This window comes from Callorhinchus milii, unplaced genomic scaffold, assembly GCF_018977255.1.
Source record: "Callorhinchus milii isolate IMCB2004 unplaced genomic scaffold, IMCB_Cmil_1.0 Scaffold5, whole genome shotgun sequence".
Taxonomy (NCBI): domain Eukaryota; kingdom Metazoa; phylum Chordata; class Chondrichthyes; order Chimaeriformes; family Callorhinchidae; genus Callorhinchus; species Callorhinchus milii.
This window is the reverse complement of record NW_024704746.1, coordinates 37,565,827-37,710,005: the sequence shown is the minus strand read 5'-3', so window position 1 is coordinate 37,710,005 and position 144,179 is coordinate 37,565,827. Positions and strand designations below refer to the sequence as shown.

Genomic DNA, 144,179 nt, shown 5'->3' with positions numbered 1-144,179 from the left:
CATTAAGCAGCGCCACATCCATACTGAGTTATTATTTCACCTGCAAAATACACAATCACTACACTTTACAGTAGAATCCTGTAAAACACTTTGAGATGATTATTATAAATACTATATTATATTGTTTTTGATTTAACCCTTTGTCATGTCATCGAGACATCTCAAAGCACTTCACACAGTTTAATTGTGAAGTGTAGTGACTGTATTTTGTAGGCGAATGTGGCAATCAATTTGCACACAGCAATGTCTCACTCACAGAGAACTGTGGAGTGAATGACCATTTTTTCTTGTGGGATTGTTGGCCAGGAATTCTATAATATAATTATATTATCATATAATAAAATTATTATTTTATGTTTAAATGTGATTTGCACGAATAGATTGTACGTATGTAACCCCCTTTCTTCTTTTAAACAATCTCGAAAGATATTTGAAAGATGTACCATTTAATAAAATGTTCAGATACAAAGGTCACAGTGTTTGCCTGAAGTCAACTACTTTTGGGCCAGTATTGTGCTCACCAGGGATTTCTGAAGAACCAGTAAATGCTGATTCAGCACGTAACACTAATAGCCCAGTGGCATAGTTACAGAGAAGAGACTACGTTCTGGTCTCAGTACTGAGCACATTCAATCAGCACCACACAATAAATGCTTGATGAGCAACGTTTCCATGCGAGTGCCCTTGTGAAAAAAAACTTCATCTCCATTCCACAACACAGCCAATTCTCAGCCAGAAGGTAAATGATCTTCCACAGCCAATGGTAAACAATGCCTAAAGGGCATGGGGGAGAAGCTGGTTGGTCAGGAATAGATACTATACAAACGTGTGTCTTATTTGGCTGGACTTCCAATGAATAACATAATCTTTATACAAATCTACAGGCTTGGGCTGTCTGGGTACTGTCTGTGTTTCATAAAGTTATACAATAGATGGGAGCACCTTTCTCACTGACACCACAGAGGCATGTTTTTTGCGGTTAATTCGAGCAGAAGGATGTTTGCTGATGGACATATTTTAAGCTCGGAGCTTTTGAAAACAATCTATAATTCCCACTTTGTTCAAAGTTCAGGACAAACCAAACTGAAGTAGGGCCTAGTGATAATCTACGTCTTTTCTCAGAGGACGTATGATGTTAAGCGTAACAGGTTAATTCACACTTTGTTGTAATGAAGGGTGATTGATTGAAGTTTTAAAAGTAATTTCTTAATATGAGTTTTAGATAGTACTGTTTAACACCCCACTCTATTTTTGAGCACTAGCATATTTTGAATGAAGTACCATCAGAGCAGTCAGTGTTGGAAAATACTGGATAGAAATTCCACCTGTCTCTGGATTTACTTAATTTTCATAACATTTCGGAACTTTCAGAATTTGTTTCTAAATACAGTCGTTACCATTGAAGCTGTTTTTCTTTAACTTTCTTTTAGAATTGCAGAAAACTGGCTTCAGAGTTAAAACTAAATTTAGCAATTTGCCAAATTCTGTACAAATTCTGACATGTTACGTTAACAGAGTAAACCATGACCCATGTGAAATGTTACTATTTGATGCAATGCCCAATTACATCGTTGGGCATCTCAAAGTACTTTCTGGAACTGTATCTTTCTACACAAATTCGGTAAGGAACCACATTTTTTCTAATTTGGGGGTTTGTTGGCTCAGACACCAGGTGAAACTCCCTTCTCTTTTCTCATAGTGAGACGTTTAACATCCACTTGAACAGGCAGACTGTTGATTTAATGTCTCATCCGAAGAATGGCACCTCTAACAATGCAGAATAGCAAACCCCAGCATTGCCCTGGAGTTTCAGCTTGGATTGTGAATTCAAAGTCAGAGTGTGGGGTTTGAACCAACCAACTTTCCAATTCAGAGGCAAGCAAGTGTGCTACCAACTAAGTTAGGCTGTCACCTACATGGTTGCTTGTGCAGTGAAAAAATCTTAACTATATGTTCAGTTTATTCTGATCTGAGTAGCACCACTACAAGCTTACCAACCCTGCACTTCAGAATCACAATACTGAAGCATCGTTTCTCAGACCAGCTCCAACAGAAACTTGGGAACACAGAGTTCTGGTCCATACAACATGGTGACATTATTAGACTTATTCAAGGTAATGATCTTTCCAATATGTGCAACAGTTCCCTCTGCTTAAAATAGCAAAATATCCAACTCCTGAGTTGGAGAGCATGAAGTAACTGCAACTCTTCCAATCTCTTGGGTGCAATTCCCTGCATTCTCCCACTCCACTCCATCTTCGAACCCAGAAATAACCAGTTGCTAAGAATAAGACTAGTAACACTATCTTTCTGAAGGAGATGTGTGTTGCAGTCTATTGGTGAGAATATTTAACTCAAAGCTGCTTTTGTGCTAATTCCAGGGTCTACTATGATAAATAAAACCAAGAATGAACCTATTGAAACTGAACCACTTATGGCACAAGCACTTTTAAAGTGGAGGATGTTGACAGCTGTTCAGATTTCTTCCAGCAGACAATTATTTAAGAGTGCAAACAATATAATTTCAAGTGCCATGCAATGCAGTCTGTCTTTGTTGCCAAAAAAAGGATGTGGACTGAGACTTATCAATAACAGATCACAGAAAACTACTAAAATATAATATATATTACATATTATATTACTCTCTAAAGGTTCATCGTGTAAGTATTTTTGCATTTTTTTGTAAAATCATAAAATTTGTTGTTATGAAGGAACCTTGTTAAAAATTAGACTCTACAAAAAGATATTTTTCAGTGCCATCACCCTTATTGCAATACCCTTGGCACCTGAAGTATCAGCCTTCACATACCAAGAATAATAGCATGAATTCAACACTGCTAGGACTATATGCCCTTTCCTTTAAATGTTCGAATAGCTGGAAATAAATAAATTACAGATGGACTCAGAAAGATTAGGAAAATGAGTAGCTTGCACTTCCCATCTTTCTAAAGCAGGGAGGGTAAAGTCATTCATCTTATAACATGATACATAAGAATAACTTTAGACAGCCTAAGCAAACCACAAGCAATCAACTAGAATTCTCTTACTTTAGCAATAAAAATAAATTTGAATATCAAAAAATATTTTACAAATGAATGAATCATTCAGGTGCTAACATCTTGACCCCACCCAAGTTAGAGCAAAGATTTTCTTTATTGCAGAAGGTGGTGGCCAAAGCTTGTGGGTTCAAGCCCAAACGTGGAATTGACAAGTCAATGCTGACACTCCAATGCTCGTTTGTTGGATGACACGTTAAGCCGAAGTCTCATCTGCCTGTTAAACTGGATGTAAAGGTCCCATTGTGCAACATGCAAAAGAGAAGGGAGTTTTTCCCAATGTTATGAGAAATAATCCCCCAAATTAAACATGCTTTTTAAGTGACAGGGAGATACAACAAATTATTTTGGATCTTTTCTTGAACAAAGAAAAGTTGTTCAGTACATATCGGGTTTGGTATTCTGGAGAAATGCATTTTCGTGCAAGGGAGTGTAGATTTTTAATAAGGCCAAGGATACCTATGACCTGTGATGAGAAAGAAAATGTCAGCTTGGTGAAACAAGCAATAAGATTAGGTGTAAATATTTAATAATTTTTTTCCATTATTTCCAGATAAATATAACCCAAATTTATGAAGCTGGCTGGAGAGAATTACAACTAGGTAAACACTTTAATTAGCAAGACCTGAAAGGGTAGACCAATCACTGGGGGCAGGGAATCATGCCCCTCAGCTCCTGTTAACCCTGAAATCCAAAGCCCAAAATGACTAGGTGGTCCCAGTTGAACAAGTAGCGGGAAAGCTTGTTCGACAGTGCAACCAAATACAGAAACATCTGGGGATGTGAAAAGCAGATTCTTTAAGCATTGTAAGCTTAACCCTTCAAAGAATACAATAGCATTTATTGCACTTCAGCCAAAATTATACTTTGCAGATCAGGAATGCCACAATTTTTTTTGTACTGTCAAAATAGGTCATTCTAATTTTACTGTGATTAAACCTTCTGAGATCATCCAGACAAAGACGTATGTTGAGCGGTCTGCTATTGTCCCATCTTTTGGTTTTGCTGTGCGTAAATTGGCTGCTGTGTTTGTCTACCAAAAATATAGGCAGTACACTTTGTGGTGAATCCTGTGAAACACTGCAAGACATTCTCCAGATGTGAAAGGGGCTATTTCAAATGCAAGGATTATTATTATTTAAGAAAATTATCAGTGCACATTTTAAAATTTCATTGGTGAAAGACCTCGATGAGGGGAGGGGAAGAAACATGCATCAAACAGGCAGTAATATCATAATTCTTTTTATTATTATTATAAATCCCTCATTGCCCAGCACCTTGGGACTCCTGATGTGAAAGGCACTAAATAAATGCAATTGTGGAGTCCTGTAGCTCAATGGTTAGAACACTCGCCTCGCAAGTGAGAGACCTGGGTTCAATTCCCTAAAGAGTGAAATGTTGGACAAGTTTCCTTACTCCACACGCCTGATAATAATCCTTCAAGAAAAAAATAATAAATTGGTCACTTCAATCCACGACTGTTTGTGGGACACTGCTGTGCACAGTTGGCTGCCGGGTTTTGCCCACAAATATACAGTCAATTTACTTTACAGTATATTCTGTGAAGTGCTTTGAGACGTCTAGAAGATGTGGAAAGCACTATATCAAATTATTATTTATATTATTATATTACATCAAGAACTTATTCAATAGGATTCAGGGCACTGTACAGAATCCAAGACAGATTCTTTAAATGGTACGACTGGACAGTGCCATATTCACAAAGAACCATCTGGAGAAGAGTGATACATCTTTAAAGATAATCATTTCTCTGCAGCTTCCTCAGAGGAAAAGTAAATAACAATACTATATTTAAAACTGGCTCCTGCTTGTCCCTCGCACCCTCCGACTCACCATTGGAAGTCACGCTTTCAGCCACTATGCCCCAAAACACTGGATCACTCTCCCTCCGTCCCTCCTCCTTGCACCCTCTCTCCCCTCTTTCAAGTCCCACCTAAAGATTTTCCTCTTCGACCATGCTTACGCCACATTCACCATTACCTCCGGCTCGGAGTCAGGCTCCGCCACTGTTAAGTGCTCTGAGACGCTACCCTGCATGGAGGGCGCTATATAAGTGCAAGTTGTTGTTGTCTTTGGGATTTTCAGAATGCTTGTAGCAAATATGGTTTGCGATGCAGAAAATTTTCTGAGCGCCGTTACACTGGATAGTGTTCACTGAACATCTGCAAATCTAACTCGATTGTTAAAATTGGATAATAATGAATGAGCTAAGATCATGATTAAAAAAATGCGAATTGGATGCTACACACACACACAGACACACACGCACAGTTTCCTGGATCTGGCAGATTTCTTGCTCGTAATAATCCAAGGTCTCAGCATTTCGAGTTTTTCTTGTTTACCATCATTGTGTGTTAGAGGTTGTTTGAAAAATAATAATAATCCTTGTATTTGATATAGCACATCACATCTTCTAGACGTCGCAAAGTGCTTCACAGAATACACTGCAAAGTGAATTGACTGAATATTTTGTGGGTGAAACGCGACAGTGAATTGCGCACAACAGTGTCCCACAAACAGTTGTGGATTGACGTAACCAATTTATTTATTTTTTTTGGAAGGAATTATTATCCCCAGAAAAGCGATCTGCCAATCGACTGACAACCGGGTTCCTACTTACTGCTAGGTAAACAGAAGCATATGGAGTAAGGAAACTTGCCCAACATTTCACCCTGCCAGCGAAGGCACTTTATGACAAAATCCTATTCAATTGTCTAGCATAACAACAAGAGAGAGCACACATGGATTAAAATGTAATTTTCAAGGATATTACACTCACTGAAGAAGGATATGGATAAATCAGGAGCGAAGGTGAGCTCAGAGTCTTAATATACGTCAGATTGAGAAATGGCTGTAACAGTGGGCAGTCAACATGACAAAAGATGAACAAAGAGATCCATTTTGAGCATTAAGCAAAGGTAGGATCAGCTACACAGCTCATGAGGGAAAAGATAGCTCAAAATGCCAGATGATTACAGCCCCTCCCCCTTCCAGCAAACAGCCATCTGCCCATAAAGAGCTTCGCAGCAGGCAAAGGGTGAATACTGGCAATGCTGCACTCAAACCCCCCTCTCTCTCACTCCCCGTTCCCCAATGCCAGAACTCATCTTTCGGATCCATCTGGTTCTAGAAAATTACCCTGGGATTTAGATCAATCTCTCCCGGGGCAAGTAGTCCTGAAGGAAAAGGCATTTTGCAAGAAACTAAGTCCTTGGCAATGCAACGCTGTACTTATGCTGTTTGCAGTCAAAAAGAAACAGGAGGCTTTTGTGATTCAATTGTCTGCAAAGCAACGTTTACTGAATGCCATCTGTGAACTGATGTGTGGATCAATGCCTCTGCTTGAAGCTCTAATGCTAGCACTGAGCCTTCCTTGGTCACTCAGGCATAGGGATGTCCGCTGTGGTTGGAAAGTAGCAGTGATTAGACCATCTATATCAGACGACCACTTCCAGCTTTCATAGGAGAGCCTGTAAACAATCAGAGTTGAATTGGAGCCGGGGTGGGTTGGGAGATGGGACATTGCATTCAGTAACTTTGTCTGTATAATATACTTTGATATAGGGCTCATCATGTTGTCATGACATCTCAAAGCACTTCACAAGTTTTACTGGAAAGTCTAGTGACTGTCTATTTGTAGGCAACCTTCAAACTTGGCAGCCAATTTGCGCACAGCAATGCCAAGACATCAGCCAGCTGCCATCTTTGACTAGACTGCCAGAATAGTAATATTTGAACACCGTTTTTTGATAAAAAAAAGAAGTTTTTTGAGATATCTAATAGGAAGGAGGAAGTTAATATATACAAACATGCACATGATAAGATTATTAGCCAGTCCTTTAGTGCAAATAGTCAATCTATTTAATAATGCACACACTGAGGAAACTGGATAATGCAGTGAGTTACAGTAATCCTTTTACTTCTGGAAGCTAAGCTTAAATCCAGGGTGGACTGAAGTGATTTAAATATCCTCCCTCTGAGAGATGCTGAACCGAGGTTCTATTTGCCAGTTCAGATGGACATTAATGATCCCATGGCTCAATTCAAAGAGAAGGCAGTTTCTCCCAGTGTCCTGACCAAGAATCCCCTAGATCAAAAAAGTTGGACATTTACTTCATGGCTGTTTGTTGAGCATTACTGCGTGCAAATTGGCTGCCACATTTGCCCACCAATACACCCAGTGCACTTTACAGACACTGTGAAAGTGCTTTGAGATGTTTCAATGTGGTAAGGTGCAATGTTAAATTCAAGGATTGTTATTCTTCTTAAAATGCAGTATAATACGATACAGTATAGTAGAACTGTTAAGTTATCCAAAACCTCTCTAGTTAAGGTATTTCAAACCCAAGTTGGGAGTAGATTAAAGCACATGGCTATTGCTGGTGCTTTCATCAACTTCTTGTCCTTTATTCCAGTCTGAAATTTATTCAGTTGTACATTGAAACCTCATTATGTTTCAATACAATTCATTATACCAAAAATGAAGAATTTCTCCAATTCTCGAAGAAGAAGCTAAAATGAAATAGTAATAATAATAATAATAATAATAATAATCCTTGCATTTGATATAGCTCCTTATCACATTGTTGAGTCTCAAAATGCTTCACAGGATATGCTGTAAAGTGAATTGACTGTACATATTTTGTGGGCGAAAGGTGGGAGCCAGTTCCACACAGCAATATCCCACAAACAGCCATTTTATTTGGGGAATTGTTGGCCAGGACACTGGGAGAAACTCTCTTCTCTTTTTTAATAGCCACCTGAACAAGCAGATGAGATCTTGGTTTAATATCTCGTCTGAAGACGGCACCTCCGACAATGCAACACTCCCCCAGCACTGCGTTGGAGTGTCAAGTTAGTCTATGCGATTTCAAGTTCCAATGTGAGGCTTGAACCCATAACATTCTGAGCCAGGCTAAGTTACTTCCAATTCACCCTATTTCTCTGCTACTACATGGAGTTGATGCCTTTTCTTGTTGCATACGTACATTGGTAGAGATGGAGGTAAAATAAAATAAGAATTTCTCACAATGAGGCAAGAGAGAGAAGGAGGAATGTTTGATAAATAACAGCATAGTTATTTCTCTTTCACCAACACAGTCGAATTCTCCTGTTCAAAGGAAAAACATTTGAAGTCAATTTAAAAAAAACGTAATCACATAAACATTGAATAAAAAGGGTATTTAATCAGGAAGGTAGGTGGTTACAGCACTTAGTAGGCTATTATTTTTAAGAAACATTTTAAAATATTTTCGCCGTGTGACTCAATATTATACAGCATGAAATCAATCAAATACCTGCCATTAAATGGTCAATCAGCTGAATCAATATCACTAAAGTAGAACAGTGCTTTCACCTTCACGGCCACCATAGCTGAAAAAATACTCATTGTGGGGTTCACACAATGAATATATAATGCTAATTTGCTCAGGCTATGTCCATTAGCAATCAGATCAACAGTGGTGAAACCCCCTGCATTCGTGTAATTGGGCATTAGTGCATTTTACCTACTGCTGAAGGTTTTAATATTTAAAACATGATATTCAAAGTGATAATTAACTATAAACAAGAACATTTAGATTTCTGGAAGTTAAATGACATTAAAATGGCTTCCTTGGCAATTACCATAATAATAATGACACACCCTTCTGACTGGAAATTCAAGTAATAAGAATGTTTTCTCATACAGAAAATACAGAACATACTACCCTGAAAATTATATTTTAAATTTGGGATATTACTCAAGAGGTATTTAGCTACCAAAGGAACTTTATTGCTGAGTCAACTCCTGGTCAATATCAGGACAGTCAATAAGCATTCAGCGACCATTAATCAATCACAATGCAATTCAGGCTTCTAATTCCACTCATTAATAACTCATGTCATCACTTTTTACACTTCAAGCACTCCAAGACACTACCTGCGCAAAGGTCACCATGTACATCAACATGCTGTTGTTTTATTCACAAGCCCAGACATAGAGCGCTTTCGAACCATTTGAGAGCTGAGAACAGCAGCCATCAGTAACTGTTGCATCAGCCAAGCTCACTCACTGTCCTCAGCCAACTTCCACCCACATGCATAATCCTGTGGTGGGCAAAGGATAGAGATCAGAAAGGAGTGGTAATTGTGGCTGATCACCCTTCCGTAGCTTGAGGGCACTGAGGCTAGTCACAGCATCCAAGCGCTTTTTTGCTGTTGTCATTTTAATAATTCTTGCGCTCTGGGACTTAACCCCGCGTGAAGGGCGCTATGCAAATGCAAGTTGTTGTTGTTGATACACATGTTTCACAGCGCTTCACAGGATATACACTGTAAAGTGTTGTGGCTGTGAATACAACAACAACAACAAAAAATTACATTTCTATAGCGACTTTCACATCGGGAGGACTTCCCAAGGCCCTGAAAAGACAGAGTTACAGACCCAAGCTGGAGGTCGGGGTGGAGAAGGGTTGAGGGCAGGCAGGGAAGCAGGGAGATCGAAAGCACAGTCGAAGAGGAGGGTCTTGAGATGGGTCTTGAAAGTGGCGAGGGAGGGGGTGAGACAGAGAGACTGCAGGATGGAGTTCCTGAGGGTGAGGCCCACTTGCCAATAGTGGGGCAAGCAAGGCAGGGGACGTGAAGCATGCCGGAGCCCTTTGAGTGGAGGGAGCGATCAGGATGGTAGGGGTTAGGAGATCGGAGAGGTAGGAGGGAGCAAGACCATGGAGGTCTTTGAAGGTGAGGACCAGGATTTTGAACTGTATCCTCTGTGTGATGGGAAGCCAGTGGAATTGGGCAAGGATGGGGGTGATAGGGTCGCAAAGTCTAGTGTGGGAGAGGACACGGGCTGCAGAGTTCTGGATGATCTGCAGCTTGTGGAGGGAGGAGTTGGGGAGGCCGACAAGCGATGAGTTTGCATAGTTGAGCCTTGATGTAATGAAGGCATGTATGAGGGTTTCGTTGGCCTGCCATGTGGGACAGTGTCAGAGCCTGGCGACATTGCAGATGGGGGGCAAGGCAGAGCGGGTCAAGGCGCAGATGTGGGTTAGAAAGGATAGTTGAGAGTTAAATAAGACCCCAAGGTTCCGAGCTGGCTTAGCAAGGTGGAGTGTGCAACCATGGATGGTGATGCTGTCAGCACCTGAGGTGAGGAGACGTTGACAAGAGCCAATCAGGAGAGCCTCGGTCTTGTTGACATTCAACTGAAGAAAGTTAGCTCTCATCCAGGACTTGATGTCCGTCAGGACAGCAGTAGTCCTGGAATCAAGGGTGGAGGCAGAGAGATAGAGTTGGGTGCCATCCGCATACACGTGGAACTTGATCCCATATCTGTAGACAAGTATATGCTCCATGTAAGAGATGTGAATCAAGTACCAATTTGAAAATATTTTGTAATAAAATCAAAAGAAAGGAAACAGCATAATATTAACAAAAAGTAGAGGTTGTTTGGTCAGTCATTTTACTGAAAATGAAGTAAAATTATTTTGCTTCCAAATTAGACATCTTATCTGATTTATCACAAGCCATCATCTTCACATGACATTTCAATCCAGCTTTGGAAGTTCAAGAATTCTTCTGCGACCATGAGCGCCCCCTCATGGTCGATACATATATGTGCAGCACTGTCTATTTCACTAAACTGGACAGCAATTGCTGTGGACAAGTACATGCTCCATGTAAGAGATGTGGATCAATTAGCAATCTGAAAATTAATGTCTTCACATTTTGCAACCACTTACTGAGCTCAGAGAGCGCACATTCGATAGCTTATTCTGAGAGAGAGAGACATTGAAGAGTTGATGTGTAGATATGAGTGAGATACAAATACTTCGGTGAATGTTCATCATTAAATCAATTTGATTTAAGTTAAGTAAGTAAAATCAATGTATATTTATAGATTCTCCTCAGTATAACGATAACCTGCAAAAATACAACTATATAATTGTAATGGCAGATTGTTGGACATAAGAATTTAATTGGTATTCTCATGAAAATAGTATTATCAAGGTCATCCAATATTTATATTTGTGTTTGTGTATGTGGGGATTGGGGGCAGGCGGATGGGGGTGGAGGGCGTGGAGGGTTAACAATCGATGTGGAATACAAACCTATTTCTTGAATTTTTCTTCAGCAATTTTGCCTATGTTATGTCAATTACCAACTTGCCATTTTCTGTGTTGTTTCAATACAGTCTCGGTCTCAGGACCACACAAATGGTAAAGGCATCCAGAAATGTGCAAGCTACCATTGCAATTCATCTACATGTTGCCATACACTCCACCACCTTTTATACTGCTCAATCACTTTCTTTGCCAAATAGTGGTTTAAGAAATTGTTGATTTGTGAAACATTATTAGGGTCCATTATTAGGGTTCATCAATATGCTTCAGGATCTTAAGTACATCAATACTTCTCTTTCCCCAATGTAGTTTCTCCTCACAACTCAAGTGCCTAATTGCTACAAACAATTTTGTAACTATTCACTGTACCCTCTTTAATAGCAAAATGTCCTGCCTATAACACGAAGACCAGAATTTTACCCAGTACTCCTGGTGGGACCTATCTTTACTCTGACCAAATGCAGCATCAAATCCTGTGATTTATGCTTTCCTGATATGAATGCCAATTTCACTCCTTCTGTTAGCCTGGCTGAGATGAGTTAAGTAAGCATAGGCAAGAGAGTGAACTTGGGATCTTCCTAGTGTGTGTGGCTCAGACTGTTCTGTAACTTTACCAACTGAGGTTTTGGGGGAAATCTCGGTTACGTCAGCATCTTTGAAGCACGATTCTACTGCCTGATCAGAGTAGGTTCCTCTCAACAATACATCAATACTATTAGAGTCTGATTAGTTTAAAAACACTTATCAAATAGTTTCATTTTAATAGTTTAACAGTTTATTGCACACTGACAAAACATCATAAATAAGCAACAACAAATTTACATTTAAAAAGCATGTTTACGTCAGGAGGACGTCCCAAGGTTCTGATCATTAATTTTGAAAGGAAATCCAGCACAGCAAACCTTCATTATTATGGAGTTCCTGAAACTTCTATAAAGGTGTGAGATGCAATGCGTTAACCTGGATATGAGATTGCAATTTCAATAGAATTTTAAAACCCTTTTCTAAATTCTGTATGAAACCTTTCCACTGGTCTCTGTTGTAAAAATAAATCCCAATCCATTTATTTAGCATGTTGCTACATTACACTGTGAAATTTGTTTGCTGGATTAAATGTGAGTCACTTCATTCAAGTACACCTGAAGCAAAGTACAGTTAGTTATCCATGGTATTGTACAGGCCTGCAAGAAACTGATCACTTTCCATGATGTTGCAACTTAATAGAGGCAGCCTTCCAATTTAGCTCACACAAAAGAAGATTTGGCCTTTAATTTGGGCTCTGGTTAGAAAGAACTGAACAGTTCCCTTTAAGGGATGAAAGAGCTTATCTCTGTCTGATGCGATCTGCAGTTTTTCAGTTAGATCACATGTTTCTTGATAGTCTTGATCAGCTGCACTGCTAGTATAAATTGAAACACCTAGAGAGAGGTAAGTACATTAGACGATAAACAGCTTTACCAAGAAACATATCCAGCAACAGATCTTCAAAACATCTTATTACAATATTGCAATCCTCTATGATTATTTTAATGGAACTATTATGTGAAATAAAAGTTCTCTTCATCTTCCCTCATTTTCCTTTCTTCCAGAAATCCATCTATATTATGTCTGTCTGAGATCTGCTGTGGAACTATTATTCACATGGACCCACCCACAGAACCTGCTATTCGGAATAAACCACCATATGTTGTGTGAATCTGATGTGTGTTGAATCTTAATCTTTTTTATTTACATTCCATCTCTCCGCAAGCAACACAAGCTGAGAGTAGAAAACCTATTATGTATCGATACTCACATTTGATATAGCACCTAATTCCGCTAATATATCTTAAAGCTCTTCATGTGATGAGTTATTTTTGAAGTGAATGAACATCAGCAAAATTCAGCTGCAGAAGCTGCAGAAGCATTATCCCAGAACAGTATTGAGATGAATGTCCAATCAATCTTTATGGTGAAATTTTAATGAGTGAAAAATATTGGCCACAAAGCTGAGAGAATTTCTTTGAAATAATGTCTACCTGAACAGGCAGATGGTCTCCTGAATTTAATGTTTCATCTGAAGGACAACAGCTCCAACAGTGTAGAAATCCCTCAGTAATGCTTGACTGTCAGTTTAATTTCTGAGCTCAAGCTTGAAACCATCATCTTTTGACCCCAAAGGCAAGAGTGCTATCAAGTGAGATAAACTGACAAGGGAACTATATACACATACAGAGCAATATACTCTGATGCAATATATAGTGATGCACTGACTATCTGAGCTTCTTCGTTCATGTAGTTCTTTTCAAGACAAACTTTTTTGTGGGAGTTACCTAGAGTTAAAATAATAATTCTTATCTTATGCCATCACAAAGTGCTTCACAGGATATTCTGTAAAGTGGAGTGACTGTATTTTATGGGCGAATATGGAATCAACAAAAGAGGTCATAAATGGCCATGTCATTGATTTGCTTCTGGTTGTGCACACCCATCGCAGCCCTATTTACTCTATATTAAAATGGATCAGGTTAAAACTCATTCAATTTCAATTATCCAAATAGGAAAACAACTGGCATTCACGTCAGTATAAGTGTACAGTATAATAATAGATCTCTAATGCTAGAGGTTAGCTAGAGAGTGCTGGTGACATTTTTCGCATTTTTTCAGTTTACCATATGATACATGAAAGCTACCTGTGAAATACTTTGTGCTAACCACTGAGTTAGAAGGTTGTGAATTCAAGTACCAAACCAGAATTTAAAACCCACAGTCTTGGCTGACACTACAATGCATTGCTGGAGGTGACATTCTTTGATAATAATTAACCGACATGCTCTTTATCTGTTAAAAGTTCCTTAGCAGTATTTTAAAAAATAAGAGAATTTTTACTGGTGTCCTGGCAAACAATCCTCCAAATAAAAAAAATGTTCATTCACTTCAGGGTTGTTTGTGGGACATTGCAGTGTGCAAATTTGCTGTCATGTTTGCTCACAAATAGTCACCACACTTCACAGCAACATTCTATGAAGTGCTTTGAGACATCTCAATGAGGTTATAAGGCACTGTATCAAATGCAAGCATTATTATCAATATTATTGTGCCCAGTGGTTATGACTGTACTGCCATAAAACAATAATGTTTAGCAGCTTTTTGGGAAGAAATTGATCATGCATTGAAACTTTTTTTAGTAGTTCAAGGCAGCTCTTTGTCTATCTGTTACAATTTCTTTTCTCTTTATTCATGTCAAGACGTGCCTCATAATGTACCTGTTTGATTGCTCTTTCAGCCATTTCCCCTTCCCACACCCCTCTTGATATGTCTACATAAATGCAAATTGTATTGTCACTGATGTCAAAACACCCAGTCTTTGAATGTCCATTTACATTTTATTTGTATGAATGTATAACTGGATTAACTAAAACACAGATTGAGAGTCACAGTATTAGAATTCAATGTTGTACCTGTGTGAGGAGGAGACCCACAGCCACTCCGAGAATAATGAAGATGCTGTTAAAAAGCCAATCTTGGATTGCTGTTTTACAGCCCTGTAAGACACGGCTAAATTATACAACATGGACAGACCATGTATAATTTCAAAACAATCAATTCAACCTATTACTCAAATTTGCCACCTGTCCTTTTCTGGAAATAATCAGGAACATAAGAACGTAGATCTTCCAGGCCTTTGAGCCTGCAGCACTATTTTATTAGATTATTGGCTATTCTGCAATCTAATTCTATTTTTCTGCCATTTCACCATATTCACTGATACCCAAATATTCATCAATCTCCATCTTAATATTTCTATTGAAATGAAGAACACTCCACTCTTTCCTCTAAGATGAACCCTCTCCATGTGATTGATTCCTGAATCCCATTCTGCTATCAGAGAAAATGAGTGAAAAGCCAGGCCCTTCCTTGGAGGGAGTAACAGTAACAGCCTGACACTGCCTTTCCTTGGGGATTTCCATATGATTGCAACTAAAAGTGAGATAGTAACTAACGAAATGTTCTGCACATTAACTGACAGACAGTCAGCCTGATATCCAAAGAGATATGGGAGGCACTAAAGAGCAATTCACTTGGTAAAAATGTAGACTTTAGAGTCAGCACTTTACAAATTAACACAATTAGCACAAAGATTTGTGCAAACACAGTTGTCAAAAATTGAGTAACATCAGTGCAAGGTTAAAAACTACTGAGAGCTCACAGATCAGGTTAATTTTGCTTTTCCTTGTATTGACTCTTTAAACACATCATCTAGGAAGTCTGAATATGAAATGTCTATTATAACTCAATATAACTGGTTCTGTTGCATTGCACTGCATTATGTTGGATGCTGTGAGACCAATTTGTTCAAAACAGTTACTGAGTACAGCACTCATGACTGATTCTTTTTAAATCCTATCAAAAATGGTTAATTTCTGACCTAACCTTAACTCAAAGATATCTAGAAGATGGTTTATTTATATTCCTGGGTTTAATGAAAATAATCTAACATTTTGCTGAATAACATGCAATGCTTCTATGGGATAGATCTTCAATGGGGTAATGAATTGCAATGGGTATTTATGTAAAAATTGGCTAAGCAGAATGTTCCTTACCTCTGGGTAGATGTAGGTGTCCTCAGTCACATTACAGAAGAGGCTAGAAGTAATTGTATTATTGGTACAAGAGGAAGGAATCAGGGTCAAATTGGGGAAGGATAAGATCACTTCATTCATCTTCCAATCTGTGTTGTTGTAGTGCCCACAACAGTTAATCTAAGATTCAAACACAAATCCAAACACATGAGTTAGCATTCAATTTTAAATCCATAGAAAAACCTCCCCATTGTGTTCACGTTATTCTGCAACTGGAGCATCTATTTCATGATGCCCCCTTCATCAAAACTCTCTTGCATCTTTGAACTAAAATAGGATGTGATAAAGGTTTCCCTTGCCATCAATATGCTGTAATATATCAAAGTTAAGATTATCGTTCCACCTAAGCAACTTCATTCAATCGTTACTTAATATTTTGGCATTGACTGCATGGACAACATATTATGTCTATGAGATTAATATAAAGTGTGATTCACACTCAAAGATTAAATAACTCTTGAGTAAAACCGTCAAAGGCTATTGTTTAAGATCTTGTATGTTTTACCTCCTAAATGTCAAGTATTCTGACTTTACCATGAGTGTGATTGTATTGCTATATTTTCTCCTATAGTCTTCCTGCATTACACACCATTCCAGGATAAGACAGTGGGTTTGAGAAGTACAACAACAACTTGCATTTGTATAGTGCCCCTCACACACGTTAGCGTCTCAGAGTACTTGACAGTGGCAGAGCCTGATGCCGAGCCGGGGAATAGGATGGGGGATAGGAGGTAAAACTTGGCTTGTAGCATTTTTGCCTCTGAGTCAGGCTAGTGTTCATGCCCCACATCTGGATTTTAAACTCACAGTCTAAGCTAACAATCCAATATAATGCTGGGGCAGTGCTGTATTGTCGGAGGTCCCGACTTCAAATGAGATGTTAAACCGAAGTCCTGTCTACCTATTTGGGTGGATATTAAAAATCACATAGTACTATTTGAAAAGAGAAGGGAAATATCCTGGCCAACATTCCCTGATAAAGTTGATTATTCACTTCATGGGTGTTTGTGAGACATTGCTGCACGCAAATTGGTTGCCTTATTTGATTTTAAATACACAGTCACTAGACCCAGCAATATAAAATCCTGTGAACTGTTTTGAGACTCTTTGATGAGGTGATCAAGTGCTGTATCAAATGGAAGGATTATTATTACAGTGGCTGCTCTTGAATCAGTTTAGATGGTGTAGGAGAATAGTTTGGAAGGAGCTGGATTTGCCCACAATTTTGCCTCCTGCGCTCTAGTCAGTGCTGGTCTCCATAGAACCATAGAATTATACAGCACAGAAGGAGGCCATTCAACCCAATGTATCTGTGCCAGCTCTTTGAAAAGAGCTATCCAAATCAATCTTACTCCCCCGCTCTCTCCCCATAGCCCTACAAACTTGTCCTCCCCAAATTATTATCTATCCACTTGTATCTTTCCTAAGGCACAACCATGGTGAGACCTCTGAAGAAGCATGTAAAGCAAGGTGAGTATGAATGCCAGTATGATGCCGTCATTTGTTTCCTCTTTAAATGTTTTGAGAAGATTGGCACCTTAAAGCCTTGACACTCTATTGCTATCACAATCTTTGCTGCTGAGGTAAGAATAACAGCTGACATGAGGATTCCAAAGGTCTACTATAAAACCCCAAGTCTACTCATGTGTTGCACAATAGAATTGTTAAGGCTTCAGAAAGAGCAATCATTTAATCGATCTTCAAGTAACTCTTAGTTTCGAATTAAAGAGGAAGGGATGTACAGATGTATCATTTATTGTATCTAAAACAGAGTGGCCACGTATTCTTGATCCCTAGTCTTTCCAGTTCCAAGTGCCTTCGGACATCCTCCCGACGTGAAAGGCGCTCTATAAATGTAATCTTGTTGTTGTTGTTGTATGGCATATTAAACAGGAGTGAGCAGGTGAGTGGGATCAAATTAAATGGCTCATGTGGAGTAAAAACAATTATTGCAAATGTGATGGACCAAACGATAGGTTTCTGTGCAATACTCCACAATACTACAACATTTCAGGTTAACCAATCTTTATTGCTTACGTGTTTGTTTATTTAGACGTACTTGTTTTTGTATGATATCCAAAAGTTTCCACGTGTGTTCTTCAGGAAAGTCGTTGTTGCCATAGTGCTTGATGACGTCAAGAGTTTTCTCATCCAATACTTTTTCAATCTGGTAAAATGAAAGACACTTTAATTGATTCTTGGCTATTTTGATAATCAACAATGTGATTCCTGCTGCTAAATGACAGGATTCAGAGTGAATCCTTTTTGTTGTCAGGAGAAACAGTTAGTAGAACAGCAAACATTACATGAATATTCAGTATAATTGATTGAATCATTAATGATGCACAATGAGTCAACCACCCTTTATCATATCCTTTTTTCAGCATAAGACATTGACTCAGAAGTGGGTTCCCGAAAGTCATTGCAAACTGTCAATTTTTTTGCCAGGTACATGGCACCAGTTATAATGGAAACAAAAATCAATATCTTTAATCCAGTTTAGTAGTGATGATGATTTACTGAAGGAAAAGCAATAATCACAGATACATCACATCACTATATGCTTCCTCATTGTTTGGGAGGAGCAGTATGTTTACTCAGAAAACTAACAAGCACCAAAAAATATGGTGTAAAGATAGGTCACATGTAAAAATTAAATAAAGGGAAAAGATTGCACACGATAGCATGGGCAAAAGGAAAAGGCAAGGAAATTAGGAGGTTTTTTTTTGGACAGAGGGTTTTTAGGATGTGGAATGTGTGGCAGTCTCAGTAGTCTGATTCCTGAGCTAGGCGGGTCTGCAGTATTCAAGGGCTCTCAGATCCTGTTAACCCTGAAATAGTCAGGGTGGTCGGCCAGAGAAGTAGTAAGAAGCTTGCAAAACAGTGCTCTCAATGGCAAGCTATGCAGTTTTACCTGGCTCAACTCCAGAAGTACCCTCAACTCACACTCTTGGGTCCCCCAAACCTTGGCTCATGCCGACCTGTCCCTCATATTCTCCGGGATTCATAATCTGGGAGCACCTCTCCAGGGAGCGAGTGCACATTCCATTCCAGACATAGGGGAATTTCCAAGTGTAGGTGGCATATATATGTGGAACTCACAGTCTGGTTTGGATACTCTTAAGCATATGATGGGTTGCCACATGTGTCAGTCACCTGGCTGACCCAAAAAACATAGTGTTTTGAAATTTCAACACACTGTACTGATTCTGAAGATCCCATGCTGTTATTGGAAGACAAGCAGTTCTTCCAGTATTCTGATCAATATGCTTCCCTCATCCAAAATGAAACAAAAGACAATGCCTATCAATGCTCTCATTGATCTATGTGGGGTATTTTTGGATGCAAACGAGGAGCCATATTTCCTGAGATACCCATACTCACTAATAACAATAGTCACTAATCCTCAAAGCAACAACAACAACTTGCATTCATATAGAGCCCCTCATGCAGGGTAGCGACCCACACCGCTTCCCTCAGCAATAAGAAATACACTGTGTGGAGTGGTTTGAGCTTTGTACAAATCCATCCTGATTTACAAAGGAAAACAAAACATACTCCACAATAATCCTTCACCCCTCACATCTCCACTGTTCAAACCCATCCTCCACAGAACAGACAACTCCTAATTCAGTCCCAGCACCATAAATAGCATCCAAACCCATGGAATGATGCCCAGTTGTGATAACACTGCAAGGGAATCTTATTTGTGATTCTATTCAAGTGTCTTATTGAACAACCTGACTGATTGGGCACAAAGAAATGTAACTCAAGATCAATTTACCCTAAATTTACCCTTCTCTTTATCCTAAATTCTCTTTAACAATTTATAACCCTACCAATCCACACAATAATATTTCACATACCTTATTTTGCTGGAAAAGTAGAGCTAATCCAATAGCAAGTTGAATGATGAAAATGAGAGCGAGGAATATCAAGTACTAAAAGAGAAATAAAACAAAATAAATTGCGGAAAGAATTCCTACCCAACTGATACCATATTTAACTATCCATTAAACAATACGATCTCTTAAAATACATTTCCTTGAACACAAATGAAATCCACCTGCAGCTGCCTCGACTGAGATCAATCAATATATTAAAACAATATACTAAAACCGCTTCTAGCCGGATCAATGGGGTTGGGGGTGGGTGGTGGGGGAGATATGATATGGCGAGCCGGACTTTCTGGCTGAGTATAATTACAGTATTGGTACTGGCATTTATGGTTTTGTGGAGTCCTGTAGCTTAGTGGTTGGAGCACTCGCCTCGCAAGCGAGAGGACCTAGATTCAATTCCCGGCAGGGCGAAATGTTGGGCAAGTTTCCTTACTCCACATGACTTTGTTTACCTAGCAGTAAATAACAATAATCTGGTCATCAATCCACGACTGTTCATGGGACATTGCTGAGCGCAATTGGCTGACGCATTTTGCCCACAAAATATAGTCAGTTAATTTTACAGTATATTCTGTGAAGCACTTTGAGAAGATCCTATATCAGATGCAAGAATTATTATTATTATTATTATTTCAACACAGTTTTTCACAGTGCCCCAAACATGCCAGTAAATGCTGGTACTGGGGTTACAATTGTTTGAATCCCACCAGCAGAAGACAGCTATCGTTTGTTTGCGGGATTCAAACTGAGTGAAAGTCGACATCCCTGGCTACTGAAGATCAGCAGGGCCCCTGAGGGCTTACCGTATTACAATTATCGAAAAGAGATGTAGACTTGATTTGCTATCATTGGGTCTTTATGGATCTTATCAAAATCACATTGGCATTTTCAAACTATACTTATATATAAAAATACATCCAGCATTTTATTACCTGCATACCAGATCTGGCAATATTATGTTGAAATAATAATAGTATTGGAAGGAGGGAATTTCCACATTACCAATTGCTTTGATATATTTTGATACCAAGCATATACCCACTTAATTGGCACATATACCCACTTAATTGTTCCACATTGCTATGACAAGCCAGTGCTCCTGATATATTTCACTATAGTTCAAATGAAATAACATTTAAGTTGGATTCAGATAGTTTAGACCGACAAAAACTAACTATGGGATTCATATTAAAACATATAATTAAGTAAACAATCCAGGGTTCTGAAGTAAGTGTATCAAGTGTTGGACAATGTAGCTGAAATTAAATCACAATACTTCTTTGACAATCATGTCCCATTTGATAGGCATCACATTTAATGCAATATTTACAGGAGCATGCTGCTATAAAATATGAAAAACTATCCAGAAGTTCAACTTTTTATGGGCTTTTAATGGCAGGAAGTTTTAAAGTGCACTGAACTTACCAGAATAAGTAAGCATTTTACTTCTTTTATGCTTCCTATACATCCCATCAAGCAGACTATGATAGCAGTGATACCAATCGCAAGGAAACAGTAGGCAGCGATCCTTAAGACATTATCATTTTCATCTGCAGGGACTTAGAAGTTTGGAAACCGATCAGCACATAAACTTATAAAACAGCCTTTCATGTTTTTTCCAACATCCCCCAAACTATGCAATCAAAACAACTTTTTATATATATTGTGTATTAAACTGTCAAGATAAAGCTTCGAGTCTAACCAGCCTCATTCGTCGTCATTAGTAAACTTCAAAGGGTCAACTCTTTCTCAATTCAGCTTCTTGGTTCACATTCACATTCGATATATTTTCATTTTGTAAAAATAGCAACATTAATAGGAAGCAGAAGATAAATTTTGTAAATTCACAAACATTTAAAAAGAATGTACAGCATGGAAACAGGCCATTCTGCCAACCAGTCCATGCTGGTGTTTATACTCCACTCTTCTCCCATTCTTTTTATAATTTTAAACACTCCTATTAGGTCAACAAACAACAACAGAATTACATTTGTATAGCACCTTTCAGGTCGGGAGGACGTCCTCCTTAAATGCCTCTACTCTAGTGCAAAAAGGCTTAACCTCTCCAGTCTATTCTGATAGCCTGGTATTATTCTTATAAATCTACTCTGTACTCTTTCCATCGCTGCTACATGCTTCTTATAATGTGGAGACCAGAATTGGACACAATACTCCAAGTGTGGTCTTATCGAGGTTTTTGTACAAATTCAACATCACCTCCTCACTTTTATATTCTATCTCTGTGGATTTCGCTCACAAAACAGTCCATTATATTCTGTGAATTGCTTTGAGACATCTTGAATATGTGATAAGACGCTATATTAATTGCAAGGATTATTATTATTATAAAGCCCAAATCCCATTGTCTTTTTTTTATAGCCTTATCTACCTATATAGCCACTTGTCGAGATTTGGGAATCTGAATTCCCAGATTTCTTCCTCCTCTACTCCTCTGAGTTTCCTACCATCCAGATTAGAGACAACTTCTTTATTTTTCCTGCCAAAGTGAATTACTTCACCTTTTGCTACATTAAACTTGATTTGCCATCTGTATCGAAACAAATCTGCTGAGTGATGCCCTCAGGAACTCCCAATTGGATTATGATCTGTGTGACTAAGAGAAAGGATATTTTGTGGTAGGAACAATTATATTAGAGCTTCATGGTTACTTTTCTTTGTTATATTTTATATTCGCTGACTGTTTAATGTGGCATAAATATTTTTGTTGCAGTAAAAATGCTCGATGGCATAATACATTATCATCAGTACTGTGCATGTTGGTGAATGAAGAGAGGATATTCTGCTATATTGGGTACAATCAGGAATACACATTTAAAATTGCATATAAGGTCTACAATGTGTTATTGCATTTATTTGAATTTTAGAGCTACAAAAATGCAGCTACTCCAAGAGTTCAGAGTATGTCTAACCTGCAATCAAATGGAGTTACAATAGAAGAGCCTCATGAGAAGTATATAAGGACAATTGAGGCAATTGTAATCAAAAGACGTAAGCACACAATTGAAGAGTTTCTCATAGTGTCCGGGTAAACAATACCCAGAGAAAATTGGACATTCATTTTGTGGTTTGTGGAATACTGGTATGCAAAAACAACACACAATCATCATCAGTAAATTGTGTGAAGTGCTTTCAAACCTTTCAACAACAATGATAAGGCATGATATCCAATGTAAGGATTATTATTAACAATTTGGTTACCTAAATGTGCTGATTGTTTTGCTAATGAAAGAATTTAAACCATTGTTCATTCATGTTTAAAATTAAATTAAACGTGTGAAATGAAAAGTCAGATCCTGATTCTGAATGAGTTATTTTAAACTCAGAAATAATGTCTCACCATCCTCCCATCAGCAATTCTACACAGGACATTTATTTTCAATCATATACATTAATGTTATTTTCTAAAAAGATAATATTAACATGTTTAACTTCTTATTTTGCATTACAATCTTGCTCTCCTATTTCTTTAGCTTTCAGTGAATGAAACTGTACTCACATAGCACAGTGATGAAACTGTTCTTATCCCACAACACCCAAATGCCGCTTCCCAAAATGATTGCTCCAACAATCTGAAAGTATGTAAAAGAACCATTTCAACCAAAATGCAGGCAGTCACAGTCTGTGATCTATTGGTCAATCATCCTCAGCTTAAATGATCATGGTTTTTTGTGAGACATTTCTGGTGAAAATAGTCATGGCTTTACAAACAAAACAGTCACTGCACTTGATCAGAATTATTTGTTAAACACTTTGAAACATTTCCACAAGGTGTTTTAAAAATATAAGATTTAGATCAGAGCATCTTTGTTTAGAGGTAAAATAGAAATTTGTCAGGAAATGTTTCAGTAGTTTAGAAACACAGAACACTAACTGCAATTTGCATCTAAAATTATGCAACGTAGGTCAAACATTTGGGTTTGAAACTAAAAGAACTATTAAGCAGTGACTATTTCACATTAGATTATTCTGAGACTCTATTCACACCTTATAAATATGCTGTTTGCTTAGCAAAAATCAAGTAATTCTGGAATCTCTCTCAACGGCATGTTGTATCACTATGTTTATAGTACAATGGAGAATGGAAACTCAATAGAGAGGCCAATGCTTCCTATTTCTGAGTTGCTTTCATCGATGAAGTATAAACAAGGCGATACAGTTATTCTACTATATCGTAATGGTTGGCACATTCTAAACACATAACTTTATAGCAACTCAGGCAAAGTAGACAAGTTGACATTGAACTGTTTTGAGTAACTGTGGGAAATTGCCACAAAGAGAAGACTTTTGATCCTTGGCAATTTCAGTTACTCGGTAATTTCATTTGGAGGGTGGGGGGTGGTGGGGGGGAGGGAAGAAACTGATTGATTGAAGCAGGCCCCTTTTGATTCAGGTAGCAAATCAGTGAACCAAGGCAGATGCCATGTTAAATTTAGGATTTATTAATGTATCGGAAACAGTCAGTAAAACTAGAGGTGAGGGATCATGTAGGCATAAATGTTCATAATGTTGCATTTGACATGTTGATGAGGATTAGCGACATGAGCGTTAGAATTAGTGCTGAACTTCAGAAGAGCATTTTTTTTTTGCGATTCGGAAAGAACCAGGAAAGATTACAGGATAAAAGTACAGAGAGATTGCTTGTTTTTAGAGAGGCCATATGAATCTAGATGAAACCCATGCCACTTGGAAGCAATAAGATAATATCTGGACACAACAAAATAACTAAATAGAGAGATAAAGAAAAAACATAAAATAAAGGGATATTGCATAATGAGGTTAACTGATAGCAGTATTGGAGGAAGCCAGGAGGCTGTTTGTGGAACATTGCTGTGTGCAAACTGATTCCTGCATTTGCCAGCAAATACATAGTTATTACACTTCACAGTAAAATCCTGTGAATCCTTTGAAATGCATCAACTGATGCGATAAGGCACTATATCAAATGCAAGGATTATTAATAATAATAAACAAATACCAGGCGGAAGCAACTGAGATCCAAAGGGATATATTTAAGCAATAATAGCAGTAAATTGTATATTAAAAATCAGATAGGAATATGTTAGGGCAAAAAACTAAAGATTAACAATTGTACATCTGGCTAGAAATCCATTGTCACTATACTTCACAGTAATTCTTGTGACATCCTTTGGGATGTCCTTCCAACACGAAAGCTGCTATATCAAATGCAAGTATTCTAGTTATTTATGTACTAAATTATTATACCAGTTTTCACAAGTGAAAATAGTGGTCAAATTTGAGAATCAGATCTTTATCTCGGAAATTTTTAACAAGTGAGTGTTATCATTTGACAAATGTTTTATGCTCATAAAACTAGAGAAATCACATTTAGAAAAGAAAGCAGCATACTCACAAGAAAAATGGAATTAAATATACTCAGAACATAAGTAAGGATGTGCACTTTGTCTTCATATTTCATTTTCTTGCTTATGATGGTTTCCAAAATTTCTGTGTAAAGAGACATTCCAAGACAACCAGATATTAAATGATCAGTATTTAATGGAACATGCCTGTTGGTGGCAGTACAACAGTTTGTAGAAGCAGGTGTTGATCCAATTTCACTTCAATGCAAGCGTCTGCCTACCTTAGAAATATATGCCAATAAATATTGATTGCCACTCACTCTCTCTTAGAAAAAGACACCTTCGAGATGTGAAACAGTATAATAATAAAGGGCCTTGAAGCAATGTAGATCGTTTTTAATTTTCAGAGTGTTTTACATTTCAGGTAGTCTTTATGCCATTTATATTGGGAACAGTGGATTACAACAACAACAACTTGGATTTATATAGCGCCCTCCACCCCGGATGGCATCTCAGAGCGCTTTACAGTAACGGACAGGGGGAGGGGGAGGAAGGTGACCAAAGGCGCGGTCGAAAAGAAAGGTATTCCCATTACCATGAATGGGATTTTAAAACTGTTGTTTCTAGCATAATTATTGAAGAATTGTTGATGATATTCTGGCAAAATACATATCTGATCAGTACCAATTGAAACCAAACAGGCCACTTATTTTGATTTGGCAAATATTAGGAACCAAAAAAATAACATTTGCTGAAGTCACCGTCCAGTGTGAAACTGAACCATTTGTCTATACTATTTTAATAGGTAAGAACTGTCTATTAGGCCAACAGATCATATTCAATATGACCTTAATACCTATATCGATAATTTTCCAGATGCAAGAGTCATGTTGTACATACTTATCACTTGACCTAAAAGAATTAAAAACAAGGATCTAACCATGTCTATTTTTGAATTTGTCTGAAAAGAGTATGAGAGAGAAATTCAGAGTCAGAAAGTGGGTCAACGAGAGAAGGAATGAGAGAGAGTTAGATAACATCATGGGGATTGCATTATAGAGAAAAAGAAAGTCAGAGAGAGAGAAAGATATAGCACAGTGTCGTAAAACTGAACTTACTTACCCCAGTACTTTTTAATTAATTTTGAGATGGTAATTTCATCAATGCAGTTTAGTCTCAGTATTTTACTCGTATTCTATTAACCTTGTTTTCTCTGATCACTTATACTTTCTGAACAGAGATGCAGTTTCCGGAACCAAATCTTGAGCCAAACACCTTATTTTAAAGATAAAGAATCCAAAGTACAAGGTACGGTTTCACCAAGTAATCAGGTAATCAGGTAAATTATTCATTAACCAGAACTGTGTAACAAAAAGCTTTGAAAGAATGAAAGACAGATCTTCTTACAGTAAGAATGAAGTTACACAGAGAAATCAGCTGTTAAGCTGACGCAGGCACCAAATGAAACACCCCATGACTTCTTCAAAATTTCAACTATAATTTTAAAAGTTCCTTAAAAATGTTCAGAGTTTCTGGGTTGTGAGACTAACAGACATTTGAGCTGTCGCAGTCGTGGTTAGATAGCAAGTACATTGGTACTTCTAAAGCATGACATTATTCCTTATCCAGCGCCTTGGGATGTCCTCTGATGTGAAAGGCGCTATACAAATGTAATTTGCTGTTTAAAGTCATCTTGAAACCAAAACCAAAAGTGCCCTGTAACAATTTTCCAAATAAACAACTAGGTTATAAAATGCTTTGAGAAAATCTGCACAAATATATTGTTAGACCAATGCAAACACAGCTTGTGCTTTTTTTCTATTGTAATTTAAGTTTTGTCCATTTAACCTCATCCTTTCAGAATGCTAACCCTACAATTGCCGCTTCACGGCATCAAGATGACTTCTCTGAATCTTCCTGATAACCAGTTTCAGCTGCCAATTACCCTCTGTGTCAAGAAATATTTCCTGGTATCTGTCCTAAATTTTCCCTTCCCTACAGAGAACTGGTGACCTCCTGTTCTGGGGATATCTGATAAATACTATTCTGGGTTAAATATTATTCCAATTGTTCCATTAAAAAAATTAAGACAATTGTGCAGAAAATTTCTCATAGTATGGAAATGAAATTCATCTGCCGATAAGTAGGTGAATTGTGTTGATGCGGGAACTTTAATAACATCGGATTAGCACGTGAAAGGCTAAAATGCTGAGTGGAACAAATGCATTAAACTAGCGAGTCAGAACATAATGTAAATCTGAGATTCCATTCTGAATCACATTACTTCCAGCAGTGTTAAAGGGCACTAATGTACGACAGCAAGTCTTTTCCATGGGTCACATTACCAGGACTCAATATTCTCTGCTCTTGTGTTCAAAGGTTAAATTGGCATTCTAGCAGAGTAGTGAAGGTGATAGATAGTGAACCCCCCAGTTCCTAACATTTGTATTGACGTCCCACATGGAGGTAATCATACAATTATTCGGCAGGGAATATGCGGAAACCTTGGGATGTTAGCAGAGGAAAGCTTTTATGGCTTAGATCTGACACTGTTTGTGCTGCATTATGCTGAAGAACAACATATCTGTGCACAGTGAGTGTTCAGCTGTGCATTATATAGCAAGGTAATGACAATGCTGTGGATTACCAATCAAAGGAAAAAGCACCCCTACTTGAAGCAAGCACCAGTCCAGAAATATTCACTGCAGGTACATTACCAGGTTTTATAATAATAATAATAAATCTTGCGTTTAATATGGTGCCTTATCACTTTATTGAGACAACTCAAAGGGCTTCACAAAATTCACAAAATTAACTGTAAAGTGCAGTGTGTTGTAGGCGAATGCAGGAATCAATTGGCACACAGCAACGTCCCACAAACAACTATGAAGTGAATGACCAATTTTATCCATGGTGATTGTTGGTTAGGAACACTAGGAAAAACTTCCTTCTCTTTTCAAATAATGTAAAAGGTAGGAGTATAAAAGGGTAGAAGTGTTATTATAAATTTAAGTTTAATCTGAAGTGAAATTTGATGGTATAGAATTGATATGAAACAGCTTAAATGTATAAGAATCAATACAGCAACAACTTTAATTAGCATATTCCCCTTTGTGAAGGATAATGTCTTGGAGCACTCCGAGCACTTCACAGAGGTGGGGTCAAATGCTAAGCAAAGTAGAAGGGAGATTGGGAGTTGACCATTGGCTTGGTCCAAATGGTAGGTTCTGAGGTGGGTTTTAAAGAGAGAAAAAATTAAAGAGACATGTGGTGAATGAAGCAGCTGGGAAATACAATGATATGAAACAGTAATGTGGGAAACTGCAATGTTTCTTTTCAACTCCAAACTGATACAATTACCAAAAGACATGGGACCCCCACACAGTCATTACAAGCAGATGATAAACCTGGGACTCTCTCGTGAAAATGTATAGACACCATTGTATTAATAGAACGTTTACAATTATATTCCCAACAGCAGAAAGATACAATAAATATATTCAGCATATTCTGGGACATTCACTAGTGTGAAGTGAGAGATAAAGAAATATTAATTTACAAAAATATTTCCCCAAACACTGACTCCATACTACTGGGGAGAAATTCCACCTGGGTCTAGATTTACTCTGTGAAGATAGCATTTTAGAGCACCAAGAGTTTACCAAATTGTTGAATTCAGTCTTAACTTTGAAATCGGTTTCTGTAGTTCTTTAAACTTAAGTCAACTCAAAATTAAGTTAAGAATTTGCCAAAATCTGGACATTCTGAAACATTTTATTTAAATACATATTTATTTTAATCTGTCAATCTGTTACCATGGTGGTAAAATTAGTTTGTCTCAATCCTTTTGATTTCAGAAGAGCACAGCACCACTGTGTGTCTAAACAATAGAATTACAATAACCTGGACATTATACATAATCCTGAATTCTGCTTGTTTTAATGAAGAGACACTTCTGTGTTCACTGTAAATACACACTATGCTCATAGGCTAGGTTAAGAGTGCAGTAGCAAATTCTTAAGTTAAATTTGTGTTAAGTTAACTTCCAGTGCAATACTGGGGAAATTCTCTTTTGAATGAAGCATTACATCAAGGCCCTGACTATCCACTCAGGTGGATTTAAAGTTTCCATGACACTATTCAGAGAGAGAATGTTTTTTTCCTGATGTCCTCGCCAACACTCCTCAGATTAACTTTAGGGCTATTTTCAAGACATTTATGTGTGGAAACTGGCTATCTCTTTTGCCATAATATACAGAGTCCCTACACTTTGCAGTAAAATCCAGTGAAGTGCTTTCAGACCTAGTCCTAGTGAAAGACCGGGAAAACTCCCTTCTCTTTTCAAATAGTGTCAAATGTTTGAGTATAAAGGGATAAAAGTGTTATTAGAATTTTAATCTGAAGTGAAATTTGATAGTATAGAGTTGATATGAAATGTAAATTTGGATATATCAAAAGCAAAAATTATTTTATTATTATTACTTTAATTATAATAATAATAATAATCCTTGCATTTGATATAGCGCTTTTCACGTCTTCTAGACGTCCCAAAGCGCTTCACAGAATATACTGTAAAGTGAATTGACTGTATATTTTGTGGGCGAACGCGGCAGCCAATTGCGCACAGCAATGTCCCACAAACAGTTGTGGATTGAAAATTACCAATTTATTATTGTTTTGTTTTTTGGAGGGATTATTATTAGGCGAGTGGAGTAAGGAAACTTGCCCAAGGTTTCGCCCTCTGCCTGGAATTGAACTCAGGTCTCTCACTTGCAAAGCGAGTGCTCTAACCACTGAGCTACAGGACTCCAATTAGTCATTCTTCTCATGGTTGTTTGAGAGACATGCTGATAATAATAATAATCCTTGCATTCGATATAACATCTTATCACATCGAGACATCTCAAGCACTTCACAGAATATACTGTAGTGAATTGACTGTGTATTTTGTGGGCGAAATAATGCACAGGACTGCCACTTTTCCTACAAAAACAGCTACTACAATTGATAGTAATTATGCCTGAAATGCTTATGTTGAAATGAGATATTTCAACTTGATGCTATAGCAAAATTCTCTCTTTTTCTGTTGCTTTCCCAATATCAGGTTTAATGTGCAGTTAATTGTTAACATGTGCTTGATGGTCAAACTGGTTTAGATTTCTTTTTACTAGATTCTCCACAACACCCTTTACTCAGTTTTTCTTCTTTTCATTGATGTTCATCTCTGTTTAGTATCCCAGAGCCTGAAAGGCAGGCAATGAGTTTGTCCTATTCTACCTGGGTCAAAGTATTTACTTAAGTAATAGAGCATTTTAGAACTCCCATAATTTGCCAAATTGTTGAATTCAGCCTTAATATTAAGTTGGTTTTATGTAGTTCTTAAAAGGTAAGTTATGTTAACGCAAAATTAAGTTAAGAATTTGCCAAATTCTGGACGTTCTAAAGTGACATGTTAATAGAATAAATTTAGACCTAAATGGAATTTCTCCCCTTATGAATGCTGCTTGATACTCTGCCAACAGAAGGAATGTCTACTTCAAATTAAGGCAATGCACACCACTTTTTCTGGTTCACCACTGGAGGACAACATTCTGCCAACATTTTCTCCCCTTTATAGGGTAACAGAAGAATATTCTAAAATTGAATATGACAGCTGCCACCCCCCTACAGCCTTTTAGACTATTGAAAGACAGTGTTACGTTTTATTGTAGATTTATTTTTATTATAGCCGCTGGAGAAACAACTTATTGCGTTTGTACAGGTTTATGGTCTTGAAATAGGCTCCAACAATTATTATATTTTGTTGAAAAATGATCTACTGGTATGGTTTTGATGTACTGTACCTATAGTGACAAGAGAAAATAATTTCCCTCATAAAAGATCAGAAGAAAGAGGCTGCAAAGCTGGCCAGTATCAGGATGTTTATTCCAGAGGTTATTTATGGTAGGTGAATGCGCAGAAAGCAAGGGTTGATTTTTCTCAGATCCTCTACGGTAATAATAATTGCAAGAGACTTTGCAGGCCTCATTCTATCCCAAAGCTAGAAATTGCACAAAGCAGGTAATGAGTACTGTTGTGATATTATGTAAACGTCAAGGGCCATGCTCGTTACACGTTCTGATGTTAAATTATATTTGACTAAAAGTCAAATGTACTCAATTTGCACAACTTTGTTTTAGGAAGCTAAGTTATGTATAAACGCTGCACATATTTTATATTTAAGACTTATGTGAAACGCTCTGGACAACTAGACAATTATAAACAAAATGCAAAATACTGCAGATGCTGAAAATCTGAAACAAAAACAGAAGTCGCTGGGGACGCTCAGCAGGTCAGGCAGCATCTATGGAGAAAGGAAATGAGTCATTGTTTCGGGTCTGTTTTTTTGTAAGCAGATTGTATTTATAAAATGTAAAAAAATGGTGTACACAATGCAAAAGGAATGTGTTGAGGCCAGAAACCTCTAAAACATGCTAATCTATAGTTCTCTGGGTCTGTATTGTCATATACAGAACATATATGAAAGGCCATAGAATTACCCACTTGGCTTTTCTTTCATTTGACACTTTGTGTTAAGTATTCTGGTTTTAACATGTTTTAAGCCAAGGGCCAATTCCCATGTTTATGCAACTTTGCTGTATTAAATATATTAAAGCTTATTAAATCATATGTCGTTAGAGAAACTTGTGTGCTGCAGTCAAAAAATAATAATCCTTGCATTTGATATCGCACTTTTTTATATCTTCAAGACGTCTCAAAGCGCTTCACAGAATAGACTGTAAAGTGAATTGACCGTATATATTTTGTGGGCGAAATGCGGCAGCCAATTGCGCACAGAAGTGTCCCACAAACAGTCGGGATTGAAGTGACCAATTTTATTTTTTTTTTTTAAGGATTATTATCAGGGGTTACTGTCAATGGAGAAAAGCAACACAAATCCAGACTTGGCAGTAAAATGTTATGCTTTGTTGAGAGAGAATAAGGAGATTCAAACATGGAAGGGAACATGTGGTTAAAAATCAATATTAAAGTGATGAAAAGAGGTAAGTGATCAATTGAGTATCCAAACAGACACACAACTACAAGGCTCGAATAAAGCAAATAAACTGAGCATTGAGGATCTAGCCCATGGAAGGTATAGTCTAGGCTGACACCCCAATGCGCTGTTGGGGTGTGCTACATTCTTGAAAGTGCCATGGTTCGGACGAGACATTAAATTGAGGTGCCATCTGCCTGTTCAGGTGTATCCTATGGCACTATTCGAAAAGAGAAGGGAATCCTAGCTATCAATCCCCCAAATAAAATTGATCAGTCACTTCAAGGTTATTTGTGGGATATTGTTGTATGAAAATTGGCTGTTCTGTAAAATAAATTGCACAATTTAGACAAATGTAATGTTGCTGTTCTTGTTGTTGATACTGATTTGGCTACGTGGTTCGCAGTAAAATACAAATATAAAAACACTGAGTTTTACATATAAAATGTATTTTTTGTTGCACAGAGAAACTGTGTTCAGGTCTGTCAATACTATGTCTAAGTTTAAAATGTTAAACACTGCTTCCTTATTACCTGGGATTGTGTGTAATTTATGGTTGAATTTGCAAAAACGTGATGACTATCAAATTATAGTTGCACACCAATAACATTTCCTGCTGACAAAATTTGTGAATAGGTTTCTTATATCAAATTATCCTTCAGTGGTGCCTTGAGATTTAAGGAAAAACGATGCACTGTAAAGTAGCATCAGCAAGCAATGGATTCATAATCAAAACTTAGTTGGGAGCACAGCTGCTGCTAGAATACATTGAGTACAGTGTAATATCAGCAGTCAGAATTCAGTGGCATCAAGCACATTTGATAATAGGTGAAGAATCAAATTTCCAAACAGTGGCTAATGAATCAGGTTTGAAATAAATCCTTGATTTTCTTCCCCAAGCTGCTTCTGTGGATTCATTCCATCTTCAGCTATTTACAAGAATGGTGATGAATTAATCTCCTCAAGGTTTTGTAAAATATTGTGACTGGTTATAAAATGAATAGTGATCTGCCAGCCCAAAGCCAGCAGTTTGTCAAAAGGACCACCCTGGATGCAAAGTGACCGGTCTGTTCAACCTGTTGTGCATTAACATTTAGTTGTGCTCCAAGACTTTGCTGGCAACACTGGAATTTTACTTCTGATGAGACACGCATATATTCCATGCTTACAGCGGTGGTTAAAGCATATTTCTTCCTCTTCAAAAAGTAAACAGAAATTGAAACAGAATGGGCAAGAGTGCAAAATAGATGGTTCAGGTGAAAATGCCTTATAAAATACACATCCACTACAATTTACAGTGAATCCTGTGAAGCATTTTGAGACGTCCCACGATGTGAAACGCTCTATATCAAAATGTAAGTTTTTATTATTATTGTGCCAATGAAGATTTATTTCAGCAAATTTATTTTAGGACTTCTCTGCTAATTATTTTTTGATTAAATCCATCTTCTCCAATAAACTGACTGGGAGTAAGCTATGGTCAGAAATGTTCAATTTGACCCTTCCCTAATGCAAAGTAGGTGTTCTCCTGTCATCTGCCATTCTCAGTTCAAGATGTTCTGCAGCAGTGAAGTTGACAAAACCTCCAACAGATCAGGACCAGAAGGAAATTCGGCAGAAATGCTTGGCCCTGGTGGACAGAGATTTGTTAAGTTGGTCTTATGGACCGTGCATAGATTTACAAAGAGATTATCAAAACCAAGCTGGTAAATTAAGGAATAGGAATGTTTGACCTTGAGAGCTACGGTTAATTTGTTTGCATGCAAAACATGTTTGATAGCCAGATGCCAACAAATAAATCAAGTGAATCAATACAAGGTATGCAAAAGCAGTTAGTAGAATTAAACATGATTTGTTGACGAGTACTATAATTGGGAGGCAACATCTCAGTTGTAATGCCTTTTGAAAGGCTGTTTGGACTTGAAATTGATTAAAATGTGACCTCTGAAATTCCCTATGTACTTATTTATTGCAGTGTAAACAAAAGATCTCAAGAGTTGCTTATTCTCAGTGTCAATTCCGACACACACCAGTGTAACCTCAGATTGAAATTGCAGATTTTCATCTGTACAGTGTGCTGCACACTTCTTGTTTCACTTAACATCTATTTGAAGATGACTCTTGATATAAATAATAAAAGTATTCTTTTGAAAAGTTAGTGGAACAAGAGTTCCAAAATAAAATTAGATGTGTTCAAAACAGAAATGAATGCCATGATAAGAGATAAAACACTAGAGGGGTGAGATTTAGTGGCCGAATGGCTGTTTTTCATTCATTATTTATGTCTTTATTTTCTCTGTGACCATACAAGCTATGACCATTCGTGGAGTCCTGTAGCTCAGTGGTTAGAGCACTCGCTTTGCAAGTGAGAGACCTGAGTTCAATTCCAGGCAGGGCGAAACCTTGGGCAAGTTTCCTTACTCCACACGCCTAATAATAATCCCTCCAAAAAACAAAACAATACTAAATTGGTAATTTTCAATCTACGACTGTTTGTGGGATATTGCTGTGTGCAATTGGCTGCCGCGTTCGCCCACAAATATACAGTCAATTTACTTTACAGTGTGTTCTGTGAAGTGCTTTGGGACGTCCTCCCGACGTGAAAAGCGCTATATCAAATGCAAGGATTATTATTATTATTATAAGCTGCCAGCTCTACTCTATGCAAAAATACTGAGTTGGATTTACCTAATGGAGATCAAAAGTGGAAAATGTTACAAAGGATCAAGAATTTAAAGAATGTAGGTCACTCTTATCAAACCCCAAACACACAAAAGTTCTGTACCAGCAGAAATGTATAAAACTATGTATTGTAAGACCTATTGTTTGTATACAATAAGCAGTTGCTCTTGGGCATGTTTCGGTCTAAAGCTGTCTGACCCTCAGACCCGAAAAAAACATTTATGGCTGAGTAAGCAGGATTGTTCAGCTGGTAATGATTTTTCTGTTTTCAATTGGCCTCAAGGCTAGTCCCAAACATTGGCTTCCACTGATATCAATGGAATTTTCTGGTTGCTGCTCAGGCACACTATACCCTGTAGCACACAAGCTGTTTTTGGGAGCAGAATAGAAGTAGTGGATCTAGATGAGCCACAATAATAAGAACAATTGTTTCAATATATTCGCCAAAGCCAAGATAATGTCTAATGTGTCATTTCTCTGCAAAATTTCATATCCGCACGTGTAGAATCCATCATTTTTACGAGAGCTCAGAAACCTTGGAATCAATTGGCCTTCACAATACTGCATTGCTGTCAGTGGATGTTTTTACTGCATTTAATTTTGAAAATCGAAACTATGCTATTCAAGTAAAAACCAGTTTACTTGTGATAATAATAATAATAATCCTTGCATTTGATATAGCGCTTTTCACGTCAGGAAGACGTCCCAAAGCGCTTCACAGAACACAATGTAAAGTGAATTGACTGCATATTTGTGGGCGAACGCGGCAGCCAATTGCGCACAGCAATGTCCCACAAATAGTTGTTGATTGAAAATGATCAATTTATTATTTTTGGTTTTAGAGGAATTATTATTAGGCTCTGTGTGGAGTAAGGAAACTTGCCCAAGGTTTCGCCCTCTGCCTGGAATTGAACTCAGGTATGTGTGTTCACTGTAAATACACACTATGCTCATAGGCTAGGTTAAGAGTGCAGTAGCAAATTCTTAAGTTAAATTTGTGTTAAGTTAACTTCCAGTGCAATACTGGGGAAATTCTCTTTTGAATGAAGCATTACATCAAGGCCCTGACTATCCACTCAGGTGGATTTAAAGTTTCCATGACACTATTCAGAGAGAGAATGTTTTTTTCCTGGTGTCCTCGCCAACACTCCTCAGATTAACTTTAGGGCTATTTTCAAGACATTTATGTGTGGAAACTGGCTATCTCTTTTGCCATAATATACAGAGTCCCTACACTTTGCAGTAAAATCCAGTGAAGTGCTTTCAGACCTAGTCCTAGTGAAAGACCGGGAAAACTCCCTTCTCTTTTCAAATAGTGTCAAATGTTTGAGTATAAAGGGATAAAAGTGTTATTAGAATTTTAATCTGAAGTGAAATTTGATAGTATAGAGTTGATATGAAATGTAAATTTGGATATATCAAAAGCAAAAATTATTTTATTATTATTACTTTAATTATAATAATAATAATAATCCTTGCATTTGATATAGCGCTTTTCACGTCTTCCAGACGTCCCAAAGCGCTTCACAGAACACACTGTAAAGTGAATTGACTGTATATTTGTGGGCGAACGCGGCAGCCAATTGCGCACAGCAATGTCCCACAAACAGTTGTGGATTGAAAATTACCAATTTATTATTGTTTTGTTTTTTGGAGGGATTATTATTAGGCGTGTGGAGTAAGGAAACTTGCCCAAGGTTTCGCCCTGCCTGGAATTGAACTCAGGTCTCTCACTTGCAAAGCGAGTGCTCTAACCACTGAGCTACAGGACTCCATGATTACCAATAGATCTGTCTCCTCTCTCTGTCTTTATTTATATCTCTCTGTCTACCTGTCTTGTCTATTTATCTTTTTCCAAGTCTTTCTCTCTTGTTATTTCTCTCCATTTGTCTTCTTCTTTATCTCTCTCTTTGTCTCTATAACTTTCCTTCTCTCATACAAGATTGGTATGAAGAAGGACCTTCAGCCCTCCAATGCCATCTCTCCTGAACACCAACCCTACACATCACAGCTTCAAGTTGCTTTATAAATAAGACTTCTGTCCGTCTGTGTTTCTATTTTCACCGTCTCTTTCTCTCTCTCTTTTTGACTCTCTTTCTCTATTCTTTGCCTCTTTCTCTCTCTCTGTAGGATATTCTATCTGTCTGTATATCCGTCTTTCTTCCTCTCTGTCTGTCTCGATCACTGTCTGTTTCTATCGATTTTCTATTTTCTATCTCTCTCTCTATCCTCTATCTCTCTACTTTCTCTGCGAATATCTTTCTCCATTCCCTCTATTCTCTCTCACTATTCTCTGTACCTCTCATCTCTATCTTTCTCTATTTATATTGTCTCTTTCTATTCTTCCCCTCTCTTCTCCATCTCTTTCCGTCGTCTCTTCTCTATGCTCCTCCGCCTTTCCTCTCTCGATCTCTCTCTGTGACTATCTCTCGCCATTCTCCCTACACACGTGTATTCTGTTGTTGTCTTTCTATTTTCCTTTGTATCTCTACCTTTCTCTGGCGCGCTCAATCGATCGAGCGAAAGAATAGAGATAAGAGAATGGAAAGACAACAAACGATCCAGCAAGCAAAAGACCTTCCTTCCTTCCCTCCCTCCCTCCTTTCTTCCTTCCCTCCTTCCCCTCCTCCTTCCTTCCCTCCCTCCTTCCTTCCTTCCCTCCTCCTTCCTTCCCTCCCTCCTTCCTTCCCTCCCCTCCTTTCTTCCTTCCCTCCTTCCCCTCCTCCTTCCTTCCCTCCCTCCTTCCTTCCCTCCCCTCCTTTCTTCCTTCCCTCCCCTCCTCCTTTCTTCTTTCCTTCCTTCCCTCCCTCCCTCCCTCCTTCCTTCCCCTCCTGTTCTCTTTTCTTTTCTCTATTCTCTCCTTCACCCCCTCTCTCTCTCTCTTATTCTCTGGAATTCAATCATAAGCGTCCTGTCGCCTGACGCATGCGCGGTGTCCGCTGAGGGTTCGCTACGTCAGACGCACACGCCCACGTACGGCTGGTCGGGGGTTCCGTCACACGGCGTGCGACGCCGCTGCCATGGTGACCCTGCGGCGTCCTAGCCTCCGGGAAGTGGCTGACGGCGGCTTCGCTCCTCAAACCCGCCCGCCACCACCTGGAGGTCGTCACCGTCACCGAGCTGCCTCCACCGGGAGGCCATAGCATCGCGTCCCCGGGCTACAACCCCGCAGCTCCTCACAGACCTGGTGCTGGTGATCTATCTGATCAATAACAACCCGCCTGATCAACAACAAACCCGCCTGATCAACAACAACCCGCCTGATCAACAACAACCCGCCTGATCAACAACAACCCGCCTGATCAACAACAACCCGCCTGATCAACAACAACCCGCCTGATCAACAACAACCCGCCTGATCAATAACAACCCGCCTGATCAACAACAACCCGCCTGATCAACAACAACCCGCCTGATCAACAACAACCCGCCTGATCAACAACAACCCGCCTGATCAACAACAACCCGCCTGATCAACAACAACCCGCCTGATCAACAACAACCCGCCTGATCAACAACAACCCGCCTGATCAACAACAACCCGCCTGATCAACAACAACCCGCCTGATCAACAACAACCCGCCTGATCAATAACAACCCGCCTGATCAACAACACTACTGTATTATTGTGATTAGTGACCGGGGGTGAAAAGTTATATTTCCAGCACTTTTATTTTAAAAAAATCACATTTAAATGAAGTAGATCGTGGCTGGTTGACCTCGTTCTTCTCATTATCCATTGATCACCGGAAGCGAAAAGGAAAGTATGGATGAAGACCCCGAAGTCAGGCTGATTGAAGAAGCAATTGAAGCTGAACTGAGGAAAATCAGCATCTCGCCCACAGAACTAGACCAGCCTGAAGAGGACTCTGTAGAAGACATTCTCGTTGAAACAGATCATGTAAGTCCTGTAGTTCAGTGGTTAGAGCACTCACTTTGCAAGCGAGAGACCTGAGTTCAATTCCAGGCAGAGGGCGAAACCTTGGGCAAGTTTCCTTACTCCACACAGAGCCTAATAATAATCTCTCTAAAAAACAAAACAATAATAAATTGGTCATTTTCAATCCACGACTGTTTGTGGGACACTGCTGTGTGCAATTGGCTGCCACATTCGCCCACAAATATACAGTCAATTCACTTTACAGTATATTCTGTGAAGTGCTTTGGGACGTCCTCCCGACGTGAAAAGCGCTATATCAAATGCAAGGATTATTATTATTGTAATCCCAAATCTGTTTAAAAATTACTTTTAAGTATGTTGAAACAGTTAAATATCAACACTTTATATCTATTTACCTTGTTAACTGAATTGTTTTTTTTGTTAGCAGCAAATGCAGCATATTGCATTTCTAATAGATAAAATGATATGGTCTTAGATACAGTTTAGGTAGAGATAGATGTTTTTAGATTGCTTTTAAATGAAGAGGTTGAACTTTTTGACTAACTTTTACAATCCATATATAAACAAGGATTTTTGAAAATTCATCAATATGCTTCTTTTTCACAGATATAAACAAAGGTGGAATTAAAACAGGACCTTTATGATCTGTTTGACTAGGTTCCACTGTATTTGTTGACTGAGAAAACAGGAGAAGCTTCAACTTTTGTTTAAATTGAGAATCTTAGATTAAGGTTGCATTGCAAATCACCACCAAGTTTGAAAAGTTGATCAATAAAAAAAGTTCAAGAAAGTAGAGGTGAGGTTGCCCTAATCTTTAGATTTTAAACTATGTGAATTGTAGGAGGAAGAAAAGACAAAGGTTGAAAGTAAGGAGTTCCATATTTTGAAGTCCGGGGAATTAATGAGTTGGAGTAGGTGCAATGAATCTTGGTTTCAACACAATTAGGAGACTGTTTAAATATTTTTGGGATTAGGTAGAGCTGAAATGCACAAATAATTTCTATGTTTGTTGTTTTCCTGATGGTTATATTTAATTCAGTACCAAAGTTAAGTAAAATTCATTGTATAAATGGTAGTATATGGTGCTTAGGGTTGATATTATGCTGGACAATTAATTGGACTGTTGTACTTTTAACTGCCCCTGGGGGCATGAATAATTTAAGATGATTTGGTAATTGTTGACATTCACATTTTAGGATTCGGATGATCTACCTGAGTCTGTTCTCTACTGTCTGGAACGAGTGAAGAGTAGAACTGAAGAGTTCGAAAAACTATTTCTTGAAGATTTGGAAGAAACAGACTGTAAGCATGTTTCAGTTTATCAGTTTACAGCTTGTGCTTTTCCATTATCCTGAAAGTGGCATTCGGTACTATAATTGTTTTCAAATGAGTTTTGTTTGACCCTTCACTGTCCTTTCTAACCCACATCCGTGCCATGACCCGCTCTGCCTTCCCCCACCTCCGTAACATCACTCAACTCCACTACTGCCTCTTTCCTCAAGCTGCTGAAACCTAGATGTAATAAATCCACACATTTATTACATCTAGGCTCGACTATGCCAACTTCCTGCTTGTCGGCATTCCCAACTCTTCTTTCCGCAACCTGCAGATCATCCAGAACTCTGATGTTTGTGTTCTCTCCCGCACCAGGCTCCATGATTCTATCACCTGCAACCTTGCTCGGCTCTACTGGCTCCCCATTCCCCAGAGGATAGAGTTCAACATCCTTCTCCTTGCCTTCAAAGCCCTCCACGGCCTTGTTCCTTCCTACCTCTGTAACTTGCTAATGCCACACCAACCTGTGCTCTGCCTCCGCTCAGCAGGCTCTAGTCTGCTCCACGTCCACGGCCCAGCCCGCCCCATCATCGGCAGTCGGGCCTTCAGCCTCTCTGCACCCACCTTTTGGAACGCCATCCTACAGTCCCTTCACCTTGCTTCCTCCCTTGTCTGCATCAAGGCATGTCTCAAGACGCTTCTTTCTGACCGCGCTTTCAGCCATGCTGCTACCCTCTCTGAACTCCACTCCTCCTGATCCCAACTCCCTGCTCTAGTCCAAATCCCTTAACATGTAGCACTTTGGGACGTCCTCTCGATGTGAAAGGCACTATACAAATGTAATTTGTTGTTTTTGTTGTTGCTGTCCTTTAGTTAGTCTTGGTGTCGATGAGTATTGCTAATATTGTGATTCTAAACAACAGTCTGCTCAATATTTATAAAAACATGTTTCTAATTTAAAATGGAGTTGTCAAATAAAATTGGTTATTTACCTCATGGCCTGGACATCGCTCTGTGCAAATTGGCTGCTGGCAGCATTTGCCTACGAAATACAGTCACTACACCTTACAATAAAATCCGTGAAGGCCTTGGAGACATTCACCTGACATAAAAGTAGCTATATCAAACGCAAGGGTTATTATTATCATTTGCTCTCAGAGGACTTTTTATTATATTTTTTTTCCAGATGCTGCTTATAAAGTTGTCCATTCTGATGAATTAGAGTACTTGACAGAATTGGCTGCAGAGATCAGTGAGGAAGATCCTTTGAACCTGAAGGAGAGGGTAATTCTATTTTTCTTTGCAATATTTAGCAAACCATTCAAGACATGATTAGATTCTTGTGCTGAGCCAACTGTTGTATTTGGCTTGAACTTTAAGGTAGTTATTTCAGTAACTGCCTGTACTCAAAGCTGCCAGTTCTCATCTGTTATGTGAACTCAGATCTACTGGGGTTTCAGCCAGAATTCAGTGCTCCTCAGGCTCAGTTGGTTCTGCTGCCAGTACTAGGTACTGGTGCTTGGTAGCTCTGTATTTTTTACTTGGGTTGCTTGGGTCACCCAGCTGGCAGGAATTGGGGGCAGTTTCTCATATAGTTCTGATTCGACCAATCTCCCGCCTAACTTGCATGAACAGCTTGTATGTATTTGAAAGTGGGTGAAGAATACTTTCCGCTCAGCAAAGAGATTTGAATTCATTGGAAACCTGGTGTCTCCAGGTTTCCAATGAATTCAACCGTGAATTCAGGAGATTTGTCAGACCTTATGTGTCTGAGTATTTCGTTTCAAAGAGGGTAATCAACAGCTGGCGTGACTTATAATGAAAAGTGCAGTAGGGTATAGGTCGCTGGCCTCATTTAAGAGGCAGCTTGATTCTGTAATGGAGGAATGTTGGTTGTGATTCTGGAAGAATGAGATTTAAAGCCGAAGGCTTTCCATATCTAAGCCTCTCTTTTGCATAGCAAAAAGAAAACTGAATTGTCCTGAAGTAGACCTCGGAGAGAGAGAGTGAAACTGAACCAGGATGTAAAGTGACTGGGTTGGGGTATATCTAAATATCAGAGGGATGTAGGAATAAATAAATTGAAATAAATTGTCAGAATTACACTGGCGAATAATGAAATTACCCATCCACTATCATTATTCCGAGGCTGTGGGTTCAGAACAGGTTGTGGTGCAAGAAAAGCAAATCAGTGAGGTGGAGATGAGAGTCTGGAAGTGGATCCAACTGAAAAATATTAGCTTTCTTGGAATGGGAGGCAGCAAAACTAGTGATGTAAACAAAATATAAAGGTATTATTTTCTTTAGGTACAAATAGACGATAAAGAACAGACACCACTGGCTCTCACAGAAGACCACAGGGATATAAGACTCAGTTTACAAGCAGGGACAGCTGACCAGAGGGACAAGGATGAGGCAATATCAGGTAATTAGTCTCTATGGTTTGCAAGAAAATACATATTAGAAATATTTAGATAGGAAATAACTGCTTCAAATAGGATTTTTGGCACTTGTGACAATTCTCAGAAATTGCATGACTTGTGCAAAGCATTTAATGAAAAAAACCCAATAATTTTGCAACAAGTTAGATTCTTGGATCTGATCTCAATTTTGAGCTTGAATTCAGTCTTCACTTTGAAGCATTTTTCTATAGTTCTTTAAATAACTTACAGAATACCGACTTCAAAATTTAGTCTGTTTCTAAGAACATTCCAATTTCTGGAGATTTTGAAATGCTAAGAAAATAAAGTAAGATCCAGATGAAATTTCTCGCGTTACATATTTTTTACCTTTAATACATTTTAATAGTTTACGTCTTGTCATATTTGGATTACTTGATGCAGATTTCAGTTAGGTACAGGCTTACGACCAATTTTTAATTCAATTGCTGTTGGATTGCCTCTTGATTGCATCTATGCCATATCTAAAAAAAATGTGGAAACCACTACTTCTAGGTTAGATATTAAATGAAATAATTTCAATGGGATTCAAACTGTCATCGGGAAGTTCAGTTTCTGCTCAGCTCTCAGTTGATTGTGGGCAGGAGAGGCATCTTGCCTGACTTATATCCACTGGTGTTGAACATTTTCAGCATAATTCGGGTGAATTAGCACAAACTCAGGAATCTGAGGCTTGTACACAGTATTAGAGCCATTATTTAGAGTACCAAAACATGACCATAGTGCCACAAACATCACATTTCTGGTTTGTAAAATCTAGCCTGCTTCATTCGAGTGGCAGGGTTTACAGAGAAGCTATGAGACCATTCATTTATTTATGAAGTTTAAAGTGTAAAGTGAGCTGAGCTGCAGATTAAGAAAGAGAGAAATTAGGTGGCATTACTGCAATAAGCAGTGGAAGGGCTCTTGGGGTCTAAAAGCTTCTAAACCTGTTGAATGATGGAATGTTTAAGTCAGAAAAAGAGCCCATTGGCCCATTGTGTCATTGCTGATGGTAGCTCACCCACTTCCCCATATCCTTCAATATAATTTTTCCTGAAGTCTTTATCCAATTATCTTTAAACAATGATATTCAATCCAGCCTCAATGAAGTATTACCTTCTGTTTAATGCCTATGGTATACTATGAAGCTGCAGTTTTAGTTCTAGTACTTTGGCTGTTTGAATTTGAATTCACCATATTTGTATAATTTCAAGGCATTCGTATTTTTAGTATAGAATTATATTCACGTTTGAACATACTATTTTATGACCAGGATTTAGTTAAATTTCTGTTGGCATTTCTACCTTGATTTTCTTTGAACAATGTTTCACAACTATGTGATAAGAGTTCCAGTACATTGGGGGAGGAAAAAATAACGCAAGATGGATGTTCAGAGATTCGTTACCAAAAATCAGATCATGTCATTCTGTGAGCTTCAACATGAGTAGAATTGAGTCGTCAATGCATTCTTGCAGTTTTGACATTCCCATTTCTGCATTCAGTGTGAACGAGAACAGAAAAGACAAACTATTGATGAATAAATATTCATTTATTTCCCCATAATGAAGATGATGATGAAGATGATCTTATGTCTGAGCACCTAGAGGTAGAAAAACAATGTTGGCTAGCCCTCCAGCACTGGGAGATTGAACAAATGGAGTTGCAGAAAGCACAACAGGCAAATCTGATAGAACAGAGAGAACGAGAGAAGAAACAAGAAGAGGAGATAGAAATGATCAAAATCAGACAGGAGCAATTTAAAGAGGAGCTGGAGAAATTCACCAAAGAAAGGCTGGTAAGATTTATGTGGTTTCACCTGTATGACACAAAATTATTGAGGAGCTGGTATGTTTAGCTCTGTTGACATTATTAGCTTGTTTTGTGCTATTGGATGAGTTTGTGTGTCTGGTTGGAAGTATACTGCCAGTACTTTGGGGGCTTCTAACACTAACTTCAGTGTTAGAATGTCTCAATTTGATGCTAGGAAATCATATTGAAAATTGGTCAGATCATAATCAAGATATTAAGTTATCAGTCTTCAGAATTCTAGGCAGTGGCGAAGCCAGGTTTTGTGACAGATGGGAAAGGTGGGTTATTAATGGTGCCACTTTCCTGTTGCTTTTCATGCTGCCTCATATGTTCCACTCCCTGTGCTGCCTCACACCTCCCGCTCCGGCTCTCTTCCCATCGTTCTCCAAGCTGCACTCTCTTCCCATCGCTCATGGTGCTGCCTCATACCTTCCATTCCTCTCTCGCTCTTCTCTCCATGCTGCCTCGTGGTCATAAAACCTTGTCAGAGGCAGCGCAGAGAACAACAGAAAGAGAGGCAGAGTAGGAGGTATGAGGTGCCAAACTTACACCTAAAGCACACCAGGGGAGGTGGGGTTGCCCCCCTATCACCTCTGCTACTGATTCTAGGGTTGGTTGACAAGAAACATATGCTTTGTAGTTGGTTCCCATGTATGGAAGAGAAAGGGTGCGTTGTATTAGATATAAGGAAAAAAAATTACAATTCTAAATAGGGGAAAGGGAGATGAGGATGAGTAGAAAGAAATAGTGTTTGTTTTCAACCTGACGTTTTTTAGTTTGTTTTAATTGTGTTTAGGATTAATATTACTATAATAGAGCAATTCCTGACATTTGGATAGTTTTATAATTAATATTGTTAAAACGAACGAGTTACAGAGCCTACAGTTTCCCAGGACCTAAGGGAAAGTATTATGTTACATTGTTTGACTTTGATGATAAGGAGCTTGAATGGCTCTTTCGGCTTCTGGAGCTGTGTTTTAACAAAGCCTAATAATAATCTTTGCATTTGATATGATTTGATGTAATTCGATGGGAAGCCTCTACCTTTTGTGATAAGGATTCTACTTGAAGTTAAGTTGTAGCTCACTTAAAAGTGGCCACATGGGAAGAAACCGACGGCATAATTGGACAATTATTGGCAAGGAAGACCATTTTGACAACTGGACTGTGGAACCTTTTTTAAATCTGCCTCAATTTGCGAGATGATTTTATTTTAAAGCACAGTACAAACCTGTCTTCCAGATTAAGATTGAAGTTTAATAATTTTCTGTAATCCTGCACTATCTTAAACGTGTCTTAAAGCTAAGTTGAATTTCAGACCCTTGAATGGTCTGACACAGTCACAAGGATAGAAACTGCAAATGCCCATTGATGCAGCAGGTGGTGCTCTTGTGAGTTTGAGATGAAGCCAGATTGTTTCTACAATGTAGAGGCATCTGGGAGACATAGTTAGTTCTGACACATAGTGCAAACGTTGAAGAATGTTTCATTTCCCAGTAACTGACATCCAGCATCGTAATGAGGACAAATTCAGTTTGAAAAACAAAATAAATAAAAGCAACAGTTAATTCTTGCCCAAATCAATTGTTTTTTATCATGGGTCTTATTTTAAGTAACATTCAGGTCTGAATAGGGCAAAAAAAAAATACTTTGCAGTTTTTGCTTGTTCATGTTTCACTTGTGCATAAATGCACGTGCCTGGGTTCAGTTAACTTTACAACAGAAGTGTGTTTACTTTGATCAGGAAACGGAGGCCAAACTGGAAGAGCAAATCCAACAGGAACAAGAGGCTTCGGAACAGGATCTGAAACATCACAAGGTAGGGAATCAGAATAATACCTCAGTGATACATAATAAACATCAAAATTAACTTATATACTTATATTGGAATCGTGAAACACTTCACAATTTCAATATAAATATTTAGCTTAATTTTAACAAGCCACTATAATTAAATGTGTTTCCTTTTACAACAACTACTTGCATTTATATGGCACCTTTCATGAGGGGCAGTGTCAAAGCACTTTTATGGGTCACAATACACCTGTTCTCTCAATTACCTGATGGACATGCTTACTGCCCACGCTTTTTTTCTGAACTTAACAGAACAAACACAAGCAAAAATGCACCTTGAAATATAGAGCATATGAAAGTTGAATTTACAAAGTGGAGTAAATATGTAAAAGGAACAGAATAATCAAGGGAAATGTAGTAGTGGGGTATGTAGTCCAGGTTTAATGAGAAAATTAGAGAAATATGGAAGATCAAGGATGTGAAGGAATTTATACAACTTTAAAGGATCTTAAAGTTAATTTATTGGGAACCAGATGAGGATTGGTAGTGATGGATGTGCTGGATTTGGTGCAAGTGAGGATATGAGTGGCACTGGCAGATGGATCCGAACAGGTTGCCAGCTCAGCTAGCAAATGAGGTGATTGTGTGTGTTGTGAGTACGCACAAATGTGTGTGATTGCTACAGAGGTATAAACATGACAGATATAAAATGTTCTAAATACTCATAGCCTGTTTTAGAGAGGAGATTAAATCCTCTGATGTAATTAGAATGAAAGAGTAAAGCCAGCTTGCTGTGGTACAGACATCATTTTTTGGCTACAACTAAGAGAAACAGTTACTTTAAACAAAAATAGAAAATTCCAGTACAAGGGAAATAAAGTATTTTAAATTGTTAAAATATGCATTAATTGATTTTTAAATACCTAGGAATTGATAAAAACACTGCAGAGAAAAGTGGATGAAGAGAGACGGACTTTTGAAGAAAAGGAGGCTAAAGAGAGAAAACGAGTGGAGGCACTGCAATGCAGAGCGGCAACAACAATTGAAAAACAAATTCGGGCACATCTGGTGTATAAAAAGTATGCTCCAATACTGAAGGAGAAGCGAAAGGGAAGAAAGAGAGAAAAAGAGCTAGAATTAAAGAGAGAGGCAGAGAGTAGACAGGAAGAAGCAGCAAAGTTGAGAAGGGAAGAGGAGCGAAGGAAGCTGGAATTTGAGAAGGAAAAGGAAGCAGAACGTGAAAAGCTGGAAAAGAAGAGACAGCTGAAGAAACAGCAGGAGGAAGAGAAAAGGAAAAAAGAGGAGGAATTACAGCAAAAGAAAAAAGAAGAGCAACGAAGAGAGGAAGAAAGAAAGTTGGCAGAAGAGAGAAGGAAAAGGGAGGAAGAAAGAAAATTGTTAGAAGACAGAAGGAAAAGGGAGGAAGAGCAAAAATTGGTGGAAGACAGAAGGAAAAGGGGGGAAGAACAAAAATTGGCGGAAGAGAGAAAGAAAAGGGAGGAAGAAATAAAGTTGGCAGAAGAGAGAAAGAAAAGGGAGGAAGAAATAAAGTTGGCAGAAGAGAGAAAGAAAAGGGAGGAAGAAAGAAAGTTGGCAGAAGAGAGAAAGAAAAGGGAGGAAGAAATAAAGTTAACAGAAGAGAGAATGAAAAGCAAAGAAAAACAAAAGGAAAAAATGTCATTCGAAAAGAAGAAGGAGCTGAGGTTAAATCAAGAGGGAAGTATTATTGTGAACAAAGTCAGGAATAAGGAAATTGAGCAAAATTTAAGTCTGTCAGAGAATCTGTCCGTGGTGTTACATCAGAGTGAATGTGAACACATGCCACAAGATTTTAATAAACCTAGAGCTTTTAGCAAAGACAAAGAAACAGCAGTACAGAATGCAACTAAACTGGCCACAGATACTAATTTGGAAATGGAACTTCCTACAGAAGATACAGTGAAAAATATAACGGAGAAAAATGACAGATGTAAAGTTACTATCATGCCAACAAAAAGCAGTGGTTTTGTGCAAGTGACCAATCCACGTGTTTTCACCGACTGTCTCCCAAGAAGAGAAACATGTGAAACGAAACCGGTATTAAATACAGAGCATATTAATTATCGCAATGAAGGTTCATTTGAATTAACCCAAAGTATAGCACATAAATTAGAGATGAAGTCCCGAGTCAGGGCACTTACTCTGCCTGATCATATTGAACAAAAGAGACTAAATTGGATGAAAACTTGTACTCCTTGGTCCAAAGTTAGCAGAGGAAACAAGATGAAAATAGTGAAACAAAGAATCAGACCGCATAAAAGTTCAGCCAGCCAATTGCTTGCTTTGAATCCTGGGTTAATACTCCATTCAGGGAGCTGGACTTCACTTCAACAGGTACAGATCTTACCATCAATCACTATCAGTGTTCCCTAGAAATGTTTCATTGCTGATTCACTGTTCACCCACACATGCATTACCTTAGTCACCAGTGTTTTAGTATTATTCACAGCAATCTGTTCAGGCAATTAGTGGTAAAGCTCTGATCTTTTGCAGTTCACTGAAGTCAAACCTCAATGGTATTATAAAACAATTTTTCTGATCAGTGAGTTCTTTGTATTTTGCATATTTTTGGTAATTTACTTCTACCTTTCAGCACCCTGGAGCCTCCTCGTGCCACACACTTCTTGGCTGAGAGGATAGGCCAGAGTATTGCTCCCAGGGCTCTATAAATGCTGTTGTATAGCAAGCTGTTAGAAGTATGTGGAAAGGGGCCAACAGAGACCGATTCTCTGATGTTTTTAACCCTCTTCCTTCTTTCGGAGCTCTGTTTCATCCTGCTTAATGCTGCTATACGGGAGTCCATTTGTAATCACAGACATCAATCAGTCTCTAAAGGTGCAGCTTTTTACAACTTCAGTCAATAGTTGTGGCACTCTCATTTGGGACTCTTTCTTCTAAAGGTTAAAATCCTCTGATAATGAGAATCTAGAAAAATTTGTGACTTGTAGATATGTTCTACTGAATTAATAATTGATTTTAAAAAAATCTTACATTTGATATAGCTCCGTTCACCTCAGGAGAACATCTCAGCTCACTTCATAGGATTTACTGTGTGAAATATCTTTAGATGGGTGAAAGGGCTTTCTTCATCAGAACTAATATTGTGATTAATTCAAAATAACTTGTAACTGTGTATTTTGTAGGAGAACACAGCTACTAATTTGTGCACAGCAATGTCTCACAAAGTGAATGGCAAGTTTTATTTAGGAGATTGTTGGCCAGGACACTGGGAGAAGCTCTCTTCTCTTATCAAACAGTGCCATTTAGCATTCACCTAAACAGCCAGACAGAACCTCGGTTTAAATGTCTCATTCGAATGCAGAACACACTTCCCACCCCCTTCCCGAAACTGCATTGCACCAAGCAATCCATCGCAAGTTGACTGCCTGTTTGCCTACAAAGAGACAGGCATTACACCTGATACAGTATCAGTTACCTATGAAGCATTGTTGAGACATTTCATCTGTCCATGTGAACCGACATTTTGAGACATTTCATCCGTCCATGTGAACCGACATTTTGAGACATTTCATCCGTCGTTCAGATTAGACGTTAAACCAAGGTCCTGCCTATTTGTTCAGGTGGACGTTAAAGATCCCATGGCAGTATTACAAAAGAGAAGGGAATTTCTCCCCGTATCCTGGCCACAAATCCCCAAAATAAAATTAATCGCTCATTCCATGGCCTTTTGTGGAACATTGCTGTGCACAAACTGGCTGCCACATTTTTGCCCATAAAATACACAATCAGTTCACTTCAAACTATATCCTGTGAAGCACTTTGAGAGAGTCGCGACGACTTGTTATGCGCTATATCAAACACAAGGATTATTATTATTATTTATAAGAGCTATATCAGATGCAAGGTTTTTTTATTATATCAATTAAAGGAATAGGTTACCTGCAAAGATGGTTGAGGTCGAGAAGCTGGAAGCATTTACGAAACTGCTTAATACTGTTAGAGGAAGATGGCAGGGTTTATATTCTGGAAAGATAATAATAATAATAATAATCCTTGACTTTGATATAGCGCTTTTCACGTCGGGAGGACGTCCCAAAGCGCTTCACAGAACACACTGTAAAGTGAATTGACTGTATATTTGTGGGCGAACGCGGCAGCCAATTGCGCACAGCAATGTCCCACAAACAGTCGTGGATTGAAAATGACCGATTTATTATTGTTTTTTTTGTTTTGGAGGGATTATTATTAGGCGTGTGGAGTAAGGAAACTTGCCCAAGGTTTCGCCCTGCCTGGAATTGAACTCAGGTCTCTCATTTGCAAAGCGAGTGCTCTAACCACTGAGCTACAGGACATCACACATGAGATCAAATTAACCAAAGAACCTTCATCCAAACCTCCTGATATATTTTTTCCTGTTCTGTTAAAGATTTGAAGTGACTGCTTTTATCTGCTGACCCAGCAATGTTATAAATGCGTTGTTATCAACGCCCAAGTTAATTTATTAGATTAAATTCTGATATGCACTATTAAATTAATAATTAGCGTTAAGCTTCAGGATACAAAGTTAATTTGGGATCAGGTTCATATGGGGCAAATCCAAATATATTTGGCTTCATCTTTAGAGCCAGAACTAAGTGAGGAACCACAACATTTGGTAACATTTTGATTAGGGACTACGTGAACTGAAGTTGAAGCCAAATCTAAAGTTGAAGTGTTGTTCAGAAACTCCCTAAGCAACCTGATAGACGCCAGACAAATATCCGGATGGCTGGGAGTAGATTTTACAAATTAGAGAGTTTAGTGCAAGGAAAATAGCCAAATTACCTGACAGTTCAAGAATAGTAATAATAATACAACTATTACAAGTTAGGAAAAAGCTCCTCCATCACAGGTTCTTCGTGTGCACTGAAACTGGATTATTCATTTTAGGTTACAACGGTCACCTTTTGCGATTTGCCTGGCTGCAACCTATCCACTCTCTCCCAGTGCCCAAGCCTCAAGTCATTGACACTCCGAAACTGCAGACTGGAAACACTGGAGGGAATCAGTCAGTGCAAAGGTTTAAAGTACATTGATGCACAGGTAAAATTCCTTCCATGTTTTACTAATATTTTCATATTTCCTTTAATTGTACAACATTTTTTCTCAAAGCATCTGTGGTTCAGCTTTGCAATCTAAGCACAATTTTAAACATGTTTCACCTAAATTCAAATCCCAAATTGCAGCACGAGTAGTTTTTTGAAGCACAACTCAAGTTAACATATTATCGTAGCCTGATTTAAATGATTTTATTATTTCCCGAGTGCCGGTTTGATCTTCCTGTTTCCTGCCTGTATAAGGACTCTGCATGCACCAGAAATAATTGTTGTACGTGCTGGAGAGTAATGGGACGCAAGATCAATTTTCTCCAACTCTGCAGATTTCCTGACCTCGGCTGCACTGCAGTGGGGAGGTTCCTTGCTGTGTTAAAGGGCTGCAGAGAAAATTGGATGGGAGCATGTACCACAGTGCTTTCATGTCTTTGTCCCTTCCTCCTCCCATGCAACTGAGTGGTGATAGCCAATAGCACCTGGGTAGTATGTGTCTTTTAGCCTGAAAGGTTACATGTTTACTGAGCTGCCAGTCAATAGGAGTATAAGGTGGAAGAAAGTTTCCTTACAGAGTCCTAGAATCACACCTCGAATATTCTCCATTGCACATTTGAAATCTTATGGCACAAAATAAGAATCATTTCACCCAGTAAGCATCGGGCAGCTTTCACCTCCTTTCTAAGTTATTCGGCTCCATCTTCCAGTAAGCAATAATTTTAAAGAATTGAGCCAACAGAACTTTAAAACTTTTTTGGCAGCTTTCAGACACATGCAGCTGATAATATTCCTTCGTCGACACTTATTCCGTGCCAGAACCTCCACCTGGTAGAAGCCTATATTTTTCAGCCAATTTGTACTATGCAAAGACTTAGAATATGTCGAGATAATACACAAAAACACAGAATATACAATCATTTCACTTCACAGTTAATCCTTTGAAGCACATCCTGTGACACATCTTCCCAAAGTGAAAGATATTAGACTAAACCCTGGTATCTGGGTATCCAGAATTAGTCCCTAGCCGGACCAGGCCCAAAACTAAAAACATTTTTAAAAAAATTCCACAAGCCCGCGCTGAGCAACCCACATGATCCCACCAATTTCTACTTCACTATCCTTTCTATGTGTCCACATGGATGAGTGAGTACTTTTATATACACAGATATGCACATGGTAGAAATGCACATGCAGTGCATTTTTTGCAATACCAGCATTATAATTACACTTAGCCGGAAATTCCAGCTCGCCGGACTGGATCTCGTGGCCCCTCCCCCCCCATAAGTCCGACCAGCCAGGGTTTATATGTACCTCAAATGTAAGCATTATTATAATGGAGATATTGGAGACGTAATATTCAGTAATTTCTAACAGGATTCCTTAGTAGGAATGTCTTCAGTAACCAGAAGTACTTTACACCAACCAAATGTAAATTGCATTGGAGTGGAGTTCCAGTGGGTCAGCTTGACACATCTCCGGGTTCCTTGCACCAATATTATTTAAGCAGCTAGTCCAGCGACTTGCCTCGGTCTTTGTCAATGCTGCTCTGAAATGGCAATGAAATGGTATAATAGTAGTGATCTCCATTGACTTCTTTAAGTTTTAATTCTTAACTGCAGTTTTTTTCTTTTTTTTCTTGGATTGGCTGAGATGAGGGAGTTCTTTGTGTGCCCTAATATACCACCACAATACAATACCATAGTACCGTTCATGTCAGAAGAATGTTGGAGAAGCTGATCAAACTGCTTCGCTGTCTGCATTCTACTGGCTTTGACAAGTCAATAACCTGACTACGATAATATTGTAGCTGCCAGATATTACCTGTCCATCATAAAGTTTAGTCACTGTACTGTATATTCAATCAAACCCGAAATGCTGTTTTAAGTATGGTAAAATTGTTTATCTTGCATAAGTTCACAAAATGTCCTTCTGAAGGATAATTGCATTAAGTGTGAGGACAAAAAACTGAAGAATTTGAACAATGACTGATGTTTTCTCTTCTTTGTAGGAAAATAACCTTCAGAATATCCACTGCCATGATCTGGAGGATCTTTGCATTCTTCTGCTCAGTAACAATCACATAACCTCCATGCATGGTCTAGAAAATTGCAGCAACCTTCAGGTCCTTGAACTATCACATAATCAGATCACCCGTATAGGTGGGACCTTTGGTTGTGCTTCCAGTTTACTTTTAGTGTATTCTGATTTGACCACATCAATGGTCAATTCCTCCTTCCTCTCTCCCCCTTGCTTGGTATCTGACTTAATCATTGTAAAGCTCCAAGAGACACTATCCTGTTTGAAGGATGCTATATAAATGCAAGTTGCCGTTGATGTTAAATATGTAGTGGTTAATGAGGAGGAATTGAGATGCAAATAAAACATTCTCAGATGTAAAGCACATTTTACATAAGGGTTAGTCTCTGCAGTTTAGTTCAGTTTACTTGTTAAACCCATGTAACTCTCAATGTATTTAGACAGGTGTTGGTGCTACTCTGTTGCTGTTATTTTGAAGCAGAGTCCATAAACTCTTTAAAAAGGCAATTAGATTCTCGAAGAGAAGGAATATTAAAGGTTATGGTGAGGGAGCCAGAAAGCCGAATTGGATGAGCTCATGCAGAGAAGACACTGATTTGATGGACTAATTGGCCGGTTTCTGTAGAGTGAATCCAAATAGAAAATGCAGGATTATTTAAGGGAACTCTTTTCCCCCAGGATTTGGCACTGCTCATCTTCAGACATGTGAAATTTTTTGCCTCAATTCTTTGTGCCAGAAGTTTAACTTGAGAAAGAGATCAAAACTAGGTCAAAATGCAAGCAACACTTTCACTCGAGTTTGACTGAAAATATCATACTTATGTTAGTATCTCTGCTGCACAAATTCTGTTATAACAAATATTGGTGTTCTATTCAACAGGCTAGCCAGAAATCAGTGAAACTAAATTTTTTAAAGTGATTTTCAATGTCTGGGATATTTACTCTTCAAGCTGAGTTTGTTTAGCGTAATTACTTAATTCCTGTTTTGCTCATCACATTGTAGGTGGTCTTGAATCACTCAACAAACTTCAGAGGTTACTAGTGGATCATAATCAGTTGATAAGCACTAAAGGATTGAGTGAGACGCCTGTTCTTCTCTACCTTGATTGCTCCTATAACCATCTCAACCGCATTGAAGGCATAGATAACTGTGGGCTTCTTCAAAACCTAAAGTTACAGAGCAACAGCCTTTCTGAGGTACAGTCATAGAGAATAAATTTGCATTTTACAAACTTAAAAAGGTTAAAAGCAACATACACCACGGCTGGCAGCCATATATCTTTTTGGAGTAGAATTGGGCGAGACTTCGAGAGTATTGAATAGCTGGCAGTAACAAGACAGTAATGCTGTGAAGGGATTCAGATGATGTTTTAAACTATTAAATCATAGCTCACATAATTTATTACTTTATTATTCATTTGGACACAGAGATAAGATTACTGCCTTGAAAACAATCCAATGTATATTTTTTTTCTGTAATGTACATTGTATGGGGTATTTTTTTATTCAGTTGTGCTGGTCATGTGAATGCCAAATACCAGTGTATTTCAATTACTGAATGATGACATCCACCATCCACCTTGTACACTATTACTATGCCATTATGACAGGATTATTAAAATGTAATTTAGAGTTGATAGCTATGGCTAGTATACAATGAAACACTAACAAACAATTTTAAGTTAAATAGAAGCTTCAACAAAATGGATCCATTCAAAACAAAAATAGTAGGAAGAGATTTTTGTACTATAATTCACCTTTGTGTGTCTCAGACATATCATCTTTTCCACAGCCACCCAGATTAGAGAATCACGTTCTATTACGGGAATTGTGGCTGGGTGACAACAGCATTTCCTCTCTACAGACACTCTCTAATTGCTGGCTGCCAATGCTCCAACACCTCTCTGTCTTCCAGAACAGGTAAAATCCAAAGTGAGAATTCATGGAAATGGTACATTACCAAAATACTATAAGATTAAATTCTGTTTACCTGGCATATGAGAGGTCTCAAAGACAATGATCAGGCTTGAGACGTCTTGAAGATTTGATAAGGGGCTATATAAAATGCAAGGATTGTTATTATTGTATATCAAATGTAGAATGTTAACCGTTTTTGAGTTAAGCAACTTAATGTTTTGGATAGATAAGTTTTGCCCATAAAATACGCAGTCAGTTCATCTTACAGTATATTCTTTGAAGCGATTTGAGACATCTGGAAGACATAAGGCCCTATATCAAATGCAAACATTATTATGCCTCAGATGTTTTTGTCAAAAGTGTCATTAATACTGTACTGATGCACTAATTCATGTTAATAATTGTTCTGAGTAACCCACTTTGCTACAGAGCTAATTCAGCATAATGCTGCACTGGAAAGAAACTAAGTGTTGAGCAAAAGTAACCACATATTTTAAATACACAATGAACAACTGTGATAAATTAGAAAGCTATTCTTTTACAACTAAATGGGTTTGAAAAAGTAAATCCAGAACAATGCTTTAGGATGCACCAAGGCAGTGGAACAAGAGGACCTAGGTTTAGAGTTGCAAAGTGTAACTTTAGAACTGACAAAAAGTTTGTCTTTACCCAAAGGGTAATTAACAACCAAAACAATTTGCTAGGAAGGGTGGTTAAAGCCAGGTCACTGGACATTAAAAACAACAGCACATGCCACAATGGGTGGAGAGTAGGTACTCTGGTGTCCTGGAAAGATGCAATTGAATGGGCCAAGGGCCTTCTTCATTCAAACCAATTTCGAGACTTATAATACAATAGGTAAAATAGGTTGATCAGATCTACACATTTTCTGCTGCTGCTACAGTGTTGAGGAAACAAAAAGGCAAGATATTATCAAGGGCTTCATTTCTAAATTCAGCAGCCTCCAAGATTAGTGATGTGGGCATGTTAACAATCCAAAGTGCTAAGGAGATAACTTATCAGCCATGATCCTACAAAATGGCAGAACAGGCTTGAGGGGCTGAATGGCCTATTCCTGTTTCTATGTTCCTATATTCCAACAAAATTTTATTTATCTCCCAAAACATTAATCTGGTCACCAAGTATTGAGTTCCATTTTAGGTATCACTTAGTGGTGGCCAATCAGAAATGGCAAATGAAAGAAAGGAATTAACTATGATTAATGGAGACCACGGGGAGGAGAACTGCCATACAGGTGCACCACAAAACCAAGGCTTGAACCCTCAGACATCAAAGTTTTACTTTTAAATTGTAAGTAATTTATTCATGACATGGAAGCATTTCCTATTCTGAAAGATGTTGCTATCAGTTCATCAACCCATAATGAGGAAATGGATGTAACAGATTGCATCTTGTAAAGCTTACTATTTGCTGGTATACTAGGTATCTGGACCTGTTCATCTGACAACACCACCAATCAGCTGAGACATGCAATGTGATACTGGTGCCAGGATGATACCAAATGTGTCTGCTGTAGTTATCTGAAATAAGCCAGATGTATTGAAAGCCATTTATACGTTACACGTATATGTATGGGCAGAACCCAATTTCCGGTAACACTGAACTTAACTCTCTGAGTTCATTGCAGAAGTTCAGTGTACATCTTCTGATATCTTATTCAGAAAGGCAGGTATAAGAAGGCGCCGTTTCAATGTGGAGGAAGAGAGCAAGAATGGCAATGCTCCCATCTTCCTGTTATCCACATTGCATAAAGGATCACGGTTTATTGTGTTGCTTCTTGTTGAATTCCCACATATATCATGTTATCAATTCCCACTTTACCATTTGTTGATTAGCAAAGCTTTGTGACAAGTGCACGGTTACTAATTTGCATCAGTATCTGTCTAAATTCATAATAAAAGGAGCATTCCAGCCCAAAACTTGATCCAATCGGCCAGCCCAAAAGTTAATCCATAAACTATGAATATTTAGCACTAGCAAATATTCTGAAAACATTTTTTAAAAACACTGTCAATATGACTCAATTTGGAATAAAAGTACGCTGTTTATAGTATTGGCAGTAATATTTCAGAGATGAGCCTTCAGCCAACCTGCAGCATTTTTCACTGTTCAAGGTGAAGTAAGCAAAAATGTTTTTTTAAAACCCCACTCTAAGAGTGTAGGAAGAAAACAATGTTGGGAAAAACAAAACAGGCTCCTGTATGTACCCAAGAGAAAACAAATCTCTAGAATGCTCAGACCCCAGTTTTGAGGAAGATATCAATAGATCTGCGCTTTGAAAACAAGGGGAAAACCCGCAAAAATAAGTCTCAAATTTCCTGCGATAAACCAAGGTGGAACTCTGAGCAAGGATCATTTCAAATCTGACAACTAGAAAGTTGAGTTTAAGCAGAACCCGATCTTATCAGTGATTAATAAGCATTAATAAAAATGTTTTGGACAGTTTATAAACCAGATACTAAACAGAATTAGGTCTTTGTGGAAATCCTTTTGTTAGTTGAGGAATGGTAAGTTTGTAAATCTTTGCAATAATATAATATAATCAATGCTATGTTAAATTAAATTGCCTACTAAGTGTTTCCTGTATCTATAGTGGTTTAAGTAATAATACTAGTGTCATTCCAAGGAAATGATTTGACAACTGATTGATGGTTTGACTTTTCCAACCCCTCATTGGACCCATGCTTCTTTCCATTGTGATTAACTTTGTTATTTCTGGATCAAAAAGCACTTGTTTAGAAATTATTTTTGACCTGAGGCTGATAGTCTCTGTGCTAATAAATGGATGTTGATCCAAAAAGCTTTGTAATCCTTTAACATTGTTGAGAATGTTAATAGTCGGAATTTGTGTTGCCCTTCCAACGGATTTTACAATTTGGTCTTGTTTGTTGAATCGCACAACAGACAACCTAGGATGAAGTGAACTACAAAGTTTTGAAAAATCAATTGTTATTCCACGGACAACTAATCTGCCGAAGAGTTGAATAGTATGTAATGTGAAATAATATTTCCAACTTTTACCTTCAAACAGAATTGATTTACTTGAATACTAAGTTACCAAAGTCTCTTATTCACTGACATTTGTAACCAGTGTCAAAAGCCATTTTGATACAATAGCATCGTGATGATTAGATACTGAAGTAATGCGAAAAAAATACAAGCTAATAGTTCAAATTATTATTTTGCAGTAAATAAAACGAATCCTTCGCTGATCTGGCCATTGAGATTTTAGGTAATCACCCAAATTTACTTATAATGAACCTTGCATTTGATATAGCACCTTATCCCATCATTGAGACATCTCAAAACACTTCACAGGATATACTCTAAAGTAACTGGGTGTGTATTTTATATATATATAAAATATATTTTATTATTTTGGATTAGGGGAGTAGACAGTTGCCCCAATGTTGTATGTTATTTTCGATTCATGTTATTTTCTTTTTTGCCTTGAATAACATTGATAATGATGATGAATAATAATAATGCTTGGATTTGATATAGAGCCTCTCAAAGCACTTCACAGGATTCTAATGTAATGTGTTGCGAAAGTGAATGCGGTAGCCAATTTATCCACAGCAGTGTCCAAAAACAGCCACAAAATGAATGTCCAATTTTATCTGGAGGATTATTGGCTAGGACACCAGGAAAAGCTCACTTCTTGTTTTGAGAAATACTATAGGATCTTTAACATCCACTCTGACAGGCAGATGGGACCATCGTTTAACGTCTCATTCAAAGAATGGCACATCCCCAGTGCTGTATTAAAGTGTCAGCCTAGACTGTGAGTTCAAAGTCCCAATGTGAGTTTGAACCTACAATCTTCAGACTCAGAGGCAAGACTGATATCATGGTAATGATACTGACAAAGTCAATGCTTTGTCATAAAACTGGCAAAGATATATTTGAAATACTTAATTAAATAATAAGTGAATTTTGTAGGCAGCCACTGAAAATCTGTAGCCATGTAAACAACATCACATTAAATATGGCAATCCAAAGACTTGTTTCTAAAGTACTTTTGCATTTATTCATGTTATTTCTCATTGTAGACACATTTTCCAACTTTCAATATCCAATTTTCTGTCAGCAGAGTCATGATCAATGACCAAATATTTCTACACTTACACTAACCTTGAGGGGAAAATACACTTTGAAGGTACTTACTTCATATTGTTTTGCTTAGATGAAAATACTCTGAAAAGATAGGCTGAAGCTCTAGATTAGGTAGAAATTTTTGGACCAATGCTATACAATTAAGAATTTAGTTAATAGAATTTCTCATAGAAAATTTGTCCAGAGAAAGGAAAAAAAACTTTTAAGATCAACTCACAAGGTCCGATCTTAAAACTGCGTTAATACATTACATTATATATATCTTATTATATAATATATAATCTTATTTTGGTGCCTTTGAAAATAAATTAAAATGTATTGTTTATGGACTCGATTGCATTTTTTAAAAAAAATTCCTTTTTATTTCCCTGTAAATGTAGACACGGTATGCAGTGTGTCATGGCTAATCTTCCTCCTTAATCCAAATACACTCCAAAAATAATCAAATTGGTTTGATTTCTTATTTCATTATTAGTGGAGCATAGCTGGTTACCTACATACCATTCTAAATTACTTCTACCCACATCATCTTTTTGTGATGGAGCTATTGTTTAGGTTTATGATTGAGCTGGACATTAAAGGATCTTTCCCTCTTGGCAACTACTTCAAAGAAATGTGGAGTCTTCCTCCCCATTTCCTTGTTTTAATCTGTCCTTGTTGTCCAAATTCACCAAAAATTCAAATCAAGTAGCTACTCTTCTAGTTATTTGTAAGATGTTACTCCTGCAGATTACAGCAGCTATGTTTCGCTACATGACATTCATCTCACATCCTAATTTATTTCTTTTTGAAAACAGTTTGAAACAGCCGTGAGTATACGTGTTCCCAATAAGAATTTTTACTAACAAGAATACATACTGGTTTCTAAACAGTTGGTATTTGATTTATCCCACATGTGAGTAAATATTTCACAATTATTTTGGAGGATTTTACTGATCTTGGTCAATGAAGAAACATTTCCACAATGGCTGTTGCACTTGCTAAAGTGTTACTATACTTATGTTTTAATAAATGCATATATAATACTCTGCGTTTCTTCATAAATAATGAAGAGCTTCAGAGAATGTTAGCAATAATATTTAAGAGGTCTTTACAAAATCTTACTTTAGGAAAATGAGTAATATTCAGAAAAACTGATCATGAATTACTTAGCAATGGAGTTTTTGAGGGTCATATGCATTGTTGTGAAGACGTTCCCTTTTTTTTAATTTGGATGTGCAAAATCTTGATGTATGCTGTAGGCTTAAAAAAAACACTTTTAAAATGGTGAAACAAAATACTTGGGGGGGTAAATAAGATAACATTGCCAGGTCTGTGATCAGTTAGTTGGCATATTCCCTTGGTTCTGTACGTAACACAGATTAATAAAGGCTGACGGGAAACAAATGGAGCACCAATAGGAGTGGAATTCTAACCACATTCCAACCTTCACAACCCCTCTCAGTTGGCTATACAACAAAAAGCAGGATTGTCTCACATCTGGGAATACAGTATTCCTTTAACTCTTTTTTTAAGTGGCAGATGTTAAATGGTGCGTCACTAGTTTACAAGATTTCTTGTTTCTTTCAAAAATTAGAATCTGCCTTAATGATTTTTTTGGCTCATAGAAAAGTTTAGTAGCAGATGTTCAATGTCATTCTCACCTTCATCACTTATAGGACACAATGTGTCAAATGAGGTTTTCTTTCCAGGCTACATTAACTGGACGGAATTTTGATGTTATGAAGCTTTCAGCTTGACCAGAAGATAAGCGAGAACCGGCTTGAAAAGATAAGCTGCAGTACATGGGTGAAACACATGAATATTTGGGGGCACCTTTGTTTGTTGATGATCCTAGTTACTAATAAGTCATGATTTGCAGAGAGAAATTGCCTTTTGGCAAAAGTTGCTTGAAATGCTGATTAAATTGTAGGAGTTTCATAAATATCAAACCTCTACTCTTTGAATCCTGGTAGATTGGAAAATATTGATACTTTTGTATTTAACATATTTGTGCTCTACCATAGCATAGTCATAAGCTGTTATGCAAACTAAAAAGTAGCAGTGTGAACTACGTATAGCACAAACTTACATTTTTCTGTGAAAATAGAATTTTGGGGTTGTAATATAACATTGTTACAATGAAAAGCACATTAAAATATCCTGTCAAAAGGTTTTGTGTGCGCGTGTGTGTGTAAAAAGGGAGGAGGAGTCCAGATGTGCTCCCAACAAAGAGGGTCATCCAGCATAGATTGACATTTTGATTTGTTTCATACATGGTGCAAGGTTTTCATTTTCATGTTTGGGCTGGTAACTGGAGCACTGTGTGGCAAGGAAATACTGAGCTCAATAGGAGGGAATGAAATGGTAAACTTTAAGGATTACTTACTTTTTTAAAAAAGACAAAAAAATACAGTATAGCTAACAGTAGAATGCAATTAGGAAACTCATTTAAAAAGCAACAGGGACTACTACAAGAGAGGAGAAGTTGACATTCCCTCAGTGCTACACAATTATTAATCCAACTCAATTACTTTCAAGAAACATGGTTGTCTTTCACTGTCATATTGTATATATAAATTCATTTTTAAAAGAATTTAAGTGCTTTGCCCTGTACCACACCCAACCAGAGTAGTAGCGCAGGCAGCTAAACAGTCAGGATTTGCTAGATACTCTAACTGTTATTAAAGATGTAAATAAGAAATGTATCTTCCTCAGAGAAGATACTTTTCCTTTGTGTGAAATCATCAATTCATGGATTCTCCGGATGTCCCTGGGTTGTGCCTTAGTAGTGCAGTCTGGTAGCACAATGATCCACTGAACCATTGTCTGCTTACTCTCTATATCTGCTGTTCTTATTTTTATTTTGACTTCAACACAATCAAATTTTTAGAGTATCTGCTTTGTGCTAAACCTTTCTATTGTACTCGATATATTAAACTACTGTATATGTAAAGTGAAATGGGATGCATTCTTGTAAGAGAAAACACAATTCCACCAGAAGAGGGCATTATAAAATTACATTCTACTTTTTGAATGGTACAATAAAAGTTTTATTTAAATATGTTTTCAATAAGGATACAAAGCAGCATTGTACTGTTGGTTATTTACATAGCTTCTTATATTTCAGAGTGGATACAATAGTTCCCGTTTTAATTCTAGGACTGTATAGGATGCAGCAGAGCTATCAAAAAAACAATAAGGGCTATAATCACAGTCTCTGTCATGTGGACACTGGAATAAATGTTGTTGCCATTCATGATCACAAACGAAAATCATTTCCTTTGCAAGTCAATTTTTAAATCTCTTCCTTTTTATTTTGTTGAACAAAGAAAAATAAATAATGATGGTTTCAAAAAAGGCTTGTATATCACAAGTTGATTTGTCACAGCATAACAGAAGTTTGAGTGGACCACTAAAATGCATGCTGTATATTTTGAATATGTACATCACCACAGAATTCAGATCAGAACACCTCATTTAATGAATAATTGAATTCAAACATAAAGGTATTGTTGAGATTTTCAATTGATTAGTAAAGGTCAGGCTAAATCAGTTTACACACGATGTACTTCAACTCTTGACCAATTGGCAGACATTAATAGTGAAAAACAGGTTAATACCACATGTTTGTGTGGTTATGGGATTTAGTATATGCTAGACCTGTTAAAACCTCTGACTAACGATTAAAATCCTACTTCTGATAAGTGAGAATGTTTTAACTATGTAAATTGTCAGGCATTAACTTTAGTTAATCGATGATGAAAATATTTGTTAAATTAATTCTTCCTAAAAAGTCCCTAAACAATATAGAATTTGATTGTAAATAATGAAATAATGTTATTTTCCAGTTTTAAATCTATGGTCACAACGTAATGTTTAGAATGTCCAGCTTATCTTGTTATTGGCTTTAACAACATGTTAACATTATCAGTAATTATTAGCTCCAACATGTTGAAAGCTATAATTTGCTCTACAGCGTGGTTTTAATAATACTTCACGGTTAGTCCTCTTCTTGATATAAACAACTCCACGTCTGACTCGATAAAGGCTGGAAACTTAATATCTGTGCATCTCTCTGTGGCCATGAATAACCAAGCATGTAATTTTAATTCAAAGAGGAGACTCCCCTTAGTAATAAGCAATTTTTGCATGTCCTCAGCACCTCGTCCAGTTCTTCATGCTTTACGTATGAGCAATGTTAAATCCTCCATATGCCAAGAGAGGTGTTTGGAATCATTATACATATGAAACTTTCTTGGCAGCCACGCCTTGATGACATCTCAAGTAAAGCAGCCAGCATTTAGAGCTGGCTTGCAAAGCTATATTTGCTTCCATCAATTCCCAGATGACATCCACAATAAGTCAAGCTTCTATACAACCATTTATACCAGGTATCGATGCCTGCCTAACCATCTTCGCATTAATGGTTGCTAACCAGATTGTTCTCCGTAAATATCTTAACATCTACAGTCATTTCAAGTCACTCATTGAACGAAACATGACAAAGGTCTGATTATGGGTTTATAGTCATTTATTCTCACTTTAGTCAGCATTATTGATTTTCTATACCTACAACTGCAGAACTTGATCAATGAAGAATCACAATTGCAACTTGTGACAACTTTCAATTAAAGGTCCATCAATGCTTTGTCCAGATATTTCTGTATCTGACTTCTGAATATTTGGTCTCTTAGCAATTTATCAAAACTTTCTGTTCACAGGTCTAGCATTTGTTACTTCACTACGTCCTTTTGCCGTTAATTAATATTTTCATGTTTTTGTTGTTAACCACAGCAGACAGTTGTCAGTAACTCACACTCAAACACTTACCAGTTTATGCTACAGTATAATTTTCTTGCAAAATGATACTTTCTGAAAGATTACAACACAATGCTTGGTGTACTTTGCACTATGCCATTACTCCAATGTAGGCAAAAGGGGTGATTTTCTGCACAATCTGACAACTCTGCAGCCAATGTCCTCTGACGCACCAGACTCAACGACCCTATCCCCCCCCACCCCCTCCCCTGACTCCACTGGCTTCCCATCACACAGAGGATACAGTTCAAGATCCTGGACCTCACTTTCAACGCCCTGCATGGCCTTGCTCCCCCCAATTTCTGCGACCTCCTAACCCCCTACCAACCTGCCCGCTCCTTCCGCGCAGCAGGCTTCGGCCTGTTTCACATCTACCCACCTCACCATTGGCAAGTAGGCCTTCAGCCACTCTTCCCCCACCCTCTGAAATTCCATCCCACTGTCCCTCCACCTCACCCCCTTCCTTTCCTCCTTCAAGACCTGTCTCAAGATTCTCCTCTTCGACCATGCCTTTGGTCACCCTCCTTCCCCCCCCTGCTCCCCACCCTCTCCGATCCCGACATCTATCTTGGGACGTCCTCCCGACATGAAAGGTTCTATACAAATGTAATTTTGTTGTTGCTGTATTATGTGCTATAATGTTACTGATCCATGTGGTTGCAAATTAGAATGACTGGTTAAAAACAATTCAACATGTTTAGAAATCTGAGGAATGCAATAGTTGCATAACCGTATAATTCATAGTGCTGAATAACCATCGGTGGCCAGGCTTTCAGCCTCCATCGGTGGCCAGGCTTTCAGCCACACTCTGGAACTCCATCCCACAATCCCTTTGCCTCGCTTCCTCCCTTGCCTCCTTCAAGATCAGTCTCAAGACCCTCCTCTTCGATCGTGCCTTCAGTTACCCTCCCACCTCTCTGCCTTCCCTCACCCCTACCCCACACCTCCCCCATGCTCGGGTCCTGACCCCTGACTGTCCAGCTCCTTGGGACGTCCTCCTGATATGAAAGCGCTCTATAAATGTAATTTATAGTTGTTGTTGTTATGTTGTAAGTGGTTAAGTGCTGAATTTAAAATAGTGTTCCTGTACCATTTTACCTTTTAGGTTGACACATCTTGCTACCATGTCCGATTTTGTGTCATTGGAGAGGCTTGATCTTGGCAACAACCGATTATCAGGTGAGACAACATATTGCAGTTTTATTATTATAATTTTGTCATTCTTCCCTTTCACCCTGGCTGAGATTTTTCTTTGTTGAGGAGTTCTTGGGCTTGCATTAGTTGTCCTCGGTACCATTCTGCAAGCAGTCAACATAGGATGTTACACTGTTATGAAGTATTCTGTTTATTGCCCTGACCAAGAGCAAAGAAGGCTCATTCCATTAATAGTAGCTCAGGTGAAATGTTAGTTTACACTGTGATTCCAACTTGGAGGTCTTTACAATTGGAAATTGTAACATTAAAATTACTGAGGAGAGTTTTGTATATTTGTAATTTGCTTTGGCTAAAATCCCTTAATCATAAACAGCTGCCAGATGTAATCAAACTCTTGTACTGTGCATTTTGAAGATGCCCTATCCATTTCTTTGATCTGGCCTTAGCCTCTCTTGTTCAACCATAAAGAAAATAGACCATTTTAGCTGTGGCAGAGGAGCATTGGATACTGTAGAAGAGATTAATTTACATGTTTCGTGAGATGGATGATCTGCAATGGGTTAAGGTGGTTTATTGCAGGAGGAAAAAGCTCCATTAAAAACAAAGTTGAAACAAGAGACCTTTAAAATTATATTACCAAATGTATATTTATACACAATCAATTCATCCAAAAAAGGAGGAAAAAATGAGAAACTTATCATAAAATTATGAAGAAAATTGTATAACCCCTTTTAACTGCAGAAAATATATTTTTATTATTTTTATTAATTAAACAGTTTTAAATGGCTAAGAAGACTCACAGTTTGGAAACCTTTACATTCATGAGGTGGCTAATAAACAATGCATGTTTATTATCCATAATAAATACTTTCTTAGAAGAGTAGAACAATGATTCCTCCATCGTTTAGTATAATAATAATATATAATAATCCTTGCATTTGATATAACACCGTCAATGTGGGGAGGATGTTCCAGATCCCTACACAGGATTTACTGTAAAGTTTAGTGATTTTATAGGTGAAATCAGCAGCCAAGTTGCTCGCAGCAATGCCCACAAATAGCCATGAAGTGAAAATAATTATTTGGTGTTCTAAAAGTGGGTTAGTTTAATGTCAAGTTGAGCCAGATTGGCCTGTCAGTTGTAATACATAGGGCACACCCTATATAACAGTTAAGCAAATAGTTGACCACAATAATTCCTATTAATATGTGCAAGAGAATGATTCCTAATAACAATGACCCTACGAGTAAGATACAACAGGCACTTTTGGCACAGTATTACTGGTTAAATAAAATGCATGCCTTTACATCTAAAATGCACACCTTTACATCTAGAATTTCAAGTATCAGAATGTCTCATAAAATACACAAGTCATTACTTCAAGACAGTATAACATGTGAACTAGGGATGCAACGTATACTTACTATGTTTCACTTGGATCCACAGTGGAAGTGCATAACAGGCTTGAACACTATAAAATATAGAACAGCGAGCTTTCAAATACTCAGACATATCTTGGAATCTCATACCACTAAAAATCATTAATAAAAATCAACTTAACTCTCTTCTGTTTCTGAAAGACTTGTCCCTCAAATTGTTTTTCCAACATTCTTACATTTTTCAGACAAGCATTATTTATTTTATCTGCTTCAATCTGTTTTGATTTCTTTTCTATTAAGAATATGTTTACTTTATCACAGATCTCAAGAGCTTTCTTTCATGTCTTAATGGATGTCATAGTCTGCTGCAGTTGATACTAGAAAGGAATCCATTTCAGCAAGAATTAGGATGGAGGTGAGCCAAACCCATTTCTCTGTCATTGCTGCCTGTCAGACAAGGTAATAAATTACTGGACTGAATGCTATACATAGAAAATTCTCAATAAAAAATATACATTGCAGAATATCACAGCACATTGTTGAACTTCTACTATTATCTAATGTCACATTTTGCTAATGTTGAAAAAATTCCATCAGTTCAACGTGATAAACATTTGGAACACTATCCTTCAGCTTTGAGTTAGCCATATGATCCTATTTTTCAGATAAAATAAGGGAGTACTTTTGACAACAAAAGGATACTTTCGCAGTACTGTGTATGCAATTGTGGTCAGTAACGTGAAATTTAAGTAGCCCTAAAAAATTCAGTAATCATAGTGGGCTCCTTTAGTTATGTGACACAATATTGCCAGGTTCTGCTCCAATATCAATGTGTCGTAAAACCAGCTTTGTACATATTGTTGGAGGTTTAGAAGTAAAAGAAAGACCTATAACTAGGGTTGAGGTTTTTTGACTGTTTTAATCTATAGTGGTGTATCTTTCAGCAATAAAATTTAGTATTTTTAATAAAATTATAACTTATAAAAGGGAAAAGACCTTATTGTATTAATGCTACATTCAGGTGATGCATTTTTTAATAAATCAGAACCAGGAAAGTATGTCTTCTTATTAAACAGAATTTCAATCCTGCTGCACAGACTTAAATCTGAAATGAAGTGGACAGTCTTTGTAGTGACTTCCTGGAGCCGTGGGCTAATCTTGCTCACATTGTGAATTCAAAGAGTTGACATTTGTGTGATTAGAATATGATAATCAACTATACGTAAGAACCACACTTGCAAAAAAAAGGAATCCGTAGGAGAAAATTAATGAGAAACTGACATAAAGACAAAGAAGTGAAGGTAATTGATTATTGCAGTGTACAGATGGAACAATATTCTTTCATCTCTGGTTTGTAATCCGGCCCAGACAAACGATAACAGACAGACTGACTGACAAAGATTTTTTTTACTCTGACAGCTACAAGGATCTTACATCTCAAGGTACACAGCTGAAAGTCTGATCAAATTGTAGTGTCTTCAGAACAACTTGCCATTGAATTATGTGTCAATGGCACATTTTATTAACTTAAATGTTATTTCCAATCCTGAATCCACTTTTTGGTGCAGTGGCTAATGGACCCAAACACCCTCCATACGTCTGCAAAAAGAAATTGATGGCACACTTTTTAGAGCATAAGTGTACTTAAAAAGAAGCATAGAAAATTAGTTTTAGTTAAAAATTTAGAGTTCTATTTTAAATTTAATGACAATGTTTTTTTTAATAAAGCACTCTTGTTTTTTTATAGATGAGCTATTTTCTCTCCAGATAATGTAAGCAAGATTAACATTATCCCAGAATTGCACTGTGGCCAGAAAGACAATGAATGAGAGCAATGCTGCATGATGTTCTTTGCTATAACATTTTAGTTAGCTCCTAAATATCATATTGTAGTAAGGATTTGCTCTGTTATGTATCAGCATTGCAAAACATCAGTGCAGTTATCTGATTGAGGAACACAATATCTTAAAGTATTTATATTTTTGTGTGTAAATCATAGGAACATAGGAATTAGGAGCAGGAGTAGACCATTCGGCCCCTCGAGCCTGCCCCGCCATTCAATAAGATCATGGCTGATCTTCTAACCTAACTCCATCGGTCCACCTTATCCCCATATCCCTTAATCCCTCTATCCTTTAGAAATCTATCAGTCTCAGTCTTGAATATGTTCAAGGACTGAGCATCTACAGCCTTCTAGGGTAGAGAATTCCATAAATTCACTACCCTCTGCGTGAAGAATTGTTTCCTCAACTCTGCTTGAAAGAGCTGTCCCTTACTCTTAAGACTGTGACCCCTAGTTCCTAATCTCAAACTGTCTCCTCTGTCAAGCCCCATAAGAATCTTATATGTTTCTATAAGATCACCCCTAATTCTTCTATATTCTAGAGAATATAAGCCTAGTTTACTCAACCTATCCTCATAGGTCAACCCCCTCATCCCAGGAACTAACCTAGTGAATCTACGCTGCACCCCTTCTAAGGCGAGTATGTCCTTTCTTAACTAAGGAGACCAAAACTGCACACAGTACTCTAGGTGCAGTCTCACCAAGGCCCTGTACAGTTGCAGCAAGACTTCCCTACTCTTGTATTCTAACCCTTTTGCAATAAATACCAACATGACATTAGCCTTCCTAGTTGCTTGCTGTACCTGCATACTAACTTTTTGTGACTGGTGTACAAGGACACCCAAATCCCTCTGAACGCTAACACTATCTAGCCTCTCCCCTTCTAGAAAATAATCTGCTTTTCTGTTTTTACTATCTAGTGAATAACTTCACATTTCCCCACATTATATTACATCTGCCACCTTCTTGCCCACTCACCTCGCCTATCTATATCCCTTTGCAATCTTTTGTGTCATCCTCAGAGCTTACTCTCCCACCTATCTTAGTATCATCCGCGAATTTAGATATTTTAAGTTCTATGTCCTCGTCTAGATCATTGATATAGATTGTAAATAGTTGAGGCCCAAGCACTGATCCTTGTGGCACTCCATGAGTCACATCCCGTCAATCTGAGAAGGACCAGTTTATCCCTATTCTCTGTTTTCTTCCTGTTAGCCACTCTTCGATCCATGCTAATATATTGCCTTTAATTCCATGGGCCTTAATCTTGTAAAGCAGCCTTTTATGTGGCAGCTTGTTGAATGCCTTCTGAAAATCTAAATATACTACTTCTACTGGTTCCCCCCTATCTAACCTGCTAGTTACATGCTCAAAAAACTCTAAAAGATGTGTTAAGCATGACTTCCCTTTTGTAAACCCATGTTTACTCTGCCTAATCATGTTATGGTCTTCTGAGTACCCCACTATGATGTCCCTAATTAAGGATTCTAGAATTTTCCCTACTACCGATGTCAGACTGACTGGTCTATAATTCCCCATCTTCTCTCTCGCACCCTTCTTAAATAGTGGTGTTAGTTTGTGATCTTCCAATCAATGGGAACTGTTCCAGAATCCAGAGAATTTTGATAGATTAAAAACAAGGCATCTACTATCTCAGCAGCCACCTCTTTTAAAACCCTAGAATGCGAGCCATCAGGTCATTTTTTTTTATCATTTTTCAATCCCAACAGTTTCCCTAGTACTAATTCTTTACTGGTATTAATTTCCCTAAGTTGCTCACTAACATTAGCTTCTTGGTTCCTCTCTATTTTTGGTAAGTTTTCAGTGTCTTCTAAAGTGAAGACAGAAGCAAAGTATTTGTTTAAAGACTCTGTCATATCTTTATCCCCCATTATAATTCCTCCTGTCTCTGCCTGTAATGGACCCACATTCACTTTTGCTAGTCTCTTCCTCTTTATATATTTGTATAAACTCTTGCAGTCTGTCTTTATGTTTCTAGCTAGTTTGCCCTCATAATCCATTTTCTCCTTCCTAATCAGTTTCTTGGTTTTTCTTTCTTGATCTCTGAAGCCCTCCCAATCCTCGGGTTTACTGCTCTTTTTGGTAGTATTATAGGTCTCTTCTTTTAATTTTATATTTTCGTAACTGCTCTAGTTAGCCATGGTTAAACCACTTTTCCCGTGGTATTTTTATTCCTCAAGGGAATATGTGATCAAAATCAATTGCTGAACCTGCAGAAGTTTGATTTATCACTGATTTCTAATGATGAATTTGGACTTAGCATTTTAAATTAACTTTCAAGTTATGCTTCAAAATGACAGTTGACAAATTGGAATAAATAGTTATGTCAGTTAAGGATTGAAACTTATTGTATGAAACTTGTGAAATTCAGATGGTGTAAGCAATCTCATTTTCCCTTATGAGTTGGTCTCTTCATGAACCATATTCCTTTCATGAACAAATCTTTCATTTTGTGAAAATTTGCTCCACACATTCATTCAGCAGGTGGGGGCATCGAGCGAGGGATTACTGTTTTTCAAATGTTTGAATTGCTGCAGAAACCTAGCACTCCATTTGTTAGTCATTTTCATTTTGGTGCTGGTAAATTGGCTAGAAGTGAAATCAGCACATGTAGAGAAGCATCAGAACCACTGGTATTCAAAGCCCTAGGGGTTGCTAAGAGTTCATAATCAAAACTCATTTTGAACGTTGTGCTTAAAGCTTGTAATCAGCAGTATAACCCATGGATCACTGTCACAAGGCAGTCGGGCTGAAAATGGTCCTGAGCTAAATTAGTCATAAATATTTTATTGGTTCTTGTTACATAAGACAGGTGCCCTGCACTTCTTATCAGGGGTTTAGCTGAGTCTGTGATAAGAACCAGGTAGTTCCAGCTTGTAGATTTGCAGACTGATTGCATTGCAAGTACAGCATTGCGAGCATATGAATAAACATTTTAAGCTAGGGAAGATTAATCGTATTTTTGCATCAAGAGACATAACATTATGAAAAAATCAAGGACATGCCGGACAAAACACATCAACCCATACATAGGATAAATGTAAAGACTGCTTAAAAAACTGATGTCACTAGAAAAACAAGCCCTGGGTAAGATTTTGATTAAATTCAAAAAATGTTCCCCGCAATTAAAGAAATATAAATGTAATCTGTCATGATGGAATCGCTATGTTTTTTTGGAAAGCTTGAAGAGCAATGGGCAATGTGACAGAACATTTGAGTTGAAAGGTGCGACTTTGTGATTTGATAATTATTGCCTGTAATAATTATAATATGGACAAAAAGCACAATCAACAGCAGTCAATGGTTGTCATGGACTGTAGGGGGAGGGAAGGGGAGTTATTGCTCAAAAATATTTTGTTTTTCATTTGAGAGAGTCTTTTGTCCTAAAGCATATAGATGAACTTTTTAAAAGGCCATTTACTAGTATATTCATTATATTATCTAATCATGTGTTTCTCCTTTAAATAATAGTCCCTGAAACTTTAAAAATAAAAGGGAAGTCATGGAAATGGGGGGAAAAAGAAAAGCAGATTCCTTTTCAGGAACTCATAGACATTCATAATGGAAGGGATGGATATAAAAGAAAAAATAATTTATGTTTTTTCTTTGCGTGTGGTCTCAAAGGTCTTCTGAGGTGCATCATTTCGATTGCAAGATTTCTGCCTTAAAATTGTGTCTTGTTTTATTTCTAAAGGGACAGAGAGTACACCAGATTTATAAATATGGTTGTCTTTAATCTTAAATACAATAAATTTCCCTTCCTATAGTGAGATACAAAAATGTTTCATTGTATTATCTTGTTAAATTGACTTCGACATTGGTTGTTCACCAGCCTATGACCAAAAACTGCATTATCATTGTGCTAATTTATATATTTTTTGTAAAGCATTGTATTTCAATGGAAATTCGAATTAGTTGGAATACAACAAAAAAATCCTTTTTTTTGGAAGATTACCATCGTGTATTAGCAACGCAGAGCACCCTTAAATAGTAGCAATCTATGAATCTTGTGCACTGTACTTGTGTTTTAGATGTTCAGTGCTGAAAATGTTACCAGGCCTAAAGGTGGTGGATGGTGAGAGGATCAGTTCCGCTGACCAGTCTCCTTTAGACAGGACCAGCATGCCTTCACCTGGGAGTTTCTTGGCTTTCTGTCAGGCCAAGCTTCAGAGCTTTGAGTTATTGCTCAGGAGACATGAGACCGAACAAGGGTAAGTGTCCTTTTGCACATTTCATCTCTTTTTGACTGTAACATGAGGCTATGCTTCATGCACACACATAACTTTTTGACACATCTGTTGGTTTGATTAAAGAATTGCATAAAACAGGAAACAGGAAAATTTAGTATAAGTATTTCCAGTTTTAAAATGTCAGCACTTGTCTTGAGATTTCCACTGAGGGTAGATCCCAGCGTGAGTTGGAATAAAATTGAGTATTTGGCAAAAATGTCATGCTGTCGTTGGACTGGCATTTCTATACAGGACTTTCAATTGCATTATTTTATACTGCATAACAATCAACTAAAAATGTTGTTCAACATATTTCTGTTTTATGATTGATTATTTGAGTGCACGGCAGTTATGGACCATTAAGTATTTTTCCAGTGTGGACCCAGCGGCTCCATGAAATACTCTCAAGGCAGGTTTATTGTGGATCCAATGTACAGAGATGTTTAAGTCTACAGTAAAAACAGGCAGTTACGTCAACTTCAACCTCAATTGATTTATTCCCCTGTATGGTTCAAGCATAACTTTTCTCTTTTCTAAATTGCCCATCTTTCTGGCCTCACTGTGTGGCATTGGAAATGTGTTTTAATTTACGAAGTTTGGCGGGTAGTTTTAGCCAGTTGTAGCTGAGACAAATCTAACCATGACGCAGCAGAGAACACAGTTAATTGACAGGACTGCCAAGTATTTTGTTTTTCCTGGGCTCCATTCACTAGCGCCGGGGAAAATATAGGGACTTGGAAGGATAATGTCAACCTGGCACTCAATCTTCCCTTTTTAGCAATGGTTCAACTTCAAACAAAATCAGCTGTATTCTTGCCAAGTGACGAGGCATACATGTAACTACAAAGACACTGATTCTACCGTGAATAATCAAAGATTCAGAATTACTGGACCAGGCTTGTGATCACTCAGTATCTTTTGTACAGTCGATACTCTAAGGCATGCAGTATTTCGCAAGACCACAATGCCAGCTTACATCAGCACTTAGCAAACATGTTGGGCAGAGCTATATCTGGCATCAAGTAGAACGAGTAAAAATTATTTCACAAATGGCAGTTTTACACCCATGCAAAAATTATTATTTGGGATTGTACTCTTCAGTTGGAGCAGTATTTGAGGTATCTGGTTTGTCTGGGAAGGTTTCTGAAGTCTTAGGTGGTAGCCCAGTGTCTGTATGTGTGTTTGAACACCAGGACTTTATGGGCCTCAAAACCCGACATGGGGCTTGACCCCATAACCTTCTGACTCAGAGGCGGTGTGAGGCGAGAGTGCTATCAACTGAGTCAGACTGACTCAAACCAACTGAATCAGACATGTAACTTTGACTTGAAGTCCAAAGATAACTTACAAGTAATAAGAAAGACTCAACATTTTGCTGGCTGGAACCCTCTAATAACAAAATAGCTCCAATTATGTTTCAGATATCCTCCTGTGTCTTAGATCTCCAAAGCTTAAGAAGGCTTTTGCAACCTCCACTGATAATCCCAATGAGCCAAAGCCATGGCATCAGTGTCACCAAGCTATTTGACAGCCCAGATTGGACATTTATCTACCTGATGGGGAATAAATAAAAACTGATGTTTGTGTCAGCGAAACTTATTCTAAACTACAAGAGCAGTTTGGATGAAAAAGGCTCAGGCTCAATTGATCTCATCTTCTATAATATGATAATATAATAATAATACTTGCATTTGATATAATGCTGCATCACTTCTTCGAGACATCTGAAAGCGTTTAACAGAATGTACTGTAAACTGAATTGACTATATTTTGTAGGTGAAACGCAGCAGCCAATTGCACACAGCAATGTCCCACAAACAGTCAGGGATTGAGTGACCAAATATGCACCGTACTGCTTTCCCATTAGAGCATCAAGGTGTTTCTTAATTGGATATATCTTTCCTGGTAACCTGTTTCAGTTCTTAATATTGATTTCTCAATGAACACTCATGAAGGTGAGCTTCAGACCAGGTTTTAAAATGTACTGCTAGCTAATACAGGTACCAGATACTGATCATTGCTAGCTCCAATTGGCATTCAGGATCAATTGCTAAATGAACAGAGTTGTTTGCTAGCTAAATGCACATTGGTGTTGGCTGCGAGTTTTCAGAATGATAATTAAAAACAAGGTTTCTCCTACCAGCTACAATAATTTAAACAAAAATGTCAGTGTATGCAGTATAACGACACAATATGTATAATCCTATGTGTGTATGTATTTTCTTCATTGTGACAGATGTGTGAAAGTGTGTGACTACTTATTTCAGAGGAAATGGTCCAAATAAATTGGGAAAATACATCAAAGATTGGAGACATTGATTTGGCACATCATTAACAATATTTCTCAAAATACCATTTAAAAAAAACTTCAGAAAGATCTCTTGCACAAAGGAGTAAGAGTCCAATGGTTATATGGCACATTTGAATGCATTTAAAGTATAAGATAAAGCAACTCTTTTTGCATTGTAAAATAAAAACAGTGGCTTCATCAACAAAAACTATTTCTTAACCACCTTATAACCTCCTTTATGTGTGTCGCACAGCACAAGTATCCCCAGTTTGGGCATGGAGTTGGCAGGTTTGCGTCCTAGTTATCATTAACAATGTTGTGTAATATTATTTATGTTTTATCTGTTTTGTATATTTTTGTCGTTTTTTAATCAGAGGATTGGACCCACTGGAAGTTGTAAATATTCGTTGCCAGCACTGTGAAGAACTGATGCAGCTGGCTGAAGAATGTAGATATGCCCATGAGTTTGGAGACTTAACCATTGCTGAAGAGAAGGAATATTCCAATATTCACCACAAGGGAAATCTCAGTGTCAGAAATCAACATAAGAAACCAGCGACTGGCCACGCTAACAAAAATAGTCCAGACACTGACAGCCAAATTGTTTCTAACCAGGTTCAGACCTCTGTAACCCACTCTTCTGAAAGCAGAAAGGAAAGTGATCACTCACACATAATGTGTCAAGATTCTAAGCACTCTAAGGACCCCAGAGTCCTTTTAAATGAGGAAGGAACTGTCACTTCTCCGGAAGATTGCAGAATAAGCAACGACCAAGTACATTCCAAACACAACGGGAAGGCACCAGGCCCTCAGACTAAAGAACGTTTGGTGGGAAAATACCTTCAGCATATTCAGTGGGACAATTTGGAAAAGTAATAAAACAGATTTAGTTTTTTTTATTAATCTTTATGTTTTAGTTACACGTACCAGAATTGTTGTGATTTAAATAAGGTAAATAATGTATCTGAGACACCACCTATGGCATATTCCAGAATTTTTGGTTGTTATAGATTCAATAACCTATCCGCAATTTTATTGTAATTAAGGTATGATACAACACAATTTGCGTCTAAGGAGTGTGCAGTGTGTTAGCAGAGATGCCAGAGATAAGTTGATTTAAGAAATTGTCATTCCATGGCACAGTTCTTTTTCTTTGCAACAGTGAAAGATGCATTGTGACCGCATAAACTAGAAGTACAAATTGAGGGGTGGGGGGACAGTCAGTTTTCACTTTCTTTTGTTTCTTTTTCCCTTACTGATCTTCACTTTTTCGTATTGTTTGCTGTCCTTCCCACCCCTGACCAGGACCTCTTTTCTCCACTTCTGTCACATTGCCCTCCTCCGACCATACCTTACTGCAAACAACAACAACAACAAAATTACATTTGTATAGCGCCTTTCATGACGGGAGGACATCCCAAGGCGCTGGACAGAGTTTCGGACCCAAGCTGGGTGTCGGGGTCAGGGAGGGTGGAGGGCAGAGGGGGAATCAGGGAGATCGAAAGCACAGTCGAAAATGAAAGGTCATGCGATGGGTCTTGAAGATGACAAGGGAGGACGTGAGGCAGAGGGACTGCAGGATGGAGTTCCAGAGGGTGGGGGCAGAGTGGCAGAAGGCCCGCCCACCAATAGTGGGGCGAGCGAGGCGGAGGATGTGAAGCAGGCCGGAGCCCGCTGAGGGAGCGAGCAGGATGGTAGGCAAAGGCAGCTGAAACCCTCATCCATGTGTTCATCACCTCCCAACCTCGATTACTCCTCACCAGTCTCCCCAGCTCCACTATCCAGTTAATCCAGAACGCATACTTACCCGTACTAAACTCCATACCCACATCACACCAGTTCTTAACAGGCTTCACTAGCAACCTGTCACTGAATGGATCGATTTCAAAAACCTCACACTCATCTTCAAATCCCTTCATGCCCTAGCACCTCCCTACCTCTCTGACCTGCTTACTCCCCAATCTACTACCCGTCGCCTCCACTCAACTGGCTCCAGCCCTCTGCTTATCCCTCGTGTCCTCCGTCATCAGTGGCCGCACTTTCAGCCAGTACGCTCTGAAACCGGATCACTCTCCCTCAATTCCCCTGCCTTGCCCTCTCCTTCCCCATCTTCAGGTTGTGCCTGAAGACCTTCCACTTCAACCATTTAATGGTCACATCCCCCACCCCCTGCTTGGTGTCAGGCTTTGCAACTGTCAAGCAATCTGAGACGCTACCCTGTGTGAGGGGCGTTATATAATTGCAAGTTGTTATTGTTGTTATGATCTTTGTTTTGAGTTTCATGTCCTTTCCTTCCTTATTGCTTCTGTCTTGGTGTCATGTTAAGAAATATTTTTTTTCTTATGACCCACTGGATTAATTTAATGAAAAATACTTAAGGAAGCCAAACCTCGGACTTGGAAAGCTGCAATAATAAATACAAAGAGCAGGAATAATAATTAGTTATTCAAGAATGTGGCAGGCATGCAAAGAGCCATGCATGGAGCCAGAGCTTTCTGTTTTCTAAACTTTCTTCTGCTTAAACACACTTTTCACATGCTAAGTTTTTTCACATTACAATATTCTGAGAAATCAGTTAGCACCGATTCAACTTATTTTCACCTGTGGCCCAAATTTCTCATTGTTTGGTCTTAAAAACTGTGCTAAACCAGCTTCCAAATTAATACTATGTTCAAAGATTTTCCAAAATGCTACATGATGTTAAATTTTAAGGCAATCATCAGAAGGCGATGAAGCATAATGAGTCACACTTGCTGGTCAAAATTGGGCCTAAAACAGTGAGGTATGCAAAATGATGGATTACTTTTCACTCTTTCCTAGCCCATCGGTTACAATATCCCATTTTTTTATTTTAGCACAATGGTTTTGTAATTTGTAATAAGGATTTGGCTCAGAATACATCATTGGAATTTTTAATGTTTGTCCAACTTTAAAAAATACCCCTGGCCTGGTCAGGTACAAGACTAAGGGGTCCAATTTAGGCTGATTTTACAACATCTTTATAATATTTTAATCACTTTTTCATTGTTTTTATAGTTTATTGTCATAAATCTATAACCCAAACTTCATTGCAGCCAATAATGTAGACCTTTGTTTATACTGTAAGCATTATATGGGATTTTCAATGACAATAATATTCTCATTAATGTGGTGGTCTCCTGAAGAATGTCTAAAACTAAATATAATGCCAAGGAATTTCAACAGAATTATACAGAAACAAAATAATCAGAGATAGTGTCACGACATCCAACACTTTGCATCATACACTGTCATATCTTACCAGTGAAAGATTTAAGGTATACCCCACAAATATAGTGGAAATACAGTACATAAAAAATTGTGGTTTGAGTTAGTCATTTAAAGCTTGCAAGTGTTAATATTGTTTAGGTGATCTGGTGTTTTTTCAAATGAAAGCATACTAGTTTCACTCGCAGCAGTTTTTTTTGTTTACAAGGCAGAAATGTAGCTCAAGTTCTGGTTCAAATATATATTTATTAACTCAGAGCATTGTAAACAATTTGAGTAATTTTTTTTCACCTGTTAACCACATGTTTACTTCTGCTTGTGTTGACAGCCATGCAGCTACTATCCTCCAGTGCCATTGGCGGGGGTATGTTACACGCAGAGACATTCACTTGTGTATGGATCTGCATTGCGCTGCTGTAGTGATCCAGGCGGCATGGAGGGGGTATAGTGCCAGAAAGAGCAACCTATTATGCAACATTACTAGAAGTCCAGCCAGGAGGTGGAAGAAATCTGCAGGTAGTGGAGCAGGAAATAGTAGGGCAGCCACTATTATCCAGGTGAGTCAGTATTAATGGTCAGCACTTGGTTTGTGTTAAAACTGCTGTTAACCTGTTTTACTCTCAACTATAAAAAGCTTTTATTTTGTTCAATAACATTGAAAGAAAAAATATATCCGTCAACCAGAAATATAATCAGTTTTCAGTAAAATATTCTCCAATCACGTGTTTTATTTTGCTGTAAAACACTCCTGGTCACTCTGGGGACAAATAGACTGTTTTTGAGCTTTGCAGTTTAGGTAGATTTGAACCCTGTACTGAACTCATTGATATTAGTTAGCTATGAGACTACAATTTGGCTAATTTCACTAGAAAGGAGAGAAATTTGGTATGATTCCAGTTATTGGTTGTTATCTCGTGAAATCTTCAGAAAGAAGCAAAGGCACCAAAATCTTCGGTGCAATGTTTTTGCTACAAAGTTATCTGGAGCATGTTACAGACTGCAACACAATCTCTTTCTATCGGCTATGGGATAAGAACGGGGGAGTGGGACAAGTTGGGGAGCTCTTTCAAAGAGCCAGCACAGGCACGATGGGCCGAATGGCCTCCTTCTGTGTTGTAAGATTCTATGATTCTATGAAATAAGCTTCTTGGGTAAAGTAACAGAGAGCAAATAGCGCTTGTAATCCAGCATAAGTCACCACCAAAAAGAGAGAATACATGGAGAAAAACCTGGCAGCAATCATAATATGAGAGCTTAAAGGGAAATGTTCACTAGCATGCACAAAATCTCTAGCACAGTTTGCTACAAAGTTATCTGGAGCATGTTACAGACAACAACACAATCTCTGGCTTTTGCTGACCTTTAAATTGCTGAGCATTGGTGTCAATGTTTATGTCATCAGCTAAAGGTGTAGATTGCTTGCAGCTCAGGAACACACTTCTGGCTATCTGTTATTTTCAGAGGATGAGACTTAAAACAAAGTGAGATCATTTTTAAACAATTGGAGATTTTCCACAATTCTGCCCAGTTTTAAATTTTATGGCAAAATGGTCTTATAGGCTGAGACTGAGTGGAATTTCAGGCTATAGATGTTCTATTAGATTTGCTCTGAGCATGGCAAAACTCTGCAACTTATTTTGTATTATATTCATGCGTCCTCTTTAATCGCAATGAATCTTGAAGTTGTGCAGTAATTAATAAATGGATGCTGGCCTGTAATACTAGAGGGAGGTATCAGATTCAATTCAGTTTGCAAAAAGGGGTGGAGGAATCCTTGGAGTATTTTAGACATTTGAATCATGTAGTTTGTTCATTCGTGGCAAGAAATATATATATTCTGTATAATATACATATGTATACACATATTCTGCTAAATGGATGATTGAATAGTTAATCCTCAGTGTATAATTTTGCTTTATTCCAAAACAAATGTGGGAACTGCTTTTGTTTCATGGTTATTTTGCACTTCCATTTTCATTGAAACTCGGTGGTGGATGTATTCAGGCACACTGGCGAGGCTACCTTCTGCGGAAGAAGCTGTCTCATGCTTTAGCCACTGTTCAAGCTGAGGAAGAGGACTACAACTTTGAAGAGGTCAATCTAAGTGAATTTTCATTTGATGAGGTAAGTCTACTCCAAAGAATCCGTCCCCAAAATTTATTGTTAATCTTCAGATTAATAAACAAAAATTCCGCAAGGAGAAACCATTCACTTTACAGCACATTATATTTTGTGTCTGTAATAAACATTGACCCCAACGTTCTCTTTCTGGGATAAAGATTTCACAAGTTCAACATGTTTCTAATATTGAGCCTAACTGTTCACAAATGGTCAAACCAGATTTCTCTAACTGCTGTACTGCCTGACAAAAATGAAGATGCAGATGCTGTGGAAACATATTCAGAGTGCACATGTGCTTTCTCAACACCCACTTCATTAGTAGAAAACAGAAGGAAAGATTATCGGCAGCCTGTATTCTTAAGTTTGTGTAAGTCTCAAGAAGCCAGGCAATGATTGGCCTGGTCCGTTATTCTGTGGACAGGAGCGTTTTCTTTTTTGTTGAACCAAATATTTTTCATCTTTCAAGAGCACAAAGAGGAAGGTTTGAAGGTAAGCAAATCTTTTCTGTATGGTTTCAGAGCACTTGAAGTTCATGACTATAAGGAGTTCATGTGAAGTGCCATTCTTTATTCATTGTCTATGGGTAAGAGGAAAAGAGAAGAAAAATACTGAAATAGGCAATGATTCTTAGTGATTTATTGCTTTTACTGTGGCCCAAATAACACATTTTCACCTGTAAATGAATCCACTTCAGTTTCTCTTCCCTGATAAACACATTTACCCACCAAGTGATTGTAGCAGTATTAATTTGATTTCTGTTAAGACATTTTCAGCAATGTTACATGAAACAAAGCTACTGGCCAATTTAAGTTTTATGAACTGTTTATGGATCCATCATTACCACTGTCGTTTTTTGCCAAGTGGAGTTAATCAGCTTTGCTAAGAAAAACAGCCTATAAATTTCACTTGTAAATGAAATCCTATGGGGAAAAGGACATTGAATTCTCTTTAAAAAGAACCTGAAGACATGATTGTTGTTTTTGGCATAAATAAGCGAAGCCCAAAGGAGTTTGAGGGATGCAGTCTTCTTGGTGCCAAAAGCACTTTATAATAAAGACATTCAATTTAATGATAAAAGCATCTCTATCATATTAACACTGGCATCTTAAAAATGATTTTGACATCTGATGAACGCACATGAGTAAGGCAACTATATTGCCGATACATCAAGTTTTTAAATAATAAATAATCTCTTTATCAATACTAATTGGTTCAAATTCGACCCCTTCATTTAGGCTGCCTTGGAAAAAGACTGGGCAATAGTGGACTCTCAGACATTTCCTTCCTATGCTCTCCTGCATGCAAACCATTTGCTTCATCTAAAGGTAATGTACCATGCAACAGAAACAAGTTAGTTATATTGCTCTGTTTTAAGTCTTTAAGGCCAATGCTGTAATTAATCAAGAAATGCATTGCCGTGCAAACTAATTACTGCAGAAAGCTCTGACCACCGCCGCCGGCAACAGATGTCATTTTTCATGCTGCTTTGCTTAGAAAATTGGTTCTTTATTTTGGATTGTTTTCAGCACTTTACGCTGCAGTGGCAAATAAATGATACACTACAGCTGTAAATTTGGCATGAGATTAGAAGGGAAGGACTAAAAATGCGTTTTGATAAAGAAGAAAATGACAGAAGCAACATTTCAGACAGAATAGATAACAACTGAAAAGTTGCTATTAAATCAAGGCTAAGCATGCACTGGAACATTGTAAATTGCTGCAACTCAATTTATTTACCTACTTACTTGTATTTTCCATTTTTCTATCTGTCATAAAAGATTCAGGAGATGAGTTATTTATGTGTGTGAAGGAAGGAATTAATAATTATTGAAAACTATCTCTGAGGGCACATTTTAAACTCTCAACCAATTAGAATTCTTTTCAATAAGAACAAAATAATTCTGCCCAAGAGGTTAAATCCTAAAAACAGCATTAACAGCCCCTTCAGTTGCTCCTTATCAGAATGTAGCTCACACTGTATCAAAGCTGGAAAATTCTATATGTAGTGTGATTTGACTGTTGTAGTCAAGGTATAGTTTGATGTACAAAACAGTGAGCTAGCAGCAATACTGCTAAAAGATGCTAAACAATGTTTGAACTTTACCAGCTCAGACTTTCTTCATTTTGTCAGTCGTAAAATGATGTGCTGCTGCTTTTCCAATAGGTGTTTTCTTTTTGCATGTGCGTTTTTGTGGTATTTTTCTGCTTAGTGACGGTGTCTGGAGCTACGCAAACACTCAATGATGTTTGGTGACCTTGTGAGTGCATGCAAGCTGTCTCTCATGTGCAGTGATTGACACTGAGCTTTTTTTATTAGTGCACCTTTGTCTTTCTTTCCGTTTCTCTCACTGCTAAATGAGTGAGCTAAATGCTATTAACCACATCCAAAAAAAAGCTCTCAACAGCTGAAAATCAGTCCACAGAGAGGAGTGCCTTTCTGAAGTAAAGGAAGTTTATTTAACTTAAATGTCTTTAAAATAAACCACTTTGAAATCTCCGGGACATTCCAAGCTCTTTGTATGAATATAATAATAAAGAAAGACTTGCCTTATCCTTTACATGGCTGTTTTGAATTCCAGCTAAAATGCCCTGTAAAATGGCTTCCCTGGCAAATAATCAAGTTTATTTAGCCCTGCTAACACAACAATATGTTGTGGAATTAATTGCAATTTGTAACTCATATTTAAACTAAAACAAAATTATAGTTTAGACATGTCAGGTTATATTAACCTGCACTGCATTCTGCCTTTGTTTGCTGCCAGCACGCAAATCATACTAGCTGCTTGATTCGAGTTCCAGCATTCTTAAAGTTTTTCAAAGCGGGATGCTTATGAACCAGCAGCCTTACCTCATCTGGGTGGAGAACATGAGAACAGAAGTTGGCACAGATGTACCAGACAGATAGTGGACTGCAGTATTTATTAGGGAGCCATCCTATTGCTCAGTATGTACCAGAAGCTGTGCATCATCAGGCTGGGATTAAAGAGAAGTTACCTCATTCAAAAATGCTATTTATGTCCAAGGTAGCATCAGCGGCAAAATGCTTGATTCAAAGCCAGAGTTCAGGAGTTTTGATTCCAATCTAAAATGACATTCAAATTTTCTGACCATCAATAGGTTTTATGCTTCTATTTCTTGGCGAGGTCAGTCAGTGGAGTCTTTGTACTAGGTATTATACTAGGTTTCCAACGGAATGTCGGAATTGAGCCAGCCCTCTGTGGCGGTCTCGGTAGTCCAGTTCCTGAGCCATGCGGATCCGCAATATTCCAGGGCACTGCTGATGACAGAACAACCAGCCTGGCTCATCGGAAGGACTTGGAAGAGCAGACCAGTCACTGGGGTCAGGGAATTATCCCCCTCAGCTCCTGGTAACCTTCAAGAGCCAAAGCTCTAATGGGTAGGGTGGTCCTAGCTGGACAAGCAGTGGGAAAGCTTGCCAGACAGTGATATCGATGGCAAGCTATGCAATTTTAGCTGGTTAGACGCCAGCAGTACTCCAACGCACACTCTGGCTCTTGCCAACCTGTGCCTAATGCTTTCTGGAATTAGGTAAGCAGAATACGTCCCTCCAGGAAGAGAGTGAGCATTCTGTTCCAAAAATCTATTTCTGGAATTTCTATGTGCAGGTGCGATGCATGGAATTCTCAGTTTGGTTTGGATACTCTTAAGAATGGTATTGGTTTTCCACATGTGTCAGACACCCGGCTGACAAAAAAAAACGGGATGAAAGTCAGACCCTTCTCTAATTTACTGATGGGTATGAGACATTTAGACCAGTATGTGTGTGTCTGTGTGTGTATGTATGCATGTATGTATGTATGTATTTGTTCCCCTTTTTAGCAGCTTCTTGTTTCCACCAGGAAAGTAGAATGTGCTGAGATACGTATTTTATTAATTGATCAATAATGTTCAATAACACCTGATAGAAAATGAATTTAGGCGTGTATATGGCTGAACAAAGACCACTGGGATTATCTAGTTTAACCCTACATACATACATACATACATACATACATACATACATACATACATACATACATACATACATACATACATACATACATACATACATACATACATACATACATACATACATACATACATACATACATACATACATACATACATACATACATACATACATACATACATACATACATACATACATACATACATACATACATGCAGGCAAAACATCTATTTCTGGAATTTCTATGTGCAGGTGCGATGCATGGAATTCTCAGTTACCATACATGCATACATACATACACACACACACACATACTATTCTAAATGTCTCATACCCATCAGTAAATTAGAGAAGGGTCTGACTTTCATCCCGTTTGTTTTGTCAGCCGGGTGTCTGACACATGTGGAAAACCAATACCATTCTTAAGAGTATCCAAACCAAACTGAGAATTCCATGCATCGCACCTGCACATAGAAATTCCAGAAATAGATTTTTTGCATGCATGCATGCATGTATGTATGTATGTATGTAGGGTTAAACTAGATAATCCCAGTGGTCTTTGTTCAGCCATATACACGCCTAAATTCATTTTCTATCAGGTGTGTACCTGTTATCTAGTCAGGTGTTATTGAACATTATTGATCAATTAATAAAATACGTATCTCAGCACATTCTACTTTCCTGGTGGAAACAAGAAGCTGCTAACAGAGAGGAAAGGGGAACAAATATAAATTAAACGAATGATGTTCCACTTTTAAAAGAAAACATTACATTGCAGACAGAAAGGGAATATTACTTCTCAAATGAGTGTTATCATTGATATATTTGCAAAGTTATAATTTTACAATTTGTGATATTAAATGAGGAGAATAGAACAGTATCTGCAAGACTCGGGTTAACTAATAACAAAAACAACAAGAACAACATGTATTTATATAGCGCCCTTCACGCGGATGTAGCGTCGAGGAGGCTTGATAGTGGCGGAGTCTGTTCCCAATGATGATGTAAAATAATTGGCATAACCTCCTTTTAAGCTATACAACTGCAAAAAACAATGCTTATGTGCATGTAATTTCTATTGTTACCCCTTATTAACATTCTTAGCATGAGGCCCAGTTTGATATTGTTAAATGGACAAAATTGTCCATCATTGGGAGATTTCTGTCTATTAAGTTGCTGAACTGCAAGCGTTCTGGATGCTACCCTGCATGAGGGGCACTATATAAATGCAAGTTGTTGTTGCAATATTTAAGATTGCTTTTAAGTTTTAGTGCCAGTGAAGTTCAAAAATACTTTTTATAGGGTTCGACAACTTCAGCAATAATAGATTATTATTTGCTAACTTGGTAAATTATCTTACAAGATAGATGAAAATGTAATTTTAATGATATGTTCGAGAGTTCTTTTACATAAAATACAGTTGTCACTTGACAAACAAACTGAATTGGAACTGCTTTTCCAGCCTCCTGCTCATTATGCTCCTGCTGACAGAAGTTCCTCTGATTTGCCATGGAACCTACAGCAAGCATGGCTGGACAATAACAACACTACAGCAGGGAAATATGAATATCCCTCCACTCTATTGACTTGTTCCAGTTCTCTACATACTCCAAGGTAAAAACAGAACAAATATCTAAGTGACAAAAATGACCTATTGCTTTTAAATTGTCAATTGTTTTTATATGATTTAACATTGACAGATTAGGGAGTAAGAAACAAAAAGATGTATTTTATGTTTATGTGACATTTTCTGGGAATGGGTAGATCTACAGATCAAAATGGAAATAAAATATAATCACTCAACTAAAACTTAAATGTAGGAACAGAATCACTGAATATTGATGCTATCTTATGATTGTGTTCGTGCATGCTGTAAGCAGAGTAAGCTGTTTGATTGGATAGTGGATATTTTTTTAAATAGAATAACGTTAGACACACAACACAGAATGAAAGGATCAAACTGCTCATGAAAGATAGCAGAGCATGGATCATATTGCTTTTCTTTCTCTGCCTCAGTGATTTTGCCATTGGTTTCTGTTTAACTCTGGTGTTCTTTGGTGACTTTTAAAATATACAGGCAGTTTCTCTTAATGTCTACAAGACATGCAATTCTTCTCCTTATTCAAGTCAATTGAAAGTTTATCTCGCTTTGTTTTGAATCACATGATATGACCAGCCATGCTTTTCGTCAATCTTTTTTTTCATGTCTGATTTAATATCAGTTCAGATTTTCTTATAAAATTAACTTTTAGATTTTTAAATGTATTTTCAAAAGTAACATTCAGGAGCCATTTTTTGTGCAGTACGTTGGGGTTGATGATGGAATTCAGGTTCCACGTCATCTGAAGCTTTTGAAAATACCATTCTAACACACTTCTATTTGCCAACTGTCAAAATTAAATGTAAGAAAACAACCAATCTTTCAATATTTTTTCTGCTAATTATGAATGTTTTCTCTGAATGTTCTAAAACTGGAATTTATCTGGGTACAAATTCTATATATGTTTTCAGTAGATGACAGGGGAATAGTGTTTATTCTTATAAGTTTTGTTAGGACTGGTGGTCAATGCACTATATTGTTTTGTTGTAGAACAGTGTTTCACTAATTTGAATAGCTCTGCAGAAAACAGTACTGTTTAAATGCAGATGCAGTTAAAGTAAGTTTACTCTGTTTTAAATGGACATTGATTTCACACTGATTTCTGTTTTGATTTTTTGATGAAGTAACGGAGAGAGTGGCTGAAGGTATGCAGTTGATGTAATTTATATGGCATTTTCAAAAGGCATTTGATAAAGTGCCACATAAGAGACAGGCTGGAAGACAGAAAGCAGAGAGTGGTGGTGAACGGTTGTTTTTCTGACTTGAGGAAAGTATGCAATAGTGTACCCCAGGGGTTAGTATTGGGACCATGGCTGTTTTTGATCTATATAAATGACCTGGACTTGGGTATAGGGAGTACAATTTCCAAGTTTGCAGATGATACTAAGCTAGGAAAAGTAGTAAACCATGAGGAGGATAGTAGCAGACTGCAAGGGGACTAAACAGACTTGTAAAATGGGCAGACATGTGGCAGATGAAGTTTAATATGGAGAAATGCGAAGTGATGAATTTTTGTGAGGAAGAATGAGGAGAGACAATATAAGCTAGATGGTAGAATCTTAAAGGTGGTGAAGAAACAGAGAGAGCTGGGGCTTCATATAAGTAAATTTTTGAAGGTGGCAGGACAGGTAGATAAAGCTGTTAAAAAAAAGCATACGGGATACTGGGCTTTATAAATAGGGGTTTAGAATACAAAAGTCAGGAAGTTATGATGAACCTTTATAAAACACTGGTTAGGCCTCAGCTAGAGTACTGTGTTCAGTTCTGGGCACCACACTTTAGGAAGGATGTCAAGGAATTGGAGAGGGTGCAAAAGAAATTTACCCGGATGGTACCAGGAATGAGGCACTTCAATTATCAGGAGAGGCTAGAGAAGCTAGGATTATTCTCCTTGGAGCAGAGGAGACTTCATAGAAGTTTTCTAAATTATGATACACTGGCGGGTGAGTCGGTAACCCGAGGACACCGATTTAAAATAGCTGTTAAAAGAAACAGGGGAGGTGAGGAGAAATGTTTTCACACAGCGAATTGTTCGGATCTGAAATGCATTGCCTGAAAGGGTGGTGGAAGCCGATTCGATAACAACTTTTAAGAGACAAGTAACTAATTATTTGGGGAGGACAATTTTGCAGGGCTATGGGGAGAGAAAGGGGGAGTGGGATTGATTTTCATAGTTCTTTTCAAAGAGCCGGCACAGGCATGATGGGCCGAATGGCCTCCTTCTGTGCTGTATAATTCTATGATTTGAATTCCTGATGCTGAAACTGTCTCACTCAGGCATTCCAGAATTAGGGTAGTACACAGAGCAAAAAATACATACAAAATATACAACATGATAAGGTGTGTTATTTTACTGAAATGTTTAAGATGCAAAACTGTTGAATGGAACTACAGTTTGAGTTATGTGATAAGTTACGTGTGTCTCCCACTCCCATCTCTGGGATGAACATAAAGAGGACTAAATTCAGAATCCCTCCAACTGGCAAATTTGACCTTCAACCCTAATCCTGCTTCGGCTGGGTTCAAAGGAAACGCCCAAAGGAATATGATTCAAGACATTAGCACTGCTCAGAGTTCAGGCAGCGTCGCTAAACAAATTGAACTTTACTTCCTTGGTTTATGAGAACATGTGACTTTCAAATTGTGTTACTGCATTTCAATATACTCATAGCTATTGCAGAACATAAAAAGGCCATTTAACTCATTGAGCTAATTTTGGGTGCTATCTTCTCCTCTATCTTCTATCCTTTGAACACATTTTACCTTAATAAAGTGGTACAGGAAACAGGCTATTCGGCCCAATGAGCATGTGTTAATGTCTAAACTACACATGAGCCCCCACCCATCCTATTCCCAATCACCTATACTCCACTATTCACTTCTCTCATGTATGTATCTTTCTCCTTCATATTATTTTTGCACTTTCTCCTTTTCTTCTTCAAGTAGTTATCCAGTTCCATTTAAAATTTGATTACAGTCTTGGCTTCAGTTGCCACTATCTCAGTGGTTAGTGTCACATTATAATGTTCTTCACCTCAGTTGTTTTTTGGTGCTGTTAGGTCACACAGCAGAACCGTATCACAGTTCTCTGAGACGACCTCTTGCAGTGAGCAGAGATTGACATCGAAAAAAGAAGAAAAAATCTCAGAAGAATGGTAAATGCAACTTGCCTAGTTAGAGACTTTTTTTCATCTAAATAACAGCAAATAAAATAAATAAAGCTTCTTGCTCAGTGCTTCCTGTTATATTTATCATGGGTAATGAATTTATTTACATCTCTGGAGATTGAGTGGCGTTGCTCAAGCAAATCAAACAAAACATCTGACGAATTACTCTTGATTTCTGAGTAATGCACAATGTTAGGAGCTTTTGTACAGCATGACTTTGTTGCTGTAAAATATCAAGCTGTAAAATATACATTTTTCACATAAAACAATTAAAGGAATTTTATTGAACACATTTTATTGAACAAAATGCATTAATTTATAATATTTTCTGAAAGTAATGGTGATACTTATTGAAAGACTTGGAATATTAATCCACAGTCCTGAAATAATTGAACTTGATTGAAATTTGACAGTATTCTTCAAAGTGAATGCAGTGGTTGTTTTGATTGAATTGCATTCCACCAAATGTTTGTAATCTGGTGTGTTTTTTTGCTAAATATTATTCTCTTTGTTCTTGGTGCACCAGGAAAGAAGGCTTGCTTTCCAACATTTACCGATATTTTATTTTTCTCTGTTGCTCATAGGGGCTTTAAGAATACTCAAACAGCTCAGCTAATGCTGAAACGAGCTCAGAAGATGAAATCCAAGAAAGCACAGGGAAAAAAATTGCTTGGTATGTTTACATTCCCCCCCGTGACTTGGCAGTCATCCAACAAGTTAGTCTGCTAGGCAAGGAACTACGTTCTGTTCTTGTAGTCTTTGCCTTTTCTAAGAAAAATCTTAACTCTTTCATGCTCCCTAAGAATAAGAGTGTCTTCAGCCAAGTACAAGAAATGTTCTGTTTTTTGACATGTTATTAGAATGCACTATGAGTGTGACTAGTTGTATTGTAAGCATGGGATTGTAATTTCACACACATGTAAATTCAAAATAATTGATCAGACATGTGAAGCAATGTGCAACATTCAGTGAGAGCCCTTGATGTTTCAGCATTAATTTAATGACACACTTAAGGTTCTGCCATGATTTATACATCCATGAAACAGGCAATCCCACCAGTGACTGACTTTTAGGTGTTCTTTCACCCTTGAAACAAGCGCAGCATAATGTTTGTCTGCCTCCCGGCACTCAAGAAACTCTGTCTTTTCACATTCATAAAACAGGTGCAATTGTGCAACACTGTTGAGATTTCATCGACATTTTCTAATGATTTAACTAAAACCTTAATTACAATTCATCAATAGAAGAAAGCAATTATTTGCTCAACTTCGATGCAAGCAAACCACTCTTATATATTGCTAGGCACCTGTTTTATTTGATATCTCATCATTCGCTGTGCGCAATTGGCTGCTACAACAACAACAACTTGGATTTCTACAGCGCCCTCCACGCCGGACGGCGTCTCAGAGCGCTTTACAGTAACGGATCCCGCAGAGGTCTTCAGCAGAGAAAAAAGGGCTTCAGCAGAGAGTTTCACCCATAGAACACAGTCATTACACTTTACAGTGTAGCTGTAAAGCGCTTTGAGACATCTCAACAACATGATAAGGCGCTATATCAAATGCATGGATTATTATTTATCTTACAGTCGCAATAATTACTGCAATAAAACTATTTTTTTTTTAATGTCACAGCCTAATAACTGATTCACTAGCAGCACTGATAGAGCCTGAGAACATGCCACTCATCTGTCCTCTTATACAGGGAGTAATGAAACTAATAAAGAATAAAAACAATAAATATCAGTGCTTGAGGTCATTATGAATACAAGGATTATTATTAGTTCAGGAGTGGCTTAAGCAAATTGGTCACTTCAAACATTTAGTGAATTCAGATATTTTTACTTTGGCTTCACTTAGTTCTTTCATCATTAGATTAAAAATGCGAAACATTTAACATTTCAAAGGAAACAAAATTAATCTGACAGTGGACAAAACACTTCTTGGAATTTCTGTACCAATTACTAATGACCATCCTTCAGTCAGTGAAAAACACATAAATTTTACAAATTCTAAAAGTTTTTTTTGTGAACTTTTGAAGTCCAGTATTGTAAAGTAAGTAGGTAAGCGCTCCGGGATGCTACACCGCATGAAGGCCGCTATATAAATGCAAGTTGTTGTTGTCGTACTCATCCAGAAAGCTTTCCATACAACCTATGTGTGTATGAAACAACTAGATTGGCTAATGTTGATGTTTTATAACCCTATTTAGTCCAGTACTATGTGGTTTAGTTGCAGATTGAACAGGCATGATCTTCTTTTAGCTATTACTTTATTTTCACAAATATATCTTTGACTGTCGAGCCCTGTGATTCAGTAAAAGCTGATTAGTCCAGTTGAATATTATTAAAGCTTCTGGGATAGCTGCAATTACTGTGGGCTATAAATTACTCACGTTTTCAGTTGTTTTCACCAGGCCTTTCAGCTCTTGAGTTGTTATACTCTAAGGATCAATTTGGGGGAAATGGTTTAGTGCAACATACAGTAAATACTCCACACATCAGTTCAAAGCAAATTAATTCCAGTTTACGTTGAACATGCTGATGCTTATTTTATTTTCTGTGGATGCTCGCTCTGTGCCAATAAAATTGCCACAGACATCTAGAGAATGAAGGCCAGGAAAGTTAGAATAGTCAAAGCCAAAATTTCAGTCCTATGGGTTCTTTTAAAATTTAGTTTTCAAATGATCTGCTATGCGTGGTGGTTGGAAATGACAACAAAGCCTTCCAAAGACAAATCTGAACATTTCAGTTCTCATTTATCTAGGGGTGGGGGCTAATTTTATTATTATTTAAACATTGTGACTTTTCATTTTTGTAGAGGTAACTGAGAATAAACTTCAACATTTCTTACATTTTAAATATTATTGTAGTTTCGCCTTTTCTCAATTTCGACTGCACAATGTTGAACGAATGTATTTGGATTTTGTGAAGTTTTAGCAATGGGCATGCATTATGTCGAGCATGTAGTCCTACTGAATTTAAAAACTAAGCCTTGTTAAGGCAGCTTTGAACCAAGCTGATGACAGCTCCTCTATCCTTGCCTAGACCCAACTGTGCGCCTGGCCTTTTTCAAAAACAACAAACTACATCCTCCTGTGAAGATACCAGATAAGATACGTGCCCGGGTGGAGTATTTTGGTGGTAAGTGAGAGGAATACGTATGTGGAGTTGTCAAAGGGCATAAAATGTATGCCAGTATTTCTAATAATATTGTTATTTAACATTAAGCCTGAGTACATGATGCTTGGTTCTATTTGGCACAGTGATTGCTTCCAATTTTTCTTCTTTTTGCATTCATGTTTTCTCTGGCTTGAGAAACATACTTTTAACACTCCCACCCCCCCATAGCTAAGATCCTAGACAAATACAGAAACTCAGTTTAGTATTCAAAAATCTCAGAGAACCAGCCTTTATCTGTTACTGTTCTCCAAGTAGAAATAATCTTGGAGTTCTGCCATTAAACAAAATGCATTTTAGAGAGATAGCAAATTAAAATACAATATGCTCAGGTTGAGTGTTTCAGAGGTAGGTGAGAGTAACAGCCCTGTGAATTATGCATTGAGGTCAAGCATGTCGCAAGACACAATATTTATCTTTTCTTTCCTTTTGGCGCTTTATAATAATAAATACATGAATATTCCTTGCATTTGATATTGCACTTTTCACGTCTTCTAGAAGTCTCAAAGCGCTTCACACAATATACTGTAAAGTGAATTACCTGTATATTTGTGGGTGAAACGTGGCAGCCAATTGCGCACAGCAGTGTCCACAAATGGTCATGGATTTAAACCGAATCATCAACCGAATTATTATCAGGCGCATGGAATAAGGAAACTTGCCCAACATTTCGCCCTGCCAGGAATAGAACCCAGGTCTCTCACTTGCGAGGCGAGTGCACTAACTACTGAGCTATAGGACCTTGTGTCAAATTTTTCGGATCCTGGTGGTGAAAGCTGCGCTTCTGCCATTCCTGCAATTTGGAATAATTTGAATATTAATCTAATTTCTGCTTTCAAATGACTGTACGAATATTAACTTTGGAAAGCTGCCCTCTTGATTTTATGAGCCCTTAAATGCCCTCAAGACTAACCAATATTGAACACTTTGTTAGATTGTAATCTTTTTTTAAATGAATTTGTGCTTATGCATGCATCTTTACAACACATTTTCCCTTGCCAAGCCTCCAAAAGCTACAGTTTAAAATAGAATAAAGTACTCAAGCAAGTCACACCACATTTATGTTAGTGATGCATTTTTCACAGTCATGGTCTTATAATTTCTAAGAAATGCATTAACGCTGTCTGCAATTTTCATTATACTTCAGTTTCTTCTGAAGAGATTCCTGCAATCTTCCACATTAGCACTTTGGAGGGGGTTGTGTTCTGCTGAGAGATAAAATCAATTTAAAGCCAGTTTTACAATTCATGAGAGATGAAACCTTAACACTATTGAGTTAGCACTAAAATTTTCACTTGGAGGCTGGTCTCACCCGAGCAGTGTCACGTCTACGCCTGATATAGAGGTCATTGAAGGGACGTCTTGAATAATTCAGATTAGGTGCTTTCTATTCAATTGATCAATCAGGGGACTAATATTTACTGATCCAACTGTGTAAAGCAGAATTTCAGGCAACAAAACATCAACTGAATACACTGGAAGTTAACAATGAACCAGGGTTGATGTACTGAGTGATGATGGTAAACCTGAAGATTTGCACAGAACTAAATCAATCCAGCATAGTGTAACAGCACCATGTAGGAGTGATACATACATTTCAATAAAGCACTGGTGCAAGTGGGAGGTTCGTCTCATGAATGTAGAGAATGACATTGTGACCCAGGAGCATATTGTCTGATTCTATTGTTAACATCAGCCCGATTGGTGACAACTGAAACAATCTTGTAGAATGAACTGAAAATGGATTAACGAGCTGGATGAGTATGTAAACTATAATAATTTTGCAGTTTTAACTTAAATTCAAGCTGCTCCAGGCATTTGGACATCGAACTGTGGTGTAAGAGGAAGTGAACAGCCACACAATCTGTTAATTAAACTGGATCATTCACAACAACAAGATTACATTTGTATCGCGCCTTTCATGTCGGGAGGACGTCCCAAGGTGCTGGACAGTGTACAGAATTTCAGACCCGAGCTGGGGTCAGGGAGGGAGAAGGGAGGGGAAGGGAAGGGGGGTGACCGATGGCATGGTCGAAGAGGAGGGTTTTGAGGCGGGACTTGAAGAAGGCTAAGGAGGGGGTGAGGCGGAGTGATTAGGGGATGGAATTCCAGTGGCTGAAGGCTTTACCCCCAATGGTGGGGCGGGTGGGTCAGAGGACGTGGAGAAGGCCAGAGCCGGCTGAGTGGAGGGAGCAAGCAGGTTGGTAGGGGATTAGGAGGTCGCAGAGGTAGGGAGGGGAAATGCCATGGAGGGCTTTGTATGTGAGGACCAGTATCTTGAACTGGATCCTCTGAAGGATAGGAAGCCAATGGAGTCAGGCGAGAATGGGGGAGATGGGGTCACGGAGTTTGGTGCGGGAGAGGACACGGGCTGCAGAGTTCTGGATTATCTGCAGTTTATGGAGGAAGGAGTTGGGAAGGCCGACAAGCAGGGCATTTGCATAGTCAAGCCTGGAGGTGATGAAGGCATGAACAAGAGTTTCAGCGGCCTGAGGGGTGAGGTAGTGGTGGAGTCGGGCGATACAGAGGTGAGGGAAGGCAGAGCGTTCATAATAATAAGTTCAGATTCCCTCATAAATATCTTAGCATATCTTAGCATGTGATGTGCAGGGTTTGCAAAGCGGTTTGGATTAAAATCGATAGTGCTGATTTCCACAGCCAAATTTTGAAGGAACAACATTTTGGAATTGGCATAATCCTCAATTTTTTTCCTCATGCATTTACATTCATGTCCAAGTTCTGTGACTTTACCATCCAGAGGAATTTCTCTTTATTTGCATAGGTGAGATATGGGGTTTTGCGTCACTCAAACTTCTAGGCTGTAAAGGGACCATGCAAAAATTGATTCTTGTTTACTTTTAAAAAAAAAGGAATATTACAATTACTAGGGTGAGATTGAAACTGGCAATGATCTTCCTCCCTCTTTGCACTTCCAGTCAGCTAATCATAAGATAGCATTGAAGGCAGTTGTACCCAAGTCCAGTGTCTAAATAAATGTGGCCTTTCAGGCTGTAACCTTGATAGGACTCAATAACAGGGGCATAAGCGAGGAAAAAGATTGGGTGGGAGGGGTGGGGTGTTTGGGGGAGAGAGGTAATAAAGAATGACGAGACAACTTGAGCAGAACTCAATTTCAACTTTTTAATGAAATTTGTCATACTTTCATTCAAACCGTTCCAATAGTTATGCCTTTGCCAGTTCATAAATTGACAGTTTGGGATTATGCAATCATCTAAATTTGAGAAACCTAACTGGGGGCTATCTGCTGTCACAACCATTACTAAAGTAGTTACAATAGAGAGAAGTGTTGAAATGAAAAAAAAAACAATTCTGCTCAGGAACACTGTTTCTCAATTCTTTCTCAAGTCTGTTGAAGGACAGTTTAATATGGTGGTATGTAATCAGAGAGCGAAAAATATCAATTTATGAAACTGTGGAATTAATAGCTTTCTATCAGGCCCTGAATATGTAAACTGATAGTGACTTCAACCAGGTAGATATAGCCAATAAAATCTAGAAAAGAACTAGAATAACATAAACACATGGAGTTGGATAACTTGGAAAAAATCTGTGTTGTGTTTGTGTTAATCATCTCCAGAAGAAATCCAAACTGATACTTGAAACATAAAACTTTTTGGAGAAAGCAGTAAGGGCCTGAGGCACCAGTGATCTCAAGGAGCTCCCTATGGGTCAAAGCCACTTTTCTGGCAGAGTGCAACCCCAGTTCACAGCAATGCCTCTCACAGAGCTGTAAAATACTGCATGAATTGTACTGTGTATGTACGCATTTACCTCAGGTTTCTGCCCCACCTCCCCCTCTCCAAACGCTCTGTCACTTGCTGCAGGATGAAATTTGAAATGAAATCTGTGCCTAATTTTCCAGCCACCCATCCACCAAATCATGATACTGATTTCCTGCAAGCCTGTTTATGTAGTCACTTACATTTTATGTTATATTAATCATGCATTGAAGTTAGAGGGAACTCTATCCTGTTTAAAAAAATATCATGAGTTTGTTCCCAAATAAAATACTCCGCCCATGTTCTAAATAATAATAAACCTTACATTTGGTATTGCGTCTTTCATGTTGGGAGAACGTTCTGAATCGCTTCACAGTTATACGTAAAAGTGTAGTGACTGTAAGTTTTGTGGGTGAATTCAGGAGTCAATTTGCACATAGCAATGTCTCACAAACAGCCATAAAGTAAATGACTCATTTTATTTTGGGGGCATTGTTGGTCAGGATAAAGAAATTCCAATTGCAGTGTTGTGTCCTCTTGCTAGTTTTTCTGCTCTGCATTGTGATTAACATTGGTGTGGCTAGCTGATGGCTAACCCGACGTGCACAGTCAGTCAAAAGCCATTCAGCAAACCCTCCAAGAATGGAAATATGTGCATCATATCCACTTTTGCTGAGGTCCAAATGGAAGCAAGCAACTTCAGAGTTCAGTGACTGATGGTTTTATTTTGAATGTAGAAAAATCATACGGGTAAAATGCCTGTTTCACTTTGTATTTTGAAGTCTATTAGAATAGATTGAAAGCATTTCCATAGTTATGCACCCAGTAACAATAACTGTACTTTGCTAATGACGCATTTTATGAAGAAGTGATATCAGCTAGGTAATATATATGATTTGCACTTCTATATGATATTAATAGTTTTTTTCATTGGGTAAAATTCTACTAAAATGTGGTACAATTGTATTCCTAACCTGCGTGGACTAAACAAGGAAGAGGAGTACTCTTGATATCTTTAGTAGAAAAAATAAATGTGTCCATTTTAGCTTTGTCCACATAAAAGCAACACAAAGTGCTGTAACTGCAAAAAATGAATCTTTGAAAGAATGCTTTTATTTCCTAATAGTAATTTCTGGTGTTCATTGTCTTTATTGCCCATTGTGTTCACCAGAAACATTTCCAGGACATGCTGTTCTGACTGATGTAAAACAATCAGCTTTGTTTATTACTTAATAATTCTGACCACCTAATGTTTGAATGCATGATTTCTTTATAGGCCGAACATTGTATGTTTAAGCTCTATTGAGGACAGTCAAGTTCGAATGAGATACTTTTAACACCCGATGAAATGTTAACCAAGCTCCCCTTCAGCATGTTAGCAACAATGAAAAGAATGCTGCTACTGTTTGAGCCACTACCTTGATTTTCTGGTCACTCATAGCTTTCAACAGTCAAATTCCAAGCTCAAACAGAAAAAGACACTGGGATCAAATACCTTAAGTAGATTCTGCCTGTTGTATGTTGAGGAATGGAAGATAGAAGCACATGGATGGAGGTTTTAGCTTTCAGTAAATCTGATTATCTTTATTTCTGTATAAACGAACAAGGAGCGATCTATTACATAATTATTTTAGAAGAAAAATATAAACTTCATCTACATTGAGTAATCATGTAGACCTTTAAGCAGTTCTGAAAAGTAATACAATGGACACAAAAAAAACACAATCCAAACTATTTGAATGCTATCGTGGAGGATTTTTTCACCTAGCTTTAAGTTGAAGAAACAGTTAATACTTACTTTAAAACTGACAGCACAAATACCCTCCAGCGTCCACTTTTTGCCCTACAACTTTTTCCCCTTTCATTAGAGGGTCTTGACCTGGGTTGCAGACTGTTAATTTTAGCACATTTTGAGTTTTACTTGCCTGTGAGGTGCTAGAATGTTTAGACTCTTCACTAAGTTTTGTTAAAAATAAACATGGAATCTGCCTGCAGATATTTTCATGGCCTCAGATCAGTGCTAGATTTCCTGTTTTACTTGTATAAATATCCCAGACACGGAGTTGATGAAAGTGGCTAAAATAAGAACCCGGCAAAGTCCATGGATTAACAGACCTACGGCCACACTTTCTTTTGTGTGCTCTGAATAAACTGAGAACAAATTGTTACAAATTAGAAGAGATTCTGACTGTAAACCAACAGTTAGGTTCCATTTATTGCCATTTTATTTCTCCAACATGTCAAATGATGTATCATGGAAATCTAAAATATCATTGCATCTTTTTAATATTAGTGGGGCCTGCCATTCACTTTGCAAAGCTTCTTTTATATATTTTGCTTTGTACAAGATCCTCAGCTAAATACTTTTAACTAACAATTTGGAATATTCTTTACTTCAACGGAGTTTCCTTAATGTATTGTATTTCCTATATCACACGAAGAGTTCTTGCAGAAAACATTGCTCATAGAACAGAATACAATTGTTTAAGTAAGAATAGGGACATCATTCTTCCTGCTGTGAGCATAGATTGTGAAATTAATTTTGGAAAATTGTAGGCTTCCATTATGACTACAGTACCATGCTGTGAACTATTGCTTCTATAAAAATAATCCTTGCATTTGATATAGCACCTTATCACATCTTCTGGAAGTCTCAAAGCGCTTCACACAATATATTGTAAAGTGAATTGATTGTATATTTGTGGGCGAAACGCAGCAACCAATTGCGCACAGCAGTGTCCCACAAAGAATCGTGGATTGAGTGACTAAATTATTTTTATTTTTTTCTTGAGAGATTATTATCAGGCGTGTGGAGTAAGGAAATTTGCCCAAGGTTTCACCCTGCCGGGAATCGAACCCAGGTCTCTGACTTGCGAGGCAGGGCGAGTACTCTGACCACTGAGCTCCAGGACTCCTGGGCGAAATATACCACGTGCCTAACAGAAATGTATTCTGTTACTGTGTGCCACATTAAACTTTCAGGGCATCTGGGTCCCTTTCATGAATAACAGCACAGTAATTGTTGAAGTATTTCCCCATCTACTAATTTTTACAAAAATGAAATCTTAGCTTTGAGACACAGTTACAGTCAATCACCATATCCCTAGTCTAAAGTCTATTTTTTATAGTGATCAATGCAGAGAGATGTAAGATGTAAGGATGTCCATTGGAACAAGTAATGGTGCTGTACACAAGTAGTTGAAGACTTTTTAGATCAAATTTTAACCTGCAGATGACCTTGTCTTGTTTATTCAGTGGAGGATTTCGAACCACTGCATAGAGTATCTATTATTCTCCTTTTTAAGAAAATTAATGACAGATGGTCCTGACCCTCAGTGACTGTCACTAACACAGCTCTGAATGACTTCATTCTTTAATAGCTGACATTACCTCTGCCTCCGAGACAGTGGCCTCTGATTGCATGAGATCCTTGAGAGATCAGACTAACAAGCATGACTTCTGATTCTCGATCTACAACTCGTCCTGACTGTGTCGGAATCCTTTAGTTTCTGCCATATTCCTGCATGCTCTTAAGTCTGTATTGTATGGCGATCAGCTCTTTTAGCAAATGAATCTGGCTATGTTAATGATGGTGACTTGGATTGCAATGTATGTTGTGATCTAAAACGCACAGCTAAGGGCAGAAATAAAAGCAGCTCTTCAGTACATCGTTTTCATTCAGTCAACTGTTTGTACAATTGCATTTTAATTCATTTTTATTTTTGGCCTTGTGTTTGCCATTAGCAAGGAAGATTGGAATTCAGAAGAAGACAGAGTGCCTGTACTATTTAATATGGAACCCTTGAGTGAGATTCAAAAATATTTTATACAACTTATTTTGTTTCCCATGTACATGTCTCAAAGATTGGAGCAAGTGATGACTTTTTTTAATATTGATTGCTACACTTAGTCAGGTACTTTAAAAAAAACACTTAGGCACTTAACAGATATCTAGAGGCCAGTTACTGAGGGCATCCGTCGACAGATAATGTGTAAATCAGCAGTCAATGGAAGCAAAGGGGAACTAAAAGATGTCCAGGCAACTAGTTTAAGTATAAGGTGCTTCATTAAAGAGCAGTTCTGATGAGAATAGATTTTATCTTGATCTATGTTAATATCTTAATCCTTGAATCACTGTGATTAAGATCACTTATTTGGGTGCTGATACCCCTCTAGTAAGGGGGGTGGGGGGGGAAAGGTACCAGGTGATGACTGTCTGTTTTAGCTCCCACCTCTTCCTTTGAATATGGAAATCACATCATAGATTGATCTATTCTGTCAATCATTGGTCTTCTGATAAATAGCTGCTTCCATCTTCTTAAATAAAGCAACCGGAGCAGGAAGAAAAGAAAGAAGATAAACAGAGTATAGGTTACAAACCCACATGGGAGAAAAAAAGACTTTTAGAATGGATTAAAAAAAAGCAAAATCAAAAGTTAGAATAACCAAGTTAGGACAAAGGAGAGAATGTGGAAGAAGAATAAAGAAGAGAACATTGAAGGGAAAACATAACAATAGGGCCAATTATAATAATCATTGTATTTGATATAACACCTTATGTCATCGAAATGTCTCAAAGTAATTCACAGAATTTGCTATCAAGTGTAGTGACTCTAAGTAGGCAAATTATGCACATGTCGTTAAAATAAGATGGCATTATAATACTAGATTCTCAAACTACCACCACAGAATAAGGAAATCAAATGACTGACTTCAAACATGTATTTCCTTATTACAGCAGATTAACATGATTTAGAAAGCGCTGAAACACTATATTTATATAGGAGAAATAAGAATACTGTTTATAATATAACCTAACAGAATGCCTTTGGAGTCCTAATCTTTTTTGTGTAAAAAAATATTAGATTTGGAAGTCAATTAAAGTTATATGATCTCAATTCTCTGATGTGCGCGTATTCAAAGTTGAACAGGTTTTGTAGTTTAAAATTGGATTTGTTTCAAATTATTGGTCTTAATTTACTGTGTTGTTTGATTCAGCTCATAAAGGAGAATTAACTGATTCAAAACCAGCTTCACCAGACAGACTACGAAGAAGCAGAGAATTAACCTATCAATGGCTTCACACACAGGTTGTCGATTATGAAACAACCAGTTCCAGAATTATGAAAAAGTAAGATTTTCTTTGTCGGCTGCATGTATTATGAATCTTACAATGTAAAAAGGACCACTGATAGCTTCTGTTGTTCCATTTGTATTTGTTCTTCACACTGCTGTGGACATTGTCCGAGCATGTACACACACACACTTTTAAACAAATCAAAGATGCATGTTTAATACTCTTGATTTATGTTAAATAATAATAATAATAATCCTTGCATTTGATATAGCGCTTTTCACGCCTTCTAGATGTCTCAAAGCGCTTCACAGAACAGACTGTAAAGTGAATTGACTGTATATTTGTGGGCGAAATGCGGCAGACAATTGCGTATAGCCGCATCCCACAAACAGTCGTGGATTGAAGTGTCCAATTTATTATTGGGTTTTTTATCTTGAAGGATTATTATCAGGCATGTGGAGTAAGGAAACTTGCCCAAAGTTTCACCCTGCCGGGAATTGAACCCAGGTCTCTCGCTTAAAGATCCCTTATTGTGCCTTAAAACAATATTTCAGGATTAATTCACTATCTCAACCTCAATAGGAACTAAAGCAATAGATGTTTCAACATTTTCTGGTATGGATATTTAGAATTTGGAATTAGACCAGGATTGTGACTTATCTGTGAGAAAGTACTCAGTCCTGTAAAGTTAATATCATCCACGCAGTTGAGTTGAGCAAGGTAGTCAGGTAGAACTCGTCTGCACCCAGTGGACAAAGCTTGTGACGACGTTCTATTGGAAATTAGACCTATACGCTTGTTCTTGATGGGATTCATACAATTACAGATCGAACTTCCCTAATCATAGGCTCTGGAGATTAAATTAATTGATGTTCATTCACACATAGCCTAGAAAAAAGATGAGAAAAGACACACAGGGTGTCAAAAGTAAGTTTGTAATACAAAACAATTGTACTGTTTGAGGTACTGTTATCTAATATTCTTCACCTGGAACAAAAATAACCTGGTTATTGCCTCCTTCGGAGCAGCGGTTAGATCTCTCGAGATGTGCACTGCCAAAGGAACTGACCCAAACTTCTGTGGTTACTGAAACAGAAAAGATTTTAACTTAATACTCTCATTAGTGTAAGATTAGAATGTGCATTATATGTGCATTGGAATGTGCAGATTAAAGCTAAATATTTTGAGTAGGGGATCAGGCAGTAAGAGTGCAGCCCCACATGATGAGTCAGCTGGAGGCAAGAGCAATACACTGCATATAGGCTGCCTCTTGGGAAATTGCTAAAATACTATTAGATGTCAATTGCTTTTTATGTAACATCTACAAAGAGCTATATAAGTTGTGTGACCTATTGCAGGCACCCATACATGCACAACTCTTTAAATAACTCAGTATCTGAATAAACCCCACAACAAAAATCATTATATATAATTCTCCACCATGGGGAAGGCTCTTATGTTACAGATACAGATGTAGGCCAGCACATAATGGACTCATTTAAGAAACAGCTTGATGCTGTAATAGGAAAGCAGAAGGATTGGTATTCTGAAAGGATGAGATCAAATGGGCCGAAGGGCCTTCTTCTTCCAAACCTCTCGTGTGATCTCCTTTATCAATACAGATTGTAATTTTTTTTTGCAAAAATGTTTGCCTTCCCAGCTGGAATCGATGCTGTTGACTTTAGCCGAATAGGATCAGGTTGCATTCATAAAGGGTTGCTTTGGTTCAGTTAATAGAAGACATTTTTTTAGTGTTGTCATGGTATGCAGGAATTACGTGGACCAACTCATTGTGTGGACCAAGTTATGCGATCTTACTTGATGTTTTAAAGGTGTTTGACAATGCAGAACAGACATACCAGATAAAAACAATCTCGGTTGAGTAATGCCTATTTTTGGGTCCTAAGCCTTTATTCTAGTCTATTACATACCATCATCAGCTAGTGCTTAGCCAGTGACATGGAATATGCTGACTATAAGCATAATATAATCCATTATTTTTTATGGTACTCCGTAAACCTTTACCTGTGTGAATCTCATAGAATATTTCGGGAAGGCCATAAAGGGTGGTGTCTGCTATCTCTTGATGTAACAACAACAACAAGATTACATTTGTATAGCGCCTTTCATGTCGGAAGAACGTCCCAAGGTGCTGGACAGTGTACAGCATTTCAGACCCAAGCTTGGGTCAAGTGTGAAAAGGGAGGAGAGGAGAAGGGGAGTGGCCGATGGCATGGTCGAAGAGGAGGGTCTTGAAGGAGGCAAATGAGGGGGCGAGGCGGAGTGACTGGGGGATGGAATTCCAGAGGTTGGGGGCAGAGTGGCTGAAGGCTCTCCCGCTAATGGTGGGGTGGGTGGATCAGGGGACATGGAGCAGGCCTGAGCCAGCTGAGCCGAGGGAATAGGTGGGTTGGTAGGAGGTTAGGAGGTCGCAGAGGTAGGATGGAGCGAGGCCATGGAGGGCTTTGCAGGTGAGGACCAGGATCTTGAACTGGATCCTCTGAAGGATAGGGAGCCATTGGAGTTGGGCGAGAGTGGGGGAGATGGGGTCACGGAGTTTGGTGCGAGAGAGGACACGGGCTGCAGAGTTCTGGATTATCTGCAGCCTGTGGAGGGAGGAGTTGGGAAGGCTGACAAGCAGAGCGTTTGCATAGTCGAGCCTGGAGATGATGAAGGCATGAACAAGAGTTTCAGCGGCCTGAGGGGTGAAGTAGTGGCGGAGTCGGGCGATCTTATGGAGGTGAGGGAAGGCAGAGTGGGTCATGGCTTGGATGTGGGGAAGAAAAGACAGTTGAGGGTCGAACAAGACACCTGGGTTCCTGACTGGCTTGGTGAGCTGTAGTGAGCAATCATGGAGGTTGATGCTGCCAGAGCCTGAGGTGCTGAGGCGCTGGTGCGAGCCAATCAGGAGGGGCTCAGTCTTGTTCACATACAACTGTAGGAAATTTGCCCTCATATCCAGGACTTGATGTCCGACAGGCAGTCTGTCAGGACAGCAGTGGTCCTGGAGTTGAGGGTGGAGGCAGAAAGATAGAGTTGAGTGTCATCCGCATACATATGGACTTTGACCCCATGTCTGCGGATGATGTTACCAAGGTGAAGCATGTAGATATTAAAGAGGAGGGGGCCAGGACAGAGCCCTGGGGGACGCCAGGCATGGCATTCCAGGGGCTGGAGGAGAAACCATTAGAGCCAAAAAAGTGGAGACGGTGAGATAGAAATCGAACCAGGCAAGGGCAGGTCTGTGAAGATTGAGTAAAGCAGGGAGGCGCTGTATGAGGATGGAGTAGTCAATAGTGTCGAAGGGGTAGACAGGTCGAGGAGGACAAAGAGGCAGAGGGAGCCCTGATTACAGATGTTCAGAATTTTCATTAGTGACTTTGTCCAGAGCTGTTTGGAGGGGTTCAAAGAGTGAATGGTGAGAAAGAAAGGAGCAGAGCTGGGACGCGACGACTCGTCCCAGTACCTTGGAGAGGAATGGGAGGTTAGAGATGGAGTAGCTGGAGAGAAGAGATGGGTCCAGTGTAGATTTTTTCAAGATGGGGGTGATGACGGCTGTTTTTTTACCAGGGGCCAGAAGGTGGAGTTGGGAGACAAGGAGAGAGGTGCGGATGGGATTGAGAGAGCAGGTGGTGGGTTTGAGTTTGCCAACAGTCGTGGTGAGGGAGGAGGGAGAGATAGGGTCGAAGGAGTATAGGGGGCGATGGGTGGGTCATGAGGGAGAGGTGATGTGGGGGTGGCTGTGGACGGGCCTGAGGTGGATGAAAGTATCCCCTCGATTTTAGATTTGATGTAGAAATGTAGAAACATGATGTAGAAATCATGTTACAGAATATACTAGTAGGATATAATCTTTGTATTTGATATAGAGTATTATGTCATCATGATGTCTCAAAGCGCTTCACAGGATTATACTGCGATATGTAGTCAGACCGTATTGGCAGTTGAACACGGCAGTCAATTTGCCCATAGCTAAGTCCCACTCACTACACAGCCATGAAGTAAATGACCAGTTTTATTTGGGGAATTGTGGTCAGGACACTGAGAGAAACTCCTTCTATTGTCAAATAGTGCCATGGGATCTTTAACATCCACCTGAGAAGGCAGACAGGACCTCCGTTTAACCTCTCATCGAAAGGATGGCACCACCAACAACGCAAGGCTCTCTGGGGATTGTATTTGAGTGTCAGCCTAGACTGAGTTCCAAGTTCCAAAATGGGACTTGAACCCACAATCTTCTGACTCAGAGCCAGGGTATATGGTGTTATATTCCATCCTATCTGATGGAATTGATAAATTGGTTGAGTTATATACAGTATCTCAAGGTTCTTTTCCATATAAATTGAGATAGTATTGCTGCTTCTTTGGCATGGGTTATGGTTCTCCCTTTTGCTAGCTTCCAAACTCTGTAAATTGTCTTGGCTTTACGGTGTTGGCAGATTTGCAGGAGACAATGTGGCAGCTTCCCAGGTACACATCAAGCTCTACCCTTCTGTTGGCTTCCAAATGGTCTAAAGTGCTTTGGCTTCACAGTGCTGGCAGATTTACAAGAGACAAAACTTAGCTAAACCCCAGTAATGGAGAATTTGGTGGCCGAAATGCAAAGATGGTAACTTTTTTTCCATTTTCCCCTGGGGTGAATGGATAGTTTAAAATGTCTGTTATAAAACATATACGGTACTTTCTGTACTTTCAGAACATGTTTTGGCTTCTTCCACTGCATAAATACACTTCCAAACAGTTCTTGTAGTCAAGCCCTTCGGTCTGTAAACCCTTTAACCGAGTGGAAATATGGTATAATTGGGTATACCTGCCTGAAAGAAAGTTTTGTTAACTTTTCAAGTGAAGTGCAGATACTTTACTCTCCGGTTTAACAAACAAACCAGGCTTCCATGTAAATTGCTTGCTATGTAAATAGAGGTGCTCTTGTCAGATTTTCTCGTATGTCTTACAATACCTAGTTGTTGCTTTAAAGCAACACCAAATTTGCCCAGAAGTCAGTTGCATATCGAATTCAAGACTGTCAGTAGCAAAGGAATTTAATATAAGAGGTTTTGCATTTGACTGGAATGAATGCTGAAGTAAAATGGCACTGATGGATTTGTTTATAGTTAAGTGGTTTATTTCTGCTCAGGAACTAGTGAATTCTATTAAACTTGACTAAACAAACAAATATTTGTAATTACAGTCATGAACATTATTTAGATCTTATTTCTCATTAAACAAAGGAAATTAATTTTATTTTAAATGGGTAGATATTCCATCTTAATCTATATTTACTCTACTGTTGCATCCAGAATTGAAAAAACTCTGAAATATAATCCTTAATTTTGAGGATGTCTTTCCACAAGCTTTTTTTTTAAGAATTCTGCACACACTGACATGCTAGATTAATAGAATAAATTTAGATCCAGGTAGAAATTTACTCTTCACATTTCTAAGATAGACAAATTCATAACCATTCTGAACTCAAGTTGAAGTTCCATCTTTCCTGAAACTGTTGGTATCCCTAATATAGCATAATATCCCTAATATAATATATCCCGAATATACCATTAAAAAGACCACTTACCGTTATAAATTCAAATAAATTCAAACACAGAAACAAAATGGGTTTTATTATTTTTCGTCACTAGTTTTACAGATGGAGATTCTGTAACATTTCACTTTATTTGAGATTCAACAAAGTGACTAGAGCACTAATCATGTGTATTCATACTGCTTATCAGATTGTAATCTCTGATCCTTCACATTTAGTAAGTGCCAGTGTACTTTAATTGCATTTTCCAGATTGCGTTTCAATAGTCATCTTAAGGGATTCATCCTTCTCTCCTGCCCACCTCATCTGGGTAACTTCACCTTCTATTCTTGCATCATTGTGATTGAGAATACAACAATTTACATCTATATGGTGCCTTTCATGTGAGGAGGAAGTCTCATAGCGCTTCACACAACTACTGAGGTTTGGGATCCTATCAAAATTATGTTCTATAATAGAACTGCTGTCTCCGCAGAAGGCAAACAGGGAGCAGTATGGAGACTGAACTATCCTAGATTCCCATTCCTTGGGTTGTACAAAATAAGTTCCTCAAATGCACCTTACTAAAGTCAGCTAAAGTGGTGGGTCCTAGTCCACTGATTCTAAACCTAAAGCACACTTTCTTTCACAATATCTTGCAGCTAAATGCGTGCCATAACTAGTCCTGAAGAGCCATTAGACACGCTGCATAAAATGTCTTTGGCACCCCTCAGGCTTCTTAAGAGGTATCATGTGCATTCTGTTACTGTGGAACTTTTTGTTGTCTTGTTTTCATTTATCCAATTGAGTGACAATTGTGCATTATATAAAAACTCATAACCTGCCAGCTTAATAAATATTTTTATTGGAATTTCAACCAAATTGGATAATTGCTCCTTTATTAAGAATACAATTCACTACCTCATGCTCTTGTGTAACATACGTTTATCTGGCAACAGAATTAGAAAAGTAAAGTCCCCATTCTACCAGCCTGTTATTGAACCTGAGCACTTTAGATTTAACTTTAATCGGCTTCATTTAGTTTACTTTGAGAACTTGCAGAATAAGTGAACATGAAGGATAAATCCGAATTCAATTCATATAGTACTAATAGAAAAAAGGGCTACACTGCGAGGATATCTGCTTCATGTTCTTGCTTCTAATTGATTAAACAATATTTGAACAATGCTTTTATAAATGTGCATATCACTTACTATAGAGGATGGTAAACGTAAGTCACATGTGGGTATTGAATACCAGGCTGTCTACAGATGTAGAAAGCACAATTTCTTATTTAGTTTCTTTAGATTTGTTGCTGATTAAATTCAAACTGAACAGCAGTTGACTATATAAAAAGTAAGAATGATCGGTTGACAAATATCAGAAAGTGTCTGGACTATAATGACTGTATCAATCACATTTATCTTGTATCATCAGGTTGTTGAAATGTATTGATGGGATTTGTGGTCCACAAAAGTACATTATTAATCCAATTGTAAACACAGTTCAAAAACAGACTGCAAAGCCATTTCCTATTTAAAAATTTTCAGTTTCTAAAGATTGTATTTGCAGCACATTGAATGAAATTCAGTAACTGTGATTTTACAACCCACCTTATAGCAAGATATGTTACTGTCTGTCTTACTGATGTGCTGAGTTAAAAGTTGCAAAACTAATAATGTGAAAGAGTTATAAAGTAATATTGAAACTTTTAACACATGGTGTGACAACAGAGTTGTCCTTGGATGGGGTGGAGAGGGGGAGCAGGATTCTTTGCTCAGTTTACTAAAAGTGTGAGTAACAATACATTATTTCAGACGTAGGCCGGTTAGATTGTACATTATATGGAAGCATTACTTACTTGATGTGTACAGTTAATTTGGGGGTGTAATGTATGTAAATAACTACTGATGTGAGACTGAGTTTACTGTAATACAATTTTATTTTTAAAGCCATATCTTTTTACAATGATCTGAAATGTGTGCAGTTCAATAAGTCAGTGTTTACATGAACACGTCAGTCTTACTATCTTTTGTTTGTTTCTCTTGTGGTTCTCCAGCCACCATTTCCTGCCAGAGCTAGGCCCAGAAATACTGAATGGTGGTCGAGTTCAACTCGTGGTAAGAACTTCCTTCTAGCTTTAAATATTCATAGTTCTATACTCCATAGATTCTGACACTGTGTTGATTTTCATATAACATTGCTTGTTATTTGTAGAAACAATTTGCAAGTTGTTTCCTGGTAGATTGTTATCAAAAGGTGTGTTCATGTACAGTGATTGCTTATTAATGTTATTTTATGTATAACAGTGTATGTATGTCATTGAATGTATGAAGTATGTATGTATTATCACTCTATGAATGAATATGTTAATTACTTTATGCTTTTGATATGGATCTTCTAGGAGGTTTCCAGGCAGACTACACTCATTGGTTAATTTTAGGGTGTTGTGGATAAAAAGTTTAATAGAGTTTATAGAAAATAAATCTAAGCTAATTTGGTGTTGGTCACTGTGAAACGCTAATGAAAATAGCATGCTGCATTACTAACAATTAAGGCATGCTAATGAGATGAGATTAGCATTTTTCACTTAAATAAGATTTCATGATATGTTTCAAGAATATACAGGACTCGTGGAGTCCTGTAGCTCAGTGGTTAGAGCACTCGCTTTGCAAGCAAGAGACCTGAGTTCAATTCCAGGCAGAGGGCGAAACCTTGGGCAAGTTTCCTTAATCCACACGCCCAATAATAATCCCTCCAAAAATCCAAAACAATAATAAATTGGTCATTTTCAATCCATGACTGTTTGTGGGACATTGCTGTGCGCAATTGGCTGCCGCGTTCGCCCACAAATATGCAGTCAATTCACTTTACAGCGTGTTCTGTGAAGCGCTTTGGGACGTCCTCCCGATGTGAAAAGCGCTATATCAAATGCAAGGATTATTATTATTGTTATTATAAGTTTTGTTTTGTTTCCATTAGGCAAGTCCTGTAGGTAGAGAAGAACCGGATTTAGAGGTTGGATCTGTGAGCAGTGGTAGCAGTATAATTCAATTAGGTGATGGATTAAATCAGAGTCGCTTGAACTCAACAGGATCGGCAAGTAAGTTCAGGTTCTGTATGTGTTTCTTTTCTAAATTGTAATGTTCATCCCTAAATGACTGAAATATTAGAGAATGAAATAACAATAAACCTGCAAGCTGTCAATTATAAACTAAATAATTTTCAATAACTTCTGTGAAGGTAGGGTGGTTATGGGTGATTCCATGACATGCAACAGGAAGAGGGATGAAAAACAACATTGAGTTTATACAAAGTTATGCCAGACCAGCGACATACTGAATGAGGTCTGTTGATAGAAAAATGATTTAACTGAGAAATTATACACTTGATTTTACAAATTCCTAAAAGTCTTGTGTATACTAAAATAAAGTCATTTAGACCTTTCTTTAAACATCTGCGCTGATGTATTTTATTCAAACTTTTTAAAAAGGAAAAGGAAATAAATCATGTGCAACTCATTCAGACATACAGTTTGAGTGGACCTATGCTCAACTATACAGAAATGTGTGTGTGTGTGTGTGTATACCACAATGTAGCTGTCTGGGTGAAGGCTACCAACATAGATAGTAAGTACATTCAAAAGAATAGTGCCTGGAGCTGGACTGATGAATGATGAAGGATAAAAGTGTGCATTACAATGGACTCCATTTACTGTCATCCTTGTTTATACTAGCTTCTCCTGATGCAATTTGAATCTTTAACCCATGTTCGGAATTCCAAATTGAGCAAAGTTGCATTGTTTATATTGGATACTCTCAGCGGGGCAGCTATGCGGTCATCTTAAACCACTGGATGCTATCTGATGGGCATATTTCTCTTGATCTATATTGAGGATACACAACTCTTCAGCACCAGCAATGGTGCCATGATCTGTAACTCTCATCCAAAACCTCTTTACCTTGCTAATTTTTACTCCCATCTTCAAAACTTTCTGAACTCTCCTCTCTTTGACCGAGCTTTTGGTCACCATCTTTAAAACTATTATCTTCCTGCTCGATGTCATATCTTTTGGAAGTGAAGAATTTTCATCATTTATATTGATATTTTGTTAATTCAAAAAAAAACTACCAATCAGTTACTAATGATTATTTTCTTGAGATTTATTGCCATCAACCCATACATGCATACATATTTATGTATATTACGTTTTATTCCTACAGATCAGCTCTCTAGCACTAAGATGACCCTTTTAATGCTTCACCTTTTTTAAGGATCTTGTGTCAAATGCCACTTCCTGATCAGACAGTGTGCAGGTCACCTGGTCCTAATCTTCTTCCAGTGCCAGAGGCAAACAAGAGCAGATCCCGTTAACTTGAATGCCGTTTTTTCACTCTATGTGGCACGTCCTACCCTCTGTGATACAGTGTATTGTTCCACCTCACTACCTGCATATCCATCATTTGCAAAATGAATTGCAACATAGTTCGCAATTTTGAGAGGAAAAGTATTCTTGTGGCATACAACATTTGAATTTAAAACTGTGGTACCCCATAACTGATTGTTTTCATGTGTAATAGTCTAAACAAAAAGCATAATTCAAACATGATTCATTTTCAAGACATTTCCCTTTTTCATACATTGTAAACCGCACAGCTTATAAGAAAATCAAAGTGGAAAGTCAGTTACTAACCAGGACACACCACTGATTTGCACTATTCACCCTTAAGATCCTGGTTAGCTCACTGTATGTTGCTGTCTGCATTCACAGAAAGCCTGAGGCATTTCATTACTGTTGTACTGCATTGTTCACACCATAATACCAATTTACATGGGAAAAAGACAAAATAACTTTAAAATAATTACTTTCTGCATTTGTTTTACATTGAATGGGAAATCTCATTCTATAGATGTATCAAAAGATTTGCTACACAGAACAAACAGAGCAGACTAGCAGATGTATTGGAAATAAACTTTAATTCCTATGTGAAGGGCAAGGAGACACTTTAATTCACAGGAATTGCTTGCAATAACCAGGCTATTGATCAGTCACATTTGACCAATTGTACAGATGCTTGGTAAAATCTCTTGTAACATTTACTATTTCATAGATGTTAGGACTTAATTTGCAATGATAGCGGGGACATCGTTTGACTGGTTAAACACAGACCAACCTCCTTTAATTCACTGTTTGATGGTTAGAACATCTTAGTCATAGTTTTAATGCAGCAATGTGTAATTATAATTGAGTTGCAGTGGCGTCAGAAATCAGATCCTATATATGAAGCCAGGAACATGATTTATTTAAAGTATCGTATAAAAATACAAGAGAAGCCTTTTTATCGAGTTTAAAAGAAAATCAAAGTGGAACTTCAGTTACTAACCAGGAGAGAGTCCATATGGCAGGTAATTGAGGTTCCAATCTTTTTTAAAAAATTATATATATATTATATATATGATATATAAATAATGTCACATGTCAAGCTTTCAATGCATGACTTCAAGATTTGTTGTGACAGGAAATAAAGGTTTTGACCTGCAAGTTATTAAGTGGTTATTTTGGCAATGCAAGCAGTATAACCTCCTCAATATATAAGGAGTGCTTCAGATCCATTTTATAGTTATTCTACTTTGAGTTTGTCTTCTTTTTCCCTGAATTGGGTATCGTGAAAAATGCAGCTGTAAATGTTTGAAGAGGTCATTCTGCGGACACACAAAAAAAAGGCTAAGGCATGACAGGAAATGGCAAGAGATCCATTTGAAATGAAAGCTGCCCTTCTGACAGGATTTTGCTTAAGGTCTAGCATGACAAAGATACTACACAAGGAGAAGGGCACAGGCCATCTCAATGGCGAGATTAAACAGGCAGCACAAAATAGGATAATCTGATTTGAGGTACTATAGTAGAGTGTCTGCTTTGACTTTTTTGTTTAGTCCTGACAAATTGTTTTTTCATGTTGATTGAAATAAAATCAGTGGAAAAGACAAAGTGTTCCTTGTTTGAACAATTGTGGAATTTAGAGGATGCTACTTATTGCTCTGATAGTTTTGAGTGGTGTGATTTGTTGTTAAATTGATCACCAAATGCTTGTGGCAGTGTTGATAGGTACAACCAATACATCCGAAAACAACGGCTGCTTTCATTACTGTAATGTTGATGTGGTTTAAAGCTATGTTCATTAAATATGTTGTATCTGCAAAGTCAAGGTTGTTTGGTAGCAACAGTCTCTAAAAGCATCACTTGTATTTCATGTGTGTTCTTTTATTGTGTGGACCCTGGCAAATGACATAACTGATGGTATATCTTTCACATTGCAGTGGGAGCACACTGTAGACTACCACCAGTTATGGACTCATTTTTGAGCACCATCAAAATTTGAACTATAAATTTACTTAACAGTGCTGAGTGTTTAATGTATCAATCTGCAATACTATGTACATTCTTCAAATCTACCAGCGAGATCCATGCTTTAATACCAGAATATGCTTTTGAGATACTGATTTAAGTGTTGGAATAACTTGAAACACTGAAGATATTATCAGCAAAAATAAATGGTTTGAAGTGCTGTAATTCTTAAGCAATGATCAAATATTTCCTGTATAACAGTATATTTTTAATCTCTCCTAAGAAGAAGTTTCCAAACAATTGAAGACTGGCTCTGCACCTGCAAAGAGGGAGCCCATATCCCTTCGGAACAACCCAGTGAACCTGAGTACAGGTTGGGGAAGTGGGAAGAAGCGAGGGAGACCACTCTAATTACTTTGGCCGGATTGTATATAGCAGTGAAATATCAATAGACTAGTTAGTGATTACAAATATTGTGGCAAAGAGGTCAGGAATCATAGCCTGTTTATGCAGCTTGCCATACATAGGAATTTAAAATCCCTTTGCAGTAAAATGAAACAAACAATTGTTCGACGAGATTACTTGATCTATTGAAAATGATACTAATTGTAATATGAACATAAAGGAAATATTTCAAAAACTATGCCTGGAAAAAAATCACTGACCCACAAAATACTGGTCACCTCACAAAGTAAATGCATGGATGTCGGTAGAATAAAGCAACTCCAGTAGCAAAATAAGTGCTAACACCTCATCACATGGCACCCAGTACCATCACACTCAGCAGAATAGTGATGTGGAATGGGAAGCCTGCTCTACATCACTTTGAATTGTACTTTGGCAGATGGACAGAAATTGGGTGTTACTAAATCGGCTCTTTAATGACATTAAATATGAACCATTCGAAGATCTCCTTTGGAGTGAGCCCAGTGTAAGCCATTGGGTTTCTACTGCAGTGGAGATGAATCACATGATTTAGAAGCCACATTCTCCAGGTGAAGTCCAGAGTGGAGAGTCCAGAGTCCTCAGTCCCTGTTTGTACTGCACATTTTGCAGGTAATTGCCCAGTGATTTGTAACCAAAATCTTTTCAATTATTTTCTACTGTCATTTACTCATTTAGACATGAACAAATGTATATTTCTGGGTGTATTTCACCCAAGTTAAATAATTATCAGATCTTCTCATGAGGGAAATAAATCCACAATGCAATGTTAACAATAAACTAGCCTTGATTTATTAGATGCCATTTAACTTAGCAATCAACATGGTTTATATACATAGAAATAAACTTATTGAAAATTGCTTTAATTAAACAAAGTCAATTTATTTGGTATGTAATCCTAGCCAACCTTGTAGGATTTTTACTGATTATTTCCTTTTATATTTATTTTTGATTGAAGACCAGGTAGACAAGACCACAATGTTCTTTCCTGGTGCTGTATGTTCCTATTTTGTGCAGATGAGTTCCAGTTCAAGCAAAACTGTGAATGGATGTTATGGAACTTAAATAGTAACTAAAATTACAACTATTTTCTGGAGTAAATGCTACTTTTGTCTTCCCCTTTAATCAGAATTGCCTTCAAGATAATGAACTCAATTGAATGTTTTTGTGAATTTAATGCTGGCAAATTAGTTTAACAAAATGTATATTTCTAAGACTTTGATCTGCAAATGTGCTTAGCAATGCTACAATAAGTAATCTTGTATGATTTTATTTGTGCTATTCTGTACTGTATTACATTATATTGTTTAGTTAAGTACATCATCAATAAAAAAAACTGAAATCACGAAATCATCATAACTGTCATTCTAAATGGAGAAACAAGGCGTTATCAAAAACACAAGACTCCTATATTCCAGATTTCTCCAATTTTAGCAACAATATAATGTAGTAGTTGTGCTCAAGCAGAAGTGGAACTGGGAAGAAATTCCACCTGGATCTAGTTTTACTCAGATTTATGTAGCATTTCACAACATCCAGAATTAGGCAAATTCTTAAATACAGCCTTAATTTAGAATTTGTTTTGGTAAAGATCTTTTAGGAAGTACAGAAGAACTACAGAAAACTGGCTTCAGAGTTAAGACTGAATTCAACAGTTTGTCAAATTTTTCATGTATCTGAAATACTATAGAAATAGAGTAAATCAGGACCCAGGTGGAATGTCTTCCCAAATGTGTTAAGAGACTGTCAATGGACGAATTATCTGTTTACCTCAGAACCAGTGTTAAAATCTTTAGCAAAAAAAGCCTATTTAGCTTGTCAAAGCTTTGTTAAAGACATTTAAGAAGGAACTCTTTCTACATTTCACAGCTGAAAAAGCTCATGAAAATTTGATTATTTAACCCATGGTCAGTCATGCAGTTAGTGAAACTTATTTGCAGTACACACCATCTGGTACAGGTGTTAATATTAATTGCTGACATAATTCATATTCCTCCTATGCTGCGTGGTGCACCTCTGCTTTATTGAATTTTCCTTGTTCTGCAAAGAGAATAATAGATGCCACAATCTTAAGCACAGCACCATTTGGATATGGTATTGCACTGTTCCACTGCCCTCACACAACTGCAGTGTTGTCATTATATCTACTGTGGTGTGCTTGTACAACACATTCAGTGTGTAGAGGTATATATGTGTCAATTCATAGAATATCACAATTCAGTTATAGTTTTCTACGCTTTTAGTAACCTCCCCATTTTACACCTGCTAAGGTTTCCCTTCTGAACAAGTCCACCATGGCCTCCTCATATGGGGTCATGGAATACACACTTTGAACTCTGCACAGATGTATTCACAGACTTTCTAAATTTGGTACAGCTCAAGTAGTTCGAGATGTTTCAGAAACAGAGCACTCATTATTGTGGATGCAGTTTCATTGGCTTCTATATGTTCATTCATGCAAACAAAATCAAGTTCCTGACAAGCAACGTTGAGGAATGTGAGCACTGAAGTCATAGCATTAGGGTTCTGTTAAAAAAGGTTTGTTCTCAATGTTTACAAGTAGGAGTAAATATCGGGTGATCCCAATGGCTTACTAAAAGTTAGATAAAGACGCATCTGGTGTAGGGTTTGGTCACGCAGATCAAAACCTTACAAGTATGAATCTAAGGCCGCTGGGTTTGCTGATCTCGTTCTACCCCCCGAGCTGCAATCCTCTGTGTTTCGCTGGGTTGGGAGGGGGAAATTCAGCAAGGATTCTCTCTCCTTATCTCCACTATTAACCCTCTGCTGGAAAGGGCATGTACGGGTGGACATTGAGCTCGGTTGTGCCCTCTACCCCTACCGCCAAGTAGCCTGGAGTCTGTCAAGGCTTCCACATGTAGATTATCCACTTGGCCTAGAGACTTCAGGCTGCTCGGAGCCCAACTAACTCAATCCCAGCTAATGTCTGTGCCCTCGAGAAAGGAAAATGGGATGAAATTGACAAGCAAGAAAATATCAAGCTGCCCAGGTTCGAAAAATAAGCTCTCTGCTTCAGGCGATCAGTGAGTTCCACAAAATGGAATGAAGGGCTTCGAGTTAAAAGAACATAAGATACTATTGTATATTAAATGTGTGTAAAAAAAAAACTCAGCATTGGGACTGGCATTCAGTGGTAATATTCATTTGCAATGTTCCATTTGTAGTTTTATAACAAGGACAACTAAATGAAAATGTGAATATTATGTCAAACTAGATGTTTTCTTGTTTTATGTATAAGATCTCCCATCGATATACAGTCATACGAAGCTTGGAATATGTTCCCTGCTCTTGTAACGCTGTCCATCCTATCTGCAAATGGTGAGGTTAAAATACGAAGTTGGAAGAAACAGCGGAAAATACGTGTAGAATATTCGCTTATGAATGGAAAAGAACATGTTGCTAAAAATCATGAGCTTATAGAGGGGATTGAGATACTTGCAGTGGGGGGTGAAAAAATGGACTGTGAAAGGCCATAACAAGGGAAGAGGATTTCTAGGAGATCATAATCCGAGAGAACGAATCTTATTTTATATCTGGTAACCCCAACATCACTTGTTTTAGATCACAAATAAAATCCCGTTGTTTGATCGGAGCCTTTTGTCCACTTGCAGTTTGTAAATGTTGCTCAGGTTTTACATGATGTGGCAGGAGAGGGGGAGGCAAACAATAACCCTTAATGCCTGAGTTTCTCAGCTGCACCACATCATATGACAGGAAGGGCCATTGATACAAATGCAGGAATTGGTTCATTGCCATCGTCGGGGGGGGGGAACCTCCCAAAAGCAGGACAGATTCGGATTATCTTTCACGGTTGAACTGCGGACTGAAGAGTTCCTATAACAGTGCATCAAGTGGTCCTCTTAACGTTCCGGCGACGCAGCGAATTAAACACAACACACTCCCGAATTGCACCCCTTTTTTTTTATTGTCTGTGTTGCATCTACTTGTGGGTATTATGTAATCTAAACCTCGTACATAATCCAAACAAATTCCTGGCACAGTCCTGATGTGTCAACATCTTTGCCAAGTCTCGGTTTGTTCCTGACACAGACAGGACTGGATTAGAACAGAACTGCTGTGCAACTCGTCTGGTGAGAAAGTGACTTGTTGATTTACACGTCTCAAGCCATGTAACGTGAGAATACGATCAAAGTGGTTTACGATTAAATATTGGTTGCGGGTGGATGTACTCTGGTGTGTGTTGCCCGTTTTATCTATTTCTCTCGATCTGATTTATATTGCTCTGAGCCAAAAAAAATAATCCTCCTCGTGATCATCCGAAAGCAACCATCGATTGATTGCATGCAACACCACTAAACAAAAATCCCAACGTCGATTTACTGGCAAAATGCACCGAAATGCACGTGAAAAAATAATAATAATAATAATAATAATAAAGCGACCGTGGAGATGAACATTGATCTCGATCCATCGAGCTATTGCTGGAGAACGCTACCTCGCTCATGAACACATTGGGACCCCGAACGTTAAACAAATAAAACGCCAGGAAAGTCCACCAGAGACGGTCAAAGCTCAGGCCAAAGTGTTCGCGCACAAAGCACACAGTCACTACACTTGACGGTAAATCCCGTGAGCGCCACGAGACGACACCCCGACGTGAAAGGTACACCAAGTGCGTGGTCGTCGTTAACAGCTTGAGCTTCGGGGAAGATCTCATGATATGTTGCATCAATAAAAACCAGCAAAGCGATTTGTGTCTTATACGCTCACTGTGTGCGTTGGCATCAGCGCCGGTTAATGGAGCCACTGATGGCGAGTTAGAGAGCATTGCAACAACAATCTTCAACCCTAGAAATGGTTTAGGAATTCACAGTGGGCATCAGCAAAGTAGATTTAGACTGCGCTGATCAGAAGGCTACACAAGAAATGTCGTGCACTTTTCTCTGGAGGTTTTTTTTGAGTTTCTTTCCTTTTTTTTTGTTTTAACTTGTCCAATGTGCTTATCTCACTAGACATCCAGTCGGACTGCCAAGACTCGTTCTCTCATATTCGCTGTTTTATGTCAAATATGAAGTTGTTATTAAGCCTCATTACAAACGCATTTAAATGCAAAGACGTTAACACACGGCCTCACTTTTTTTTCCCCAGTAAAAGGGGTCTCAAATTCTTTACGTGGTTTCATCTAAAGGAGTATGTAAATGGATTATATTCATGTGATCAATATGTGTTTCGGAGGAACACATCTCCACTTACATCCCATTTAGGTTTTAACTAGACACAGATTTTTTTTCACAAAAAAACCCTGAACATAATTCCAACACGAACACTCACTCACACAAAACGTTAGCCAAATGGATTGTTCTTTTTTTTCTGCGTACGAAAAAAAAACTATTCAGAGTTTTGAACGGTGATTATTCCAGTAAACGGGGTACAGAATAAATAAATCAAAACCATCTGCGCAAAGTCCACGATTAAAATGTCAAACAGTGCAATAAATTAATACCTCAGTTATGAATGATAGGTCATGCTGTAGAATAAAGTGAGAGGATGAATTAACGAGGGGGTGGGGGCGAGGTGGTGGAGGTGGGGGAAACAGCTAACTATAAGTAACCTGCTGATGAAAACAAAATATGCGATGCGAATCATTAAAGAGTAATAATTTTGCTTTGATGGGAGAATCGCAGCCAAAACGCTCCTGACGACAAAGCCCCTTTAAATGAGCAATTATCCCTTTAGCTTCGTTTGCAAAATCTGTAGAGGTTTATCAGGAAATCCAAGTGCAATTTGTTTCAAAATAAAAATCAGCACAGGGACCACTGCTTAAAATTTTTTGGACACATTCAAAAGGAACGGAAAGGGGATATGGGGAAGCGAAGCATTAGATTGTTTTTTTGCTGCTGATTTTTCTTTCAAAAAGACCGTTTCCATTTAATAACTGTCTAGTTTTCTGTTTTTCTATTGGGAAAACTGTAACATAGTCAATAAAAGTTGATGTACAACTTGAAGCAGCTATTAACTGGATAGCAATCTTCACGTTGTTGCCAGTTGACATGTAACCTTGTGAAATTATTTAGAGCACCTTTCTTAACCTCGGTTTTTTTCCCCCCCCAGTTTTGAGAGAAATGTCCTCGTTTGATGTGCTTTGTTTTAACGATCGATTGATGGCGGAAAAGCAGGTTAGATTTATAGTAAATACAGTTTGGGCTCATGTCGAGAGCGGTAATAGATGGAATTCAAGGCTGCGGTTTGAGTGAGCGATGTGTATACATCATCAAATCGCTAGTCTTTGCTCCACGACTCCATGGGTCAGAGAATAGCTTTTTCAATCAACATTGTGCCAAGTCTCAGGACTGCAGCAAATATGCTGTCAAGTTTCAGATTTGCCCACAAAAAAAGTGCCTTCGGGAATGGCCCATCCACTGAAGCATGTATGAAGCATTCCTGTTCAGAACATGATGAGCTTTTACTCACAATATTTTGAAAGGGGTGGGAATTAAGACACACAAATACCAATTTATAGTCCTGTCCAGGTAACTTTCTCTGGTTCATTAAATTGCATTTACAACTTTGACAAAGTTCACGGTTCCCTTTGGAGTTTCTCTGCTGGAGCCAAGTGGGAAAAGAACGTTTATCTAAACAAAAACATTGCGTTGGTAAAGGCTTTTTCAATATTCTTAATGACTATTATAAACCAGCTCACCTTTTTCGAGCATTTTAACTGGCAATGAGTTTCCAAGCACCTATGATACACACCGACAGACTAAAATCTTCAAATACAGGTATTTAAGCGATTTGAGACATGAAATGCGCTATATAAAATGTATAGTAAATTGTATTGTATTTACTTTTCATTTGTCTGTACAGAGATGTACGATCTTCACAACAAAAACAACAACAACAACAAAGGCAAAACAAACACGCACAAAGTAATCCTCCAAAACACAACGAAGTAAATAAAGCACTCCACAAACCGCAGACATCCCAGATACAGCAGAAATCTGATGAGGACTATAAAGGCGCAATCAACACTGTTATCGAAATATAACAGACAAGATAGCAGCGGATTTAGAACCGTGATTTGTTTTTAGAGAGAAATTAAACAAATGGGATACTTGATAAATAGACAGATAGTGACAGATAAAACGGTACTATGATAAATGAAGCAAAAAAAAGTCAAACTTGCATATCTATACACAGAGCAATTTAACAACGTCTTTCCCTTGCTGCGAGGGGTTGGCCTGTGGGTGGAGGGAACTGCTCATGGATTTGTATATTTATTAGGATAGGAGGAGGCTGCAGTCAGATGCCTGTTGCTTTTACTCTATATAGAGCAGTTTCCAGAAACCTTATCCACAACGACAATCGACAGTTTACATTTAAGTTCAAACCGATTCCCAATACAGTACAATCAGCGTCTGCTTTCTCTCAGCAAAACCATCTGATCATTTGGTGTTTAGATGATTATGGAATTTACGAGTGAGAATTTTTCGATGGCTGGTCATCAGTCGAAGGGGAATGAGTACTACATGGGAGCAGGAGAGACTCTGGAGCAAGTTATGGAAAGCATGGAGGGAGGACCGTTCTATAGCAAGAACTCTTCCAAACGCATTCAAGCCTTCATCAATATGGAAAGCAGCGAGCAACACGAGAGCGTTGGGAAAGCAACTCTTCACGGAGAAAGTGCCAATGGTAGGTTGTATCTGATCTCGGTATCAACACTAAAGTTGCTTTACGATGGGAGGGCAGCATCGGTTGTTATGCATATAAAGTTTAGCAGCAGCCTGGCTTCGCAGATACATCGCCAGGAAACCCAATCACGTTCAATAAACATTTGTGAGACTGCATTTAAGTCTGTCGGGGTCTGCAGTCTTAGTTGTTCCATTTGATGACTCGTACAAACCCTCACCGTTTAAAAGCATCGTTGCGCTTTCATACTTTGCAGCGAGTTAAGCCGTTCACCGCAGTGGGTAAATCCACAACACATATTTTTAAAGGGTTTCTTTTTTTAAGGATAACGTTGTTCTGCTTTACTTAACAGAGGGTGTGTGTAGAAGGAGTTCTTTACTCACACTTCCTTGTGCATCATGAACAGTACCAGAAATGACAAAATAGGAGAAATGTGTTATTGGGAAGCGAATGTCTGTTGAGCAAATAGAAAGCGATGCGTTACGATAACAAACCATTTATCATTGCCGTTTCGATAATCAATTGCACAGACAGTGAAGTTTAGCCAAACCTCTTTTTTCACCTTTGACACTCGGATCCGACTGCAATTAAAAACATGCTATTTCCAGCTACAAATGTTTATAAATCGCCGTGGAACGAAACGGCGCAATGTTTAAATCCTGTGCAAATGCGGATTTTCAGGGGGGGATTCAATCAACATGGGTTGGGGTGAAGTTACTGTTTATGAATAAAAGGGATTTCAGATATGTGGCAGATGCAGTTTGGAGACTAGACTTCATTCCTAAATCTCTGGATCAGATACCCTTTCAGCATCAGAGAAAGATCATTTCCTGGGAGGATTTGAGCTGAGAAATATAGTGCAAAATAGTAACCTCTGCGTTTCACACAACCCAGTAATTTCCGTGGACAGTCGAACACTTGGAACCTGGACAGTTCTTTTTGTGCTCGACATATTCATGTATGTTTTTTTTTACTACATATTGTATAGAAAAAGAGAAACCAGCCTAGCCCAGGCCAGGAAAAGATTCCCATTCGCCATTCAAAAGATTTCATGATTTATCTCCTTACCACCCCCCCAAAAAAAACGTCTGTCATATTCTGATAACACCCAAAAGACCACTGCAATCTCTCCCTTTGAACACTCTTATCGACTTGTCAATTCACAGAGCTTTTCAGGGCTTCCATTTTATGGCTAGTTTAGGGCCTGGGTGTCTAAGTAGATGGCAGATCAGATGCTGGTAGCAGACCAATCTGTTCTGGATTAACTTTAACGAGCAAAAAAACATTGAAGTTTCTTTAAAAGTGACTCGCTTTCAAAACCAATCAATGCTGCAGGTGGCCACATAACGTGCGTTTGTTTGGGGAGGGGTCGACGTCCGATTACACAGCAATTAGATTTAACTGACAAACATATTGATTTGAAAAGAAATAGTTACACAGCCTTAAAATCAGATGGCGGGACCCTGGGTATATTTGGATCCCCGATGCGGGTGCAAGTTGTTATTCAGTTATAATAATTATGCCCAAATCCCACACTATTTGTACAGTTTGCATATGAAAAAACCTCCGCATCTCCAAATCCCATTCCATCGGTCAATTTGTACAGTTAGTATCGGAAAAGGTCTCGGTTTGTTTTATAAACAAAAGCTCAACTTTGCTCCAGTTCATTTACCAAAGCATCGCTATGTACTGCTGGTTACAAATTTTCAAATCCGTCAACTGAATGATGGGCTATTTAATGTGTTTTAAGCAACAAAGTACATGGAAATTGTTAAGTTGCATTTGCTCTACAAATATAATGTTTGTGCAACTTACTTTGACCATTTTAAAAACACCAATTGATTTTTGTGAAAAAAATGTTGCGCGTTTTATAGAAATGCTTCAAGGGTGGAATACGACTTGTTCTGCAATAAGATACGAATAAAATATCTGGATGTATAAAGGTATACATGAAATGAACTATTGATTTTTATGTACAACGTAAATATGCTTTACCTAAGAGCAAGTTTCAGTCACTAAAAAGTGGCATTTTACAGCCACAATGTGATATGTGAAATATTCTGAACGAATGCAAATCAAACTTACGGGGGAGCACAATTTTTGCATTTCGTAATTTTCTTTTCAAAATCTTGAAATTGCACTCTTACGGTAAAGCTTCCTTAAAAAAAAGTGAGAAAAGGTTGCGCTTCTTTTGAAAATTTAGTGGATTTACTTGATGGACAGAAGTGGGTACCGCTGTGACATTACATTCAACACTCAGGTCCAAAAGTTATAATCGCCTTCAAGTGAATCTTTTCAGCAGTTTTCCGCACCGGACAAATACTATAAAAGCTAAGGTTCCAGGTTAGGTTAAGCAAATAATCGGATGTCATCTACTGCTATTGTTATTGCCAATATATCACATCACAACGCCTTAACAGAATCTGCTCAATAATATTGACGGAAAAGCGGGCACAACGAAATTTGTCACTAATGTAAGGGTTGGAAAATGTTGCAACAGCTTAACGTGTTTTATTCTCTTACAGTGCGATCGTATTCCTTCTGGGCTTTCCCTCCCCCCCTTAATATCAAACAGACGATTTTACTTTTCGTGTTTGCATTCATTTTTAAGGAAACTGCAGTGACTCCCCCCTTAGTCGGCATCCCCCCCCGAGATAAACCCCAATTCCCTTTAACAGCAACTTTTTTTTAAAAGAAATTCCACGATACCGTTTCAAATTTCAAATTCAAGGCAACGCCTCAAACAGATTGCCCACCCTTTCGATCCAGGTTTATTTCGATCATATCAAGATTTGCCTCCATATCACTTTTTAATTTGCCAACACACTTTAGAAGGAATCGGATCCTGAAAACTGGAGTTACAAAAAAAATGACTCTGCTGGCAGACACTGTCACCATAATCATCCTATTCAGCAAGTCTCAACTCTTGACAACATTTTATCATCATCCTGCATTTAGCTTGGGATTTGGATCCAGGGACAAACACAGGCCATGAGCGATTTAAACCTGATTCTAGTTTTATCCCACATGAAATCAACTGAACCTCTGTATCAGTTCTGTATAAGAACGCAATTGCCTTTATACTGTGATGAGGGCCTTCACAATTGAATGCCCCATTCCCGCTTGTAAGATGTTCATTGTATGTTCTATGTATGTTCATCCAATCTCTTGTCTGGTCACTGGATCTACATCACACAAAAGACATAACGGCACGAATATGATGTGCAGCAATTTTTTTTAATATAAAAGAAAGATCTTCATGCTGTGGTGATGCACAGTTATAGGTGCAGAAAAAAAACCCAGAGGTGCAGAAAAGTGCCCGTTGGAAGCGAAATACGGTATGTCCACAAATTGTGAGAGACAAGTACAGTCTCTGTACTTTCCGAAAAGGCCTCATTCTTCTTTGACTGTGGATAACTTCCTATTGTCCCCATCTGCCAACATAGAGCAATAACAATCATATCCTTGGCAAAATATTATATTTCAATAATATTCCAAATGTATTTATCAATAAAGTCATTCTCAAATAAAGAATTTCACATCGATTATATTGAAGAATATTGGGGAGGTTGTTTGACTGATGCCTATTTGGGGGGAATTAAAAACAGTTTGCCTTTGAGCGGTATGAGAACACGATAAAACTTATGCACACACGGAATCTTTCTGCCTAAGGAAAGACAAAAGCAGAGGGTTCAGAAAGCACCGTATCAGTTAAACCAAAACATTGACAAGTGTTTGGGGCAGAAGCAGTAATATTAGGGAAACACGATATTGTAAAATTCACCCCGTGCCTTGTCTCTCTTTCTGGTCTGAATTTTTTCGGCAAATATAAATTATAACTGATGTTAGACTTATTGATGGTGTTTTAGATTTCAATTCCTTCATCCATAAAATGTCCCAGAGCAGCTGCATATCTGAAATTCCAGTTTTCCTCGAACTCGTGAAGGAACAAAGGAAGAATAGAAGTACAAAGTTTGATCAGGAACACATTTTAGCATTTCATTTCACGGTTGACCTGCGTGTTCACTGACAGATTAAACATTCCAGCAAATATACCAGTTTCATGCTTACATACCGATTGTATGCGTTACTTAACTGCAACATTGGTCATTACTGGTACAGATAAAATTGCTTTCACTGTTGCCTGCACACTGATATAAAGGCAATCGTCGACATGGCAACAGGGAAAAGGCAATGATTATGCACTGATGTTACAAAACACAATAGTATAAACTGTCAGAAAAATGTTTTCAATGTTGTAAAATGCATTTGGTCTTTGCTTGTAGTTAAGAACTTGTTCCCCAAGACAAGGAATCTGTTGCTTTCCAGGTTAGAAGAGTGGAAATATAACCATCTTAGTTAATCTTGTCACTAATTTTTCATTATTATTCCCAACTGCAGTAAAGATTACTAATCAGATGGTATCTGTTCTTTCATAGCATCAGATAGTATCTATCCCTTCAACAGATAGTATCTCACTCTCCCTCTCTCATAACATCGCAGTGTATGATGTTTTCTACTTTACATGTGAAGCGCTGTAAGTCAGGTTGGGTGCATTGTAATTTGCTGCTATTAAAACTTGTACTAAACTGCAAATAGGCTCAAACGTATTTGGTTTGCAGAGACATTTTGTCATTCCAGAAAAGGTTTCATTTGCTTTTAGTATCGGTGTCAGTGGAAAGTTTGCAGGCTAAGATTTGCATTGAACTAAATATAAAAAAATCAGTCAATTAAAATTGGCTGTATCTAATTCAAATGCTTTAGTGTCCCCACTTCAAGCTAAATACCAGTTCAGTCGCTTCGACACCTACAAAACCATCAGAGGACACAGTAAACTGTTATAAAGTGTTCTGAGACGTTTCAACGTGACCTCAAGCCATACGAATCCAAATGTGTTCTTTCTTACACGCGTTGTTTCACCAATATGCAAGACACACAGGTTTAATTTCTCTTCTTACATTTAGAAGGATTGTACCGAGCTGCTTTAGGCACGTTTGATATCAGTTAATCAATTAAAAACGTTTGTGCCAGGCAGTAAAGCAGCTATAGGATGTGGTTGGCAACTTTTCTCTCTCTCTCTCTCTCTCTCTCTCTCTCGTGGGTGCATCCTGTCTCAAATATCTAACCATTTTCTTTCATGTCCAGTAAATTATGGGGTTTCCAAACCAATGGGTCAGCCTCTGTGCACGGACCTGTCAAGACCCATCGAAAACTATTGCAACATGAAGGTTTCTCCTCCCAAAGGGCTGGAGGAGAAACACGGTATGGATCAGACAGCTGACAAGAGCGACTCGAATGTCTCCAGTACAAAGAAGCGAAGGAACAGGACCACTTTCACCAGTTTACAGCTGGAGGAGCTGGAGAAGGTGTTCCAGAAAACCCACTACCCAGATGTGTATGCCCGGGAACAGCTGGCTCTGCGCACAGAGCTCACCGAGGCCAGAGTGCAGGTAAATAAACAGCTCACACACTCTGCTCGTTGAACCAGTTAAACCCCTTTATTTTTCCACAGCAATAAGGGAAATAATCCGTGCGATGGAATGGGTTCCGACCGCAACGATGAGGCGGAACTTGCGATGGGAGCAAATGCGACCCCTGAAAGCAGAACCAACTTCTTTAAATATCTTTTCTGCACATGGGAGTTTTTGGTCAGACAGTAGGAGTCTAAAATGCAAGCTTTCTAACATTGGAAATCCCAAGGAATTCCGCCCCAGAAGTAGATTGAAATGGAATAGAGATCCTACGGGTAAACGTGTCAACTTTATAGTTACCCAAAGAGTCACCATTTCCTTATTGGAGCATCTCTATATTCCAGACCAAAATCCAATGTGGAGGTCTTAAGAAAAAATACATTAAAAACTTCAACGTATAAAGTCACACGCAGAGGACTGCACATAGTTGAATAGATGTTATTCTGCTAACATATCAACATTTTTACAAACTGCACTAGATTTTTACAGAATGCCAATCATAAACACCCGCATCATTGTTTTTGTGTGATAAAGGTTTGTTTTTCTTTCGCTTAAAACAATTGCATTTATGAACTCATAGAAACTGGAACTCAGTTTTTTTTTACAAAACATAAACACATTATGTGCATTTTGAACACTTTTGCGCAGAAATATTCGTGGCATTAAAATAATATTTACACTGGGGTGACATTAACTTAAATTCAAATTATTTTCAAATTATTTGGGGCAAAGATAACCCAACAATTTAGTCACCACGTTTGACATGATATATCTATTCTATATGATAAACTTTTTTTAAACGAAATAAATAATAATTGTTCATGTCAGCCGTGGGGTCTGTTTGATCAAGTAATCATTCGAATATGAAATATATCATAGTGCGGCCTGATTCATGTACTATTCATATTATTGATACAAATTATGGTTAGAATCCTGAACAGTGTCCACCATAAAAACTGCTGTTATATGCCTCCTGGTGCTATCTCTTCCATTGCCTCTAATCTCATTCCCTATTCCTATTCTCATTCCCTATTAGAGCTTCCTGCTCTAATCGCATTCCTATATTATTGGGGAATGGTGAGTTTGATGCTGAAGGTTTGCTGTTGGTCTCAGTATACTGGAAACATGGTGTGGAAGCTTGCAATTGCACCACTTGAAATTATTTCTTGGGGCCAGTATTTTTAGGTTTGAAAATGATCTGCAACTTCCAGAAAATAGAATTCCGTGATCTAAATACATGTTTTTGGACACAAGATAAACATATTGAAAGAACAGGATATTACCGGTTTTACTTCAGTTTTAACCAAAAAGTGGATCACTCGAGCTTTTACAGAATAAAAACCAGAATACAATAGAGACAATAACACGCAGCATAATATGCAAATGGTATCGTGGATGGGCAGCATTTGTTTCCCCGCTTTTTGAATCCGTTTTTCTGAAGCAAATCCCACACTCCATAATCTTGAATGCGTTAGTGGTGGAATGCAAACTGGCATCGCAACATTCAACCCAATTGCTTTCAAGGGGCCAATATTTTGATGAATATTATTTTCGGGTTCCACTTTTCTCCACGTTTGTTTAAAACTGCAAACCTGTAAGATCTATAATTCGAAGTTCCCCGGTTACTGTTATCATAGCATTTACAACAGAATAAGTGTCCTGGTAACAATTAGCAAAAATATCACTCTCCTGCCTTACACTGGCACGTAGTAGAGAGTCAACAGTATGTCTCTCCTGACATCTTTACAAGTGCTACCATTCTAAGTGATAAACGTTGCTATTAGGATCTGAATAAACAAAGATAGTCAGAAGTGCTCGACTGATGGGTGAAGCACAATGTGGCGGTTCTACTAAACTTTATATAATGTTCAAATATACTCTCGTTTGCATCAGATGAGTCAACCAGTTACTGGCCCTTTGTACTGTTAAGCAAGTAATATTCCACTCATTATCAGTCTATGCAGATGTATTACACATTCCCCATGCTCTGAACCATTCTGTGGTTCTTGTTTGCGTGAATGCAGTTAATCCATGAATAAATCGGTAGGCGTGTGTAATAAATGTTATTTTATGACAGTGCTTGTCATGGTCTAAAGTGAAATTAATCGCTAAAATATGCTGACCTGGAAACCCCCACATTCTTCGCTCAATATACAGGTGTTCCCAAGTTAATTCTTTCAATGATGCATATATATTGTCAGTAACGCATTCATTTTGTTTGTTTGAGCTGGAAATTGTCTTTCCACTGCTTACACTTTATCATCTCCATTCCATACAACTGGTTCTGCAAACGCATCAGTGATTGATTATCCTTTCAATGTTCAAAGGTAGGTAAATGATTGGATACTTGCAAAGGCTCCCACTAAACCATTGAATAGTTGTTCAGATTAATAACGAACATTTTAAAATGGAAATACATTTTTATAGAATAAATGTGAACATGTACAAGGTTTAAAAACATTATTGTTCTGTTTTCTGCTTTTATTTGGTTTGCACCTGCAGAATGCACAATCTTTACTCTCTGCAGTAAACTCTGGGAAGCACTTTGAGTTGTTTCAATGCAAGGATTATTAATATCTTATCAAAGAATGTTTAAACCCAAGAGGAGGCCATTCAGCCTGCTATGCCTGTGCCAGCTTTCTGAAAGTAGTGTCTATAGCTCTCTTTGTCAATTCTCTTATAAATAATGCAGGAATGGAGTCAAGAACAAGCAATCATGTTTGTCTGGTTCAGATTAATTGTCAAAACTGAGAAATATACAGAGGAAATGATCGATAATGTGGAAGCAGTAAATTCTTGCTTAAAGAATGAACCTGGAGCTGTGTCAGCTCCTGTGACTACAAACTAGGTGAGATTTAAGGTAGTGCCATCTTAGATAATTCACCAGCTCTTTGGGAACCTGGATTGAGATGGTTTCTCTGAGCACAGATTGTTCAAGTGCATGAAATTCATTTATAGTAGAGTTACAACAACATATTGATGAATACCTTTAGTAATCAATCACTAGCTGCCTATTCAGAAACATGTTTTATTTCTGTGTAGGTTTGGTTTCAAAACAGAAGAGCAAAATGGAGAAAGAGGGAGCGTTATGGACAATTACAACAAGCCAGGAGCCACTTTGCAACCTCTTATGATGTTTCTCTTTTACCCAGGACAGAGAGTTACTCACAGGTAGGTGGATAATCACACAAATGAGTATGTAGCTGGTAGATGTAGACTACCATACATCGAGAAGTGGCTTGGTTGCATAGCTAGTGAGCAACAGCAACAATAAATTACATTTGTATAGTGCCTTTCATGTCAGGAGGATGTCCAGAGTAAGGGGATAAAATGAAAAGGAATAAAAGCAGATTGTCTCTATATTGCAGTTATCAAAACAAAATGAAATACAGTATACGTTCAGTCTGGATACAGATATATGAAGAATATCAAACAAGTTTCCCTATAATGTAAGTTCCCCTGTGACGTAGGAGATGTGGTTATGTATGGCTCGTTGCTGACCTCCCGTCCTATGTTATTTAATGGATATTAGATCACATCCATGGACTCATGAGAGAGGTTTGAATGAGGAAGGCCCAATTGCCCATTGTTATCATTCTTCCAGAATACCCACCCCACCACCTTCCCACTACAGCGTCAAGCTGTTCATCTGGTATCATTTGGCAAATGTAGTTATGAAAGTTATATTATTCATGAGATATAATCAACTGGACTAAATTACAATTAATGCAATTGACGCCTTCCTCTGCTTCACACAACCTAAAAATGTTTCACACTGAACAAAGCTTGTTTTCTTATCATGTGATTCATATGCTCCTCAGCAAACAGATGAGCATCTCATGCAGTGCTTGCAGAGATGCACATTAATCTCAACATTTATTGATAATGTGATAACAATGCTGCCTAGCATTCTTTCTATGTTCGAGGCATCCGATTTTGGTCTGTCATTTCTAATATCTGCAAAAGGAAAGGTGAAGTTGCAGATACACATCAATTTACATTTAGTTCTATAAAACTAAACTGTTCAGGATTGAGAACCAAATGCACAAAATCAATTTCCAGTTCTTGTTAAATGGAATCCTTCTAAGCAAAACTCTTCATATAATTAAAATGTTTCGTCAGTACAATGTTTCCATCTCCACTGTGATTCTTATGCAGCTTAAAAGATTTCAACTGCAATGGGATAGAGGAATGAATTCCTGAAAGCTGTGGTTTCTACAGGGTTTTCAATAAACTGTTGGCTTTATTGTTGGCAAATGATGCTGTAAATGGTTTACTGTAACATGTTGAAGTGAAATATTTGAGAAATGCAATGATTTGATATTGAGATAGCATCAGTATTTTGATAGAATAACTAGATAGAGAATGGATGGATTTATGCACTTGTCTCTCTTTTTTTCAGCTGCAGAACAGTTTGTGGGCAGGAAATAACTCCACAGCCTCATCGGTTTCATCTTGTGTTTTACCACGCGAAACATCTCCCTGTATGACGCCCTATCCACACTCTCACAGAAATGGCAGTGCCTACATGGGGATGTCTAATCATCAAAATCAGTTCAGTCAAGTTGCTCTGAACAACCTCTTCAATGACTCTGCACATTCGGGCTCACCCGACGGACATGCATTTGAGGCGAGGCCCGAGTGCGAACGGAGATCATCAAGTATCGCTGTTCTTCGAATGAAAGCCAAGGAACACACTGCTAACATATCTTGGGCCATGTAATTGGAGCTCAGTGAAAACATGAGACAAACCATCCGTCGACATTGTTCCTGTGCCTTGTTTTGGGGGAAAATAAGCTGCTACATACACCTGCAAACAGAAAATCATCATAACCACATGGATGAGAGTAATGTGCAGGTCATTTTGTGCTTGGCAACTTTGTTTAGAATAGAGAGAACCCAGAACTGAAACTCCTCAACAGAAATGGATTCTTAAATAGGATACTGTACATCATGTCTTGGTGCCTTGGATTAGAATTTTTTCAGAAACTAGACAATGTCTGCCCCTGTAAGTATGGGAATGCGTCACCATCTCCCAATTCTGTTCCGACCATTCCCATTCCCTACTCGAGGTAATCCAAACCTTGCCTTCGATCTGCCCACAATACTGAGACTGCCCTGGTTAAAGTCACTTATGACATCCTATCTGTCGGTAATTGGGGTTTGCTGTCCTTTTTGATCTCTGTTGCCTTTGACACAACCGATTGCTCCATTTTCTTTCATAATTTCCCCTCTGTGGCTTTGCACACTCATGTTTCCACTCTTATCTGTCCCAATGTCTTCAGTATATTTTCTCTATCCTTGGTCCTCTCCTATTTCCTATAAACTTCCCTAGTAGACATCTGCAAACATTGGAATATTTTCCACATGTGTGCCACTGACATCCAACCCTACTTCTCTGCTTGTACGTTTGATTCCAGGACTATTTGCTGTTCTGATTGATTACCTGTCAGACATCAAGTCCTAGGTGACTCTTAAGTTCTTTCATCTGAAAATCAACAAAACTTGAACAGTCTTGTTCAACTCTCACCCATGTCTTCTTGCATCTTGTTCCGACTCTATCAAGGTCCCTAACCGTTTGTTCCAGCTTGCTGAGCTCGTGTGTAAAGTTGGCTTTCTGCTTGACCACCAGCTCAGCCTCAAATCCCACTTGTTTCAATCTCTGGAACATCTCACCCCTCTGATGTAAAAACCTTATCACCTCAATTTTCTCTTTCTCCAATGCTCTCCTCCCCGATCTGCCTGCTAATCTAGACTTCGCATAAACTTCAGCTCATTCAAAACTGCAGCCCAAATACTCTCATACATTACAACAGCAACAGCAAAATTATATTTGTATAGCACAGTTCACGTCGGGAGGATGTCCCAAGGGGCTGGACAATCAGTGTTTAGGACCCAAGAATTCTTACAATCATCATAACCAGGCACCATTGGCTCTCAGTATCCCAGCAGACTATTGCTCGGTCGTTCCTGCCTGGCTCCATCCCACAATCAGTGGCGTTTACCGTGCCTTCGGTCATCATCTTTAAATTCTCTTCCCATCATTTCCGTACATCACTTCATACTATATAGGTGCAAATTATTGGTAGTTTTGTTGTTACAAGAGGTTGATCTGACAGCAAAGATAACAGTTCACTGGTTATATGATCCGAATAACAATAGTCTCAGTACATTGCAACCCACAGGAAGGCCCTGAACAACACAATTTGTCAATATAAGACTGGAAGCAATGCGAATAACCAATTCCCACACAGACACTTTCATCTCAAAGTTAAATTACAAACTCCATATCACACGACCTTATGATCAGTTGTGCGATATATCTTCAAGAGTCTATTGTTTCGCTAGTCAAATGAAAAAAAAACTTTTTTTACACTAATGAGATGCCATAGTGTATGTTAATTGATTGATACTTGGAACTGTCTAATATAATACAAGAATCAACAAATGTTTAAAGCTATCAAATAAAATTCCTCACTTTACAATAAAACAGTCAGTAACAGAAAAGCCCAGCAGTTCTAAATGCTGGTCTGATTTTAAACATAGTGCTTATCAGAGTCTTATCAGAGAAATATAGATTGTAAGAAATGTTTGGATTTTACATGTCGTAGGTCTACGATTCCATCAAAATCAGTCATATGAAATAGCACAATGTAGAAGGCTTTGTGCATATACAGCAGTGTTTGAAATGACATCAAGGACAGATTGATTCTGGACGCCTGTGTTTGAAGCCAACATGTGACTGAGGTCCAAACCAATGGTTCACTTTACCTGGTCAGCAGCAAATGTACTATCCGAGTTCAGGCAATGATTTTCGGAGCTGTAAGGTTCTATCTTGCTTCAAGGCTACAGTAAGTAAGTGTAAGGAAATTAATTTTAATTTTTTTTAACTCTTTTTATACGTCTGTGTTCAGCACCCAACTGTAGAACTGCAATTGAAATTAAAATGAATATAAAATGAGTAAATAATTGAGCTTTACCTAGGTACAAGTATCCCCCTGGTTTTATCTCCTCTGACATTTCAATATCTAGAAATCTGAATACAGAAATGACTGTTCTCACCAGCTTCAGAACAAAACTCAAGTGTTGACGAGATTATTCACAGTGGTTTGTAAAAGCTATATATGAGAACCAACACTAGTGATATCAGTTGGTGACTACTTGACCTTTCTTAATTATTGCATCCATTCCAGCATTGTTTCACACTTTGCAATGATATACATCAACAGTGCAGTCTAGTAGATTAAAATAATTTACTCATCTTTAATGTAAAGCAAGAGAACATAACAGATCCTGTCATACATTATAATGCAATAGTGATATGACAAATGCACCAACTTTAAAATAAATACTGATATTTAGTTAGATTTACAATAAAACATTATAGCAATATTCATCAATATTGGCAAAATCAATGACAGGGCAGCACACAGTAACAGCTCATTCAATTTCACAGATTGATACCTAGCGACACAAAACCATATATTAAAAAGTGATATTTTATTCCTTGTTCCTACATGGAATCTACATAGTATTGATCGAGTCAAACTAGGAACAATTTTTCTTGGAAGCTAATGAAAATGAAACTGAGCTTTCAATAGAGTACGTACTGGGTACATTAGTTTTACATTGTGGTGCGGTTCCTTTGGAAGCAGTGTGCGTGAGGGTTTGTTGGTGAACCTTAGGGATTTTCCTACAGCAATGAGGACTGGGTTTAAGCCACAGTGAAAAGTAATCTGACTAGAACAGAACAGTGGACAGAGTGATCAGTCGGGTCAGGAATAAAAGATGCTTCAGATCATGAGAAGGCATGTTACACATTATTTTGCGAGATGGAGGGGGAGGTGCAGAATTTTAGCACTGGGGAACAAGAAATTAATTCCATTTGAGAGCTCATTATCAGCAGTGAACAGTCCCAGATAAAAATGATACAAGATGATGCAGGATAAAGCCTTACACAGACTAAAGTTCTGGCCAGTGTCTCAGATCGTGCCCTTGGTGAGTTGGTTATTAATGGGGAATCTGATTAGTGTATGACATTACTGACCAGAATTTCAGCCTAAGTATGCGTGAATCATCAACGTCACAGAATATTGCTAACTACACCTGCTACATCTGTTCATTTCCTAAACCAGGCAATGTTGCGATTTCTCTGAGTGAGAGTAAATTTAATCTGAGTGTTGAATTTTAAGCGCTCCGAGATGCCGTCCGGTACGAAGGGTGCTATATAAATGCAAGTTGTTGTTGAATCGCAAGCAGTTTTGTGCTTCACATTCCATGCTCAACATAAATTCCATTGAGACTGCTCCTACTTGCTTCATGCAGGGCCATTGCTGCATCAGAATGAGAGAGAGAGAGACTGGAAACTTTCATCCCATTAGCCTGGAAATGATTCTGCATCAAGCACACGACTGGAGAAGAAAATACAGTGTGTCCCATTCGCTCTTATAATTGCTGCCTATCTACAACCAGTATCTATGCATTTTATACCAAGTCGAGTTGGAAGTGAGCGGAGTCTCAGTTTTGAACAAAACTAAGCGGGACAATATTGATGAATCTATAAGACAGTCAAATATGAACAAGACTTCCTTTTATTTGTTTTTTTTATTTTTAAAGCAGGAAAGCTTAGTTTGTCACTTTCTACTTTATTTTCATGCCTGAAAAGTGATATTGGAACAATGTCCAAAATAAACACGTCATCCTCTTATCTGGAGGTGTGATTAGTTTCTTTGTCTACAAATGATTAAGAATTATTTTAACTGCCGAGCCCAGAAAAAGTTTCTCATGTCCCGTGGCCTTGCAATTCCTCGTGACAGTCTTTGAAACAAGGCAGCAGTAGTAAGATTTCTATTGCCCACTCAGCCTAAACGTTAACATCGATGTTGTACAGTAATCCACAGCTACCGCTAAAACATCTGACCACTACTGTATTTGGTCAAAGGTTTCTACTGTTTTGATCATGTTATATGGTCACTTTTAAATGGGTAATAAGAAATCATAGTGCAATCATTTGACCACAGATATCTTTTCATCGCGTTCGCCTATGAAAAAAAGCAGTTACTAGACAGTAAATCCTGTGCAGCGCTTTATACAACCTAATGTCCTTAAAGGTGCTATACCAAATGCAAGGATTATCATCAATTTATAAATGTAAACAAATGTAGTCAGGATTCCATCAATTCAAAATAGCCATTGTTTGGAACGGAGCAAACTACTTTAAAGCCACTTGGATACTTTCCAAGTGTAATGTTAATTTACTTAATATTGTTTCTATGAATACATTGTTTATTCAGAGATATTTAGAGATTTAGAGATCCTTTATAGTTGATCATGTTATCTGGGCTGGCACTCCAATGCAGTGCTAGTGGTGCGCTGTAGTGTTAAAAAGCTATATCCTTCGGTCTAATCTGCCAGTTCAGATGGATGTTAAAGATCCCATGGCACTATTTGAAAAGAATATGGAGATTCTCCTGGTGTTATAGCCAACAATCCTCCCCCCGCACCCCTAGCCAAATGTGTTCATTCACTTCATGGCTGTTTGCAGGACATTGCAGTGCACAAACTAGCTCCCCTTTCACTCAGAAATACACACCTACTACACCTCTCAGTAAACATCCTGTGAAGCTCTTTGAAATTATGTGATAAGGCATTAAACCAAATGCAAATATATATGATTGGCAGTAGTAATATTAGATGAAAGAGACGAAAATAATGATAGTACTTCTCGCAGGTTTTTTGTTTTGTCTCCCCCTTCAATTTTTCTTCCCTCCGCTCAAGCTGCTCTCTCAAAATAAGTTATAGTTCCATGGGCACCAGCAATCCAGAGTCTCAGACAATGTGTGAGAGGCTGAACAGGGAGTGTTGGTTGTTTGGGTTGGGGGAAGAGAGCTTAACAGCTGAGTCTCACCCAATGTTCACACTGCAGTGCTCCCAGCAGGAGTCACTAGATAGTGATTAGGAGTGAACATTAGCTGATTTAATCCCCACCCCCCCCCCCCATCACCCCCTTACACCCCGCCTGCTCACCCTTCCCCAGCCTAAGTGAGCTGATTCTAGTTACAGAGCCTCAAATGCTACTGGGAATGAACCCAGAAGCTGGGCTCAGCTTTGCGGAAAACAATTGGTATTTTTAACACCTTCTGAGGTTTGTTACACTGTTACAAAGATCCTGGAAACAATATTGACAAAAACTGCACAATTGCATAAAGTAGGAGTTTCATTCAGTCAGTGCTATGATTTGTGCCCACACCCATCCCCCCATGCAAAAAATGTGATGGGAGTCAGATGAAGCCATCTTCAATTTAATGTAAAGAAGTGCAGAATGCAGCTCACAATATATATCAACCTGGCCATCAGTTGCCCTTTAAACAGCCTTTCCCAAACAGATGTAGCTTGATTCCTCCACAGAACTTACAGAGATGGATGGTCTCTTACAGCACTTACAAGTGAAAGAAAACATTTCTTCTTTACTATAACAGATGAGATACATCATTATAGGAATGGATTTGACCTTGTCAAACAGACTAAAGCAATTAATAAATGATCCCCTCTTGGGGCTGCCGCTGCTGCCACTGAGTAATGAGTTGTGAGTGCTCTCACCGCGTCTGTCGCTACCTTACAATAACTTCACTGAGTGGAAGGCTCAGTAGCTTACAATCCATCATACTCTGGCAGGCATAGAGCGGGTACCTCTTGTCTACCAGCTGGGTCATGTCAAGAGACAACCCCACGCAGTTGCCATCCTTAAAGATTGGGCACTTGATCCAAGGGTCAGAGGGCAAACATCTCTCACCTGGGATAGCCAAAGAAAATGTAGGAGTAAAGGCTTTTGTTTTAAGAATAATACTCCTTTTTACAAAATGAAGGGTATGCGGCCACTCAGAATTATCAGAAGATTTGAAAGCATCAAAGTGTGATTTTCACTAAAAGGCATAAGTCGTGTATTTACTTTGACTTAAAGTGACATAGTTTCTACTTATGTTTAATGACTGAACACACACAACAGCAAAATACACATAGGGCAACTATAATAGGGATATATTTACAATCCTAATGGTTTTCTTCACAAAATGAAATAGTTGTAGCATTTTAATTAAACAGTATACATTTGGACATTTCAAAGGATTATCAGCAGTCTAGGCAACAAGCTTGTCTTTGGTGTCTGTTTCACCAATGTTTGTTTTTCAGACATGTTGGATTTTCTTTTCATTCCTTATCTAAACAGCAACGCAAAAGACTGTTTGCAGATGTCCACTGCCCTTGGCTGGCTGTGACAAGATATGAATGCTTGGAAGGAGCTCCACTGTACAGTCAAAGTTAAGGCTGTACAAGCAGATTTCAAAGTTTCTAGATCTTTAACAAACATAATATAATCCACTTAATGCAAAACATTTTCAATTATTTTGTCTCAAGTTGTTCATAATAATACTAATAATCTTTGCATTTGATATCGCGTCTTATCATGTCTTCAAGAAGTTTCAAAGCGCTTCACAGAATATTGTATAAAGTAAATTGACTGTATACCCTGTTGTGACTTTTAAATAAATCCTGTTTGAAATCTTGAACAATAAAATAAACAATAAGAAACAAAGCTAAAATTCCAAAAAATGTCAATCAAATGCTATAATACAACGTTATTAACGTGGCTATGCTAGCGAAAGGTGAGTTAAGGGGTTCTTTTTTCCACTCAGAGTTGTTGGGATATGGAATGCCCTGCCAAGTAAGGTCCATCGAGGATTTCAAGAGCAAAGTAGACATTGCCAGCCGTGAACAATCACGCTAGATTTTGGAAGCAGAAATTCTGAAAGTTGTGCCAGGACAGATAGTGCTAATATTTTTGGCTTAAATTTAGCCCAAGTCCTGCTGAGGACTTGTGCAAACCATCCAGATCTGATTCAGGTGGTTGCTGACATTTCCACCATCTAAGTGTTGACAGATAGAAGCAGAAATCTAAAAACAGAGTTCATTGGGAGCAGAAAATGAATTAAGCACAGAGATTTTCTATTGGCAGCAATTACCTTGTTTTTCTGCTCCTTTCCAATGGTAGTATGCAGTCTATTCACTTTACAGTATATTCTGTGAAACGTTTTGAGACGTGATAAGGTGCTATATCAAATGAAAGGATTATTATTATATTATTATCGATAGAATAGGGTATTTTATTTGTGCTGAAAGCATCTCCTACTTGAATTTTTACAATATTTTCCTTTAAGTTCAAAACATACAGATTTTCAAACACTATATCAGCAGATTATAAATAAACAAATCGACAGTTCATTTAATGCAACACAAGATAATTATAATTCTTGCATTTGAATATAACACATTTCAAGTGATGAGGAAGTCTCAAAGCGCTTCACAGAATTTATTGTAAAGTGCAATGACTATATTATGTAGGCAAAGTAAGGAGGGTTTTTGTTTTCAGCACTGGTCAGGGAAATAACATTTTTGAATTAATAAGCTTTCCATGATCTTAAATGGTTTGAAAGTTTAAAGTCTGGACAGCTAAATTGCAATGCCATTCTTTAGTTGGTAACAGGAAGTGATTTACATTTAGAAAAATAAGTGAAACCAAAACAAATTGTAGTATTTGGTTTATACATCTTCCATGATACGATATATTGTATATATCTCTACCATCCTCTGAGAAATCCTTCTATCTGCTTTTATAATTAAAGTAAATAAATGGAGTATCTGACTCCACACAGTGCAAAGTTGTGCTTTGGTATTGGTTTCCAACTGCATTGCATTTGGCATTGAATCCAGCGTGCACATTTCACTTAGATTTGTACAGTGGGCCAACATTTCTGAGCTATAATATGAATTCCCTGTTTCAATAAAGATTTCAGAATCATTGCTGAATTCTCCTCCTCCAAGAAAAAGTTCCTTTAACTTCGAGCTGATGAGTAATAAGTGCCTGACATCCCACGGGAGCAACCCGAGTGCAGTAATATGAGCCTATATGTAAGACCAAGTATAAACAGACTTGTCAGATTAAAGGGATACTACTTAAAGGAATCAGCAAAAAAGAAAAATGATAAACCAAATATGCTTCCCTGTTGACTTTGGCAAGGACATATCCATTACAGCATAAAAGGGGATAAAAAAGACTTTATTACAAGTCTTTCAAAATTTGATGGAAAGTGTCAAAATAATCAAGATTACCAAATGCAAAATGCAATAAATCTATGATGAACTTTGAAAGTGGAAGATCTGGGTGCAAATTCAGATTTCTAGCAGTTTTTTTTTGCAATTCCAAATGTTTCAGTAGGATTCTGGGGAACATAAACCACTGCTGGAGTAGATTTAATACTTTTTATTTGTTTGCATGTGGCAACGGGCTGCTGCAGGGAAATCCCATTATAACACAGTCATCTGCGTCCAATCTCTCAAGCTCTGTGTTATAAAGTACTAAGAAAAAAATAGCTGACTTCCAGGTTGTCAGGTTGCCATTGACTTCATTTTGTGAGGCCTGCGCACACAGCTAGGTAAAAAACGTGCCGTTGTCGTCACTTTCTTCATCGTGTGATTTTAGTGGTGCCTACAGCACAGAGAATGATACCAGGGATATTTCCTACACGTAGCATGTATGTGCAACACCCAAGCAGTCATATCAGGAACTTTCTTGCACACAATGCCTATACACACACAACGAGCAGAAAGTGACATCAATGACAACCTGGAGTTTTTTTTAAAAAAAGTAGAAGGATTCATCTGCCCTCAAAGAAAACGGTGGGGAGGTGGGCAGTCTAATAGGGTTGCCCTATACTTCACATATTTGCAAGAGTCAGATCACATTATGCATTGGTAAAATAAATATTTGCAATGCTGGAGCGAGCATTGCATTTTGATTGTGTGAGTCAGTAATAGGCGCAGTAATGTAGAACAGTTGTGAGGCTCAGACAAACACTCAGAGACTTTCTTAGTCAAAGGGACCCCATCAAAATGTAATTGTCCGCATCTGGGCTAAAGAATAGGATTAGGTATCATGGTGTAATAATATCTGCATAACTAGAAATATAACCGGCAAGTATGAACTTTGCTGAGCTTTAGAATGAAATCTTCTCAGGAATACTTTCCAACCCATGAAATTCAAATATCCTCTCTTGTGTTGATGTTAAACAATATGTGAATTTTTTTTATGTGGAAAAAAACACAATATATTTTGTCCACTCTTGTCTGTATTAGGTTCCTGTGACCCCAAGTCCTCCCTTTGCCATACGGAGCTGCAGTTTGCTGCAGTTAATACTGTTCTGTTCCAACTAGGAGCAGAGCGAGAGTTTGTGTGAATGATTTGATGATAAAGCAAGCCATCATTTTTTAATAAAAATTATAATTTGCACTTATATAGTGCCTTCTATGCAAAACAAATGACTTGAAGCACTTTATGAAATATAATTGATCAGAAGTGAAACTATGCATAACCTAGCTTTACAAATTTAGAAATACAGGTGTCAGCCTAGCTCGATTAATGGTACTCTCACCTCCAAGTCAGAAGGATGTGGATTCAAACCCCATATTGGGACTTTGAACTCTCACAGTCTAGTTTGACAATCTAGTACAGTGGTGCAGGTGTGTTACATTGTTGGAGACACTGTCTTCAGATGAGAGGTTAAATCAAGATTCTATCTGCCTGTTCAAGTTGTACTATTTGAAAAGTGTAAGGAGTTTCTCTCAGTGTACAGTCCAACAATTCCAGATAAAATTGGTCATTCACTTGTTTGTGGGTCATTATTGTATGTAAATTAGTTGCCGCGATTGCACACAAAGACAGTCACTGCACTCCACAGCAAATTCCTTGAAGGGCATTGAAACACCCACCTGACCAAATTTGTATTATTACTGTTGGTGAGAAATATTGGGAAATTGAAAGAAATACAAAATGAATTACAGATGTTGCATTAAAACGTAAGATAAAAAAATGTGATTATTTCCATACTCTTCTTCCTGTATTCTCTCACCCATCTGTACATGTGTGAGGAAAGCTCAAAGAGCAGGGAAAACTATATGAGGAAAACTTAAAGATGGCGCAGGAGAAAATAGCAGGATGACCCAGAAGATTGTCTATTTCTGATCGTGGAGCAATATAAATGGAACAAGTTCAGATCCAGTTGTTTGTGGGTGGTTACAGTGTGCAGCCAGCATTGGTCCGAAGCAGTCTTTGAGCTGCAACAATGTGAGATGAACGTCATAATTGCAGTGTAACCAAGGCTAACGCATGGCAGTTTAATGGTGTGAGGCCACCTGGAGGAAATATTATCCCATCATGGTATTCAGTTTCACACTCATTATTGAAGGAGCTTTGATGGGCAGAAAGACCGTTTGCACAATCTTGACATTTCTGAAATGTTTTAAAATAATAATAATAATCCTTGGATTTGATATAGCACCTTATCACATCTTCAAGACGTCTCAAGGCGCTTCACAGAACATACTATCAAGTTAATTGACTGTAAATTTTGTGGGCAATATTATGCTTCTATAAAAGATTTCTCTCCTTTTTAAAACCGCCAGGAGCTGCAGACCAGTGGGCAGACTCTTCAGAAGCATCTGAGTGTGCATGAGTTGAGTGCAAGATAGAAGAGTAGAATATCTAAATAATAAATGGAAGTATTTATTAAATAAATAAAAACCCTTGTGTGTTACTGCGTCATTCACATTGGGAGAATGTGTCAAAGTGCTTCACAATATTTACTGTAATGTGCAGTGAACCCATTTGCACACAGTCATTTCCCACAAACAACCACAAACCACAAACAATAATAAATTGGTCATTTTCAATCTACGACTGTTTGTGGGACATTGCTGTGCGCAATTGGCTGCCGCGTTCGCCCACAAATATGCAGTCAATTCACTTTACAGTATACTCTGTGAAGCGCTTTGGGACGTCCTCCTGATGTGAAAAGCGCTATATCAAATGCAAGGATTAAAGGTCAGTAAGAATTTTTGAGTATCATTTTTGAGCTGGGGCTGTGAATCATGGTGATGCCGGCAGCCAAGCTCAGTACTAGGCATTGTATCTTAAGACTGTTTCTGGCAGTGAGTTGGTGTAATTTTTTAATAATAAAATTCCTTACGTTTGATTCAGCACATTGTCAAGACATTTCAAAGCCTTTCCCAGCATTTTGAGATGAGCAATGCACAGATAAAGTGGTATGACTCTATATTTTGTGGGCATATTTTGGTCATGAGTTGGTGTGAATTTTGCAGTAAAGTGCTGTGAAGTTTTCACAAGCAATCCCAGCCATCCTTCTGTTTTCCATTGCATTTATAATAAGAAGAATAAGAAGATTCCTTGCATTTGATATAGTGCCTTATCACATTTTGAGACATCACAAAGTGCATCACAGAATATTCTGTAGAGTGAATTGACTGTACATTTTGTGGGAGAAACGCGGCAACCAATTGCACACACCAGTGTCCCACAAACAGTTGTGGATTGAAGTGACCATTTTTTTTTAAGGAATTACTACCCCAGGAAAATTGATCTGCCAATCAACTAACAACCTACTTCATATTTACTTCTCAGAAAACAGGCATGTGGAGTAAGGAAACTTGCCCAACATTTCACCCTGCCGGGAATCGAACTTAGGTCTCTCAATTGCGAGGCGAGTGCTCTAACCACTGAGCTACAGAACTCCACATTTTCCCACATGTTCTGCACATGCTATAAGAGATATTGGCAACCTCTGAATTGTACTTCTATCAATTGCTCTACACAGACCCTGATGAAAGCTAATGGTATCATGAGCTTCTGCCTTCACCCCTTCATTCATTCCATTCACTTTTCTGTTTGTTGCTTTGCTAAGGCAATATTTAAAGTTTATTAGACATTGTTTTGAAATTTATTGCCCTGTTTATTGTCCTCTGCAGATCACATTGACTAACGCACCATGCTAATATTCCTTGTGGCGTGCATTTTTATTCTCATGATTTGTGACTCCTCTTATTGAATATGGAACATTGTCATCAAGGTGCCTTTGAAAGTTTTTACAATGACCAGGTTCCACACAAGAAAGTGCAGCAACGGCTATATTTTTAAAACAACAACAACAACAACAACAAGATTGCATTTATAGAGCACCTTTCACGTCGGGAGGACGTCCCAAGGCACTGGACAGTTGGGTCGGGACCCAAGCAGGGGGGAAATGGGCAGGGTGAGGGGAGGGAAGGGAGGAAATATACAAATAGAAAAAGAGAATATATAAACACTAAACACTGTAAAAGTGATATCTCCAGGTCATTGGGTTTCTGGTAACATCAGGCCGGGTTTCCAGCCCTGATCAGCCAGCTGGTTATACATATGTGTGCATGCACTGGAAATGCGAATTGTACTTCACTTCCAGTACAGTGAGAGCCCACAACCCAACCACTCCATAAACAAGTCATTTTTAGAAGAGTAGGACTGTATGTAACCCAGAGTGATTACCAGAGTAATATATCAGCAAAGGTGTCTGTTTGAAATGTGACCATTCCAAAGCACTGATGGAACTCAATCCATCAAACTCAGTCTGGAGACAATATTACACCATCTGTGGATTTTCTTTCCTTCTGATGTTATAGAGAAGATGCAAAGCAGATACAGAATATAAGTACTTTTCTCAGTTAAGGTGCATCATTGTAACCGCATTACTATTAGTTGAAGAGAAGCAATCTGTGCTTGATCATAGGCAAACCGTGCTTCCTATGTGTTTCACAAAGAGAGCTACATATATCTTAGGCTGTCCGAAACATTTACCAATAGGAACTGTTCATGAA

General features: G+C 38.1%; 3 protein-coding genes across 4 annotated transcripts; 2 read left to right on the top strand and 1 right to left on the bottom strand.

The window, feature by feature from the left end:
• Positions 1–11,940: 11,940 nt before the first annotated feature.
• Positions 11,941–26,321, bottom strand: LOC103185336 (CD82 antigen). 2 transcript variants are annotated; one of them, XM_007903777.2, is made up of 9 exons: positions 26,165–26,321; positions 25,093–25,187; positions 23,218–23,290; positions 21,126–21,259; positions 19,668–19,742; positions 17,861–17,968; positions 15,763–15,921; positions 14,620–14,703; positions 11,941–12,597 (listed from the first exon to the last, which is right to left on the bottom strand). In XM_007903777.2, exons 2-9 carry the CDS (start codon positions 25,156–25,158, stop codon positions 12,538–12,540), a joined length of 759 nt encoding a protein of 252 aa, XP_007901968.1. In that variant the 5' UTR covers positions 25,159–25,187; positions 26,165–26,321; the 3' UTR covers positions 11,941–12,537. The 2 variants fall into 2 exon arrangements, with proteins under 2 accessions (XP_007901968.1, XP_007901969.1); XM_007903778.2 differs by having other exon boundaries at positions 21,126–21,250.
• An 11,965-nt stretch (positions 26,322–38,286) lies between these two features.
• Positions 38,287–114,625, top strand: lrriq1 (leucine-rich repeats and IQ motif containing 1). The gene is made up of 26 exons (XM_042335681.1): positions 38,287–38,661; positions 39,858–39,963; positions 41,123–41,220; positions 42,244–42,361; positions 43,946–44,172; positions 45,931–46,005; positions 46,908–48,353; positions 50,910–51,062; positions 53,076–53,226; positions 54,108–54,301; positions 54,897–55,024; positions 65,064–65,137; positions 66,815–66,908; positions 72,389–72,568; positions 75,251–75,748; positions 78,451–78,679; positions 80,127–80,246; positions 81,479–81,568; positions 85,676–85,827; positions 88,873–88,968; positions 89,565–89,653; positions 92,027–92,122; positions 100,897–101,029; positions 108,553–108,613; positions 109,476–109,596; positions 113,123–114,625. The coding sequence occupies exons 1-26, from the start codon at positions 38,527–38,529 to the stop codon at positions 113,248–113,250; spliced, it is 4,992 nt and encodes a 1,663-aa protein (XP_042191615.1). The 5' UTR covers positions 38,287–38,526; the 3' UTR covers positions 113,251–114,625.
• Positions 114,626–120,670: 6,045 nt separating this feature from the next.
• alx1 (ALX homeobox 1) lies at positions 120,671–131,336 on the top strand. The gene is made up of 4 exons (XM_007903776.2): positions 120,671–120,954; positions 126,097–126,401; positions 129,465–129,593; positions 130,825–131,336. The coding sequence occupies exons 1-4, from the start codon at positions 120,723–120,725 to the stop codon at positions 131,143–131,145; spliced, it is 987 nt and encodes a 328-aa protein (XP_007901967.1). The 5' UTR covers positions 120,671–120,722; the 3' UTR covers positions 131,146–131,336.
• Positions 131,337–144,179: the final 12,843 nt, after the last annotated feature.

Bases quoted from the DNA above. Each gene is read 5' to 3' on its own strand.
- alx1 (XM_007903776.2), top strand. From the start codon at position 120,723: ATGATTATGGAATTTACGAGTGAGAATTTTTCGATGGCTGGTCATCAG. The intron at 120,955-126,096 runs GTAGGTTGTATC...TTTCATGTCCAG, and splicing joins TCACGGAGAAAGTGCCAATG to TAAATTATGGGGTTTCCAAA. The intron at 126,402-129,464 runs GTAAATAAACAG...ATTTCTGTGTAG, and splicing joins TCACCGAGGCCAGAGTGCAG to GTTTGGTTTCAAAACAGAAG.
- lrriq1 (XM_042335681.1), top strand. From the start codon at position 38,527: ATGGATGAAGACCCCGAAGTCAGGCTGATTGAAGAAGCAATTGAAGCT. The intron at 39,964-41,122 runs GTAAGCATGTTT...TTTTTTTTCCAG, and splicing joins AGATTTGGAAGAAACAGACT to ATGCTGCTTATAAAGTTGTC. The intron at 48,354-50,909 runs GTACAGATCTTA...TATTCATTTTAG, and splicing joins GCTGGACTTCACTTCAACAG to GTTACAACGGTCACCTTTTG.
- LOC103185336 (XM_007903777.2), bottom strand. From the start codon at position 25,158: ATGAAATATGAAGACAAAGTGCACATCCTTACTTATGTTCTGAGTATA. The intron at 21,260-23,217 runs GTGAGTACAGTT...CAAACTTCTAAG, and splicing joins CAGTTTCATCACTGTGCTAT to TCCCTGCAGATGAAAATGAT. The intron at 12,598-14,619 runs GTACAACATTGA...ACCTCTCTCTAG, and splicing joins TGGGTCTCCTCCTCACACAG to GTGTTTCAATTTATACTAGC.